Consider the following 144,179-nt stretch of genomic DNA (forward strand, 5'->3'; position numbering starts at 1 on the left):
AAGAGTGTTCTCTGCACAGAAAAGAAACAAGAATCTATAGGAAAGGCAAATTCTAAATAGGAAAGGAAAATATATAAAAGGATTGAATATCATGTAAATAAGCCAGTACATAGATTACAAAATAATCAATTGTAAAAATGATTATAATTACAATAAACTGTAAAAGGATAAGCATGAACATGTAAAATAGGGCATTAAAATCACGAAATATGAGGGAGGAGAGGATAAAAATTTAGAACTTTTAGAATGTCTTTGAACTTGAATGACTATCAGGTTGAAACAGGTAGATATAGTTATGGTCAACGTACATAAATCCATATTAACCAAAAGTCAAAAACATACTATAGATTTACAAAAAACAAAAATAAAAGGACTCAAGCAAACTATAAAAGAAAATCATCAAATCACAAAGGGAAAAAGAAAAAGAAATAAAGAACAACAAAATTAAAAAACAACTGAAAAACAAAGATTAAAATTGCAACAAGTACATAACTACTAATAATTTCTTTATGCATCAGTGAATTAAATGCTCTCGTCAAAAAACATAGAGTGGCAGAGTGGATAAAAAAACAAGAACCTACAATATGTTGCCTACAAATGACTCATTTCAGGGCAAAAAAATACACAGAGACTGAAAGTGAGGGAATGGAAAAGGATATTTCATGAAAATGGAAATGACAAGGAAGTGAGGGAATCAATACTCATATCAGACAAAATAGACTTTAAAACAAAGCCCACAGAGAAAGACAAAGAAGGGCATTATATAATGATAAAGTGATGAATACAAGAAGAGGTTATTACACTTGTTATCATATATTTGCTCAATATAGAAGCATCTGAATATATATAAAATAATACTGAGACATAAAGGGAGAAATTTACAATAATAGTAGGAGACTTTAACTCCCCACTGACATCAGTGTACCAATCATAAAGACAGCAAATCAATAAGGCAACATAGGTCTGAAATGACATAATGGACTAGTTGGTCTTAATTAATATCTATAGGACACTACATCTAAAAAACAAAACAAAACAGAATACATATTCTTTTCAAGCAGGTGTGGAATATTCTCTAGGAGAGACCACATACTAGGTTACAAAAGAAGCCTCAACAAATTCAAGAAGACTGAAATTATTTCGAGCTTCTTTTCTGACCACAATGGTATGAAACTAGAAATCAACCACACAGAAAAAAATGGGAAAAGAATGAATGCATGGAGACTAATCAACATGCTACTAAAATAGCAATGAGTCAACAATAAAATCAAAGAAGAAATCAGAACATACCTCAAGGAAAATGAAAGTGAAAACACAACCATACAAAAACTATGGAAAGCAGAATAAAACAGGTCTAAGAGGGAATTTCATGGTGTTAGAGATCTTCCTTAAGAAACACCTCAAGTAAATAACATAACCTTTCACTTAAAATAATTAGAAAAAGAAGAAAAAAACAAAATTCAGCAAAAGGAAAATAATAACAATCAGAATAGCAATAAATAAAATAGAGATTAATAAAAAACAATAGAAAAGATCAATAAAACCAAGAGCTGTTTTTTGAGATGATAAACAAAATCAACAATCCTCTAGCCAGGGTCCCCAGAAAGAAAAGAGAGAGGATCCGAATAAACAAAATAAGAAATGAAAGAAAAGAAATAACTGATACCACAGAAATACAAAAAAATCATAAAAGAATACTATGAACAGTTATATGCCAAAAAATTCGACAACCTAGAAGAAATGGACAAATTTCTAGAAACAGATTCTGCCAAAAATGAGCCAAAAAGAAACAGATAATTTGAATAGACTGATCATGAGACATGAAATGGAATCTGAAATTTAAAAACAAAACAAAACAAAACAAAAACATACAAACTAAATTCCAGGACAAGATAGCTTCATTAGGGAATTCTCCATACCTACAAAGAAGAAATTATAACTATCCTTCTTAAAATGTTTCAAAAAAAACATATTTGAGAGGAAAGAACAAGCCCAAATTCATTCTATGAGGCCACAATCACCTCGATACCAAAACTAGACAAAGACACTACAATAAAAGAAAATTATAGGCCAATATCTTTAATGAATATATATGAAAAATTCTCAATCCAACTATACATGAAAAGGATGGTACACCAGATCAAGTTGGATTCATCCCAGGGTCACAAGGATGGTTCAACAAACACAAATCAATCAATGTGATACACCACATCAACAAAAGAAAAGACAAAAGATACATATCATTTCAATAGACATAGAAAAAGCTTTTGACAAAATTCATTATACATTCATGATAAAAACTCTCACTAAAGTGCATATAGATGGAACATATCTCAACATAATAAAAACCATTTACTACAAACCCACAGCTACCATAATACTTAAAGGTGAGAAGCTGCAAGACTTCCCTCTAAATTCAGGAACAAAACAGGAATGCACACTCTCAGCACTTCTATTCAACATAGTATTGGAAGTCCTAGCCACAGCAATCAGACAAGAAACACAAATAAAATGCATCCAAATTAGAAAGGGAGAGGTAAAACTGTCACTATCTGCTGATAACATGATATTTTATATTGAGAACCCTAAAGTCTGCACACAAAAACTATTAGAACTAATAAACAAATTCAACAGAATAGCACATACAAGATTAATATACAGAAATCATTTGCATTTCTTTACACTAATAATGAAATATCAGAAAGAGAAAGTAATAAACAATACTGTTTAAAATCTTGTAAAATATATACCTAGGAATAAACTTAACCAAGAAGGTGAAAGACCTATATGCTTAAAAGTATAAAACATTGATAAAGGAAATTGAAGATGAGTCAAAGAAATGGAGAGATAGCCAGTGCTTTTGGATTATAAGAACTAATATTTTTTAAATGACCATATTACCCAAAACAATCTGCATATTTAATGCAATCCCTGTCAAAATATCCATGACATTTTTCACAGAATTAGAAAAAATAATCCAAAAATTTATATGAAACCCGTAAAGGCCCAGAATTGCCAAAGCAATTGTGAGGAAAAAGAGCAAAGCTGGAGGCATAACCCTTACAGATTTAGACTACACTACAAAGCTACAGTAATCAGGGCTTTCCTGGTGGTGCAGTGGTTGAGAGTCTGCCTGCCGATGCAGGGGACACAGGTTCGTGCCCCAGTCCAGGAGGATCACACATGCCATAGAGTGGCTGGGCCCATGAGCCATGGCCACTGAGCTTGCACGTCCAGAGCCTGTGCTCCACAATGGGAGAGGTCACAACAGTGAGAGGCCCGCATACGGCAAAAAAAAAAAAAAGCTACAGTAATCAGAACAACAAAGTATTGGCACAAAAACAGATATATAGAACACTGGAACAGAATAGAGAGCTCAGAAATAAGCCCATATATGTAACTATATTCAATTAATCTATGATAAAGGGGGCAAAATATACAATGGCAAAAAGACAGTCTTTTCAAGTGTTATTGAGAAAGCTGGACAGCTACATGTAAATTAATGAAATTAGAATACTCTCATATCATGTATAAAAATAAACTCAAATTGTTTAAAGCCCTAAATATAAGGTCTTTACAACACCATAAAACTCCTAGATGAGAACATAGGCAAAATATTCTCTGACATTAATTGTAGCAATAATTTCCTAGATCAGTCTCCTAAAACAAAAGAAATAAAAGTAAAAATAAACAAATGAGGCCTAATCAAACTTATAAGCTTTTGCAAGCAAAGGAAAACACTGACAAGATGAAAAGACAACTTCTGTAAAGGGAGAAAATACTTGCAAACAATGCAACTGACAAGGGATTAATATCCAAAATATACAAACTGTTCATAAAACTCAATACTGATAAAACAACTCAATCAAAAATTGGGCAACAGACCAAAATAGACATTTTTCCAAAGAAGATATACAGGTGGCCAACAGGCACATAAAAAGATGTTGATAATCACTAATTATTAGAGAAATGCAAATCAAAACCACAACAAGGTATCACCTCATACCTGTCAAAATGGCTATCATCTAGAAGTCGACAAATAATAAATGTTGGAAAGGTTGTGGCTAAAATGGAAAGCTTGTACACTGCTGGTGGGAATGTAAATTGGTGCAGCCACTGTGGAAACAATATGGAGCTTCCTTAAAAAACTAAAAATAGAGCTTCCATATGATCCAGCAATACTGCTCCTGGGCATATATCCAGGAAAATCAAATACTTTAATTTGAAAAGATACATGCAGTCTAATGTTCATAACAGCACCATTTATAATAGTCAAGACATGGGAACAATCCAAGTGCCCATCAAGAAGTGATTGGTTTAAGAAGATGTGGTATATATATATGCAATGGAATATTACTCAACCATTAAAAAGAAGGAAATATTGTCACTTGCAGCAACATGAATAGACCTAGAGAATATTATACCTGGTGAAGTAACTCAGACAAAGAAATAAATACAATATGACATCACTTATATGTAGAATATAAAAAATAATACAAATGAACCTATATACAAAACAGAAACTGACTCACAGATATAGAAAACAAACTGTTGGTTACCAAAGGGGAGAGGGAGGGAGAAAGGGACAAATTAGGAGTATAGGATTAACAAATACAGTCTACTATACACAAAATAGATAAGTAACAGGGATTTACTGTATAGCATAGGGAATTATATTCAATATCTTGTAATAACCTATAATGGAATATAATCTGAAAAACATAACTGAATCACTATGCTGTACACCTGAAAGAAACACAATATGGTAAATCAACAATACTTCAATTAAAAACAAAAAAAACTAGCCAAAATAGGATTTATTTGGTGACTGTTAGAGTTGTTCACAGCATTGATGGAATAGCTTCACAAGCAAACCACAGGAAGGGCATGAATAAGGGTAGCTCTGAGATTCTGACTAGCTGAAGTTTATGAATCTTTTTCTCAAGTCACTGCAAATAGGATGACTGCCCCAGGCATCTTCACTCTTTTGTTTATTCCAAACCAAACTTATTACTCAAACTTCAATTTTCAGAGAAAGATAATCTAAATGGGCACTGGTGGGTCAGTAGTCTACTATCAAATGATTCAGCTATGACCAAAGGTACAGGATCATGTAGCATACATGTGTCCTTGGTAGGATGGGGATGGGTGAACCCAAGAAAATTATTCTTCCCTACACTCAAAGGGGATGATTCTTGTACATGATTCTTGTACAATCCATCTATCATCATGTACAATCATAAATGAACTCACATCCTTTCCAATAGAAGACCAGCCATTTTTACTTAGTTTCTGCATTCAATTTTATGATGTATGGTCTGTGTTGCAGTGTAAATTGTTATAACCTTCTCAGTACCAGTCTCCCTTTCAGCCTTTTAAACATGACCCCAATTTTAAGCCATGTGTTTTGTCTCTTTTCATAGACAAATACATATGTTTCAGGGATAACCATACACTCTTCCACTGATCTATGTGTAATAGTATCTCCTTTGTCAGAGATCATTTAGGATTAGGCCAATAACTTAATTCTGGCTAGTGGGCTATGAAAAGAAAAGTTCCAGAGATACCTTGGGGAAAAATCCTGGCTTTTAGATAGAGGGAGTGAGGAATGGTATCTTTTACTATAAATTATTTTTGTGCCTAGATGTGACGTTCAGTCTGTTGAAGATCACTGACATTCACCTCTATATATCTCCTCTGATATACAGAGGAGAGAAGAGCAAGATCACCCAAGGGAAATGAAACAAAGCCTGCTACACTTTGTATTTTTGACTTAATTAAAATTATTTGATGTTACTTGTACTCTATTCTCTGACTCCAAAATATTTTTGTAATGCTTATTCTTCCTCTACATCTGTCTTGATCATAACTCAGTTTTCTGTATCTATGAAGGGAATAGTAATATTTTCCCCTTTACAAATATGTCTTATATATGATAATGGAGTAAAAGAAGCATACATTTAAAAAAATATAATCTGGTTGTTACAGCAACTGTGAATTCTATGGAGAGACCAACATCCTTGAATTTGCAACTGAAGTATGGTCATGACTTACTATCTCCACTAACTTATATTCCACATGAATTCTCTTGACAACTTCCAAAAGTATTTACTTGCATGAAGGAGCACAGAAAGTTCTCAATACAAAGAAAATGAAGTCTTGACTCTTTTTTTTAAGTCTTGACTATTGAGGTGGTAGAACAGGAGGCAGCCACCAGGAATCACTCATTTCTTGATATTGTTGTATAATACCCATCACATTGGTTCTACATGGTCAGATTCAATAACCTCAACAAATATTTATTTTTTACAATTTCCTCATTTACATTAGGAGTTAAATAAAGTCAGGTCATACTTTAAGCTTCCAGTTCAGAGAAACCATGATGAGGACCCATTCCTTTGTATAATAAAACCTCTAGCCTGGCACAATTCAAGAATGTTAAAATGTTCAAGGTGGGCTATTAGCTATGATCCTGATATTTTTATCCTCTCTACTTTTTCATTTGTGGCACTCATGGAATAGAAATAAATTATCTCTCTGAGACAAACAGGATCTTATTATTGAAATAGATTGTCCCCAGCTTCCAATAGGTGTTTATATCATTTAGAGAACCAGTTGCTTAAAGATGATGGATAGAAAATAAGACCAGTGAATCTCACAAGAGACAGCCTCTTGTTTACTTCTTTTATTTTGAATTGGTTTCTTGGCTGGATGCAGAATATAAAGCATTGAGTAATTTCATAGGTGAATGATATTGACAGCAGCAGGGAAAGTAACTTCAAATATAGATTAGGTGTCTATTTGGTGAGGACAAATCTTTGTCCCTTCAGGAAAGAAAGTGTCACATGTAATCAACCTACTACCAGAGAGCTGTCTGGGTCCTTAATACATGGTGTTATAACATGGATTCAAAGTTCTTCTTAGCAAGAAGGATAACTGAGCCAAGCCTGGTGAGAGGAAATTCCATATGTTAATCCTATGAATCTATACCATATCTGCTCCTTCACCCACTTTGTTTCTTGGTCTTATTGTATGAACATTGGAAAAGAAGGCTTATGGACATGCACAGAGGCTCATCTTGGGCTTCTGAATTTGGAGAGGCTGTTTTACAATGGCAGCCTTTTGTTGAAAGATACAAATAATTTCAATCTCTAGGCCAATATTTTTCAAGACATCTATAGCGAAAGACCTATTTCTTGTTTTGTTTTGTTTTGAAGTCTAATCTGTTGCAAACCAACAATTTCATAGCACTGCTCCAAATCCATTTTTAGATCTTCAGACACAAGTTCTTTCACCAAAACTCCTTGTCCTCTAATATTGATCTTCAAAGTCTCTTTTTAGATATCCTATTAGACTCTAAGTTACTGTATAAGAATCATTGATAGTAACTTGACCTGAGTCCATCTCTCCCTTCCAGGCAAATTGAAAAATCAGGCTCAAATTTCTCATTTTCATCAACTGGTCATTATATAATGAAGTCATAATTTAATGCATTAGAGGGACACTGGAGTTATGTATGTATAACTGTTTGCATCTTCAGGTTCTGTTTGGAGCTACTTTCTGATGGGATGTTGTTGTATGTATTTACCTAGGAATTTCAGAAAACATCTAGTCCCTGATGCCATTAAAGTCCAATGGCCATATGCTCTTTATGACCAGGAGCTCTTTCTCAAAAAACAACAGGTCCTTGTTAAATGAATCCTAAATTCAGGGTCCTCTGTTACACTACATTGCTGTATGTTTGGACCAGGTGTCACATTGTAGACTAGTCTGCTGCAGATATATTAAATATTAAAAGGGTAATAAGGTACTTGGGGCAGAAAAAACAGATCACTAGACCATCTTAGATGGTATATTAATACACTGTTTCTACATTTTAAAAATTATTCTAAACATTAGTGGGTTAAAACAACAAACACTTATCTCACAGATTTTATGGATCAGGAATATGGAAACAGGCTAGCTGTGCACTCTAGTAGACTATCTTTCACACGGCTGAAGCAAGGTGTTGTTCAGAGCTACAGTTTCATGTGAAGGATTGAATTGGGGGGATAATCTGCTACCAAGCTCACTCAGTGGCTGTTGGTAAGACTTAGCTTCTTGAAAGCTGTTGGACTAAGGGCCTTTGGTATTTTCTGGACATTGACCAGAAGCCTCCCTTGGTGTTTTGACATGTAGATCTCTTCAAACAGCAGCTTATAATATGGTAGCTGGCTTCATCAGAGTGAACAGGTGAGAGAGAAAGATGGAAGCCAGAAACATTTTTTGTAACTTAATCATGGAAGTGATATCACATCCATTTTGCCATGTTCTATTTGTTGCAAGCAAGTTACTAGATCCAATCCACACTCAAGTGGATGGGATTATAAAGAACTTAAACATAAAGAGGCAGGGATTATTGAGAATCATCTTAGAAGCCATCTATCATAGATGACAATCATTAAAATCATAAAACACTTCTGTTCATATGCGAACTAGAAGAAGGGCATCCATATATGGTATTGTCCTACTAAGCTGTATTTTACATCCTTTTTAGTCAAAGAAGACATAGGCTTTGTCTTAACTTTGGGATGCATATATCAGTTCATCCCAGACCAATATGTTCTTAGGAACTTAACTGAGGTAGCTCTGTCCTCAGTGAAGTTGTTGTGAGATTTATTTCCTGTCCATCATCATCCATATATTTTTGAAATGTTTGTAAGGAACTTATTACTTGTGCTTACTCAGTCCTCTCAGAATTTTATTATTAATTTAAACCAGTCTGATGTCTTGGAAGGAAGGCTCCAGGGGACTAAAGTTTCTACAACTTAGATTGTGGCAGGAATAAAGTGGCAGAAAATTATTCATATACTCCTCCCACAGCAGGTGGCTTTGGGTGGTCCTTATGCAATGGAAAGGAGAAATATGTGTCTGTTAAGATTATAACTGCACATCAAGTAACAAGCACTATATGTACAGCCATAGTCACAATTAAAGTTATCCCCTGCTTAAGTTAACAATAATAAAACACACCAACCTTCCCTCCTGACCAACTTGGAAAATTCATTATACCTGATGAAAATAGGAGGAAAGATAAAGAAATTTTGGAAGATTCCAGAATATTTCCTTGCAAGAGAAAAAATATCAACAGGATTTTAATAGTGTACAAGAATGAGGTGATGGGATTGGAAGCAAGATGGCAGAGTAGAAGGACGTGCTCTCACTCCCTCTTGTGAGAACACCAAATTCACAACTAGCTCTGCACAATCATCAACAGGAAGACACTGGAACTCACCAAAAAAGATACCCCACATCCAAACACAAAGGAGAAGCCAAAATGAGATAGTAGGAGGGGTGCAATCACAATCAAATCAAATCCCATAACTGCTGGGTGGGTAACTCACAGACTGGAGAATACTTATACCACAGAAGTCCACCCTCTGGAGTAAAGGTTCTCAGCCCCACGTCAGGCTTCTGAACCTGGGGGTCTGGCAACAGGAGGAGGAATTCCTAGAGAATCAGACTTTGAAGACTACTGGAATTTGATTGTAGGAATTTGACAGAACTGGGGGAAACAGAGACTCCACTCTTGGAGGGCACACACAAAGTAGTGTGCACATCAGGATGCAGGGGAAGGAGAAGTGACCCCAGGGGAGACTGAATCAGACTTATCTGCTAGTGTTGGAGGGTTTCCTGTAGAGGTGGGGGGGGTGGCTGTGGTTCACTGTGGGGACAAGGACACTGGCAGCAGAAGTTCGGGAAAGTACCCCTTGGTGTGAACCCTCCCAGAGTCCACCATTAGCCCCACCAAACAGCCCAGGTAGATTCCAGTGTTGGGTTGCCTCAGGCTAAACAACCAACAGGGAGGGAAACCAGCCACACCCACAAGCAGTCAATCAAATTAAAGTTTTACTGAGCTCTGCCCTCCAGAGCCACAGTCAGCTCTACCCACCAATAGTCGCTACAATCAGGAAACTTCCATAAGCCTCTTAGATAGCCTCATCCATTAGAGGACAGACAGCAGAAGCAAGAAGAACTACAATCTGCAGCCTGTGGAACAAAAAACACATTCACAGAAAGATAGACAAGATGAAAAGGCAGAGGGCTCTGTACCAGATAAAGGAACAAGATAAAACCCCAGAAAAACAACTAAGTGAAGTGGAGATAGGTTACCTTCCAGAAAAATATTTCAGAATAATGATAGTGAAGATGATACAGGACCTCAGAAAAAGAATGGAGACAAAGATTGAGAAGACGCAAGAAAGGGTTAACAAAGATCTAGAAGAATTAAAGAACAAACAAACAGAGATGAACAATACAATAACTGAAATGAAAACTACACTACAAGGAATCAATAGCAGAATAACTGAGGCACAAGAACGGATAAGTAACCTGGAAGACAGAATGGTGGAACTCACAGCTGCAGAACAGAATAAAGAAACAAGAATGAAAAGAAATGAAGACAGCCTAAGAGACCTCTGGGACAATATTAAACACAACAACATTCATATTATAGGGGTCCCAGAAGGAGAAGAAAGAGAGAAAAGACCAAAGAAAATATTTTAAGAGATTATAGTAAAAAACTTCCCTAACATGGGAAAGGAAATAGCCACCCAAGTCCATGAGGCGCAGCAAGTCCCATACAGGATAAAACCAAGGAAAAACATATCAAAACAGAGAGTGATCAAATTTCCAAAAATTAAAGACAAAGAAAAATTATTAAAAGCAGCAAGGGAAAGGTGACAAATAACATACAAGAGAACTCCCATAAGGTTAACAGCTGATTTCTCAGCAGAAACTCTACAAGCCAGAAGGGAGTGGCATGCTATACTTAAAGTGATGAAAGGGAAGAACCTACAATCAAGATTACTCTACCAGCAAGGATCTCATTCAGATTCGATGGAGAAATCAAAAGGTTTATGGACAAGTAAAAGCTAAGAGAATTCAGCACCACCAAACCAGCTCTACAACAAATGCTAAAGGAACTTCTCTAAGTAGGAAACACAAGAGAAGAAAAGTATCTACAGAAACAAACCCCCCAAAATAAAGAAAATAGTCATTGGAAAATACATATCAATAATTACCTTAAATGTGAATAGATTAAATGCTCCAACCAAAACACACAGGTTTGCTGAATGGATACAAAAACAAGACCCATTTATATGCTGTGTACAAGAGACCAATGTCAGACCTAGGGGCACATACAGACTAAAAGTGAGGGGATGGAAAAAGATATTCCATGCAAATGAAAATCAAAAAAAAGGTGGAGTAGCTATATTCATATCAAATAAAATAGACTTTAACATAAAAAAATATTACAAGAGACACGGAAGGACAGTACATAATGATCAAGGGATCAATCCAAGAAGAATATATAATAATTATAAATATATATGCACCCAACATAGGAGGACCACAATACATAAGGCAACTGCTAACATCTATAAAAGACAAAATCAACAGTAACACAGTCATAGTGGGGGACTTTAACACCTCACTTATACCAATGCACAGATCATCCAAAATGAAAATAAATAAGGAAACAGAAGCTTTAAATGACACAATAGACCAGATAGATTTAATTGATATTTATAGGAAATTTCATCCGAAAACAGCAGATTACACTTCTCAAGTGAGCATGGAACATTCTCCAGATAGATCACACCTTGTGTCATAAATCAAGCCTCAGTAAATTTAAGAAAATTGAAATCACATGAAGCCACTTTTCTGACCACAACGCTATGAGATTAGAAATCAATTAAAGGGAAAAAAACATAAAACACACAAGCACATAGAGGCTAAACAATACGTTACTAAATAACCAAGCAATCACTGAAGAAATCGAAGAGGAAATCAAAAAATACCTAGAGACAAATGACAAGAAAACATGACGATCCAAATCCTATGGGATGCAGCAAAAACAGTTCAAAGAGGGAAGTTTATAGCAATACAATCCTACCTCAAGAAACAAGAAAAATCTCAACTAAACAATCTAACCTTACCCCTAAAGGAACTAGAGAAAGAACAAACAAAATCCAAAGTTAGCAGAAGGAAAGAAATCATAAAGATCAGAGCATAAATAAATGAAATAGAAACAAAGAAAACAATAGCAAAGATCAATAAAACTAAAAGCTGGTTCTTTGAGAAGATAAATAAAATTGATAAACCATTAGCCAGACTCAACAGGAAAAAGAAAGAGAGGACTCAAATCAATGAAATTAGAAAAGAAAAAGGAGACGTTACAACTGACACTGCAGAAATAAAAAGCACCCTAAGAGACTACTACAAGCAACTCTATGCCAATAAAATGGACAACCTGGAAGAAATGGACAAATTTTTAGAAAGGTATACCTTCCAAGACTAAACCAGAAAGAAACAGAAAATAGGAACAGACCAATCACAACTAATGAAATTGAAACTGTGATTAAATATCTTCCAACAAACAAAAGTCCAGGACCAGATGGCTTCACAGGTGAATTCTATCAAACATTTAGAGAAGAGCTAACACCCATCCTTCTCAAACTCTTCCAAAAAATTGAAGAGGAAGGAACACTCCCAAACTCATTCTATGAGGCTGCCTCACCTTGATGTGAAAATCAGACAGATACTACAAAAAAATAAAATTACTGACCAATATCACTGATGAATATAGATGCAAAAATCCTCAACAAAATACTCGAAAACAGAATCCAACAACACTTTAAAAGGATCATACACCACGATCAAGTGGTATTTATCCCAGGGATGCAAGGATTCCTCAATATATGCAGATCCATCAATGTGATGTACCATATTAACAAATTGAAGAATAAAAACCATATGATCCTCTCAATAGATGCAGAAAAAGCTTTTGACAAAATTCAAAACCAATTTATGATAAAAACCCTCCAGAGAGTGGGCATAGAGGGAACCTACCTCAACATAATAAAGGCCATATACGACAAACCCACAGCAAACATCATTCTCAATGGTGAAAAACTGAGAGCATTTCCTCTAAGATCAGGAACAAGGCAAGGATGTCCACTCTCACCACTATTATTCAACATAGTTTCGAAGTCCTAGCCATGGCAATCAGAGAAGAAAAAGAAATAAAGGGAATCCAAATTGGAAAAGAAGAATTAAAACTGTCACTGTTTGCAGATGACATGATACTATACATAGAGAATCCTAAAAATGCCACCAGAAAACTAATACAGCTAATCAATGAATTTGGTAAAGTTGCAGGATACAAAATTAATGCACAGAAATCTCTTGAATTCCTACACACTAATGATGAAAAATCTGAAACTGAAATTAAGAAAACACTCCCATTTACCATTGCAACAAAAAGAATAAAATACCTAGGAATAAACCTACCTAGGGAAACAAAAGACCTATATGCAGAAAACTATAAGACACTGATGAAAGAAATTAAAGATGATACCAACAGATGGAGAGATGTACCATGTTCTTGGATTGGAAGAATCAATATTGTGAAAATGACTATACTACCCAAAGCAATCTACTGATTCAATGCAATCCCTATCAAATTACCAAGGGCATTTTTTATGGAACTAGAACAAATCATCTCAAAATTTGTATGGAGACACAAAAGACCACCAATAGCCAAAGTAGTCTTGAGGGAAAAAAATGGAGTTGGAGGAATCAGACTCCCTGATTTCAGACTATACTACAAAGCTACACTAATCAAGACAATATGGTACCTCCACAAAAACAGAAACAGAGATCAATGGAACAAGATAAAAAGCCCAGAGATAAACTCATATGCCTATGGTCAACTAATCTATGACAAAGAAGGCAAAAGTATACAATGGAGAAAAGACAGTCTCTTCAATAAGTGGTGCTGAGAAAACTGGACAGCTACATGTAAAAGAATGAAATTAGAACAGTCCCTAACACCATATACAACAATAAACTCAAAATGGATTAGAGACCTACATGTAAGACTGGACACTATAAAACTCTTAGAGGAAAACATAGGAAGAATACACTTTGCCATAAATCACAGCAAAATCTTTATTGATCTACCTCCTAGAGTAATAGAAATAAAAACAAAAGTAGACAAATAGAACCTAATGAAACTTCAAAGGTTTTGCACAGCAAAGGAAACCATAAACAAGATGAAAAGACAACCCTCAGAATGGGAGAATATATTCGCAAATGAATCAACAGACAAAGGATATAAACAGCTCATGCAGCTCAATATTAAAGTAACAAACAACCCAATCCAAATATGGGCAGAAGACCTAAATAGACATTTCTCCAAGAAGACATACAGATGGCCAATGAGCACATGAAAAGCTGCTCAACATCACTAATTACTAGAGAAATGCAAATCAAAACTACAATGAGGTATCACCTCTCACCACTTAGAATGGGCATCATCAGAAAATCTACAAACAACAAATGCTGGAGAGGGTATCGAGAAAAGGGAAAACCCTCTTGCACTGTTGGTGGGAATGTAAATTGATACAGCCACTATGGAGAACAGTATGGAAGTTCCTTAAAAAACTAAAAATAGAATTAGCATATGATCCAGTAATCCCACTCCTGGGCATATACCCAGAGACAACCATAATTCAAAAAGACACATGCACCCCAATGTTCATTGCATCACTATTTACAATAGCCAGGTCATGGAAGCAACCTAAGTTACCATCAACAGACAAATGGATATAGAAGTTGTGGTACATATATACAATGGAATATTATTCAACCATATAAAAGAATGAAATTGAGTCATTTGTTGAGATATGGATGGATCTAGAGACTATCATACAGAGTGAAGTAAGTCAGAAACAGATAAACAAATATCGTATATTAATGCATGTATGTGGAACCTAGAAAAATGGTACAAATGAACTGGTTTTCAGGGCAGAAAGTGAGACACAGATGTAGAGAACAAACGTATGGACACCCGGGGATGAAACTGTGGTGGGTTGGTGATGGTGGTGTGCTGAATTGGGCGATTGGGATTGACATGTATACACTGATGTGTATAAAATTGATGACTAATAAGAACCTGCAGTATAAAACAAACAAACAAACAAAAACAACTAATATTAAAATTTCTTTGGGTTATTTGTATGGAAATATGTTAATATAAATGTTTCAGACATTACATGAGCTTTCTAAAAATCTTATATGTTCTGGTATAATGTTATAAGTCATAATTCTAGTTATTACATTAAAATGTATATCTCAGAAATAACTAAATTTCCTTATCTATTGCAATTTTGTGAACTTTCATCAAATCTTTTACCGTGGTCATTTTTAAGTCTTTTGTCATTTACACACATTTCTGAGTGTACTGTGATGCTTTTGCAGAAATGTTCCTATAAAAGGGTTTCATCTTCAAGGAATTCATGGAAAAGACTCTTACAAGTACAGGTTTCTGGTAACTGACTATACTGCTGAACTAAATGAATGAACATTTTCAGAACTCTAATGGAAAACTGATGAATTCATAAAAGTGCTAACAAAAGATCAAGATGAACAAAAGAATTAATTACATGGAAATGATTGAACTGATGAGGATGATTATAATTTTTGTGACTTTCTGTTTGAATAAAAAAAAATCCCACAAGGACTGAGAGGCAAAAAATATACAAATCAATTTTCACTGCAAAGTAAAGAAGCTGTTTAAGTGGAGGATTACTAGACTGAATGTCAATATTATGACATAGTATCAGTGTGTTTCATGTTTGGTAATTGCAATCATTGTTGCTTTTGTTATGGTCATCCATTTACAATGCTTGGTGTCAGTTTATTTATCTCTTGTAAAAATAAAATACAGTGTGTGTGTGGAAAAAAAAGAAAATGAAAAGGTAAGCCACAGACTAGGAAAAAATATTTGCAACATGTTGACAAGGATATTACATGCAAATTTAATTTTTTAAACTCTTGCAATAATTAGAAGAGAGAATCTTAAAAACAGTGAACAATTTTGAACAGACACTTCAGAAAAGGAAATATATGAATGGCCAATAAACACATAAAAATATTCAACATTGACTATCATCAAGGAAATGTAAATTAAAATACTTTGAGATGTCTCTACACAGTCATTAGAATAATTAAATACTGGTAATACCAAGGGTTGGTGAAGATGTATAACAAATGGAATTCTCATACACTGCTGGTAGGATTGTTAATTTGTCCAAAAATTGTGGAAAGCAGCTTGAAAGTTCTTTATAAAGTTAAAATATATCTATCATAAAACCCAGCAATTCCATTCGTTTATCTGGGAGAAAGGAAGTTATATTTTCATGCAAAGACTTTCACTATAATGTTCTTAGCAGTTTTATTCATAACCTCAAACCAGAAACAACCCAAATAGTTATCAAGAGTTGAACTGATGAATAAATCTTGGTATGCATAAAGTGGAATACTACATCAATTAAAGTGAACAGACTATTGATATATGCAGCGACATGGATCCAAAAGATTTCACAAACTGTATAATTCCATTTATATGACATTTAAGAAGAAGTATTGAATACAGTTAAGCAAACTGGTGGCTGCTTGGGGTTAAAGGTGAGGAGTATTGTTTGCAAAGGGGCACAAGGGAACCTTGTAGGGTTATAGAAATGTCTTAAATAGTTACTATATTTGGAATTACATGATTGTATATTTTGTCAAAATTCATCAAACCCTACATTACAGGGATTCATTTTATTTTATATAAACTATACCTCAATAAATTTGATTTAAAAATATGTATATGACTTGAGTCCTTAAGATCCTTTCCTGAGCAGCCAGCCCTAATCTTCAGTCACCCTTTTCTGATTCTGATTTATTCATGTCCTATTAATCTCCCATATCCTTCAATACATTTCCATCTTTGAAAATTTGGCTTGCTTGTATCTCCAGTCACTGACCAGTCTTCAATCTTTCAGTTCAGTTCAGTTCTGTCTTGTCTTTAAAAGCCTCACTTTGGAAACTCAAATATGGTGGCCAAATGGATTTGGTTTAAATTGTAGTATGTTAGATTTTCATTAAAATAGAGGCTAAAACACCAAGTATATGGATTGAAAAAATTAGTTTAAAAAATTGTATGGAAGTTGCACTATGTGATTTATGGGAAATAGTTTGATTTTTTAATTGTTTCAAACTTTTAGTGCATACCAGAATCATTTGGAAAACATCTTACATGAAGGTGGTCTTCAGAAGGTGGTTCTGAAATATTGGTTTTTAAAAAGTCTCCCAGATTATTTGGATGATTTAAAATAAGGTTTTCTGACCATATTTCTAAAACACAGGTTTACTGGAAAGAAGTTAACTTGGCCTGCTTGAGGGTAGAACGTGTGTGTGTGTGTGTGTGTGTGTGTATGGTGGTCCTGAGGGTTAGGGAGTATTGTACCCTCTAAATTCATATTCCAGCCCTGCCATTTTCAAGTTGAGATACATTGGTAAATCACTTAAACTCTTTGAACATGTTTCCTTCTTTATGAGGGAAAATGATTATACCTATTCTTGAGGTTTGTTGTACTGATTAAAGGTGTGAGTCTGTTAGGCACCCAGAACTCTGCCAAGCATATAATGCATATTAGATATTACTTTCCGTCCTTCTTTAGTTTGTTGTAAAGACATGTGCATTCTGAAACTTTGTTTAGGTAATTAATATGGAGATGGTACCTACATTAAAAATATTTTATTTCTATATAGTTAGCCATAAATTTCAAATTGAGGAAAAGTAATAATTTGTCCTTTGTTATCAACAGTACCTCTTACCTGTTTTACAGTGAAGAGTGTCTATTTTTTGTGATATAAATGGCTAAGGTATGGAATGGCTGAAAAAGACCATTTATTTCCTCTCTTTTTCTTTCCTCGCCTCAGGTCTCCCCTTCTTTCCTTTCCCTCTTTCCCTCTCCCAACCATTCTTCCCTTTCTTTCCTCCTTCTTTCCTTCCTTCCTTTCTTCCTTTCTTCCATTAATTAGTCTGAATAAAATTTGAACTATGATCTAAGCCTCCTTGTTTCCAACTCTTTTTAGCACAACTACACTGAAGATTGAATGATAATGCCACTTTTCTATTTTTGCTGGCATAACACTACCCAGCTGGTACCCTCCTGATACTGGTCAAGCCCTAAAAATAATTCATATAGATTATTTTATCTATGCTGCATAGTAGGTTTATTGAAACCAACTAAAGTGATATTTCACAGCCATAAAATGAATATATAGTAGAGTTATGAATTCAGCTTAAATTCCTCAATTCAGAATTTCACTTGGTTTCCAAACACTTTTATTAAATCTAGGGCAGAATATCATTGCCATTATTAAATTTGGATTTCATTTCATTCACCTTCAGGTGCTTATTTATTTCCTATTTATTATTATTATTTGCTTTTGATTCAGGCTTATTTTTCACTATCCAGTAATCGGCACAGTCAAGTTTATCTCTCATCAGTCACTCTACATACATCTTTTCTTCCCGCTTCCTTGTTTTGAGTCATGCAGTTTCTCCAATCTGGGATAATCTTTTTTGCCAGTTTAAATTATTCCCATTACTCAATATGCTATTAAATCTCCACATTTCCTCTGGGAAACTTTCTTCAATTATGTGAACCTTCTGAACTCCTGCCGTGGTTATAGACAGATCTGAGTGCAGCATTCTAATTACACACAGAATGTCAGAGCTGGAAGGGACCTTAGGAATCATCAAGCCTAATGCCTCTGTTCACAGAGAAGAAAATAGAGTGCAGGATACAATCTGGCAAAGTGAAGGACACGATCTTAGAGAGTGGGTAGGGACAAGATTTGGATGTGACACTGTTGTTATATGTTATGATTACAGTCTGGATGCAAGAGGGAAGGAAGAGTAATCAAGGTTAGATGCATACAGGAGGGAGAAATGGGACTGGTAGTTAACTAGAGATGCACTGGTGTTTGGAGAGGAACACTAAGGTTTGGATGGTGATCTGTATGCCCTGCCAGCCACAGTAACTCTCTAGAATGCTGGCGCCTTACTGACAGTGTCAGAATTATGCAGAGGCAGAGGGCAATAACAAACAGGTTCACTGGACATATTTACCCTTTTTAAAGAATCATATTTCAGAGCTAGGTGTTTTTCAAGTCAATCATTCTAATTTTCCAATCAATATTTGTTGATGGAATATAACCAAATTTACAAAGCTGTAGAAGTAGAATTTCAAGTAGAGAAAAAAATATGGAAAATCCATGGAAGAAAACATCATTTGGTCCAAGGGAAGACAGTCAGGCTAGCTCAGACTTGAAGAGGATCCAACCAGCATGGTGTAAAAGAGGAAGCCAAGGACTTAGACTGTATTTTTAGGTCAAAAGCAATCCACTAAGTGTAATTTAACAGAATAGTGATAGAGACAGAAATGCAGTTTACTCTGTGTGGGCTACCAATAAAAGGGGGACAAAACAGGGACATTATCATACAAGTGAAGAGATGTTCAACTCCCTGGACCTAAACCACTTTCCTTTTGGTTTCTATGACATCACTTTGCTGGGTTTCCTTCCACCTTCCTTGTGCCACCCTCTCAGTCTCTTTCCTGAGTCCTCAGCCTGTGTTTATTCTATGTTTAGAATTCTTTTTTTATTCTCTACCTCTATTCTTTCTCTAAGTGAAACTCTGTAATTTTAAATTTTAGAAATGAAACTTGAAAATTATCTGTATGCTAAATATTCACTGTTGTATATCTTTACACCTGGATTCATCTCAATACAAGGCAGTTATAGATACAACTGCTCTGTTAACATATTCAGTTGAAAATCTCTTTAGATGTAATAAGCTTTGATGTCTCTTCTGAAAAATCTTGCTGTGCCCTTATCATTTTAGTAAGAACACTGCATCCATTATAACCAGAAACCAAAAATTTATCTCTGATTTCTCCCAGTTCTTAATTCCTCATATCCAATAAATTAGCAATCTTGTCTATCTCTAAAATGTATCTTCAATTGGTCCATGTATCTCCCTCTTCCCTGACACCCACATAATCCAAGTCCCTCACATACTTTTCCTGTAGGGCTCCACTAGCTCCATACTTGGTCTCACTGCTTCCACTATGACCCCTCTGCAATACACTCTCCACAGTACTGTCAGAGTACTCTTACATAATACTTATTATCATTTCACTATCCTATTTAAAACCCTTCAACAGCTTCCCATTGCACTGAAGATAAAGTCCAGGCTCAATACTCTAGTTTAAAAGGCCAACATGATCTGGCCTACTGTGTCTGTCCTTGATTTTCATGAAGTTCCATTCAGGCCTTCTCTCTCATTCTTCAACAACTCAGTTATTGACTGTCTCAGGACTCTTGAACATGATATTTCCTCTACTTAGTGTGTTCAACTTTTGGTGCTTCTCATGGCTAACTTCTTCTTACATTTCAGGTCTCAGTTAAAACATCATCTTTTGGAGAGGGCATTCCTGAGGGCCCTTTCTTAAGTTTGGCATCCTTACCATACACATATACACACACAGTTTTTCCCTATTATCATTCTGCTTTTTCCTTGCAGGGCACTTATACAAGTCTTCAATTATCTTATTAACTTATATATTATATGTTCCTCCTGAGTGTAACATAAGCTCCATAAGGGACTAGTTTCATCTGTTTTGTTCATAGAGACATAAAACAAAGCCTGACACAAAGTATCTGCTCAGTAAGCACTTATTGAATGAATTGGGAAGCCACAAACTTCCATTTTAGAAGAAATTTTTTTTTTTTTTTTTTTTGCGGTATGTGGGCCTCTCACTGTTGTGGCCTCTCCCGTTGTGAAGCACAGGCTCCGGACGCGCAGGCTCAGCGGCCATGGCTCATGGACCTAGCCGCTCCGCAGCATGTGGGATCTTCCCAGACTGGGGCACGAACCCGTGTTCCCTGCATCAGCAGGCGGACTCTCAACCACTGCACCACCAGGGAAGCCCTAGAAGAAATTTTGACAAGAAAACTTTGGCAGATACAATAAAAGCTAGAAACAGGAAGCTAAACATGAAAACAACGGAAGTGGATTTGAGCTTATTTAACTTACTTTAATATAAATTACCTTATTTTTAAAACACCAGGCAAAACTTTTATTAACTAATGCTGAAGGATGCAGCTAAATGGAAAAGTATTGAAAAAGGAGGGGCTACTGCATGTATTTTAAGGTTTAAAAGAAGAGGTTTAAGATATGTCTTGTATAAGCCACTTGCCAAATGTCAAACTGCAAAGTTCTTTGAAGGGGGTCCCATAGTTAACTTAAAGGGACCCAAGAATCCACAATTCTTTATTTACCCTGAGGACTCAAATCAAGCACCTGTAGCTCTTGTGTTTCTATTCTATTAAGTATTACCCATCCCCAGACATTTTTGGACTTCTTATAGCTATGTACCTATGGCTTAAATGGATGCAAAGTGGAAATGCCCTGTGAAGGTTAAGCCACACTATGAAGGACCAGCAACCTCTCTGGGAATAGGCTGTCCAGAGACCCATCTGGACCAGCAGGCCAGGCCTCTCTGACACTCTTAGGGCAAGGAAATCTCTCCTTTCCCTGCGGGTTAGTCTTGGTATGAGCAGGACCTAGGAGTAGACTGGCCTTAATACAGCCTTGATTTAAAGATGGTGGCAATAAAAATGCTCCTTATTTGAAATACTGGATGCATAAATCATTGATTGTCTCTGGATTAAACACAACCCTGAGGTCAAGATGATTTGTGGCTCCTTGCCCGAATAGCAGTTACCCTTTGGTGGCTGCCTAAGACTACACATTAAATATTTGTTGAACTGCATTAAGATTGTTTTTGTTTGTTTGTTTGATTTTGTTTTTTTGGTAAACATTGTAACTCTGATATGGTGTGAGAAAAAGTTTCTTGCAGAAGAAAAGTTAAAATTTTTTGTTTATTTTTTAAAAACCTTTTTATTATAGATAATACCAGTTACATACAAAAGTGGAACAAATATAATTAACTTTTATGTATTTATCTGTCAGAGTAAATTATTTATCTATTTATGTTTACTCTTATTTCATCTGTACCCTGATCAGCTTCTCCCCTCTTCACCAATAATTTTGAAGCAAATTCTAAATAACACTTTATTTTATCAGTAAATATGTCAGCAGTATATCTTAAAGACAAAACTTATTTTAAAAACTCACAATACTATTAACCCACCTAAATAAATTAATTATTTAATATCAGGAAACATTAATTAACATGGTTTTAAACTTAAGGAGATTCTATCTGAAGTAGAGCTCACAAACATTTAGGAACAAAGATTCTCTTCTTCTATGACCTCCTAAGTTTGATGTCTTTTGTTGAAACAGAGGCATAATAAATACTCACATTTATAATAATAAAAACTCAATCTTTTATTATAGAGTTGTTGTTTCTCATTTCATAGAGGTAAGATTTATTTATTTTCCAACAGTGTGGAAACATTTTAAACCTAGTTAGTTCTTGGAAAATTGTGGTTGCCAATAATTAATTAATGAGTTCAATTGGATGAAGTCATAGAGAGTCACAAACAGGACATGGAAGTAAGTCACATACAAATTCATATGTTGTCAGTATGTCAGTAGACTGGCTAAATATCTTGGGGAAAAAAAGGCAACAAAACAAAACAAACAAACAAAACTAAGAGCTTTGAATTGCCAGGGGCTAACGTGATAAAGATAAGGTTCCAAGTTATCAAAAGGAAAAAGCACACTCATCATTTTTTAAAATAAATATCACCAGTAATCTAGAAAAGTGCTTGCCACATAGTGATTATTTAATAATGTTATTAATAGATTGATAAATTTAAAGTGCTTTTAAAGATGCAGAAAGTATATGAGAAGTTACAAGACATTGACGTTAAATGTATGAGTCAGTAATGTCTTGGGAACTGTCCTAAAAGGAGTAACAAAAATTTAATGAGCTTTTTTTTTTTTTACTATGTTTTTGGTGTATGTTTGTATGAACTTAACATGTGAATGGGTTAGAATAACCAACGCCACAATCAGGCTACCAAAAACATCACCCAGAAAAACTCTGTCAAGGTAAACCTCAACACTCACACCCTTCCCTGAGCCTAGCCCCTAGTTATATGAAACTATAACCATAGTTTCATACTTTTGAGAATGTTACACAAAAAGAGTCATACAGTGTACAACTTTTGAGACTGCTTTCTGACACTTGAATCAGTGCATTTGAGATCCATGTTGTGTGCATCAATAGCTTGTTCCTTTTCACTTCAGAGTAGTATTTCATTGTATGGATATATCACTGTTTACCCATGCACCCACTGAAGGACATTTATGTTTTTTCCTGTTTTGAGGAATTGTAAATAGAGTTGTTATAGACATTAATGTACAGATGTTTGTGTGAACATTTTCTTTTAATCTAAGGTAAATACCCAGAAGTGGGTTTGCTCAGTCATATGGTAAGCAATATTTACTATTTTTTTTTTTTGGCCACGTCACATGACATGTGGGATCTTAGTTCCCTGACCAGGGATCGAACCCGGGCCCCCTGCATTGGAAGCACAGAGCTTTAACCACTGGATGACCAGGGAAGTTCCAGCAATATTTAACTTTATAAGAAACTGCCAAATTGTTTTCCAGAGCTGCTGAGCCATACAGCATACTTTTCAGCAATGTAAGACAATTCCAGATGCTGGCCAAAACTTAATACTTTTTATTTTAGATATTCCAATAGGTGTGTAATTGTAGTTTTAATTTGTATTTACCTAATGACTATTGATGTTGAATATCTTTTTGATGTGCTTATTTGCAGTCTTCACTGCAAATGAAGTGCAAAGTGAAGTGTATATTCAAATATTTTGCCCATTTTTGGAGCAAACTGGGTTGTTTCTTTTCTTACTGTTGAGTTTTTAGAATTCTTTACATGTCCTGGATACAAGTCATTTGTCAGATGTGTAGCTTGCAAATATTTTCTACCAATTGCTGCTTTAACTTTTCATTCTCTTTTGCAGAGCTAAAGCTTTTATTTTGACAATATCCAATTAACCATTTTTTCTTTTATGAATCATACTATTAATGTTATACCTAAATTTTTTTGCCTAAATCTGGGAGATTAATATTTTCTCAAGTGTTTTATTCTAAAAGGTTTATTGTTTGACATTTTACATTTAGATCTATGATTCACTTTGAATTAAATTGTATATGAGATTTGAGGTTTAGTTCAAGGTACTTTTTTGTTTGTTTTTTGTTATATGGCTGTCCAATTGTTCCACTGGCTTTTGTTGAAAAAATTATCCTTTCTTCACTGAATTGCCTTTAACTTTATCAAAAATAAATTGGTATGATATACACATAGGGAAAAAGTTAGGATGCAAATATGATAACATGCCAATTGGTGTTAACCCTGAGTGGGGAAATAGGTAGGCTGTAGTATTCATTGTATTTTTATGCAAATAAACCTTTTCCAAAACAACAACAACAAAAAAATTGGTATGTTCTTATGCATCCACTTATGGATCCTAATTTGTGTCATTGATTGATGTGTCTATCTTTTTGGGAATTTCATACTTTTTATTATTATAACTTTTTGGTAAGTCAAAGTCAAGTAGTATGATAATTCCAACTTTATTTTTCTTTTTTTCAAAATTGTTTGCTCTCTTCAAATTTCTTTGCTTTTCCATGTAAATTTTAGCATAAGCTTGTCAATACTACAGAAATCCCGGTTGAATTTTGACTGCAATTGCATTTATTGTATAGATAAATTTGAGGAGAATTGACACCTTTACTTGTTGACTCAAAATTTATGAGCAGGATATGTTTCTTAATTTATTGAAGTATTCTTTGATTTCTTTGATCAGCTTTTGTAGTCTTCAGCATATAGATACTACATGAGCTTATTAGATTTATAAATACATCTTTGAGAGGATGGTATTTTTTTGAGTTGGCCAAAAAGTTCATTCGGGTTTTCCACGTTACAGAAAAACCCTAATGAACTTTTTGGCCAACCCCATAAATAACATTATTTTTTTTTTCCAATTGTTCACTGTTAGTATATAGATTTTTGAGAGTTGACCTTATATCCTATGACATTATGAAATTCATTTATTAGTTTTAGATGATTTTTGTAGATTCTTTTTCTTTTGTTCTGTTATTCCTTCTCTATTGATCTCTGGCTATATCAAGGGTTTGGTAGACTGTAGATTCTTTTGGATCGCCTATGTCCACAATCATGCTGTCTGTGAGTAGGATGATTTTGTCTTGTCTCTCTGTTCCAATCTGCATGCTTTTTTTTTTTTTTTTTTTTGCGATACGCGGGCCTCTCACTGTTGGGGCCTCTCCCGTTGCAGAGCACAGGCTCCGGATGCGCAGGCTCAACAGCCATGGCTCACGGGCCCATCCACTCCGCGGCATGTGAGATCTTCCTGGACTGGGGCACGAACCTGTATCCCCTGCATCGGCAGGCGGACTCTCAACCACTGCGCCACCAGGGAAGCCCCCTAATCTGCATGCTTTTTACCTTTTTTTTTTTTTTGTAGTCTACTGTATTGGCTAAGACTTCCAATATGATGTTGAATAGCAGTGGTAAGGGTGGACATCCTTGCTTTATTCTCAGTCTTAGGAGAAAAGCATTCAGTCTTTCACAATGAAATTGTTAACTATAGATTTTTTAGAGACACCCTTTATCAGGTTGAGAAAAATATCTTGCATTCCTATTTTTCTCAGAGTTTTAATCATGAATGGATCTTGAATTTTGTTAAATGTTTTTCTATATCAATTTATATGATCATGTAGTGTTTCTTCTTTAAACTGGCAATATGATGGATTGCATTGATTGATTTTTGTATGCTCCACCAGCCTTGCATTACTCAGATAAACCTTTGTTTATTATGGTATATTGTTCTCTTTCTATATTACTATAATTTATTTTCAAGGATTTGCTTTTTTTGTGTGTCTGTGTTCATGAGGAATAATGGTCTGTAGTTTTATGGGGGTTTAAATAACATATATTTGGCTTTTTGCAGAATCAGGACTTTGTGAATAAATTTTGCCAAAAACATGGCATCCTGGGGAAAGAGCAAGTCTTGGGAAGTTAATTTTGAATTATATAGATACAGTGAGAGCACTAGAGAGATTTACCTAACTCTGGAGGTACGTGCTTATATTTCCTGGGACCTTGGACAAGGCTCTATGCTGTAAAATCTGGAGACACCAGGGCTTTCTTGGCCTTGGGAGGGATGTGTTAACATATTGTGTGTAACTGTAGTTCATTACTTTTTTATTGCTGAGTATTATTTTACTATGTACACACACACTTACACCACAATTTGTTTATCCTTTCCTCAGTTGATAGACATGTGAGTTATTTCCTGTCTGGGGTTATTATGAAAATAATCTTCCTTCTCAATAGTTAATTACTTAATTTGTTTTGTTGTTGTTGTTGAAATGTGAATCATCTCATTTCATTCTTAAGCATTGTGATTCTATAGCTTTTCCTGAAAGGACTCACTGCTTTCATTCTGGAATAATTTCCCCCACCTTAATGACCTTAATTAAGATGCAACCATCACCTTATCCAAATTCCAGCTTAAGTTCCATATTACATTTTCTTTTCTGGTGTTTTTTTTTTTTTTTTTTCTATTCTTGAAACCATTAAGGTCTTCTGATTTCTCTCTCATTTGATCAAAATACATGCCCTTTTGGGAGGGGTAAGTGGAATACTCTCAGATAAATTTACCTAGGTACATTATGCCATCATGCTTGGACTGTGAGGTGCCTTGCTGTATGCTTCCAGGCCTACACTAAATACTATATTCCAGAGGTCTGGGATCCCCCAAGTTCCCTTGGGTTAAATTGTTTCTTCTCCCCCAGATCTTTCCCAAGATATTTAAGCAGGAGTAGAATAGGTTGGTAGGTTTATACTTTATAAGATCTTCATTAATGTCTACACCCAACTGTCCTTCACATATTATTCTCTAGTCTATAGCAGAAGAAAAGTTACACTGGTCTAGTTATCTAGAACATTATTAAGTTACATGAAATAAACAAAGTCTTTCTGTCTTGGATTTGGACCTGAGATTTTAGAATGTGATAGCTAGCTATATTTTTGGTGACTGCCCACCGTGAGGCAAAATGAAACATGTCTCTATGTTAAAGGGGGCAGGCCCTAGAATTAAATATATGAAAACATATAATACTCTATACATCATCCTGCCACAATTATAAATAACTGGTGATAGTATTGCTAAGGTGTATTGAGTGCATATTCAAATTTTTTTTCTATGTATAAATTCTTTTAATCCATACTGCAACCTTATGAGGTAGGTAATATTTTCATGGCTATTTCACAGATCAGGGCATTGCATTATTGTTGCAACCTAGATTCAAACATTGGCATCTGGCTCCAGAGCTTAGGATTTTAGCCATTATTCATTAAAGTACTGTCTCTATAGATAGAGCTGTACCTGGATACAGGTATCTCCTTGCTGTTTTGAAACCACGTTATCAACCTTCAGACATCTCAGTAAGGATATGGTTTATGGGGGATAATTAGCTTTTCTTCTTTCTCTCCAACCTCAGAAAGGATATTTTTCTTTTGTTTGATAATGGATGAAGAAAATCAGCAATAATTTTCGGGGAAAAAGAGTGTTTGGAGTATTTGAACTGTACAGAAGATCAAGAAATATATATGTTGGGACCAATAAAGTCAACATCAGACTTGAATCAGGTCAGATTTTCTGTGTCCAGGATTCATTGTTTACAGAGAAAACATCAAGCAGGCTTTATAAATAGATTGTGTGTTTTTGCTTGAGAAAACACAGAAACATAACAACTTATAAGAAGAGAGAGAGTGACGGAAGGAGGGAGAGATTATAGTCTGAAGAAATTGTTTGAGAGAATATAAATATTTGACTAAAAACCTTCTCTTTTGGGGGGATTTTGCTTTTTCACTGTGAATACTTTTGTCCTGACCTAAAAATGCCCACTTACCTAGAACTCATAATTTATAGTGTTGAGGTGCTCATACATTGAACATTGTATGAGAACATTGATAATGTATGAATTCATTTACATTCAGGGCTGTTTCAAGGCTTGAAGGAAAAGGGGAAATGTAAAATGTGAATGGCCATTAGATGCAAAAAAGAATGTGTGCCAGTGTTTTATTTTTTTTGAATTTCTACAATATTTTCATATTTTTCTTACATTATTTTTTCAGCTTTATTGAGGTATAATTGATTAGCCAGTGTTTCAATAGAAAAGAGTGTTAGAGTTTGTAAAAGTGAATAAAAAAACAGTTTTTGAACTTTCAGAGACTGAATCTCACTGATGGCATAAAGGTATTTGTGCACACCAAGTACAATGCCAGCTCTATGTTAACCTTATTTTCAATGATGTAAAAACATCATTTATGTCTAATAATGGTGATTTAAAAAATATTAAAAGCAAAAACACAACAGATACAATCTACCTTTATATTTTTAAATTTTTTAACATCTTTATTGGAATATAATTGACTTACAATGTTGTTAGTTTCTGCTGTATAATAAAGTGAATTAGCTATATGTATACATATATTCCCATATCCCCTCCCTCTTGCGTCTACCTCCCACCCTCCCTATCTCTCCCCTCTAGGTGGTCATAAAGCACGGAGCTGATCTCCCTGTGCTATACGGCTGCTTCCCACTAGCTATCTATTTTACCTTTGATACCATCTACTTTTAATTAAAAATGTTTCTCCAGACATTCTCTAATTACTTAATTATTCTGTATTTTTATCTTTTCCCCATTCTTCTTTCATGTAATTCAGTAGAGTTACTATCTCCTGAGGTGAGGGTGGGACAGTGTTGTAAGGGTCACATGGCCCAGGTTAAAACTAGTCAGAATATTGTGTTGTCTCTGGCTTGACATTGGGTAAGTGAGCTTGTCAGAAGCAAGAATATTCAATGGGACTGGTACTGGTGATTCTTGTTAAATCTATCTGAAATAACTCTATAATCAAAAAGAAAATATATTACATTGACAATTTATGAACAATGATAGTGATCTATTATATATTAATATTTATGGACCATATGAGGGAAATAGGGAGATGTTGGTCAAAGGACACATAGTTGGGAGTTATGTAGGATTATTAGATCTTATGTATAGCATGATGACTATAACAGATAAGCTATTGAATACCGGAAATTTTCTAAGTTTGTACATTTCAGGTGCTCTCACTACACACACACACACACATACATACACACATACATGCACACAGTATGGTAACTATATGAGGAGATGGATATGTTAATTAGTTTGACTATAGTAATAATTTCACTATATATATGTATACCAAATCATCATATTGTACACCTTGAATATATACAGTTTTTATTTTAAAACAATTAAAAAAAAGAATTCTGAATTCAGAGCACTGCATAAGATAAAGTCTGGTACTGTATTGAGCTGGAAATGGTTGGGGAAGGGGCTGTTTTAGCTAAGATAGTCATGGAAGATGTCTCTGGAGAGCTGATATTGACTTAAGATTGAGTAGGGAGTTGGAAGTCATGTCAAGGTCTGTGGAAGTAATGTCCCCAGCAGGAGTGGCAGCAAGGCAGAGGCTATAGTATAAAATAATCATTCTGTGCTTAATTGCCAGCAAGAATGTCACTGTGGCTGGAATATGGAGATTGAGGGAGTGAGGCATATGGGATTACCAATGGGAGCTTCCCTGGCATTGGAAGGTGACCTGACATTCACCACTAAACTGTAGTGTCCTTTTTTTGAGCATTAATAATTTCAAAGGACACCAACAGCAAACAAGGTTTCTCTATGACCATAAATGGAGGAATAGAAAAACAAGTCTACTCCATAATATATATAATCACAGCTGAAAACAAGAACACTGTCCAACCCACAAAAATGACCCACAACCATCTTTCCTGGCTAAGATGAGTGGCTACTGCCTCTCACCAGTCACAGCTTTCACCCTGCTTTATTCCTCTTGCCTCCTTCTTAAGATTCATTGAGATACCAAATCATAATAGAATCAACCCTGCCTGTTGATAGCATCTGGCATAGAACAAAGCCATGCTTTCCTAAACACTCTTCAAAATCCTGATATAAGACAATATCCTATATCATGTCATATCTAACACCTTCTTACTGAGACATTCCATGGTTCTCCATGGTATGTTTTCTTTCTTACTTTAATGAGTGCATAAAATCCACTTTGTTCAAATATAGGTGGATTTTGGCTAGATGGTATCAACAAGATTCTGTTGAGGGAAGAGATTGGCTGCAATAAGAAAGAGATTTGTGAGAAGTGAGAGGCAGCTTTAGTTTTACTAAAATTTTGATAAAAATATTTTGTACTTATTAGCAGATAGTAAACAGAAAATTGACAGAGGATAGATATATATGGATAGATAATCTTGAAGAATGTTACCCCTCTCCTTCCCTATAAGAACAATATTCTTTACATTTATCTTGTGCCATTATCACCTGTTGAGCTTAAAAACAAAACAAAGGCAAAACAAAACTTGGGTACTTGTCCCTGCCAACCCTCAGAGATTTTTTGAGGAGAGTCCTGGACATTCTAGTGCTCAAAAGCTGCCCAGATGATTCTAGTGTGTAGCCAAGGTTGAGATCCACTGCTCTAGAAGCAGATGATGGTATATTCAAAGCTTAATTAGTCCCTTACAAATTTCAATTTCAAAGCTTTTACAGATTTTGAAGAAACTAAAAGAGTAGTTATTTAAAAAGAATGCTCTGCAATCTACAGATTCAATGCAATCCCAATCAAACTACCAGTGGCATTTTTCACAGAACTAGAACAAAAAATTTCACAGTTTGTGTGGAAACACAAAAAAACCCGACTAGCCAAAGAAATACTGAGAAAGAAAAACGGAGCTGGAGGAATCAGTCTTCCGGACTTCAGACCATACTACAAAGCTACAGTAATCAAGACAGTACAGTTCTGACACAAAAACAGAAAAATAGATCAATGGAAAAGGATAGAAAGCCAAGAGATAAACCCACACATTTATGGTCAACTTATTTTTGATAAAGGAGGCAAGAATATACAATGGAGAAAAGACAGCCTCTTCAATATGTGGTGCTGGAAAAACTGGACAGCTACATGTAAAAGAATGAAATTAGAACCCTCCCTAACAGCATACACAAAAATAAATGCAAAATGGATTAAAGATCTAAATGTAATGCCAGACACTATAAAACTCTTAGAGGAAAACATAGGCAGAATACTCTATGACATAATTCATAGCAAGATCCTTTTTGACCCACCTCCTAGAGAAATGGAAATAAAAACAAAAAATAACAATTAGGACCTAATGAAACTTAAAAGCTTTTGCGCAACAAAGGAAACCATAAACAAGATGAAAAGACAACCCTCAGAATGGGAGAAAACATTTTCAAATGAAGCAACTGACAAAGGATTAACCTCCAAAATTTATAAGCAGCTAATGCAGTTCAATATCAAGAAAAATGCAAAAAAAAAAAAAATCCAAAAATGGGAAGAAGATCTAAATAGACATTTCTCCAAAGAAGATATACAGATTGCCAACAAACACATGAAAGGATGCTCAACATTCCTAATCATTAGAGAAATGCAAATCAAAACAACAATGAGGTATCACCTCACACCAGTCAGAATGGCCATCATCAAAAAATCTACAAACATAAATGCTGGAGAGGGTATGGAGAAAATGGAACACTCTTGCACTGTTGGTGGGAATGTAAACTGGTACAGCCACTATGGGGAACAGTATGGAGGTTCCTTTAAAAACTATAAAAACTGAAAATAGAATTAGCATATGACTAGCAAACCCACTACTGGGCATATACCCTGAGAAAACCATAATTCAAAAAGAGTCATGTTCATTGCAGCTCTATTTACAATAGCCAGGACATGGAAGCAACCTAAGTGTCCATCAATAGATGAATAGATAAAGAAGATGTGGTCCATATATACAATGGAATATTACTCAGCCATAAAAAGTAATGAAATTGAGTTGTTTGTAGTGAGGTGGATGGACCTAGAGTGTGTCATACAGAGTGAAATAAGTCAGAAAGAGGAAAAAAAAGATGCCATAGGTCAACACATATATATGGAATCTAAAAAAAAACCAAAAAAGGTTCTGAAGAACCTAGGGGAAGGACAGGAATAAAGATGCAAATGTAGAGAATGGACTTGAGGACATGGGGAAAGGGAAGAGGAAGATGAGACGAAGTGAGAGAGTGGCATGGACATATATACACTACCAAATGTAATATAGATAGCTAGTGGGAAACAGCTACATAGCACAGGGAGATCAGCTTGGTGCTTTGTGACCACCTAGAGGGGTGGTATAGGGAGGATGGGAGGGAGACACAAGAGGGAGGCGATATGGGGATATGTGTATAAATATAGCTGATTCACTTTGTTATAAATCAGAAACTAACACACCATTGTAAAACAATTATACTCCAATAAAGGTGTTAAAAAATTATATATATATAAATGCTAAAAAAATAAGAGGAATGCTGTGTAATAGTGGACCAGTTTCCTTATTCTCAGAGCAGGGGAGAAGAAACTAGAGCAGTGGTTGTAATAAGTAGTATAATACTCCCTGCTCTGGTAGTGTAATGGCCTTGCAAACCACTGCATAATTAGAAAAATTATGGGCTTTGTGGTCTGGCTGTATTTTTTCTGGGACCTACTGTTTGTCCTTAGGAACTATGTGACTGATCCAATAGTTAATAGCTGGAGGCTTAGTCGTAAAAAAAGTTATATCCCTTATTCATACCTGCAGGAAGAACTTAAAAGTTTCTTTATCATGCCCTCACTTGTGAATTATATTTCATACATTTCCTTTAGTTTCCTGGTACCCTTTATGAAAGCCAGGTGCATCTCTCTAACTTTGTGTGGTGGTGCTGTGGAGGCTACATATTTGAGGCTGCCAACACACTTTGTCCAACTGCTTATCATTCCCCAAAATAGTGAATAAATGTGTTCACTTAGTCACTTATTAGTAAAGCTGATAATTCGCTGACAATTATGATAATTTACTGGTAATTATATCTTTTGTGAAATCCCTCTTTCATAATTTTCTCCTTTATTTTAAGGGGTTGTGATTTTTTTTTTAATCAAGAAATTTATGCATATTAAATCTGCTAACACTATCTTCTTTATAGGTATTCAGAATATATTTTTCTGTTTGTCATTGTTTTTGAAACTCATATTTTTGGTGAGTTTTTTAGACATTGTTTTTATATAGCCACATCAATTAATATTTTCATTTTTGTTTTTGGACTTTGGGTCAGTACTTTATTAGACTAAAATTATACAGGTATTTATATATATTTTATTTTTGTGATTCTATGTTATTTTTGAATTTGGAAAATTTTATGCTATTTAGAAATAAATTTTAGTAAACAACAAAAAAATCAAGTAGTCTGTGAAAAATATTTACAACACATGAAAAGGGGATAAATTGGAAAATATATAAAATATATTTCATTTTAAAAAGGAAAATAAAATGATAAATATTTCAATAGAGAAAAATGAGCCTAAGATGTAAATAAGCAATTAGAAAAAGAACAAATTAATATATTTAATGATTTATTCAGTAAATATATATTAACTATTCACTATTTGCTTTGCTCTATGATAGATCTTGAAATGGATAGTAGTATACAGTCAAACTCATTGATCTCATGAAGTTTACTAAAAGTCATTAACACATGAGTAAATGTTTAGCCATGCCTAAATTCAATTATATCCAAACTATATCATTAGTTATATGTATTTTTCCCAAATAAAATGTGTAAAAATGAGAAAAAAGAAATAGGCCATAATATACAAAATTGGCCACTCAGTGGGAAGCTATCTTGGTAAAATCTTTCTGGCCTGCAATTTGATAATGTTATTCAAAATAGTATAAAGTCAGTTGATTTTGAAAATGTACCCTAGGAAATAATAAACATAAACTATATACTATGTCCATTAAAATAACTTTTATAAATGTATAATAATATATTTATTCACATATAGAGAAAAAGCAGTTTTTATAAAATATATAATATATTCACTATGCTTTGCTTTATTTCTTTTGCTTTTATTTTATTTTCCCAGGAACTTGTTATCCCCTCTGCATGGTTTACCATTTCAGACATATTCATGTGACTAAACATGAAAGGGGTTGGAATATTGTCTAATAATGATCTTGTCCTAAGGGAGAGTTAGTAGGTTTGATGCTGTTTTGCATATATATTCACAAAAGAACTGAAAATCCATCAATCCACCACTAAGTACTTATAAACTTTACTATATGTTTACATAGATACATGAAATCTACATTTGCACTTTTTAGAAGACAAGGTTTGCTGATTAACCCAAAGCACATTCGCAATTATTATCTCTCTTATTCATCTCCCACTATACAATATGAAAGAGTGATATACTGATTATCTCATCTTTTCTTATCTTTTATCTCATCTTATAAGATAAGATTATCTCATCTTATCTCATCTTTTGTAGCCAGGGGTGCTAATATGACCCAATTTGGGTCAATGACATTTTCTGGGGCTTTCTGGAATTTTTTTTTTTCTTGATTACATGCACCCTTCATCTGGGCTTGGAAATAGCATGATGTCTGGGCCTGTGGCAACCATCTTGAAATCTCATGTGAAGGGGCATACATGAGCAATAAAATCCATGATTCTATAGATGTTAGAGAGGAAGGATAGAACCTAAAACCTTGAGAGCATTGCTGAGCCAGTGAACCATTGACAATACTGCCTACTCCCAGACAATTTTTATGTGAGAAAAGTAAACTCCTATATTTTAAGCCACAGTTCATCAGCTTTTTATTACTTATATTTAAACACTGTCCTAGTTGGTAACCTTCCTTAACATTCATTTGTTAAATACATATATGAACATCTACCAGGAACAAGGCATTTTGCTTGCCCTTATGTTTGTGATTGATTATTAACAGACCTGAGTCCTCATTTCAGGTGTGTTTAAGAGGTTATATATTAACATGATAATTGTCACTAAAGAAATCAGGACGCAAAGAGATCCTATCACAGAGAGAGGTAATACATAAATTGAAATCTGCAAGCTGACTAGTACCTGGCTAGGCAGAGACAGAAGGGAAAGTATTCCAGGCAGAAGGCAGCATATGCTCAAGCATGAAAGTCCAGAACAGGAAGGAGCTTAGCAAATTTTCAGAGAAAAAAAGAAAAGTAATATTGCTAAGTTAGACATAAATATATCATTGTTTAGATGGCAAGAGCACATTCATTAAGTAATAGGAAACTATTCAAATTAATGTATTCTCAATATAAATAATAGAGTTAGAAGACAATTGTGGTCTTAAGTGCTTTTCTTAAGATGGAGGTATATTTACTTTCCTCCCTTAATAAGAATTTCTTGAAATGAAAGAAAAGAAGGAAAAAATATTCATAAAAACAGTGCTAATAGGAGAGGTAATATGAGACAGCAACAGAATATTACAATATAGTTGTTACAATCCTCTATATACCTAACTCTAATGTGTATCTAAATTATATTTTATTTTTAAACAATTTCATGACTTTAATAAATTTCCTCCTGAGTCCCTATTCCAGTACATTGGAGATATGGAAAAGTGAGTTCAACCTATCCGTCAATACTACCTTATGTGCAGCATAAACACAGAAAAGTGCACTAACCTTAAACACACAATACAAAAAGTTATAGCAAAGTAAATATACTCATGTAACCACAACTCAAATTAAAAAAAAAATAAAACATAATAATCACAACACTGTAGAAATATTCTTTATGCTACCTTCCAGTAACTAACCCCACAACTTTATTTCTAGATTTCTTTGCTTCTGAACTTGAAGGAAAGGACATAATGTGTAAATTTTTTTTGCATTTGGATATGTTTTCCTTATCATGTTTTTTTTTTGTAGTAGTAGTTCACTCATTTTCCTTGCTATATAATATGTAAGAAATTGAATAGCAATTTATTTATCCATTCTACTGTTGATGGGCATTTTGTTTCAACTAATAGATTTCAAATATTTTCAGTAATCAGCTATTACAAACAATGCTACTACTAATGATACTGTACATATGCATATTGTTGGGTCATCATGCTAGGATTGGTGGGTTATGATGATTGAATGCCTTCAACTTCATATAAAACACCCAACTATTTTCTAAATTACATCTACCAATTTACTTTACTACCAGGAAGATTTGAGACTCTGGTTAATCCATATTTTTGTCAACATTACTATTGTCAATATTTACATTTTAGTCATGCTGAAACATGCTTAGTAGTATTTCAATGTGGTTTTAATTTGTATTTCTTTGATGTCTAATGAGGTTGAGTCCTTTTTCATTTGATGTTTGTCCATTTGGCTAGACTCTTGTGTGCATATTCTATTCAAATATTTTGCTCATCTTCCTATGGGATTGTCATCTTACAAATTCATAACTTTTTAATATTCTGGATAACAGTACTTTTTGGGTTATGTATTATAAATGTTTATATATATAAAACATCTTCTTTATCCATTCACCTGTTGATGAATACTCAGGTTGCTTCCATATCATGGCTATTGTAAATAATACAGCTATGGACATTGGGGTGGATGTATCTTTTTGAATTAGGAATTAGTGTTTTCTTTTGTTTTTCAGATTTATACCCAACAGTGGAGTTGCTGGATCTTGTGCTAGTTCTATTTTTAGTATTTTGAGGAAACCCAGTAATATTTTTCATACAGACTGCAACAATTTCCAATCCCACCAGCAATGTATTACAGTACAGATTTCTCCACATTTTCACCAACGTTTGTTAATTTTGGACTTTTTGATTATAGCCATTTTGACAGGTGGGAAGTGATATCTCATCATGGTATTCATTTGCCTGTTAGTGATGTTGAGCATTTTTTCATGTGCCTATGGACATCTGTATATCTTCTTTGGAAAATGTCTATTCAGCTCTTCTGTTGCTTTTTTAATTGGGTAGTTTGTTTTTCTGATTTTGGATTGTATGAGCTGTTTATATAGTTTGGATATTAACCCTTTATTGATCACACCATTTGAAAATATGTTCTCCCATTCAGTAGGTTGTCCTTTCTTTCTGTCAATGGTTTCTTTTGCTGTGCAAAAGCTTTTGAGCTTATTTAGGTCTCATTTGTTTATTTTTACTTCTACTTCTTTTGTCTTAGGGAATTAATTGAAAAAAATCCACAAAAATATTGCTATGGGAGAGACCTTCAAGAGGGCAGAGGAGTAAGACATGGAGATCAACTTCCTCTCCACAAATACATCTACATGTGGAACAACTCCTACAGGACACCTACTGAACATTGGCAGAAGACCTCAGACTTCCCAAAAGAGAGTGCAGCAATAGGGGTGCAGAGGGCAAAGCGGAGAGATTCCTGCACAGAGGATCAGTGCCAATCAGCATTTACCAACTTGTCTGTTCAGCCGCCAGGGTGGGTGGGGGCTGGGAGCTGAGTCTTTGGCTTCAGAGGCCAGATCCCAGGGAGAGGACTGGGGTTGGTGGCATGAACACAACCTGAAGAGGGCTAGTGTGTCACAGCTAGCTGGGAAGGAGTCTGGGGAAAAGTCCAGAACTGCCTAAGAGACAACAGACCATAGGTTCAGGGCGTGCAAGGAGAGGGGATTCAGAGCAGTGCCTAAACAAGCTCCAGAGATGGGCATGAGCCATGGCTATCAGTGCAGACACCAGAGATGGGCATGAAATGCTAAGCCTGCTGCTGAAACCACCAAGAAGCCTGTGTGCAAGCACAGGTCACTATCCACATCTCCCCTCTCAGGAGCCTATGCTGCTTGCAACTGCCGGGATCCTGTGATCCTGGGACAACTTCCCTAGGAGAACACACAGTGCACCTCAGCTTCTTGCAATATCATGCTGGCCTCTGCCGCTGCACGTGCACCCCACATTCTGTACCCCTCCCTCCCCCCAGCCTGAGTGAGCCAGAGACCCCTAATCAGCTGTTACTTTAACCCCATCTTGTATGAGTGAAGAACAGATGCCCTCAGGAGAACAACATGCAGAGGTGGGGCCAAATACAAAGCTGAACTCCAGGAGCTGTGCAAACAAAGAAGACAAAGGGAAATTTCTCCCAACAGCCTCAGGAGCAGTGGATTAAATCTCTACAACTATCTTGATGTACCCTGCATCTCTGGAATACCCGAACAGACAACGAATCATCCCAGAATTGAGGTGGTGGACTTTGGGAGCGACTGTAGACTTGGGTTCTGCTTTCTGCATCTAATTTGTTTATGATCTTATGTTTATGTCAGTTTAGTATTTAGAGTTTATTATCATTGGTAGATTTGTTTATTGATTTGGTTACTCTCTTCCATATATATATATTTCCTTTTTCTCGTTTGTGAATGTGTATGTGTATGCTTCTTTGTGAGATTTTGTCTGTATAGCTTTGCTTTTACTATTTATCCTAGGTTTCTCTCTGTCCCTTTTCTTTTAAAATAAGTTTTTAGTGCTTGTTATCATTGGTGGATTTGTTTTTTGGTTTGGTTCCTCTCTTCTTTCTTTCTCCCTTTTTTATTACTCTTTATTTTTTTTTAATTTTTAATAATATTTTTTATTTTAATAACTTTATTTTTTCTTTCTTTCTTTTTTTCTCCCTTTTCTTCTGAGCCACGTGGCTGACAGGGTCTTCGTGTTTCGGCTGGTTGTCAAGCCTGTGCCTCTGAAGTGGAAGAGCAGAGTTCAGGACACTGGTCCAACAGAGACATCCCATCTCCAAGTAATATCAAATGGGGAAAGCTCTCCCAGAGATCTCCATCTCAATGCTAAGACTCAGCTCCACTCAACAACCAGCAAGCTACTGTGCTGGGCACCCTATGCTAAACAATTAGCAAGACAGGAACACAACCCCACCCATTAGCAGAGAGGCTGCCTAAAATCATAATAGAGTCACAGACAGCCCAAAACACACCACCGGCTGTGTCTTGCCCACCAGAAAGACAATATCCAGCCTCATCCACCAGAACATAGGCACAAGTCCCCTCCACCAGGAAGCCAACACAACCCACTGAACCAACCTTAGCCACTGGGGGGAGATACCAAAAACAAAAGGAACTACAAACCTACAGCCTGCAAAAAGGAGACCCCACATGCATTAAGCAAAATGAGAAGACAGAGAAACATATAGCAGATGAAGGAGCAAGGTGAAAATCCACCAGAGCAAACAAATGAAGATGAAATAAGCAGTACAACTGAAAAAGAATTCAGAGTAATTATAGTAAAGATGACCCAAAATCTTGGAAATAGAATGGAGAAAATAAAAGAAACATTTAACGAGGACCTCAAAGAACAAAAAAGCAAACAATGATGAACAACAAAATAAATGAAATTTAAAATTCTCTGGAAAGAATCAATAGCAGAATAACTGAGGGAGAACAGATAAGTGACCTGGAAGATAAAATAGTGAAAGTAACTACCACAGAGCAGAATAAGGAAAAAAGAATGAAAAGAATTAAGGACAGTCTCAGAGACTTCTGGGACAACATTAAACACACCAACATTTGAATTATGGGGGTCCCAGAAGAAGAAGAGAAAAAGTAAGGGACTGAGAAAATATTTGAAGAGATTATAGTTGAAAATTTTCCTAATATGGGATAGGACATATCAATCAAGTGTAGTAAGTGCAGATACTCCCATACAACATAAATCCAAGGAGAAACATGCCAAGACATATACTAATCAAAATATCAAAAATTAAATACAAAGAAAACATATTAAAAACAGCAAGGGAAAAACAACAAATAACATACAAGGGAATCCCCATAAACTTAACAAATGATGATTCAGCAGAAACTCTGCAAGCCAGAAGGGAGTGGCAGGACATATTTAAAATGATGAAAGGGAAAAACCTACAACCAAGATTACTCTACCCAGCAAGTATATCATTCAATTTGACAGAGAAATTAAAACCTTTACAGACAAGCAAAAGCTAAGAGAATTTAGCACCACCAAACCAGCTTTACAACAAATGCCAAAGAAATTTCTTTAAGCAGGAAACACAAGAGCAGGAAAAGACCTACCATAACAAACCAAAAACAATTAAGAAAATGATAATAGGAACAAACATATCAATATCTACATTAAATGTAAATAGATTAAAAGCTCCAACAAACAGACATAGACTGGCTGAATGGATACAAAAACAAGACCCGTATACACACTGTCTACAAGAGACCCACTTCAGACGTAGGGACACATGCAGACTGAAAGTGAGGGAATGGAAAAAGATTACATGAAAATGGATATCAAAAGAAAGCTGGAGTAGCAATTGTTGTATCAGACAAAATAGATTTTAAAATAAAGACTATTAAAGGGACAAAGAACAACACTACAGAATGATAAAGGGATCAATCCAATAAAAAGATATAACAATTGTAAATATTTATACACCCAAAATACAAAAACCTCAATGCATAAGGCAAATGCTAACAGCCATAAAAGGGGAAATTGACAGTAACACAATCATAGTAGGGGACTTTAACACCTCACTTTCACCAATGGACAGATCCTACAAAGTGAAAATACATAAGGAAACACAAGCCTTAAATGATACGTTAAACAGGATGGACTTAATTGATATTTATAGGACATTCCATCCAAAAACAACAGAATACACTTTCTTCTCAAGTGCTGTTGAAATACTCACCAGGATAGATCATATCTTGGGTCACAAATGAGGTCTTGGGAAATTTAAAAAATTTGAAATTGTATCAAATATCTTTTCCAATCACAATGCTATGAGACTAGATATCAATTAGAGAAAAAAAATCTGTAAAAACTACAAATACATGGAGGCTAAACAATACAATACTAAACAACCAACAGATCACTGAAGAAATCAAAGAGGCAATAAAAATCTACCTAGAAAGAAATGACAATGAAAACATGACAACCCCAAACCTATGGGATGTAGAAAAAGCAGTTATAAGAGGCAAGTTTATAGCAATACAATGCTACCTCAAGAACCAAGAAAGATCTGAAATAAACAACCTAAACTTACCCCTACAGCAATTAGAGAAAGAAGGACAAAAACCCCAAAGTTAGCAGAAGGAAAGAAATCATAAAGATCAGATCAGAAATAAATGAAAAAGAAGTGAATGAAACAATAGCAAAGATCAATAAAACTAAAAGCAGTTATTTGAGAAGATAAAAAAAATTCATAAACCATTGGCCAGACTCATCAGGAAAAATAGGGAGAAGAATCAAATCAATAGAATTAGAAATGAAAAAGGAGAAATAATAACTGACAATGCAGAAATACAAAGGATCATGATAAATTACTACAAGCAAGAATATGCCAAAAAAAATGGACAACCTGGAAGAAACGGACAAGTTCTTAGAAAAGAACAACCTTCTGAGACTGAACCAGGAAGAAATAGAAAATATAAACAGACCAATCACAAGCACTGAAATTGACACTGTGATTAAAAATCTTCCAACAAACACAAGGTCAGGACCAAATGGCTTCACAAGTGAACTCTATCAAACATTTAGAGAAGAGCTAACACCTATCCTTCACAAAAACTTCCAAAATACAGCAGATAGAAGAATACTCCCAAACACATTCTACAAAGCCACCATCACCCTGATACCAAAACAAGACAAAGATGTCACAAAGAAAGAAAACTACAGGCCAATTCACTGATTAACATAGATTCAATAATCCTCAACAGAATACTAGCAAATAGAATCCTACACACATTAAAAGGAGCATACACTATGATCAAGTGAGTTTTAGCCCATGAATGCAAGGATTCTTCAATATACACAAATCAATCAATGTGATGCACCATATTAACAAATTGAAACATAAAACCAAATGATCATCTCAAAAGATGCAGAAAAATGTTTTGACAAAATTCAACAACGATTTATGATAAAAACCCTCCAGAAAGTAGGCATAGAGGGAAATTATCTCAACATAATAAAAGCCATATATGACAAACCCACAGCCAACATTGTTCTCAATGGTAAAAAACTGAAATCATGTCCTCTAATATCAGGAACAAGACAAGGTTGTCAACTGTCACCACTATTATTCAACATAGTTTTGGATGTTTTTGCCACAACAATCAGAGAAGATAAATAAATAAAAGGAATCCAAATCGGAAAAGAAGTAAAGCTGTCACTCTTTGCAGATGACATGATACTATTCATAGAGAATCCTAAAGATGTTACCAGAAAACTACTAGAACTAATCAATCAATTTGGTAAAGTAGCAGGATACAAAATTAATGCACAGAAATGTCTTGCATTCTTATACACTAATGATGAAAAATCTGAAAGAGAAATTAAGGAAACACTGCCATTTACCATAGCAACAAAAAGAATAAAATATCTAGGAATAAACCTACCTAAGGAGACAAAAGACCTGTATGTAGAAAACTATGACACTGATTAAAGAAGTTAAAGATGATACAAACAGATGAAGAGATATACCATGTTCTTGGATTGGAAGAATCAACATTGTGAAAATGAATCTACTACCCAAGGCAATCCACAGATTCAATGTAATCCCTATCAAACTACCAATGGCATTTTTCAGAGAACCAGGACAAAAAAATTCGCAACTTGTTTGGAAACACAAAAGACCCCAAATAGCCAAAGCAATCTTGAGAAAGAAAAACAGAGCTGAGGAATCAGGCTCCCAGACTTCAGACTATACTACAAAGCTACAGTAATCAAGAGAGTATGGTACTGGCACAAAAACAAAAATATAGGTCAATGGAAGAGGATAGAATGCCCAGCGATAAACCCACACACTTATGGTCATCTTATTTTTGATAAAAGAGGTAAGAATATACAATGGAGAAAAGACAGCCTCTTCAGTAAGTGGTTCTGAGAAAAGTAGACTGCTACATATAAAAAAATGAAATTAGAACACTCCCTAACATCTTTTACAAAAATAAACTCAAAATGGATTAAGGACTAAATGTAAGCCAGACACTGTAAAACTCTAAGAGGAAAACAAAAGCAGAACATTCTATGACATAAATCACAGCAAGATCCTTCTTGACCCAACTCCTAGAGAAATGGAAATTATAAATAAAAGTTAAAAAAAATGGGTCCAAATGAAACTTAAAAGCTTTTGCACAACAAAGGAAACCATAGACAAGACGAAAAGACAACCCTCAGAATGGGAGAAAATATTTGCAAATGAAGCAACTGACAAAGGGTTCATCTCCAAAATTTACAAGCCGTTCATTCAGCTCAATAACAAGAAAACAAACAACCCAATCCAAAAATGGCCAGAAGACCTAAATAGACATTTCTCCAAAGAAGATACACAGATTACCAACAAACACATGAAAGGATGCTCAAAGTCAGTATTCATTAGAGAAATGCAAATCAAAACTACAATGAGGTATCACCTCACACCAGTCAGAATGACTATCATCAAAAAGTCTACAAACAATAAATGTTGGAGAGGGTATGGAGAAAAGGAAACCCTCATGCCCTGTTGATAGGAATGTAAATTGATATAGACACTTTGGAGAATAGTATGGATGTTCCTTAAAAAACTAAAAATAGAATTACCATATGACCCAGTAATCCCACTCCTGGGCATAAGCCCAGAGAAAACCTTAATTCAAAAAACACATGCAACACAATATTCATTGCAGCTCTATTTACAATAGCCAGGACATGGAAGCAACCTAAGTGTCCATCGACAGATGAATGGTTAAAAAAGATGTGGCCCATATATACAATGGAATATTACTCAGCCATAAGTGTAATGAAATTGAGTAATTTGTAGTGAAGTGGATGGAGCTAGAGTCTGTTATACAAAGTGAAGTAAGTCAGAAAGAGAAAAACAAATAACTTTTGCTAACACATATTTATGGAATGTAAAAAAAAAAGAAAAGAAAAAAAGGTTCTGAAGAACCTAGGGCAGTACAGGAAGAAAGACACAGATATAGTGAATGGACTTGAGGACACCAGGAATGGGAAGTGTAAGCTGGGAGAAAGTGAGAGAGTGGCATGGACATATATACACTACCAAACATAAAATAGATAACTAGTGGGAAGCAGCCACATATCATAGGGAGTTCAGCTTCGTGCTTTGTGACCACCTAGAGGGATGGTATTGGGAGGATGGGAGGGAGACACAAGAGGGAGGAGATATGGGGATATATGTATATGTATACCTGATTCACTTTGTTATAAAGCAGAAACTAACACAACATTGTAAAGCAATTATACCCCAATAAAGATGTTAAAAAAACAAACAAAGAGGCAGTATCATTGTTATTAGAGTAAATTTGAAGAGGTATAATGGTTATATAATGCAAGTGTAAAAAAATAAAAATAAATAAATAAATAAATAAAAGTACTACTCTTGTTCATCCACTATACACTCCCCTACTAGTTTGTAGAATTTATTATATATTTAAGATTCAAAACTCCTGATAAAACTAAAAAACAATCCTACAATATTTATTGAGTTTTAAGAAGTTAAGAAAATATCAAAGAAAAAAAATTACTTTTGTTTAATGCTTATAAGTATAAACACAATGATGCATATTAAGCATTTCATTAAAGAAGTCATTTGACTCAGCCACAAAAAAAAAAAAAATAGAATTAATGCTATGATTTATGTCAGAGTGTTTTGCCTTTGTTCTCTTGTAAGAGTTTTTTGGTTTTATGTCTTACATTTGGGATTTTAATCAATTTTGAGAGTTTTTTTTTCTGTATATGGTGTGAGGAAATGTTCTAATCTTATATTTTACATGTAGCTGTTTTCTTTTCCCAGCCCACTTATTGAAGACACTGTCTTTTCTCCATTGCATATTCTTGCCTCCTTTGTCATAGATTAATTGAACATCTGTGTGTGGGTTTATTTCTGAGCTCTCTATTCTGTTCCACTGATCTATTTGTCTGTTTTTGTACCAATTCCATGCTGTTTTGATTACTGTAGCAGTGTAGTATAGTCCAAAGAAAGGGAGTTTTATGCCTCCAGCTTTGTTTTGTTTTCCTCAAAATTGCTTTGTCAACTCAGAATATTTTGTGGTTCCATATAAATTTTAGAATTATTTGATATTGTTCTGTGAAAAACGTTTGGGGTATTTTGCTAAGGATTGTATTAAATTTATAGATTGCTTTGGGTAATATGCTCATTTTAACAATATTAATTCTTCCCATCCAGGGACATGGGCTATCTTTCCATTTCTTTTTATCATTTTCAAATTCTTTCATCCGTGTTTTATAGTTTTCAGAGTTTATGTGCTTTCTCTCTCTGGTAGTTCATTATTAGAGTATAGAAAACCAACACATTTCTGCATATTAAACTTGTATCCTGAAACTTTACAGAATTCATTTACCACTCCTAAGAGTTTTTTTGGTGGAGACTTTAGGGTTTTCTATTATAGTGTCTTGTCATCAGCAAATAGTGACAGTTTTAATTCTTACCTTCCAATTTGAATGCTTTTTATTTCTTTTTGTTGTCTGAGTGCTGTGGCTTGGACTTCCAATACTGTGTTAAATAGAAGTGGCAAGAGTACACATTTTTTTCTTATTCCTGATCTTAGAGAAAAAAGTTCACATTTTCACATTGACTATGTTGTTGGCTGTGGCTTTATCGTATGTGTCAGCATGTTGAGGTATTTTGCATCTATACTCATTTTTCTATGTTTTATTATAAATTAATATTGAATTTATTAAAAGCTATTTTCTGCATATTTGAGATGATCTTATATTTTTTATTCTTTCATTTCTTAATATGGTATATCACATTGATTGATCTGTGGATATCAAGTTATCCATACGTCCATGGGGTAAATCTTACTTGATTGTATGTATAATTCTTTTAATGTATTGCTGAAGTTGGTTTGCAAATAATTTGTTGAGGATTTTTGCATCCATGTTCCTCAGTAATTTTTCTGTGTGTGAGTGGTGTCTTTGGTTTTGGTATCAGGGTGATGTTGGCCTTGTGGAATTCTTATGGAAGTGGTCCTTATCTTCAATTTTTGGAATAGTTCAAGAAGGATAAGTGTTAGTTTTTTGATTTGTAGAATTCACCTGTGAAGCCATCTGGTCCTGCATTTATGTTTGTTGAGATTTTTTTTTTTTTTTGATTACTGATCCAATTTCATTGCTCTTAACTGTTCATATTTTCATTTTTCTGTTCATATTTTCTATTTCTTCCTGATTTAGTCTTGGGAGATTATATGTTTTTAGTAATTTATCCATTTCTTCTTGGTTGTCCATTTTATTGACATAATTTTTTGTAGTAATCTCCTGTAATCCTTTGTACTTCTGTAGTGTCCATTGTAATTTCTCCTCTTTCATTTATGATTTTATTTATTTGGATCATCTCTCTTTTTTCCTTGATTGATCTATCTAAAAGTTTATCAGTTTCTTTATCTTTACAAAGAACCAAATTTTGCTTATATATAAAACCCTTCATATTCTGAATGAGAAACTTGCCAGGTAAAGTATTCTTAGTTGTTAGTTTTTGTGTTTTTGTTTGTTTATTTTTTTGTTTTTTTCTTTCAACACTGAATATATTGTGCCACCCCTTCTTCCCTGCAAATTTTCTCTGAAAAGTCAGCTGATTGTCTATATGCTTTATAGGCGCCCCCTATGTGGGCTGTGTGGGCCCTTCTGTTGTGGTGGGGCTGACTCCTGAAAGCATGCTGGTAGGTGGGTCTGGCTTCCAACTTGTTTGGCTGTGAGGCCGTGCTTCATGTCATGTCTATGGGCCTACTGGAGAGAAGGTTGGTTTCCCTGCAGGGTTGGTTGGGTATCTTGGGATGGGGGATTCAGTGCTGGGGCTGACCTGCTGGTGAGTGAAGCTATGTCCCAGGATCTAATGGACTAGATGCAGGGTTCCAAAATATTGCTTGCCAGTACTGGTGTTATTGCCATAATATGAGCTCCCCAAAATGGCTACTGACAGCCTCTCTATCCCCAGTGGGAGTGTCAGTTGCCTCCTGAGTCTCTAGGCAGCCCTCCAAGATCAGTAAGTGGGTCTAACTCAGGTTCCTTTCAATCCACTGCCTCTGTACTGAAAGTCAGAGTGTGTAAGATTTTGTGTTTGATCTTTAAGAGTGGAGTCTCTGTTTCCCAAGACATTTGGCTCTCCTGAACATAAGCCTTGCTGGCCTTCAAAGATAAACCTTTGGGGGATTCATCTTCATGGTGCAGGATCCCCAGGCTGGCTGCTCAATGTGGGACTCATAACTTTCAATTTTGGGGGAGAACCTCTAAAATTGTGATAGCCCTCCTATTTGTGTGTTGTCAGCCCAGGGTTGTGGGTCCTAACTATACCATGTCTTCACCTTTCTTACTCATCTCATGGTTTCTTATCCATGGGAGAAAGTGTGTTCATCTTTGCCACCTCCCTCATGTTATCTTTCTTAGGAGAAGACTTAATTTTGCTCTTTTCAGGAAATTGGGTTTTGGGAAAATATCTTAATTGAATAATATGAAGATGGATTCAGACTTTGTAAGATCGGATCTCTTTCTGGTTCAGTCTTAATACTAGTTTTGTCTCATTGGTGAGTTAGGATTCTGCAGCACTTGACAGAGCTCTCTTCCTTGCAAGGAACTCTCTTTTTTGCCCCCAAAGTCACAAAATTAATCAGAGCAAGAAAAATAAACGTAAAATATTAAAATGAATTAGGATATTTGGAAGATAATAAGAAGTCACAACATATCACTTCAGTATGAAATTACAAAGGAGAGAAAATTATTTTAACTGATAACAATGGATAATATCCTAGATTTGTTGACTTAGATCCTTCTGATTAATAAAATACCAAAAGAGTACATTTGGATTATTTTATAACCATTAAATAATAGTAATAATCTACCCATACATCTATGATCAACTTATTTTTGATATGGGTGCCAAGTCCATTTAATAAGAAAATAATAATCTCTTAAAAACTAGTTCTCAGAAAGTGGGATTTCTACATGCAAAGAATGAGGCTGGACCTCTACAATATTATATAAAAAATTAAGTCAAAATTGTTCAATAACCTAATTATGAGGTAAAATTAAAAAAACTCTTAGAAGAGAACATGGATTGGTCTTCATGACCTTAGAGGTGGCAATGTATTCAGAGTTATAACACCAAAAGAATGAGCAACAACAACAAAAATAGATAAATTGAGCTTCATGTAAATTTGTTTTGTGCATCAAGTAAAGCTAATAATATAGTGAAAGGACAACTCATTGAATAAAAAAATTTACAAGTAATGTACCCAATAAGAGTCTAATATTCAGAATATATAAGGAAACAATGCAACTCACCAGCAAAAAGACAAACAACACAATTGAAAGATGGGCAAAGAATTTAAATAAATTACCAATAAGCATATGAAAAGATGCTCAATAATTTTAGTCATTAGGAAAATGCAAATCAAAACTACAGTGAAATATTACTTCACACATACTAGGTGGCTGAAATTTTTTTAGAAAAAAGAAAACCCAGAAAATAACAAGTGTTAGCAAGGATTTGGATGAATGTGAACTCTCATACATTGCTAATGGGATTGTAAAATGGTGCAGCTACCATGGATGCAGTTTTTGATTTCTTAAAAAGCTAAACATAGAATTAGCTTATAACCCAGGAATTCCACTCCTAGATATATACTCAAAATAATTGAAAACAAGGACTCAACAGATACTTTATGTCAATGTTCATTGTGCACAAGAACCAAACAGTAGAAACATCCAAATGTCCATCAACAGATGAATGAATAAACAAAATGTCACACAAACATACAATGGAATATTATTTAGTCATCAAAAGAAATGAAACTATGATACATGCTACAAAATAATGGATCTTGACAATTTAATGCTAAATGAAATATGCTGAACACAGAAAAATATTGTATGATTTTATCTGTAGTAAATACTTGGAATAGGAAAAGCCATAGAGAAGGAAAGTATATTAGAGGTTATCAGGACCTGAAGTAGAGGGCAATGGGGAGTTATTCTTAATGGCTACAAATTTTCTGTTTGGGGTGATGAAATAGTTTTGGCATAGTACAGTAAATATAATTAATGACACTAACTTGTACACTTAAAATTATTAAAATGACATACTTTGTTGTATATATTTTCCATCATTAAAAAAAGGAGGAAAAAAAGAATGGTGATAATCTTTGCCTTACTATATGTTCCTACCTCCCCCACCTGCTCCCAAATGTAAAAACTATAAACAAATAATTTTACTTGTTAGTTTAAGAAAAATACAAGTAATAAATAATCTTATTTAGTAAATAATCTTAATTTTAATACAAACTCTAACAAATGGGGAAAATGAGTGATGTATAGAAATATATATATTATATATGTACATATATATATATAGTACAATGTATGAAGACAGCAAAACTAGGTGGTGACCTTAAAACAAAGGAAAATCACAAGTTCATTTAACACTTGAACATAAGTGTACAAATTATAAATAAAATATTAGCAACGTTATCCCAGCTCTAGCTGTAACATTTATTTTATCCTAGGAATGTAAAATTAGTTTCACAGTGGTTAGACAATTAATATCATTCACCATATATACAGGTTAAAGAAGAAAAAAACATTGCAAAAATAAATAATTTGATCAAATTTGAAGATTTTTGAACTTTGCTCATTTCAATATTTGATGTGTAGTCTGCCTATGTGCTCCAACTAATGTATCCTAATATTAAAGTTGCCAATTGATGTAGCTGTCATCATCCATCTATATAGACACACAAACTTACTTAGACACAAATCAGGTGTATAAAGACATTCCATCATTTTGTGAGTGAGTCATTTGTTGAGAGAGTCTTCTATCTTGATCTAATCTTATGAAACAAACATGAAGCTAATCTGGTGACTAACCATTTTACCCATCCCTTGACCCACTTCACATACACCCCTTAACCATGAGAATTCATGATGACCCACTTATTTAGAAGAGACCAATTAAATCAGAGGAAATTCATGGTAGCCATTTAATAATTATCACAGTACCTTATACATTAATAGGAAAATATGATCAAGCTGCTCCATATTCCAGATTTTGAGTAAAACTAGCAACAACAACAGCAACAAAAGAAAACAACAACTGTAACAACAGCAAAGAAAGATGAAAAAAAGTAAACCAATATGTTACTTTGGAGGAACCTAATAATGCAGAACATAGAAATAAATTGAAAAACTCAAAAAATTAACATGCTTAGAGAAATTTGAGAATTTTGTACATAAAAGGATAGATTTCTATAGTAATGAAATATTTAAAAATCTTGGAGAGTAAAGATATAATTGCTGAAATAAAAATTTTCAGTAAAAGTCTAAAATAATTGAAGAATATTTTTAGAATGCTGAGTTAAAAACTGTGGTAAAGATACAATAATTTTGATGTTTAGAGACAAGATGGAGGAGTAGGAGGACATGAGCTTACCTCTTCTTATGAAGAAAATCACAACTAACTGCTGAACAACCATTGATAAAAATTGCTAGAACCAACCAAAAATGTTACACTACATCCAAAGAAGAAGCCACAATGAGAGGGTGGAAGGGTCACAATCACAATACAATCAAACCCCATACTTGCTGTATCTGTAACCCATAAACTGGAAAAATAATTATACCACAGAAGTTCTCCCACAGGAGTGAAAGTCCTGAGCCCTATGTGAGGCCCCCAAGCCTGGGGGTCTGGTAATGGGAGGAGGAGCCACCAGAGAATCTGGTTTTGAAGGCCAGTAGGATTTGAGAGCAGGAATTCTATAGAACTCGGGGAATCATAAACTCCACACAAGACATTGTGTGCACCAGGACACAGGAAAAAAACGCAGTGACCTCATAAGAGACTGGGCCAAACTATCCTGCTAGTATTGGAGGGTCTCCTGCAGAGGTGGGGGACAGGTGTGGCTCACTGCAGGGACAAAAACACTAGTGGCAATAGTTCTGAGGAGTACTTATTGGTGTGAGTCTTCTGGGAGCCTGCCATTTTCCCATGAAGACCTGGCCCCACCCAACAGCCTTAGGCCCCAGTTCTGGGAACCTCAGGTCAAATAACCAATGGGGCAGGAACATAGCCACACCCATCAGCAGACAGGCTGCTTAAAGTTGTCCTGAGCACACAGCTGCCTGCTAAATACACCACTTTACATGGCCCAGCTTACTAGAGGGACAAGAGAGAGCTCCACACACAAGTGGGCAGGAACCAGTTTCTCCTACCCAAAATCCTGCTCAAGCCTTTTAGACAGCCTCACCCACAAGGGGCCAGACAGCAGAAGCAAGAAGAACTACAACTCTGCAAACTGTGCAAGGAAAACCACAATCACAGAAAGTATGACAAAATGAGACAGCAGAGGAATATTTCCCAGAAGAAGGAACAAGATAAAACCCCAGAAGAACTAAATGAAGTGGACATAGGCAATCTACCTGAAAAGGATTTCAGAGTAATGATAGTAAAGATGATCCAAGGTCTCGGAAGAAGAATGAAGGCACAGATCAAGAAGATAAAAGAAATGTTTAACAAAGACCTAGAAGAACTAAAGAAGAAAAAACAGAGATGCACAATAAAATAACCGAAATGAAAAATACAATAGAAGGAATCAATAGCAGAATAACTGAGACAGAAGAACGTATAAATGAGCTGGAAGACAGAATGATGGAAATCACTGCCACAGGACAGAATAAATAAAAAATAATGAAAAGAAATGAGGACAGTAAAAGAGGCCTCAGGGACAACATTAAACACATCAACATTTGCATTTTAAGGGTCCCAGAAAGAGAAGAGAGAGAGAAAAGACCTGAGAAAATATTTGAAAAGTTAATAGCTGAAAACTTCACTCACATAGGAAAAGGAACAGTCGCCTAAGTCTAGGAGGTGCAGAGAGTCCCTGACAGGATAAACACAGTGAGACACTAACTAATCAAATAGACAAAAATTAAAGACAAATAAAAAAATGTTAAAAGCAACAACAGAAAAACAACAGATAATATAAAAGGGTATTCGCATAAGTTTATCAGCTGGTTTCTCAGCGGAAACCCTGCAGGCCAGAAGGGAGTAGCAAGGTATATTTAAAGTGATGAAAGAGAACTACCTACAACCAAGAATATTCTAGCCAACAAGACTCTCATTCAGATTCAATGGGGCAATCAAAACCTTGGCAGATGAGGAAAGCTAAGAGGATTCAGCACTCCCAAACGTGCTTTGCAACAAATGCTAGAAGAACTTCTCTAGGTGGGAAAGAAAAGGTCATAATTAGAAATAAAAAAAAATTACAAATGGAAAAGGCCACTGATAATGGTAAACATACAGTAAAAGTAGGAAATTATCTGCACACAAATATGATATGAAAACCAACAATTTTAAGAAGAGGAGAGCACAAATACAGGATATTGGAAATGCGTTTGAAATTAAAACACCAGCAACTTAAAACAATCTTGTTAATATATAAACTGCTATATCAAAACATTATGGTAATGGCAAACTGAAAATCTACAATAGATACATACACAAAAAGAAAAAGGAATCCAAACACAAAACTAAAGTTAATCATCAGGTCAACAGAAGAGAACAAAAGAGGAAGGGAAGAAAAAAGAACTAAAAAAATAAAAGCAACCCAAACAGTTAACAAAATGACAATAAGAACATACATATCAATAACTACCTTAAACCTGTAAGGATTACATGCTCCAATCAAAACACATAGACTGGCTGAATGGATACAAAAACAAGACCAATATATGTGCTGTCCACAAAAGACTCACTTCAGATCCAGGGACACATACAGAATGAAAGAGAAGGGATGGAAAAAGGTATTCCATGCAAATGGAAATCAAAGGAAAGCTGGAGTAGCAATACTCATATCAGACAAAATGACTTTAAAATAAAGACTGTTACAAGGTACAAAGAAGGACATGACATAATGACCAAGGGATCAATCCAAGAAGAAGATTTAACAATTATAAATATATATGCACCCAACAAAGGAGCTCCTCAATATATAAGGCAAGTACTAACAGCCAGAAAAGGAGAAATCAACAGTAACAATATAATAGTGGGGGACTTTAACACCCCACTTTCATCAATGGGCAGATCATCCAGACCTAAAATCAAAAAGGAATCACAGGCTTTAAATGACACATTAGAACAGATTGACTTAATTGATATTTATAGAGCATTCCATCTGAAAGCAGCAGAATACACATTCTTTTCAAGTGTGTATGGAATATTCTCCAGGATTGATCACATGCTAGGCCAGAAATCAAGCTTTGGTAAATTAAGAAAATTGAACTTATTTCAAACATCTTTTTCGACTACAATGCTATGAGATTAGGAATCAACTACAAGAAAAAAACTGTAAAAAGCACACAAACACATAGAAGATAAACAATATGCTATTAAACAACAAATGGATCACAGAAGAAATCAAAGAAGATATCAAAAAGTACCTAGGAACAAATCACAATGAAAGTACGAGCAACCAAAACCTATGGGACACAGCAAAAACAGGTCTAACAGGGAAGTTTATACCAATACAACCTTACCTCAGAAAACAAGAAAAATCTCAACTAAACAAGCTCTCCATATACCTAAACCAACTAGAGAAAGAAGAACAAACAAAACCGAAGGCTAGTAGAAGGAAAGAAATCATAAAGATCAGAGCAGATATAAATGAAATGGAGACACGTAAACAATAGAAAAGATCAATGAAACTAAAAGTTGGTCCTTTGAAAAGATAAACAAAACTGATAAACATTTGGCCAGATTCATCAAGAAAAAGAGGGAGAGGACTCAAATCAATAAAATTAGAAATGAAAAAGGAGAAGTTACAATGGACACCACAGATATACAAAGGATCATAAGAGACTACTACAAGTAATTATGTGCCAATAAAATGGACAACCTAGAAGAAATGGACAAATTCCTAGAAAGGTGCAATCTCCTAGGACTGAACCAGGAAGAAATAGAAAATATGAACAGGCTAATCACAAGTACTGAAATTGAAACTGTGGTTAAAAAACTCCCAACAAACAAAAGTCCAGAAACAGATGGTTTCACAGATGAATTCTATTAAACATTTAGAGAGAGTTAACACTTATCATTGTGAAACTCTTCCAAAAAATTGCAGAGGAAGGAACACTCCCAAACTCATTCCACAAGGCCATCATCACCTTGATACCAAAAGCAGACGAAGATACCACATACAAGAAAATTACAGGCTAATATCACCAATGAAAATAGATGCAAAAATCCTCAACAAAATACTAGCAAACAGAATCCAACAATACATTAAAAGGATCATACACCATGATCAAATGGGATTTATCTCAAGGATGCAAGGATTTATCAATAGCCACAAATGAATCAGTGTGATATATCACATCAACAAATTGAAGAATAAAATCCCTATGATCATCTCAATAGATGCAGAAAAATCTTTTGACAAATTCAACACATATTCATGATAAAAAGTCACTAGAAAGTGGGCATAGAGTGAAAACACCTCTGTCATATATGACAGACCTACAACTGACATCATAATCAATGGTGAAAAGCTGAAAGCATTCCCTTGAAGATCAAGAACAAGACAAGGATGTCCACTCCCACAACTTTTTTTCACCATAATTTTGGGAGTCCTAGCCACAGATATAAGAGAAGAAAAAGAAATAAAAGGAATCCAAATTGGAAAAGAAGTACAAATTTCTCTATTTGCAGATGACATGATACTCTACATAGAAAATCCTAAAGATGCTATCAGAAAACTACTAGAGCTCATCAATGAATTCTGTAAGGTTGTAGGATACAAAATTAGTACACAGAAATCTGTTGCATTTCTATGTATGAACAACAAAAGATCAGAAAGAGAAATTAAAGAAACAATCGCATTTACCATCACATTAACAAGTATAAAATACCTAGCAATAAACCTACTGAAGGAGACCAAAGACCTGTATTCTGAAAACTATAAGGCACTGATGAAAGAAACTGAAGATGACACACAAAGAGATGGAAAGACCTATCATGTTCTTGGATTGCAAAAATCAATATTTTCAAAATGACTATAGTGCCCAAGGCAATCTACAAATTCAATGCAATCTCTATCAAATTATCAATGGCATTTTTCACAGAACTAGAACACAAAATCTGAATATTTGTATGAAGAAACAAAAGATCCCAAATAGCAAAAGCAATCTTGAGAAAGAAAAATGGAACTGGAGGAATCAGGCTCCCTGACTTCAGACCATACTACAAAGCTCCAGTCATCAAAACATTATGGTTCTGCCACAAAAACAGAGGTATAGATCAATGGAACAGGATAGAAAGTCCAGAGATAAACACATGTACCTATGGTCACCTAATCTATGACAAGAAAGAAAGAATATACAATGGAGAAAAAAACAATCTCTTCAATAAGTAGTTCTGGGAAAACTGGACAGCTATGTGTAAAAGAATGAAAGTAGAACACTCCCTAACCCCATACACAAAAATAAACTGAAAATAAATTAAAGATCTAAATGTACGGCTGGATACCATAAAACTCTTAGAGGAAAACATAAGCAGAACACTTTCACATAAATCACAGCAGTATTTCTTTTTGGATATGTCTCCTAGAGTAATGGAAATAATAACAAAACCAAACAAATTGGATCTAATTAAACTCAAAAGGTTTTGCACAGCAAAAGAAACCATAAACAAAAATGAAAAGACAGCCCACAGAATGGGAGAAAATATTTGCAAATGATGTGATTGACAAGGAATTAATCTCCAAAATTACAAAGAGCTCACGTGGTTCAATATCAAAAAAACAAAGAACTCAATCAAAAAATGAACAGAAAATCTAATTACACATTTCTCCATAGAAGACACACAGATAGTCAAGAGGCATATGGGGCTTCCCCGGTGACACAGTTGTTGAGAGTCTGCTTGCCGATGCAGGGGACATGGGTTCATGCCCCAGTCTGGGAGGATCCCATATGCTGCGGAGAGGCTGGACCCGTGAGCCATGGCCACTGAGCCTGTGTGTCCAGATCCTGTGCTCCGCAATGGGAGAGGCCACAACAGTGAGAGGCCCACGTACCACAAAAAAAAAAAAAAAGAGGCACATGAAAAGATGCTCAACATTGCTAATTATTAGAGAAAAGCAAATCAAAGTTACAGAGCTATCACCTCACACTGGTCAGAATGGCCATCATCAAAATGTCTACAAGCAATAGATGTTGGAGAGGGTGTGGAGAAAAGAAATCCCTTTTATAGTGTTGGTGGGAAGGTAAATTGGTACAGCCACTATGGAGAACAGTAGGGAAGTTCCTTAAGAAACTAAAAATAGAGCTACCTTATGATCCAGCAATCCACTCCTGAGCATATATCCAAAGAAAGACATGGTTCAAAAGTATATATGCACTTCAGTGTTCATACTATTTACAATAACAAAGACATGGAAGTAACCTAAATGTCCATCAACAGAGGATTGGATAAAGAAGTTGTGGTACATATATACAATGGAATATTACTCAGCTATTAAAAAGAATGCCATCTGCAGCAATATGGATGGACCAGGATATTATCACAGAAGAGTTGTTGATTTTTCAATCTCTTCAGCTTTTTACTTGTTGTTAGGACACAGTGACAACTTCCAAGCTCCTTACACATGGAATTGGAAAAAACAATCTACACTGATTTTTAATATTAAAAAAAATTAACTCACCAAGAATTCTTTGGGTATGAGTTGGGTAGAAAAAACTGTTTTAATAAAATTAGCTATTTTAAATGTCAACCTACTTTTTCTGTTATATAACATGTATTATTATAGAATTATGCATCAACATTTAAGGAAGTAGAACACTAATCTACTCATAATTTTTTTTTATAGAAATCAAAGAAAAATATCATGTGCTGCCAGAACACTGTTAAGTGGAATAACATTGCCTTCAGTTTTCCATTGCTCATGCTGATTTTTATTTTATTTTGCCTGGATCCCTTTAACCTAAATTTGTTGTATCTTTCCCCAAAAATGCTTAAAATTTTGAATCACACAATTTTGTTTTTGAATTTTAAAATACTATGTTTTTGGTAGCACATTCTGCATTTGCAATAAAGAAAACAAAGCTTTTAAAAACTATTTTTTGTAACTGCCACTTAAGTCATTAATATATTCATCTGATAAGATAGACACCTTATGGAAGTAAAAGCCAGAATATTTACTATAGTGTATAAGAACGTTTTTAATCTGCCTTTCCCCTTCCTCCATCTCTCTGAACCCATATCCTAGTCTCTCCCTCTCAAACCTACTTACTGTAGTTACTGTGGCCTCTTTGTTCTGTCTTGAACAAGCCAAGGAAAATACTTTGCATAGCCATTTCCTATACTTTGGAATTCTACACCAGGTACCAGATTGGCTCACTCCTCACTTCCTTCCTTATGTCTCTTATCCAGGGAGATTTTTCTGATCACTCTCTTGACATTGCTCCTATCCCACAGCACATATTAACTGGGCCCTGCTATTCCCATTCTCCCTTAACCTGCTTTAATTTTCTTCCAGCATTTATCACCTGATATTGTATATTTGTTTTACTTACTGTCACTTTCCTCCTATTAGCATGATAATTCCATGTGGGCAGATGCTTGGTTCACTGCTTTGTGAAATGATGAAAACCAGCATGATAGAGAATGCTCAGTTTCCCCCTTACCCCTCCTCCCCCATCCCCTCCATCTTCTCTCTTTCTTTCCTAAGTGATTGAATTATACCAATAATATCAAGTAAGGGGCTTGAAAACAGGAACCAGGGCAAGTTTGGATTAAAGACAAAAATAGCTTACAGAGCCCAAACCACAAGGACATGTATTTTACTTTTCCTTAGTCCATAAAACCACTGCTCTTGTATTAATCTTGAAACCTCCTGGTCTTTGGGTGTCACCATCGATATCAGTTGAATGTGTTGCAAATATATTTTTAGTGTGTTGCCTGACTTTTAATATTGTTGGCAGCTTTTTTCCCTCTAATTGATTCTTAAGTTTTTATTGTATCAAATCTGTCCACTTACTTTGTGATTTCCCCCCTTAGACATTTTGCCATACGTTCAGGCTAGCTTCTTTCATCTATTGCACATTGCATTAGTCTGCTTGCACTGCCATGACAAAACACCACAGACTGGGTGGCTTAAACAACAATTTATTGTCTCACAGTTCTGGACACTGGAAGTCCAAGATCAAGGTACAAGCAGTGTCAGTTTCTGAGGAGAGCCCTCTTCCTGGCTTTCAGACTGCTGCCTCCTCACTGTGCCATCACATGATCTTTCCTCAGTGTGTTCATGGAGGGAAAGATCTCTAGTGTCTCTTCTTTATATAGGGCAAAGAAGACAGAGCTGTCCTATCAAATTAGTTTCACCTGTATGACCTTATTTAATCATAATGACCTCCTTAAAAGTCCTGTCTCCAAACACAATCCCACTAGCGATGAGAGTTTCACCATATGAGTTTTGATGGGGGAGGGGCAGAATTCAAGACATAGCACACATATATTCATCTACATTTTCTTTTTTTTTTTTAACATCTTTATTGGGGTATAATTGCTTTACAATGGTGTGTTAGTTTCTGCTTTATAACAAAGTGAATCATCATACATAAACATATGTTCCCATATGTCTTCCCTCTTGCGTCTCCCTCCCTCCCACCCTCCCTATCCCACCCCTCCAGGCTGTCACAAAGCACCTAGCCAATATCCCTGTGCCATGCGGCTGCTTCCCACTAGCTATCTACCTTACTACGTTTGTTAGTGTGTATATGTTCATGACTCTCTCTCGCCCTGTCACAGCTCACCCTTCCCCATCCCCATAACCTCAAGTCCATTCTCTAGGAGGTCTGCGTCTTTATTCCTGCTTTACCCCTAAGTTCTTCATGACATTTTTTTTCTTAAATTCCATATATATGTGTTAGCATACGGTATTTGTCTTTCTCTTTCTGACTTACTTCACTCTGTATGACAGACTCTAGGTCTATCCACCTCATTACAAATAGCTCAATTTTGTTTCTTTTTATGGCTGAGTAATATTCCATTGTATATATGTGCCACATCTTCTTTATCCATTCATCCGATGATGGGCACTTAGGTTGTTTCCATCTCCGGGCTATTGTAAATAGAGCTGCAATGAACATTTTGGTACATGACTCTTTTTGAATTTTGGTTTTCTCAGGGTATATGCCCAGTAGTGGGATTGCTGGGTCATATGGTAGTTCTATTTGTAGTTTTTTAAGGAACCTCCATACTGTTCTCCATAGTGGCTGAACCAATTCACATTCCCACCAGCAGTGCAAGAGTGTTCCCTTTTCTCCACACCCTCTCCAGCATTTAGTGTTTCTAGATTTTTTGATGATGGCCATTCTGACTGGTGTGAGATGATATCTCATTGTAGTTTTGATTTGCATTTCTCTAATGATTAATGATGTTGAGCATTCTTTCATGTGTTTGTTGGCAGTCTGTATATCTTCTTTGGAGAAATGTCTATTTAGGTCTTCTGCCCATTTTTGGATTGGGTTGTTTGTTTTCTTGTTATTGAGCTGCATGAGCTGCTTGTAAATTTTGGAGATTAATCCTTTGTCGGTTGCTTCATTTGCAAATATTTTCTCCCATTCTGAGGGTTGTCTTTTGGTCTTGTTTATGGTTTCCTTTGCTGTGCAAAAGCTTTGAAGTTTCATTAGGTCCCATTTGTTTATTTTTGTTTTTATTTCCATTACTCTAGGAGGTGGGTCAAAAAGGATCTTGCTGTGATTTATGTCATAGAGTGTTCTGCCTATGTTTTCCTCTAAGAGTTTGATAGTTTCTGGCCTTACATTTAGGTCTTTAATCCATTTTGAGCTTATTTTTGTGTATGGTGTTAGGGAGTGATCTAATCTCATACTTTTACATGTACCTGTCCAGTTTTCCCAGCACCACTTATTGAAGAGGCTGTCCTTTCTCCACTGTACATTCCTGCCACCTTTATCAAAGATAAGGTGTCCATATGTGCATGGGTTTATCTCTGGGCTTTCTATCCTGTTCCATTGATCTATCTTTCTGTTTTTGTGCCAGTATCAAGCTACAGTCTTGATAACTGTAGCTTTGTAGTATAGTCTGAAGTCAGGGAGCCTGATTCCTCCAGTTCCTTCTTTCGTTCTCAAGATTGCTTTGGCTATTCAGGGTCTTCTGTGTTTCCATACAAATTGCAAAATTTTTTGTTCTAGTTCTGTGAAAAATGCCAGTGGTAGTTTGATAGGGATTGCATTGAATCTATAGATTGCTTTGGGTAGAAGAGTCATTTTCACAATGTTGATTCTTCCAATCCAAGAACACGGTATATCTCTCCATCTATTTGTATCATCTTTAATTTCTTTCATCAGTGTCTTAAAATTTTCTGCATACAGGTCTTTTGTCTCCTTAGGTAGGTTTATTCTTAGATATTTTATTCTTTTGTTGCAATGGTAAATGGGAGTGTTTTCTTGATTTCACTTTCAGATTTTTCATCATTAGTATATAGGAATGTCAGAGATTTCTGTGCATTAATTTTGTATCCTGCTACTTTACCAAATTCATTGATTAGCTCTAGTAGTTTTCTGGTAGCATCTTTAGGGTTCTCTATGTATAGGATCATGTCATCTGCAAACAGTGACAGCTTTACTTCTTCTTTTCCGATTTGGATTCCGTTTATTTCCTTTTCTTCTATGATTGCTGTGGCTAAAACTTCCAAAACTATGTTGAATAAGAGTGGTGAGAGTGGGCAACCTTGTCTTGTTCCTGATCTTAGTGGAAATGCTTTCAGTTTTTCACCATTGAGGATGATGTTTGCTGTGGGCTTGTCATATATGGCCTTTATTATGTTGAGGAAAGTTCCCTCTATGCCTACTTTCTGCAGGGTTTTTATCATAAATCGCTGTAGAATTTTGTCAAAAGCTTTCTCTGCATCTATTGAGATGATCATATGGTTTTTCTCCTTCAATTTGTTAATATGGTTTATCACATTGATAGATTTGCGTATATTGAAGAATCCTTGCATTCCTGGAATAAACTCCACTTGATCATGGTGTATGATCCTTTTAATGTGCTGTTGGATTCTGTTTGCTAGTATTTTGTTGAGGATTTTTGCATCTATGTTCATCAGTGATATTGGCCTGTAGTTTTCTTTCTTTGTGACATCCTTGTCTGGTTTTGGTATCAAGGTGATGGTGGCCTCGTAGAAGGAGTTTGGGAGTGTTCCTCCCTCTGCTATATTTTGGAAGAGTTTGAGAAGGATAGGTGTTAGCTCTTCTCTAAATGTTTGATATAATTCGCCTGTGAAGCCATCTGGTCCTGGGCTTTTCTTTGTTGGAAGATTTTTAATCACAGTTTCAATTTCAGTGCTTGTGATTGGTCTGTTCATATTTTCTATTTCTTCCTGATTCAGTCTTGGCAGATTGTGCATTTCTAAGAATTTGTCCATTTCTTCCAGATTGTCCATTTTATTGGCATAGAGTTGCTTGTAGTAATCTCTCATGATCTCTTTTATTTCTGCAGTGTCAGTTGTTACCTCTCCTTTTTCATTTCGAATTCTATTGATTTGAGTCTTCTCCCTTTTTTTCTTGATGAGTCTGGCTAGTGGTTTGTCTATTTTGTTTATCTTCTCAAAAAAACAGCTTTTAGTTTTATTGATCTTTGCTATTGTTTCCTTCATTTCTTTTTCATTTATTTCTTATCTGATTTTTATGATTCTTTCCTTCTGCTAGCTTTGGGGTTTTTTTGTTCTTCTTTCTCTAATTGCTTGAGGTGCAAGGTTAGGTTGTTTATTCGAAATGTTTTCTGCTTCTTAAGGTGGGCTTGTATTGCTATAAACTTCCCCCTTAGAACTGCTTTTGCTGCATCCCACAGGTTTTGGGTCGTTGTGTCTGCATTGTCATTTGTTTCTAGGTATTTTTTTGATTTCCTCTTTGATTTCTTCAGTGATCACTTCATTATAAGTAGTGTATTGTTTAGCCTCCATGTGTTTGTATTTTTTACAGATCTTTTCCTGTAATTGATATCTAGTCTCATGGCGTTGTGGTCAGAAAAGATACTTGATACAATTTCAATTTTCTTAAATTTACCAAGGCTTGATTTGTGACCTAAGATATGATCTATCCTGGAGAATGTTCCATGAGCACTTGAGAAAAATGTGTATTCTGTTGTTTTTGGATGGAGTGTCCTATAAAAATCAATTAAGTCCATCTTGTTTAATGTATCATTTAAAGCTTGTGTTTCCTTATTTATTTTCATTTTGGATGATCTGTCCATGGGTGAAAGTGGGGTGTTTAAGTCCCCTGCTATGAATGTGTTACTGTTGATTTCCCCTTTTATGGCTGTTAGTATTTGGCTTATGTATTGAGGTGCTCCTATGTTGGGTGCATAAATATTTACAATTGTTATATCTTCTTCTTGGATCGATCCCTTGATCATTATGTAGTGTCCTTCTTTGTCTCTTTTAATAGTCCTTATTTTAAAGTCTATTTTGTCTGATATGAGAGTTGCTACTCCAGCTTTCTTTTGGTTTCCATTTGCATGGAATATCTTTTTCCATCCCCTTACTTTCAGTCTGTATGTGTCTCTAGGTCTGAAGTGGGTCTCTTGTAGACAGCATATATAAGGGTCTTGTTTTTGTATCCATCAGCTAATCTGTGTCTTTTGGTGGGAGCATTTAGTCCATTTACATTTAAGGTAATTATTGATATGTATGTTCCTATTCCCATTTTCTAAATTGTTTTGGGTTCGTTATTACAGGTCTTTTCCTTCTCTTGTGTTTCTTGCCTAGAGAAGATCCTTTAGCATTTGTTGTAAAGCTGGTTTGGTGGTGCTGAACTCTCTCAGCTTTTGCTTGTCTGTAAAGGTTTTAATTTCTCCATCAAATCTGAATGAGATCCTTGCTGGGTAGAGTAGTCTTGGCTGCAGCTTTTTCTCCTTCATCACTTTCAGTATGTCCTGCCACTCCCTTCTGGCTTGTAGGGTTTCTGCTGAGAGATCAGCTGTTAACCTTATGGGGATTCCCTTATGTGTTATTTGTTGTTTTTCCCTTGCTGCTTTTAATATGCTTTCTTTGTATTTAATTTTTGACAGTTTGATTAATATGTGTCTTGGCGTATTTCTCCTTGTATTTATCCTGTATGGGACTCTCTGTGCTTCCTGGACTTGATTAACTCTTTCCTTTCCCATATTAGGGAAGTTTTCAACTATAATCTCTTCAAATATTTTCTCAGTCCCTTTCTTTTTCTCTTCTTCTTCTGGAACCCCTATAATTCGAATGTTGGTGCGTTTAATGTTGTCCCAGAGGTCTCTGAGACTGTCCTCAGTTCTTTTCATTCTTTTTTCTTTATTCTGCTCTGCAGTAGTTATTTCCACTATTTTATCTTCCAGGTCACTTATTCGTTCTTCTGCCTCAGTTATTCTGCTATTGATCCCATCTAGAGTACTTTTAATTTCATTTATTGTGTTGTTCATCGTTGCTTGTTTCATCTTTAGTTCTTCTAGGTCCTTGTTAACTGATTCTTGCATTTTGTCCATTCTATTGTCCATTCTATCTCCAAGATTTCGGATCAACCTTACTATCATTATTCTGAATTCTTTTTCAGGTAGACTGCCTATTTCCTCTTCATTTGTTAGGTCTGGTGCATTTTTATCTTGCTCCTTTATCTGCTGTGTGTTTTTCTGTCTTCTCATTTTGCTTATCTTACTGTGTTTGGGGTCTCCTTTTTGCAGGCTGCAGGTTCGTAGTTCCTCCTGTTTTTGATGTCTGTCTCCAGTGGCTAAGGTTGGTTCAGTGGGTTGTGTAGGCTTCCTGGTGGAGGGGACTAGTGCCTGTGTTGTGGTGGATGAGGCTGGATCTTGTCTCTCTAGTGGGCAGGTTCACGTCTGGTGGTGTGTTTGGGGGTGTCTGTGGCCTTATTATGATTTTAGGCAGCCTCTCTACTAATGGGTGGGGTTGTGTTTCTGTTTTGCTAGTTGTTTGGCATAGGTTTTCCAGCACTGTGGCTTGCTGGTCGTTGAGTGAAGCTGGGTGCTGGTGTTAAGATGGAGGTCTCTGGGAGATTTTCGCCGTTTGATATTATGTGGAGCTGGGAAGTCTCTTGTTGACCAGTGTCCTGAAGTTGGCTCTCCTACCTCAGAGGCAGAGCCCTGCCTCCTGGCTGGAGCACCTAGAGCTTTTCATCCACACGGCTCAGGATAAAAGGGAGAAAAAGTAGAGGGAATTAGTAGAAGTATGAGGAAAGAAAGAAGGAAAGGAGGGTAGGAAGGAAGGAAGAAAGAAAGAAAGAAGCAAAGAAGGAAAGAAGGCAAGAAGGAAAGAAAGGAGGGAGGGAGGGAGGAAGGAAGGAAGGAGGGAAAGAAGGAAAAAAGACAGAAAGAAAGAAGATACAGTAAAAATAAAATAAAGTATAATAAAGTTATTGAATTAAAAAATTCTTATTTAGAAAAAAAAAAGGGATGGATAGAACCTTAGGACAAATGTTGGAAGCAAAGCTAAACAGACAAAATCTTACACAGAAGCATACACATACACCCTCACTAAAAGAGGTAAATGGGGAAAAATCATAAATCTTGCTGTCAGAGACCACCTCCTCAATTTGGGATGATTCGTTGTCTAAAGGAGGGAAGGAAGGAAGGAAAGAAAGAAAGAAAGAAAGAAAGAAAGAAAGAAAGAAAGAAAGAAAGAAAGAAAGAAAGAAAGAAAGAAAGAAAGAAGGTAAAGTATAATAACGTTATTAAAATTAATTATTAAGAAAAAAAAATTAAAAAAAAAAACAAAAAAAAAAACATGGACGGATAGAACCCTAGGACAAATGGTGGAAGCAAGACTATACAGACAAGATCTCACACAGAAGCATACACATACACATTCACAAAAAGAGGAAAAGGGAAAAAATCATAGATCTTGCTCCTAAAGTCCACTTCCTTAATTTGGGATGATTGGTTGTCTATTCAGGTATTCCACAGATGCAGGGTATATCAAGTTGATTGTGGAGCTTTAATCCGCTGTTTCTGAGGCTGCTGGGAGAGATTTCCCTTTCTCTTCTTTGTTCTCACAGCTCCCAGGGCTCAGCTTTGGATTTGGCCCTGCCACTGCGTGTAGGTCGCTGGAGGGCGTCTGTTTTTTGCTCAGACAGGATGGGGTTAAAAGAGCCGCTGATTCGGGGGCTCTGGCGCACTCAGGCCGGCGGGGAGGGAGGGGCACGGAGTGCGGGGCGGGCCTGCGGTGGCAAAGGCAGGCGTGACTTTGCACCAGCCTGAGGCGCGCTGTGCGTTCTCCCGGGGAAGTTGTCCCTGGATCCCGGGAACCTGGCAGTGGCGGGCTGCACAGGCTCCGCGGAAGAGGGGTGTGGAGAGTGACCTGTGCTCGCACACAGGCCCCTTGGTGACGGCAGCAGCAGCCTTAACGTCTCCCGCCCGCCTCTGGGGTCCGCGCTTTTAGCCGCGGTTTGCGCCCGTCTCTGGGGTCCGCGCTTTCAGCCGCGGCTCGCGCCCGTCTCTGGGGTCTGCGCTTTTAGCCGCGGCTCGCGCCCGTCTCTGGAGTTCCTTTAAGCAGCGTTCTTAAACCCCTCTCCTCACGCACCAGGAAACAAAGAGGGAAGGAAAAGTCTCCTGCCTCTTCGGCAGGTGCATACTTTTCCCTGGACTCCCTCCCGGCTAGCTGTGGTGCACTAACCCCTTCAGGCTATGTTCAAGCCGCCAACCCCAGTCCACTCCCTGCGCTCCGTCCGAAACCGAAACCAGAGCCTCAGAGCCTCAGCTCGCAGCCCCGCCCGCCCCGGTGGGTGAGCAGACAAGCCTCTCGGGCTGGTGAGTACCGGTCAGCACCGATCCTCTGTGTGGGGAATCTCGCCGCTTTGCCCTCCGCACCCCTGTTGCTGTGCACTCCTCCGCGGCTCCAAAGCTCCCCCCTCTGCCTCCCGCAGTCTCCACCCACGAAGGGGCTTCCTAGTGTGTGGAAACTTTTCCTCCTTCACAGCTCCCTCCCACTGGTGCAGGTGCCGTCCCTATTCTTTTGTCTGTTTTTTCTTTTGCCCTACCCAGGTACGTGGGAAGTTTCTTGCCTTTTGGGAGGTCTGAGGTCTTCTGCCAGCGTTCAGTAGGTGTTCTGTAGGAGTTGTTCCACGTGTAGATGTATTTCTGGTGTATCTGTGGGGAGGAAGGTGATCTCCGCGTCTTACTCTTCCGCCATCTTCCGCCTTCCTCTCATCTACATTTTCTAATTGCATTTTTGTCATCAGTGACTTAAATTTCTATTTTTCATCCATCTGAGAATATTTTAATGCATTTTAGTTTGCCAGCTTTTTGTTGTTGTTGTTCCAATATGTATAACTGAATAACCCAGAATTTTTCCAGCTATAAAAGCCATCTACATCTAATAAATTTTCTCACTCTCTTATTCACACATGTGTTTCTTACCTTTCTTTAACTGATCTATTGATTTCTCCAGAACCACTACCTTGTTTCAATTATTATTGTAGTATAGTATAGCTCTTAAAAGTCTTTCTCATTATTAAAAAATAATAAAAATTAAGCTTCCCTCATTTCAATCCTTTGTTGTTCCAGATGAAAACTTAAATTTAATTAGATATCTTAATCCCACTACAATTAAAAATAACGTTTGTAAAAAAAATAAAAAAATAACTTTTGTTTTAGAAAAGCAATACATTCTTATTATACAAATAAAAGAAATAAAGTTAAGTAAAGGAGAAGAAATAATCTTTATCTAATCTATCTATATTTATATATTCTTGTATCTATGTATCTAACTTTCCAAAATGAATTTTTGTTAAAAACTTCTCCCTCCAAGAAATAACACTCCAGACCTAGATGGCTTTACTGTTGAATTGTTCAAATATTTAAGGAGGAAATAGTCTCAATTCAAACATTTTTTTCAGGGAGTAGAAAAAGCAAAACAACTCCTCAACTTATTTTACGAGGCCAAGCTTACTATGATACTAAAACCAGACAAAGACATTACAGGAAACTTAAATTTCAAAATGAGAGCTCTCTTAAACATAAGTGCAAAAGTCTTCAACAAAATATCAGTGAATACAATCCAGCAATATAAAAAAGGATAATGTATCACTGCAAAGTGAGAGTTATGCCAGGAATGCAAAACTAGTATAACACTTGAAAGTCAATCAATGTAATTAGCCATATCAATAGACCAAAGAAGGAAAAACTGTATGATAATCTGAATAGATCAGAAAAATTCTTCAACAAAATTCAATATAGCAGCTTGATAAAAATTTCCAGTAAACTAGAAATAGAAGGAAACTTTCTCAACCTGATAAAGGGTATTTATGAAAAACCTACAGCTATTACCATACTCAAGGCTAAAAGACCAAAAGTGTTTACCATAAGAATGGAAAAGGGAAATGATTTCTTCTCTTATCGTCCTATTTAACACCTTAATGGAGCTCTTAGTCAGTGCAAGGAGGTAAGAAAAAGAAACAAATGGATACTGATTTTAAAGAAATGTATAAAATTTCCTTCATTCATAGATGATATGATTTTCTATGTAGAAAATCTAAAGGAATATACAAAAAAGTTCCTAGAACCAAAAATTGAGTTTAGCTATGTCATAATAGATATAGTCAACAACCAAAAATCAAGTTTATTTCTCTGTATAAAGGATGATTAATTGGAAATTGAAATGCAAAAGCAGTATTAATGAAATAACAGTGATAATACATGTAAGGTCGGATCTTAACAAACGGCACCACGAAACAGAGGAAAGCTTCAAGTGAGCTTTATTAGGGAGCGTTCCCGGGCGAGGTTCACTGGTCCGAGAGAAAGGGGGCCAGAGAAGTCGCACCCGGGCGAGGGTTGGGCAAGATTTTATAGGGGAAGAAGGGAAAGAGGTGTGGTGAATCTGGGAAGGCGCAGGGTATTCGTTATTTGGTGGTCTTTTCGGGTATCCTGGGGGACTGTTAGTCCCGCCCCTCGAAAGGCGGGAAGGCTGGACTGGGTTCAAAGTCCCCAGGTCAGTTCCTGGAACTGGGTGGTCCGGAATGTCTCCAGGGCAGTTTCTGGAACTGGGTGGTCCGGAGAATTTCAGTCTGATGCAACCTGTGAATCTGATTGTGTTCCCCTGCCTCAGGCCAGTTGGCCTTACAATACAAAATCTTTCAAAATATTTACCATGTCTGTGTGTTGAAAATTACAGAACACTGATTAAGAAATGAAATATTTTTTTTTTATAAATGGAGAGATAACCTGTGTTTATAAATTGGAACACAATATTGTTAAGATGTTAATTCTCCCCATATTAATCTATAAATTCAACAAAATTCCATTCAAATCAAAAAAATATTTTATAGCTGATTCTTAAATGTATATGAAAAGACAAAATAACTTATTTATAGCCCAAATAATTTTGAGCAAGAAGAACAAGATCAATTATTTACTGAAAACCCTTAGCTGGATGTTTCTGGCAAAAAGATTACTTATAGTACAAATAGATAATTTATGAAGCATGATTCTCTTAAAAATATCACATCAGATACATAATTTCTGAGGTATAAAATAGAGGTATTTAATAACTTAAATGTTCCTTGGATGCGAGGCACCCTGTAAAACCTCATGTATTATTCTTTGGCAGAGAGTATGTGTCTGATGGTGGAAGGAAGAATTTAAGAGCTCTCTTTCTTTGATTTTTCTGTGCCTCTTATTATCTACATCTTAAACTATTAATAAATATTAATATTGGGTAAGTTCTCTGATTCCTATGACTCTGATGTGACAATATGATTCTTTATATCAGCTCACCCTGTGATTCTATTAAAAATAATACAGAAGGAATAAAACATAGATAAATAGACAAAAACAAAGTGAGCAGAGGTGGGCTGTCTTCAAATGAGAAACATTAACACATTCCTGAAAGACAAAAAACTTATGGTGGAGTGGAGCGACAACCAGAGATTCTGTTACTCATTGTACTTGTGAAGTGGATAATAGTGAAAGAAGTTAGTTTTCTTTCCAAAATATCAGGAAGATGTGGACTATGAAAACATTGATATTATGGAGAAAAGTTAATTGAGAATATTTTATAAGAAACAGTTGATCCCTTCACTTTATTGTCTCACATGTATCCACAGAATTCTGAGAAGCCAGTATCAATAATAGCAACATCAGTAATAACAGCAACCTCTCATCTAGTGCTTACCATGTGACAAGCAACATTATAATGCTTTATGTATGTTAAATTTAATCTTCACACTTTCTAAGGTAGGTATTATTATTATCTACAGCTCAGAAAATTGAAGCACAAAGAAATCACATAATGAAACCAATAAGTAGATGAACTATAATTTGAACCCAGGTAATCTCACTCTAAAGTCAAATCCATGTGCTTCACCATGATACTATTTGTGACTCTATTCTCTCTGTACTCTAGCAGCAAAAACGGTGGGAATTTTATTTGACCACCTGTGATGGTTAGTCTTTTATGTCTAATTGACTAGACAACAGTCCCTAGTTATTCAATCAACCACTAATCTGGGTGTTGGTGTGATGGTGTTTTGTAAATGTGATTAACATCTATAATCAATTGATTTGAAGGAAAGATGATTACCCTTGATAAACTGGGTGGGTCTAGTTCAATCAGTTTGAAGACTTTAAGAGCTTCCCTGAGGAAGAAGTTCAACATATGGACTACTATAGCTTCAGCTCCTGTCTCAGAGTTTCCTGTCTGCCCCTTCTGATGTCCTGATGGTCTCTCCTATTTCAGACTTGCCTAGCCAACGCCAATTGTGTAAGCCAATTATTTCAATAGTCTCTGTCTCTCTCTCAATTTGCTAAATTTAATATAAAAATTTTGAAATATTTTTAAAAGATGCTAAAATAAAATATTATTGGATATCCAAGAATCACAAAACATTCCAAGAAAACTAACAAACTAAACATAAGATTAAATAGGAGAAAGACTTGAACATCAAAGAATGCAGAAACTGAATTCAGGAAATTGAAAGAAATAACATAAACTTTAATACCCCTTAATTAGTATCCTCACAGAGTCAAAAGTATATTGAACAATGGATATTGTGATTTATAATAAGAAATATATATTTAGTTTCTTCCTGTTTCTGACACAGAGCTCCCAGAACTCTTGAAATTTCCTGTAATGAGCCTGACAAAGGTGCACATTGTTCTGTTAATGAGATGAGCTTTGGAAAGCACCTAATCATGTGGTTGGTTGCCAGTGGAACCAACAATGTGATTGGAGTATTGTAATTTTTGGCCTCACCTCCTGAACTCTGGAGAGAGGAGAGGAGCTGAAGATTGAGTTCATTCACTAATGGCCAATGATTTAATCAAAAACACCTATGTAAAGTCTCCATAAAAATCCAAAAGAACAGGGTCAGAGAGCTTCCAGGTTGGTGAACACATGGAGGTGCTGGGAGAGTGACATGCCTGAAGAGGGCATAAATGCTCTGTGACTTTTCCCACAAGCCTTGCCCTATTTATCTTTTCCATCTGGCTGTACTGAGTAATATCCTTTTACAATAAAATGATAATCTAGTAAGTAAAATGTTTCTCTGAGTTCTATGTGCTGCTCTAGCAAATTAATCAAACTTAAAAAGAGGGTCTTTGGAACCTGTGATCTACAGCTGGTCAATCAGAAACCTAGGTGACAACCTGAACTTGTGATTGGCATCTGGAATTCGGTTTGGGGTGCAGTCTTATAAGACTGAGACATTAATCTGTGCATCTAATGCTAACTACAGGAATATAGTGTCAAAATTGAGTTGAATGATAGGACACCGAGTTGGTGTCTGAGAATTGTTTGGATGTGTGAGGAACCCCCCTCCACAACACACACACACATCAAAAGAGGTGACAGAATTTTTAAATAATAAGAGAACAAAGGGGAGCTCTTGGACATTAAAATATGGTTGTAAAATAAATATGCAATAGAATGTTCAAAATATAAAGTTGAAGAAATTTATTTTTATACAATATAGCAAAACAAAAGGGCAGGAAATATGAGAGAAAAGTAGATAAACTTGATATTAACCCATGAGGCCTAAATTTACACTAATGTTTTACAGAAAGAATTGAATAGAGAAGACAATGAGGAGAAAATTATTAAAGCTAAAATACAAGAAACTTCCTAGAGCTTAAGGACATGGTCTTAAGATTCAAAAGAGACCACTGAGTGTTTACACTAATGAATGAAAAAGACAAGGATCTGGACACATTACTGTGAGCATTAGAGATAGAGAAAAAAATCTGAAAGAGAGGAAAATGTTGAAAGCAGTGAGGGGAAAATAAAGCAGTTTGCCACAAGACACTAGAATCAGGCAGAGATTTTTATTTTCTTACAAGCAGCACAATGTGCAGTAGAAAAATGAGAGTCAAGCCTTCAAGTCTTAAGATAAAGTTACTTCTACATTCAATTCCATACTTGCCAAAAAACTATAAATATATTCAGGCAGGCAATTATTGAGGAAAAATATCTTCTAAGTACTTTATAGGAAGTTTCTTAAGCCTGTGATCTAGTGACACAGAGGAGAAATGTAAGAAAGAAGATAAACTGTGATTCAAGAAACATGGCACCCACCCTGGAGAACAAAGAAGGATGAAAGCAATGCAGTCAACCTGGAGAACACTCAGCCCAGATTAGAGAAGGTTTTTCTGTTCAGATTCTGTCTGGTAAGATTCAAGCAGGAAGGAGATGCATCTGGTACTGCCGAACCACATTCCGTAACAACCAACAAGAAGGAAGGACAAATTCTTTGGTTGCTTTTATTGCTCCAACTCTGTATACAGTTGAGATCCCTTCCTCATGCCCAACCACCTCACTGCTTTATGCTCTGCCCTTTCTCACAAGCCTGATGATGGTTTTGCTGGGGACTTTGACCAGTAATCTCCCAGAAAGTCTTTTGCTTTCTTTATTTTCATAACATTTATTTCCCTCAATCTGGTCTCATAAAGTTTCTTACAAAAAATTCTTAATTTGGTAATACCAGGTTTTCCTGATTTCTGATGTTACAGATATTTCCCTTCCTCATTTCCTTAGTAAATTTAGTGAAAAATTGACAGGAAGTGTATTTAAATAAATGAACTCAAATCTTCAACTTAAATGAGGAAATTAGTGATGCAGAGACAGTCAAGATGACAAAGTTGCTGTATAAATGTGTACGTTGACTGTTAATTTCCTTGAACCCTTTTACTAATAAGGTAGTTGTTTTCATATAAATGTATATATATATTACAGAAAAAAAATTCATTTGTCTTTATGGTAACCTCAGTGCTTTGGAAAATCTATGTTAACTGATGGCTTTGCACAGTGGTGCTGAAAAACATCCTCAGTCCATTCTCATTTAGTGAAGCCATATTGTGTATGTCATTTTTGTTTTAAATCTTTTTTCTTTTTGTTAGGGCAAATTTCTTCATTCTCTTATTTCTACTGGGTTTATTATTTTTATTTTTGCTACAAGTCAAACATGTAAAATAAAGCTTTAATTTTTAAAGGGAAAACACATAAAACCAGATGGCAAAACCCAAAATCTAAGGGAAAAAAAAATACATTTGAAGCTAAACACACATTCCAAAATAATGAACCATATAATTAGTCTAAGAACAAAATGATAAAGCCCCTAATCATACACATATTCAGCTGGCTCTTTGTCAATTTGGTTACTAACTCAACTGTTTCATTTAACACTCTGAGTTAATGAGGGATCTCTTATTCTAACAAGATGAACATTACAGGATTTTTGCCTTAACCCGAAGGTTCTCATAAGCCTGGAGAGCAAGTATAAGTAGTGATTAGAGAAGTGCGTGTGTGTGTGTGTGTGTGTGTGTGTGTGTGTGTGTGTGTGTCTGTGCACATAATGCATATGACGGTCATGTGTATATTCGTATTTATATGAAAGTCTGCTACATAATGGTTAGAAAAATATTATGCAAGGGGAAAATTTGACACATTAATTCTGTCCTTAGGGTGACAAAACACAACTTATATAATTGAGTAGAATAAAAAACAGCTAAGTGCTGAAGGGAAATGAAACTATCAGAGAAAATTTGAAAGATTGCTTAAGGAAGAGAGTCCTATAAATAGTGTTACCATAGGTAGAGGCTATGTTTAGGTTATTTTTTATAGACGGCATGGTAAGAGCAAAATTATAATGATATCATCAAAGAATAGTAAATATAACAGCTTGGTTAGTTTTATGGAATAGTGAGATAGAACGCTAGAAATTTAAACCTAAACAAGGCTCATAGTTTTATTCATCTTAAATAAGAAATAATCAGCAGTCATCTGAAAGTCTCTGGAATATTTTTAGCAGAGGAAGGTCACCACTAAAACAGTGCTTGAGGTTTCACGTTCCAGAGAGAGGGGGTGAGAGACCGGTGATAGGGAGGTCATTGAAAGTATTACAATACTCTAGATATCCACAAATGAGAGTTTAAATTTGAAATATGTTGGCAACTAGGAATAGGGAGAAAGAATATTTATGGGAGATTGAAAAAAAAAGACTGACAAAAATTGATGATATGTTTGTCATGGGGAATGAAGAAGAGGCTCAGCTGTATCATTAGGCTTCAAAATTTGGTGAAGGGAAGAGTGTCAGGTTATTAAGTGAATATAGAAACCAGAAATATATGTTGGATTTGTTCAGAAAGGAAAAGAGAAAAGGAAGAGAGGAAAGATGAATTGGAAAAGTAAATTATTATATGTCATAATTTCAGAAAGATTTTATTCAAAATTATCATTTCCTTTACTACACTGAGTTTTTGAATTCAGAAGTTGTACAAAATTACTCTACAGTTTTTTCCAATCACCTAAATATTGATGAGACTGCTTATAAGTGAGAAATGAACCAGAGGGTAATAATATTGATGGTTGTCTCTGTAGCCTTTACTATTTGACTATATAACTTCATTAGTCCAATTGAATATATATTTTAAAATGAAGTGATTTAATGATTCAGCTGAATACATAGACATTTGCATAAATTATACAACATTCATTTATGTAACAGTGTATTGGAAATAGTAGAATAGTGTCATTGTTAATTTATCTGTATTAATGGCAACAATATGTGTTCCTGTGTCATGAGTCAGGAAGGAATGTCTGGCTTGAAATAGTGTGGTTTATTCTTATTTTCCTTTTGGGATACACTTTGTTCCTAAGTATCCTATCACACATCCAGAAGAGAGCAAGGGGAATTCTCAGCTGGTTTCAAAGTGAGAGTCGTTCTGCAACATCACATGAGTAGATTGCTTTTCCACTTTTCAAAAGATAGAGCAATGGTACATAGATGAGTGTATCACTGTCCCTCCCTGACACCTCAAATACATTCATGGGAAGTAACAGGAAAGCAATAAGCACAAGAGAAAACTGGTGGAAAATGTTTTTTTCTTTCAGAAATATTATTGGAGTAATATACTATAATTTGTGCTAATAGATTTATAAATTATTACATATGTAGTATATATATGAGAGTATTTATGGGATAGATATATTACTCTGACTTTGACTAGTATGTATTTATAACAAATGGAACATTATTTTTTATTGTTTATTTGTCTCATACATCTTATTTTCCAAAACATCAAGCAAAATCAATGAGTTCCACAATTCTTTAACCAGTTACAAAATAACTGATTTTCATACCATTTGGAATTTCAGCATGTTTAAATTCTTATTACAGGAAGATCATAAGGCTTATTATGTCTGCATAAATATCTGTTTATGCCAGTATATTTTATTATACAGAAAAAATGATTAATATTTTTTGTTTTCTTAAAACAAAAGCCATACACAAAGAGAAATATTATTTACAAACTATTCAGGAAAAATAATAGTTTAAAACATCAACTCTTTGCCCTAGAGTCACATTTATATTACCACTTTAGTGGGAAAAGTTCCTATATAGCTCTTTAAACTATTCTCTATATGTCTATTAATATAGCTCAAAGGATATTTTCAATTTCTGCAACTGAATTACTTTGAATCTATAATTTTAGGGGTTTCCAACAAAATATAGAAGGAAAAGAGGAATTCAACTTACTTGAATATGTATAATAAAATGTGTGTATTTTTTTAAATTATTGAAGTATCATTAGTTTATAAAGTTATGTTAGCTTTAGGTGTACAGCAAGTTATACACACACACACACACACACACACACACACACACACACGTATATATATATATTCTTTTTCAGAATCTTTTTCCTATAGATTATTACAAGATATTGAATATAGTTCTCTGTTCTACACAGTAGTTCCTTCTTGGTTACCTATCTTATATTTAGTAGTGTGTATATGTCAATGCCAAACTTTTAATTTATCATTCTTCCCCTTTCCCCATTGGTAAATATAAGCTTTCTCTGTCTGTAATTCTTTTCTGTTTTGTAAACAAGTTGATTTGTGTCACATTTTTAGATTCCATATATAAGCAACATCATATGATATTTGTCTTTCTCTGTCTGGTTTAGTTCACTTTGTGCTTAATATTTTAAATGTGTAAATTCATCCAATCCTTCCAAAATTTGTGAGGTACTTTTTCTATTGTCATCTAATAGATGAGAAAAATGTGAATAACTATTATAGCAGAGCTGAGCTTAAACTGCAGGTAAATGCCATTCTAATCAGAGTAGCATTTGCTTAACACACTCAGCCCCTGTATTTGAACTCATTCTTATCTTATTCCTCTCTTTTTATGATCATAATAATCTATGATTATTAGTGATAATCTCAAGTACATGTATAAAATGGCACTAAAATCCCTTACTTTGTGCTCACATGAAAGTGTATATCTTAGTTAGATAATTCTTTTTCAAATACTACTTTCTCAGAAGAATATTTGTTAGGACATTGGATTCATTTTTTACCTTCTACATGTTCATATTGTTTCTACGTTGTAGTAACTCTGTCCTGTGTCCAAAAAATTCACCCAGCAAATAATACATAGAACTCTAACTTATTTAACCAAATTTGTTGGGATCTCACAGATTAATGGCATGCATAAACATTTTCTGTTTCTTATATTTTACAATGACAATTTCTCATTGCCCTCAGATATTAAACAAAAGAGATATTACTAAAGAAAAAATCCTGTTGACTTTACCATACATAACATAACATGCATGCTATTTATTTAAAAAAAATGTTTTGACATCTTTATTGGAGTATAATTGCTTTACAATGGTGTGTTAGTTTCTTCTTTATAACAAAGTATATCAGATATACATATACATGTATCCCCATATCTCTTTCGTCTTGTGTCTCCCTCCCACTTTCCCTATCCAACCCCTCTAGGTGGTCACAAAGCACCGACCTGATCTCCCTGTGCTATGCAGCTTCTTCCCACTAGCTATCTATTTTACATTTGGTAGTGTGTATATATATATATATATATATATATATATATATATATATATATATATATCCATTCCACTCTCTCTCCTCGTCCCAGCTTACCCTTCTCACTCCCCATGTCCTCAAGTCCATTCTCTACATCTACGTCTTTATTCCTGTCCTGCCCCTAGGTTCTTCATAACATTTTTTTTTTTTAGATTCCATATATATGTGTTAGCATATGGTATTTGTTTTTCTTTTTCTGAGTTACTTCACTCCATATGAGAGACTCTAGGTCCATCCATCTCACTATAAATAACTGAATTTTGTTTCTTTTTATGGCTGAGTAATATTCCATTGTATATATGTGCCACATCTTCTTTATCTATTCATCTGTTGAGGGACATTGATGTTGCTTCCATGTCTTGGCTATTGTAAATAGAGCTGCAATGAACATTTTGGTACACGACTCTTTTTGAATTATGGTTTTCTCAGGGTATATGCCCAGTAGTGTGATTGCTGGGTCATATATACATGCTATTTAAAAGACATCTCTTAGAAATAAAAGTGTATATATTTAGAAAGATAAATATGCACAGAAGACCAAACCCATGTGTTTAGGCAGGTTAAGAGGGAACACTTAAGAGGAATTTGGTCTTTTTTATTGTATCCCAAATATCTTCTGGCTGGATGGAGAATAGAGTGGTTTTCTAGTTGACTAATTTCATCATTAACATGTATCAGGAACCGATAATAAGAAGAAAGTTGAGGAGATAAAAATAATAAATGCAATATCATTAATATTTATTCTGTGCTTTAGTTAGCATATCATCATGGAAATGTCTAACAATCATGGAATTCAGAAGAGAGGCTCTGACTAGACATAAATATTTGTAAGCTTCTTCATATGGTTGATCATGAAAGAAACAAGGAATATAATGTGAGAAGAGGAAACCTAGAGTAGAATTCTTAATCTGATTATTTGAACTTCCAGTAGCATAAAAAATAAAGGCTGATGTTCAAACCTCTTTACATGGTACATAGGGCCTCTCCTATATCGTTGTCTTCATCCTAAATTCTTGTTGCTCTCCTCCTCCTTATGCAGTTTACATTCTAGTCAGAGAATTGCTGCTTAGTTCCCTAAAGAGGTATATCTTTTCAGATGATAGTCCCTTTACCTTTAGTTGCAATTATTTATTTATACCTAGAATCAATTACTTTTCTTTAAATATGCAGATCACCTACTATCTTCCCTGAGCATTCTTCCTTGACCCATCAGTTAGAAGTCATCTCTTTTGACTTTTGTCTTAGTGTTTTATTTGTTATACTTTTATAGATACAGACAAGATATTACATATACCTACATACACACAATACATCACACAACTAAAATATAAACCTCAGAGGAGAGGTCAATATGGCAGAATAGGAAGACCTGGAATAGGAGCTCTACAACCAGGAATGCTACTGGAAGAAGCCTGGACTGCCATAGAAGTGAAGCACCATTGTTGAGAGATGTACGAAGGGCAGCGCCACCATCACAGTCTCTCTCCCCACACACCAGACCCTGCTTCCACAGGCACTGGGGAGGGAGGCTCCCACTAGAATTAGTGCATGCTCCAGTCATTGCTGTTTTATCCTCCTCTTGCCTGAGTGGTACCCACACCTCAGTCAGTTCCCACTTCCATCCAGCTCCTGCCTTTGCAGGCACTAGGGGAATTTCCACCAGAGTGAGCAAGTGTGCCCCAGTCCTGGCTGCCTCATCCCCCTCCCACCTAAGAAAGTGCTTGTGCCTCAGTCAGCTGCTGCCCCACCCCCTCCTGAAGAAATGGGCAAGCATTCCCCCAGTTTCTGCCTTCACCCGCTCTCGCCTGGGTGGGAAACAATGCCTGAGTGTGGCCCACACACAGAGGTGTGACCAAAAGCAAAGCTGAGCACCAGGGGCTGTGCGATTAAGGAAGAAAAACTGGAATCTCTCCTTGCAGCTGCACAAGATGTAGATTAAACCCCCATGATTGGCTTGGTAAGTCCAGTGCCTACGGAACATCTCAGACAGGTCTAGCTTTAACATCTGTAGACTTTGTGGGCATGTACACATAGCAATTGGGCCAGTTCAGAGTCTGAGCTACCCTCACAGTGCCCACAACATGTCCAGAGACCCACCTAGAGGCCTTGAAGGGTTTTCTGGGGAGGCAGGAGTTGGCTGTAGTGGACCATGGGGGGAAAGACACTGGTAGTGGGGGCCTTAGGAAATTTGTTGTTCTTGTTTGATTTTTTTATTTTTAATTTAATTTATTAAAATTATAGTATATTTTTATAGTTGTTATTTTTTTGGTTTTTTGTTTGGTTTTCAGTTTTTTTGTTTTTGTTAGTTTTGTTCTTATTTTCTGTTTTGGTTTTTGTGGTTTTTTAATTTGGTTGTTTTATTGTTTTTTTTGTTGATCTTGGTTTTTGTTTGTCTGTTTGTTTGCTTGTTTATTTCCCATGTCGTGAGGTTTGTGGGATCTTGGTTTCACTGCTGGGGGTTGAACCAGAGACCCTGCAGTGGGAATGCCAAGTCCTGGCTGCTGGACCACTAGGGAAATTCTGGCCCCAGGGAATATTAATCTGCATGAGCTCTCCAGGAAGTCCCCATCTCTGCACCAAGACTCAGCCCCATCCAACAACCTGCAAGCTCCAGTGCTGGAATGCCTCAGGCCAAACAACCAGCAAGACAAAAATATAGCCCCATCCATTAAGCAGACATATTGCCTAAAGTTGTAAAAAGCTCACAGACACCTCAAAACACACCACTTGACACATCCCTGACCACCAGAAGGACAAGACAAGACCCAACTCCATAACCAGAGGGCAGGCACAATTCCTTCACACCAGGGAGCCTACACAAGCCCCTGGACCAATCTCACCCACCAAGGGCAGACACAAGAAGCAAGAGGAATTACAACCTTGCAGCCTACAGAAAAGAGATCACAAACACAGTAAGTTAGATGAAGTAATATGTTGCAGAAGAAGGAGCAAAGTAAAAAACTACAACACCAAAAAAATGAACAGGAGATAGGCAATCTGCATGAAAAAGAATTCAGAATAATGATAGTAAAGGTGATCCAAAATCTTGGAAAAAGAAGGGATGCACGGATTGAGAAAATACAATAAATGTTTAACAATGACCTAGAAAAACTAAAGAATAAATAAACAGTGATGAACAATACAATAACTGAAATGAAAAATACACTAGAAAAAACCAACAGCAGAAAAACTGAGGCAGAAGAACAGATAAGTGAGCTGGAAGATAGAATGGTGGAAATCACTGCCACAGAAAAGAACAGAGAAAAAAGAAAGAAAAGAAATGAGGATAGTCTCAGAGACCTCTGAAACAACATTAAATTCACCAAAATTTGAATTATAGAGGTCACAGAAGAAGATAAAATGAAAGGGACTGAGAAAATATTTGAAGAGATTTTAGTCAAAAAGTTCCCTAAGAAGGGAAAGGAAATAGTCACCTAAGTCCATGAAGTGCAGAGAGTCCCATAAAGGAAAAACCCAAGGAGAAACACACTGAGACACACATTAATAAAACTAACAAAAATTAATACAAAGAAACAACAAGGGGAAAACAATAAATAATATACAAGAGAATTCCCATAAAGTTATCAGCTGAATTTTCAGAGAAACTCTGCAGGCCAGAAGGGAGTGGTAGGATATAAGTAAAGGAATGAAAGGGAAAACCTACAACCAAGAATACTCTGCCCAGGAAGGTTGTACTTCAGATTAGATGGAGAAATCAAAAGCTTTACAGACAAGCAAAAGCTGAGAGAATCCAGCACCACTAAACCAGCTTTACAACAAACGCTAAAGGAATTTCTCTAGGCAGGAAACACAAGAGAAGAGAACAAAAGAAGAAGGGGAAAAACAAAGACCTATGAAAACAAACTGAAAACAATTAAGAAAATGGCAAAAGGAACATATATATCGATAATTATTTTAATGTAAATAGACTAAATGCTCCAACCAAAAGACACAGACTAGCTAAATGGATATGAAAACAAGACCTGAATATAGACTGTCAACAGGAAACACTCTTCAGACCTAGGGACACATACACACTGAAACTGAGGAGATGGAAAAAGATATTCCATGCAAATGGCAATCAAAAGAAGTCTGGAGTAGCAATACTCTTATCAGAGGAAATATACTTTAAAATAAAATTCTTACAAGAGACAAGGAAGTACACTATATAATGATCATGGGATCAATCCAAGAAGAGGATATAACAATTGTAAATATTTATGCACCCAACATAGGAGTACCTCAATATATAGGCAAATGCGAAGAGCTATAAAAGGGGAAATTGACAGTAATCGACAATAATAATGAGAGACTTTAACAACTCACTTATGCCAATGGATAGATCATGCAGACAGAAAATTAATAAGGAAACACAAGCCTTAAATGAAACATTAGACCAGATAGACTTATTTGATAATTATAGGACATTCCATTCAAAAGCAGCAGAATACATTTTCTTCTCAAGTGCACACAGAATATTCTCCAGGATAGATCACATCTTGGGGAATAAATCAAGCCTCAGTAAGTTTAAGAAAACTGAAATCACATCAAGCATTTTTTTCTGACCACAACTCTATGAGATTAGAAATCAATTGCAGGAAAAAAACTGTAAAATACACAAACACATGGAAGCTAAACAATATGTTACTAGATAATCAATGGATCCCTGAAGAAATCAAAGAAGAAATTTAAAAATACCTGGAGAAAAATGACAATGAAAACATGACAATCCAAAAACCGATGGTATGCAGCAAAAGCATCTCTAAGAGGGACATTTACAGCAATAAATCTTACCTCAAGTAACAAGAAAAATCTCAAATAAACAACTTAACCTTACACCTTAAGCAACTAGAGAAAGAAGAAAAAGCAAAACTGAAGGTGAGTAGAAGGAAAGGAATCATAAAGATCACAGCAGAAATAAATGAAACAGAGATGAAGAAAACAATAACAAAGATCAATAAAACTAAAAGCTGATTCTTTGGGAAGAAAAAAAAATTGATAAACCTTTTGTGAGACTCAAAAAAACAAAAAAAAAAAAAGAGGACTCAAATCAATGAAATTAGAAATAAAAAAGGAGAAGTTACAACAGGCACCACAGAAATACAAAGGATCATAAGAGACTATCAGAAGAAATAATACACCAATAAAATGGACAAGCTAGAAGAAATGGACAAATTCTTAGGAAGAATAAGAATAAACCCTACTGGGGTTTACCCAACCCCACTTGGACATGCTATATAATCCTTTTAATGTGCTGCTGGATTCTGTTTGCTAATACAACATTTGGACAAATTCTTAAAAATGTACAACCTTCCAACACTGAACCAGGAAGGAATAGAAAATATGAACAGACCAATCACAAGTACTGAAATGGAAAATGTGATTAAAAATCTTCAAACAAACAAAAGTCCAGGACCAGATGGCTTCACAGGCAAATTCCATCAAATGTTTAGAGAAGAGTTAATACCTATCCTTGTGAAAGTCTTCTGAAAAATTGCAGAGGCAAGAACACACCCAAGCTCATTTTATGGGGCTACCATCACCCTGATAAGAAAACCAGACAGGGGCTTCCCTGGTGGTGCAGTGGTTGAGAGTCCACCTGCTGATGCAGGGGACAGAGGTTCCTGTCCCGGTCCGGGAAGATCCCACATGCCACGGAGTGGCTGGGCCTGTGAGCCATGGCTGCTGAAAATGCATGTCTGGAGCCCTGGCACCTGTGCTCCACAACAGGAGAGGCCACAACAGTGAGAGGCCCGTATACAGAAAATAAAAAAAAAGAAAGAAAAAAGAAAACCAAAGATATCATAAAAAACAAAATTACAGGTGAATATCATTGATGAATATAGATGCAAAAATTCTCAACAAAATATTAGCAAACTGAATCCAACAAAAGATTAAAAGGATCATACACCCTGCTCAAGTGGGATTTATCCCAGATATGCAATGATTTTTCAATATCTGCAAACCAATCAGTTTGATACACCACATTAACAAATTGAAAAAGAAAAAAACATATGATCATGCAGTAGATGCAGAAAAACCTTTTGACAAAATTAAACACCAATTTATGATAAAAACTATCCAGAAAGTGGACACAGAGGGAACCTACCTCAATATAACAAAGGCCATATATGACTAACACACAGCAAACCGCATTCTCAATGATGAAAAACTGAAAGTATTTCCCTAAGATCAGGAACAAGACAAGAATGTCCACTCTCACCAGTATTATTCAACATAGTTTTGGTGGTCCTAGCCATGGCAATCAGGAAGAAAAGGAAATAAAATGGATCTAAATTGAAAAAGGAAGAAAACTGTCACTGTTTGCAGATGACATGATACTACACATAGAAAACTCCAAAGATGCTACCATAAAACTACTAGAGCTCATCGATGAATTTGGTAAAGTTGCAGGATACAAAATTAATACCCAGATATCTCTTGCATTTCCATACACTAACAACAAAAGATCAGAAACAGAAATCAAGGTAACAATCCCATTCACCATTGCATCAAAAAGAATAAAATACCTAGGAATAAACCTACCTAAGGAGGTAAAAGACCTGTACTAAGAAAACTGTAAGATACTGATGAAAGAAATAAAAGATTGCAGAACCAAATGGATAGATATACAGTGTTCTTGGATTGGAAGAATCATTTTTTGAAAATGACTATACTACCTGAAGCAATCTACAGATTCAATGCAATCCCTATGAAATAACCAATGGCATTTTTCACAGAACTAGAACAAAAAAATTTAAAATTTGTATGGAAACACAAAAGACCATGAATAGTTAAATGAATCTTGAGAAAAAAAAAAAATAGAGCTGGAGGAATCAGGCTCCCTGACTTCAGACTATACTACAAAGCTACAGTAAACAAAACAGTATGATACTCCCGCAAAAACAGAAATATTGATCAATGGAACAGGATAGAAAGTCCAGAGATAAACACACACACCTATGGTTAACTCATCTATGACAAAGGAGGCAAGGAAATACAATGGAGAAAAGACAGTCTCTTCCATAAGTGTTGCTGGGAAACCTGGTCATGTAAAAGAATGAAATTAGAACACTCCCTAACATCATACACAGATATAAATTCAAAATGGATTAAAGACCTAACTGTAAAGCTGGACACTATAAATCTGTTAGAGGAAAACATAAGCAGAACACTCTCTGACATAAATCACAGCAAGATCTTTTTTGAACCACCTCCCAGAGAAATGAAAATAAAAACAAAAATAAACAAATGGGACCTAAGTAAACTTAAAATCTTTGGCATAACAAAGGAAACCACAAACAAAGAAAAAACAACCCTCAGAATGGGAGAAAATATTTGCAAAAGAAGCAGCCAACAAGGGATTAATCTCTAACATATACAAACAGCTCATGCAGCTCAATAACAACAATAAACCAAACAAACAGTCAAAAGTGGCAGAAGATCTAAATAGACATTTCTCCAAAGAAGACATACAGATGGTTAAAATGCACATGAAAAGATGCTCAACATCACTAATTAGAGAAATGCAAGTCAATACCACAATGAGGTATCACCTCACACCAGTCAGAATGGCCATCATCAAAAAATCTACAAATAATAAATGCTGGATAGGGTGTGAAGAAAAGGGAAACTTCCTACACTGTTGCTGTTAATATAAACTGATACAGACACTATGGAGAACAGTGTGTAATTTCCATAAAAATCTAAAAATAAAGCTACCATATGATCCAGCAATCCCACTCCTGGGCATATATCCAGAGAAACCCATAACTCATAAAGATACATGCACCACAGTGTTCATTGCAGCACTATTTACAGTAGCAAGGAAATGGAAGCAACCTAAATATCCATAGACAGATGAATGGATAAAGAAGATGTGGCACATATATACAATGGAATATTACTCAGCCCTAAAAAAGAATGAAATAATGTCATTTGCATCAACATGGATGGACATAGAGATTGTCATACTGAGTGAAGTAAGTCAGACAGAGAAAGACAAACATCATATTATACCTCTTATATGTGGAATCTTGAAAAAGGGTACAAACAAACTTATCTACAAAACAGAAATAGAGTTACAGATGTAGAAAATAAACTATGGTTACTAGGGAGTAAGAGGGGGAGGGATAAATTAGAAGATTGGGATTGACATTTACACACTACTATATATAAAATAGATAACTAATAAGGAGCTATTTTATAGCATAAGGAACCCTACTCAATACTCTGTAATGGCCTATATGAGAAAATAATCTATAAAAGAGTGGATATAGTTATACGTATAGCAGATTCACTTTCCTGTACACCTAAAACTAGCATAACATTGTAAATCAACTATACTTCAATAAAAAATAATAATAAAATAAAATTTATTGAGTGTTAAAAATATATATGAACCACCTCAGTGTAAATATTGTTCAAGGGCTTTATACATAACTAAAATGCCAGACAGTAATTGATGGAACATGAATCAATCTAATAGAAGAAAACAATTTTAGTTTATGCCACCTTTGAAATATGACCTAGCTTTCCAGATTTGAACAAGTCACTTCACCTCTTTGAATTGCAATTAATCCAATTTTGAAATAAAGTGGTTGGTAAATATGTTACCTAACTTTTTTTAAAATTAAAAATTCTCTAATTCCACTGATGTATTTCCTCTTGGCTAATTAATCTATTGACAGGCAGCACTTTATAACCAGAAGCAATAGAAAAGACAAACAATTATTATAATTATTTCTTTTTATGACAGTATTTTGAGAAATTTAACCCATGTTGTTGAAAGTATAGTTTGTAATGAAAGCATCAGAATGAGACAAATATGTCTAACACATTTTAAAAGTACAGCTAGGCAGAAATCTTCATCATGTTAAATAACATAGAGTCAGCATCTGTAAAACAGGAATTAGGTGAAATAACAGTTTCATAAATAAAATATGCATTTGCTAACATGTATTGAATCTTTAAGTCTAGAGAAATATCATAAAGATTACTTTTTATCTCCTCTCTCTCCTCAATGGAGGGCAAATATTAATTTATACTATTCTAGATTTAAATATAAGCTTTGAAAAAGACAAGGAAAAATCAGAGTAGAGAGAACAATTCTGACTGGATTAGAATAAGAAATAATCTATGAAGAATATTGAAAAGGTAAAGTTTTCAGTCTGATTCTCTCACTAAAGCTTATAGATAAGAAAAAAATTAAAAAAAAATCTTTGAAAGCTTAATACAAATAGGAAGCAAACCAACTGAGTTTTCATTAATTATGGTATTAAAGGAGATTGTAATTGCTCTGAATATTTTTAAAGTACTATGTTGAGGAAAAACTTGTTTACCTTCACCTTAAAAAAAAACTATAGTAACTTGGTATGGAAACAGCTTTCTGGAAGATCATAATATTATTCCAACACATTTCTTTATAGGCCCTATAATTATATTTATTATTTGAAGTTTCACACAAACAAACCCCATATATAGAGACATGATTTTGAAAGTAATGAATTTTGAGATTCTCTAAATTTATGTTCTTTTATTTTCATAAAAATTACTAATTAATAAATGGTAACTTATTAACTTTAAACTGTCTCCTGATTGTTTTAAAAGTTAAAATATATCACTATTTTAGTCATATTTCTATCAAAACAATACTCTTCTATTATGACTAAAAAGGCATAGTTTGAATCAGGAGATTCTGATATCTAGAGAATCTAAAGATTTTGATCTCTGAACTGCTGCATTATATATGGTGTTAAAGTCTTCAGTCCAAGTTAATGACCACTACAGGTGAGCATATGTCCTTTCTAGATGTGACATGTATGCTTAGAGTTTTGATAAAATCAGCTAATTAAGTAGTACAAAGGGAAGTCCAATTTAACATAATTCCCCTGCCAGGCAAACAAACAACCTTTGATGGCCAGTAGACTTTGTCCCTCCAGCTTTTAAATCTTTAACAAATTTATTTTGAAAATTGGTGTATATATTGGCAAGGAACAACCCTCAGAGGAAACACATGGGTTGTGATTTTATTAGGAACAAACTTAAGAATAGCAGAAATGAGTCAATGCATATAAATGTTCAGTTTTTGAAATATAAATGAACAGGAGAAAATAGTGATATATCATAAATGACTGAATTGCAATATAGGACATGTAAGGAAACCTTACCTCCTTCCATCAACAAATCAATTTTGCTTTCAAAAATGTGTTTATTTTCTACTTCTAGTTCCTAGAATTTCTATGAAACAGACTCTGTACTTAGCCTCTGAGAAGGTGTGTGATTCAGGCACAGTGTCACATGCCTTGGCAGTAATGATCATTTTAAGAATGGGCACGTGACCAGTCAGAGGTAATGAAACTGAGTTTATGAATAATTGTTGAAGCTGTGGGGAGCAGGTTTTCTCATTTATCTACTTGAATGTAGAGCATAGCCACTTTATAATTATAAGTGGTTAATTTATCTGAGAATGAAACCAACATATAAGTAAGAGAGTAGAAGCTGATCAAGAGACAGACAAAACCAGGTCCTATTTACATTGTTTCATCTCTTGCTAAATTAGGCATAGTCTAAAACCAGCCCTAACTCTGAATTTTTCCAAATTTATATGACCCAAAATTTTTCTAATGTTTAATTAGAAAACATTAAAAAATAAAGTTTGTGTTGAAATTTTACTGAGTAGCAACCAAAAAGTCCTAATTGATTTGGGAAGGGAATTCATTCGAGTATTCAGGTACCAAAACCAAAAGTTAAGGTCAGAGAGTTCAAGAAATTGATGTATTTTTCCCTATTCCTTTTCCTAGGAGTTAGAATAACAGAAAACACTCTACTGATGGTGTCTGATGATGATATCAAGGCTGCCAGAGCAGTGTGAAGGAGTGGAAAGAACACTGGAACTTCAGGAGAAATGAAGAATAAGTGATGGTGCAGTGATGCTGGGGTCAGAGATAGTTCAAATCATAGTCTCAAGCAAGTTGTTTTTGACTGTTAAGCCCTAGTTTCCTTTGAGGACTGAATAAACACCAAAGCAAAATGTACAACAGGAATGCTGTGAATTTCAGTTTTATTTGGGATTGCTGAGCACTGTAGTCTGGAGACAGCCTCAGATAACTCTGAGGAACTGTTCCAAAGCTGTAGGGGAGTGGAGAGATCAGTATATATATATATGATTTTGGTGAAGGTGGTACATGCAGTCAAGCACACATGTTGGTAGAAAGTTGCTGCTAGTCACGAGGAACAGATATCACAGTTATAATTTTCATGCTTTTCTAAGTTTGGGAAGATGCAAGAGTTTGGGTTCATAAAAAATTTTCTGCTGAAAATATCTATCTGGAGGCATGTTCTGCCAGTTTTCCCAGAGCACAGAGTACCTCATTCCTGATATCTGACCTAAACTTATTTCAGTGTGTGTTAAAGGTCACCAACTGCAGTATCTATTAAATTAATTCTTGTAGAACCAGATAGTTTTCATCTTGTTTATAAAAGAAGAAGGAATAAGTTTGGGTCAAGATGGCAGAGTAGGAAGAGCTCAGCTCCTCCTACAGGCACACCAAAATTGCCACTACTTACAGAGAATCTATCTATGAGAATGATGTGAAGACTAACAGAAAAGATTTTCCACAAGTAAGATATAAATAAGGAGTCACAACAAGATAAGAGAGACAGTGATTCAGTCTCGTCAGGACCCACACCCTGGGCATGAAAACCAACAGGCATGAGAGATGTTATAACCACAGAGATTCTTTCTAAAGACTGAGGGGTCTGAGCCCCACATCAGGCCCCCCAACCCAAGGGTTCTGCACCATGAAGATGATCCCCTAAAGCATCTGCTTTTTAAAAACAGTGGGGATTATATTTGGGAGAGCCAAAGAGTTGTAGAAAACTGAGACTTCATTTTTAAAGGGTGCATAAAAATTCTCAAATACTCTTAGTCCCAGCAGAGGGGCAACAGATTAAAAGGTGCCTCCCAGAAAAGCAAGTGGCAGTTGGATTCCCCCAGAGATGAAGACACAAATGGCAGGCATTTTGTGATCTTGTTTTACCATGCTGACACTCTGCTAGCAGGTGTCATTTGGGAATCCTTCCTCTAGCCTGTTAGCTCCAGGGTTCTTCCTTGCCTACCAGCATGGCTGCAGCAGTTACACTGCTGGGCCTTGCACCCAAACATGCAGAGATCCTGCCCTGCTGACAAGCATACCTGCAGCAGTCACAAGCCACTGGGCTTCCTAACCAGCTATACCTGGGGATAGTGGACACCCTGGAGCATCTAGAACTGAGAGCCAGAAAGTAGCTTATTGCTATTCCCCATAGGATATCTTCTACATAAGGCCACTTTTCCAAGATTGGAAGATGTAATTAATCTACCTAATGCATAGAAATAAATAGAGAGTTAGACAAAAGCAGGACACAGAAATATGTTCCAAATGAAAGAACAAGACAAAAATCTCAGGAAAAGAACAAAACGAAATGGAGATAAGCAAATTGCCCAATAAAAAGTTCAAGGTAATGATCATAAATTTGCTCACCAAACTTGGGTGTGAACTTCAACCAAGAATCTCTCTTCTCAGTGAGAACTTCAACAAAGAATTAGTAAATATAAAGAAGAACTAACCAGAACTTAAAATATAATAACTAAAATAAAAAATCCACTAGAGAGAATAAGCAGTAGCTTACATGATACAGAAAAATGGATCAGTAATCTGAAAAACAGAGTAGTGGAAATTACCTAAGCTGAACAGAAAAAAAGAAAAATAAATTTAAAAATCAAAAAGAGTTTAAGGGACCTCTGAAACAACATCAATTGTACTAACATGCTCATTATAGGGTTTCAATAAGTATAAGAGAGAGAGAAAGAGGCAGATAAATTATCTGAAGAATTAGCAGCTGAAAACTTCCCTAACCTGGGAAAGAAAACAAACATTCATGTCCAAACAAGAAGTCTATACTAAGACGTATTCATTAAAATGTCAAAAATTAAAGATTAAAAAAAAAACCCTTAAAAACAACAGAAGAAAATGAACTAGTTACATACAAGGGAATTCCCATAAAACAATCAGTTGACTTTACTAGAGAAAGTTTGCAGGCCAGAAGAAGTGGCACAATATATTCAAAGTGCTGAAAGAAAAAAATCTCCAACCAGAATATTCTACACAGGAAGGTTATCATTCAGAATTGAAGGAGAGATAAGAAAAGTTTTAATGATAAGCAAAGGCTAAGAGTTTATCACCACTAAACAGGCCTTACAAGAAATGTTAAAGGTACTTTTCTAAGTAGAAAAAAAGACCACAACTAGAAATAAGAAAATTGTGAAATGCCAAACATCACTGGTAAAGGCAAATACATAGTAAACTAGTGGATTAACCAATTAAAAAGCTAGTAGGACAAAAGTAGTAAAATAATCTATATCTACAATAAACAAGGAATTCACAAAATAAAAAGATGTAAAATATGACATCAAAAACACAAAACATGGAAGAGGGAATAAAAAATGTAGGGATTTTTAAATGCATTTGAACTAAAGAGATTATCAAATTAAAATAGACATGTATATGCACAGGTTGTTATATATGAATCTTGTGGTAACCACAAACTAAAAGCTATAATACATAAACAAAAAATAAGAGAAAGGAATCCAAGCACAACAGTAAGGATAAAGCAGAAAAGAAGAGAGCAAAAAAGAATAAAGGAATAGACAGGAAACATAAGCAACCAAAAAACAATTAACGAAATGAAAATAAGTGTATACATGTCAATAATTGTTTTAAATGTAATTGGACTAAATGCTTCAATCAAAAAATATAGGGTGGCTGAGTGAATACAAATACATCACCCTCTATGTGCTGCCTACAAAAGACTCGTTTTAGATCTAAAGATACACACACACAGAAAATGAGAGAATGGGAAAATATATTCCATGAAAATGGTAAACAAAAAAAGCTGAGGCATCCATACTTATATCAGATGAAATAGGCTTTGAAACACACTGTAACGAGACAAAGAAAGATACATTGTAATGATAAAGAGATCAATCCAACAAGAAGATATAACACTTATAAATACATATGCACCCAGCATAGGAACACCTAAAGACATAAAACAAATAGTAACAGACACTAAAGGGAAAATACAATAAGAGTACGATAATTTAACAGCCTACTTACATCAATGAGTACATTACCCAGACAGAAAATCAATAAGGAAACATTGGCCTTAAGGGACACATTATATCAGATGAATTTAATAGATATATCCAGAATATTTCCTCCATAAAACAGCAGAATACACATTCTTTTCAAGTGAACATGGAACAGTCTTCAGGATAGATCATATGTTAGACCACAAAACAAGACTTAATAATTTTTTTTTTAAAATGGAAATAATATCAAGCATCTTTTCCAAACACAATGGTTATAAGACTAAAATCAACTACAAAGGAAAAAACATGAAAAATATCCAAATGCATGGAGTCTAAACAACATGCTAGTAAACAGCCAATGGGTCATTGAAGAAATCAAGAGGAAATCAGGGCTTCCCTGGTGGCGCAGTGGTTGAGAGTCCGCCTGCTGATGCAGGAGACATGAGTTCGTGCACCAGTCCGAGAAGATCCCACATGCCGTGGAGTGGCTGATCCTGTGAGCCATGGCCACTGAGCCTGTGCATCCAGAGCCTGTGCTCCACAACAGGAGAGGCCACAACAGTGAGAGGCCTGCGTACCACAAAAAAAAAGAAAAAAAAAAGAGGAAATCAAAAAGTACCTTGCGACAAATAAAAATGGAAACAGAAACTTTCAAAATCTATCAGACTCAGTGAAGCAGTTTTAAGAGGAAAGTTTACAGCAATACAGGCTTACATCAGGAAACCAAAAAAATCACAAATGAATAATGTAATCTTACACTTAAAGGGACTATTAAAAGAAGAGCATATGTAACCCAAAACTAGTAGAAGGAAGGAAATAAAATAAAATATGAGAATGACCAAAAACTAATAGAAAAGATTGATGAAACTTAGATCTATTTTTTGAAAATATAACCCAAATTGATAAACTTTTAGCCAGACTTATGAAGAAAAAAAGAGCAAGTGCTCAAATAAATAAAATAAGAAATGAAAGAGAAGTTGTAACTGACATCACAGAAATACAAAAGATCACAAGAGATTACTATGAACAATTATATGTCAACAAATTGGACAATCTAGAGAAATAGATGAATTCCTAGAAACATACCCTCTTCCAAAACTGAATCAGGAAGGAATGGAAAATATGAACAGACTGATTATTAGTAAAGATAATTTCTGATCTAATTGATCAGTAATAATAATAAAAAAATGACTACTAACAAACAAAAGTACAGGACCAGACAGCTTCACAGGTAAATTCTACAAAACATTAAAGAAGAATGAACACCCATCCTTCTCAAAATATTCCAAAAAAATTGAAGAGGAAGGAACACTTCCATACTCATTCTACAAGGCCAGAATTACCCTGATACCAAATCCAGACAAATTCACCACAAAAAGTAAAGGTAAAATTACCCTTGAATATCACTGATTAACATAGATGCAAAAATCCTCAACAAAATTTTAACAAACCGAATTTAACAATACATTAAAGCGATCATATACCATGATCAAGTGGATTTTATCTTATGGATTCAGGATAGTTTAATATTTGCAAATCAATCAATGTGATATACTACATTAATAAAATGAAGGAAAAATGTACATAATCATCTCAGTAGATGCAGAAAAAGCTTTTGACAAAATTCAACATGCATTTATAATAAAAACTCTCAACAGTGTGAAGACAGAGTCAACATATTGCAACATAATAAAGGCCACATATGACAAACCCATACCTAACATCATATTATTTTGTGAAAAGCTGAACGCATTTCTTCTAAGATCAGGAACAAGACAAGGCTGCCTACTCTTGCCACTTTTATTCACTACAGTATTGGAAGTCCTAGCCAGAGCATTCAGACAAGAAATATAAATGAAAGACATTCAAATTGGTAAGGAAGACTTAAAAGTGTCACTATTTTCAGAGGACATGACACTATACATAGAAAATCCTGAAGATGTCACTGAAAAACTATTAGAACTAATAAATGAATTCAGTATAGTTGTAGGACAAAAAATTAATATACAGAAATGTTTCACTTCTATACATTAATATTGATATATCAGAAAGAGAAATTAAGAAAACAATCCCATTTATAATTGAATCAAACAGAAGAAAATACCTAGGAATAAATTTAGCCAAGTAGTTGAAAAACCTGTACTCTGAAAACTATAAGACGTAAGTAAAAGAAATTGAAGATGACAACACTAAATGGAAAGCTATTCCATGCTTATGAATTGGAAGAATTAATATTATTAAAATGTCCACACTAGCCAAGGCAATCTATGGATTCAGTGCAATCTCTATCAAAATATCAATGGCATTTTTCACAGAACTGAAACAAATAATTCGAAATTTTGTGTGGAACCATAAATGGCCTCAAGTAGCCAAAGCAATCTTGAGAAAGAAGAACAAAACTGATGGTATACTCCCTGATTTCAAATATACTACAAAGCTATAGTAATCAAAACAATATGGTACTGTCACGAAACAGACACATAGATCAATGGAGAAGAATAAAAGCCTAGGAATGAATCCATGCTTATATGGTCAATTAATCTATGAAAAAGGAGTGAAAAATATACAGTGGGGGAATAGAAACCCCCTTTGATAAATGGTGTTGGGGAAACATGCCAGCTCTATGCAAAAGAGTGAAACTGGACCATTTTCTTACACTATACTCAAAAATAAACTCAAAATGGATTAAAGACCTAAATGTAAGACCTGAAATCATAAAAATCCTTGAAGAAAATATAGGCAGTATACTCTTTGACATAGGTCTCGGCAATATTTATTTTGGTTTGATTCCTCAGGCAAGGGAAACAAAAGCAAAAAGAAACAAATGGGACTATATCAAACAAAAGCTATTGCACTACAAAAGAAACCATCAACAAAATGAAAGGGCAACATACTGAATGTAAGAATATATTTACATATGATATATCTGATTAAGTGTTAATATCCAAAATATGTAAAGAACAGTTCAATATCAGAAAAAAACAATTTGATTAAAGCGTGGGTAAAAGACCTTAATAGATACTTTTCCAAAGAAGACATAAGAGGGCAAACACACACATAAAAAGATGCTAAGCATCACTAATCATTAGGGAAATGCAAATCAAAACCACAATGATATTACCTAATATCTGTCAGAATGGCTATCATCAAAAAGACAACAAATAACAGATGTGGACAAGGATGTGGAAAAAAGGGAATTCTTGTGCACTGTTGGTGGGAATGTAAATTTCAGCCATTATGAAAAATAGTGTGGAAGTTCCTCAAAAAATTAAAACTGAACTATCATGTGATGCAGAAATTCCACTTCTGGATATTTACCTGAAGAAAACAAAAGCACTAATTCAAAAAATTATATTCACCCTATGTTCATTGTAGCATTATTTATATTAGCCAAGATATGGAAGCAACCTAAGTTTCCATCAATAGATGTGTGTATATATATATATATATATATATATATATATATATATATATATATATATATATATATATATATGTCAGCCATAAAAAAAAGGATAAAATTTTGCTATTTGCAACAACATGGATGGACTTAGAGGCTATTATGCTTAGTGAAACTAGTCAAACAGAGAAAAACAAATACTGTAACATCTCACATGTGTAACCTAAGAAAACAAAACAAACAAAGAAAACAAAATGAAAACAGACACTTTGATTCAGAGGACCAACCAGTTGTTGCCAGAGGAGAGGGGGTTGGGAGATTGAGTGAAATAGGTGAAGAGGATTAAGAGCTACAAACTTCCAGTTATAAAATAAGTAAGTCATAGGATGTAATATACAGTGTAAGAAATACGGTAGATAATACTGTAATAACTTTTTAGGGTTACAGATGGTTACTAGAGTTATCATGATGATCACTTAATATTGTATTTAAATGTGAAATCACTATGTTGTACTTGTGGAACTAACATAATATTGTATGTCAACTATACTTCAATTAAAAGAAAAAAAGGAAGTCAGAACTGGGAGGAGACCCAGAGAGCACCAATGCATGGAATTGAATAATTTTTAGTCATAGGAGCCTTTATACAAAGATTTAAGCAGAAAAATATCCCCTGGCAGAAATGCCCTGGATGAGGAAGAGGTGAGGCTGAGGCCTGCCTGCTCAGGAAGCATCTGAGCATGAATATCACTATCTGAGATTCATCAGCCCAGTTTACATACATGAGGAAACTGGAGGCCAGACAGCTAACAAGGCTTGCTTATGTTCATCCAGACTGTTATCCAAGAGCCTTTCCTTCAATTCAGTATTCCTTCTGTTCTGTCATGTTTAATTCTATTTCTTCTCTGTAGATGATACATTTTCTAATAATAATAATAAGCTTCACCGACTGAAAACTTACTATACCAGTTGCTGTAACAGAGTAGATATTTTCAAAGTGTTGTCATAGCGCCCTTGGTGTCCCTGAGACTTTTTCAGGGATGTCATGGGGTCCTCTCTTTTCCAGTCACATATCTGTGTAAGGAAAATATTGAAATGCATTAAATGAAATCTAGTCTTCTATGGAATCCAGCCATCTTCTGCTAAGCTGGATATCCAAGATACTTCCCAAAACATAAATCACTGCCACTCTTCCCATTATTATTTTTGAAAATAACTTTTTCATAAAAAATGTCATTTTGTGAATATGAAGTAAATCATTATTTTTAAGTGACAATAAAATATTTTTAAAAGGAAAGAGGGTATAAGATAATAATAGTGACATAAGCTGATGAATTAATGCAAAATTTAATGTAAATATTTTAGCATAATACCTGGCAATAGAATAAACTTGATAAGTTATAATAATTATTATTGTCATTACACAACCCAAATGTGAGTCTAATCTTTATAATTTACTCAGTGTTAACAGTAAGCCTATTTACTTTTTCTAAACTCAAGTGTTTTGACCTGGCAAGTAGGGAGTGACTATTTTTGTCATATCTACTTCATAAAGTTGTTGTCATCAAATATTATACAAAAATGTAGGACAGGCACTTAAAAGCCGTTATGCAACTGAGGCAGAATTAAGATGATGAGAGCAGCTCTAAGATTTTAGACATTCTAAAATAGTCTGGGAGACCAAAATATCTTCCTGCAACTCCTAAGGATAATCTATCCAATTCTATTGAATCAGAGTCTTCAAAGATTAAAGGCTAGGCATATAAAATTTGAAAAGTTTTCACAGGTATTTCTGAAGTGCATGAAAGTTGAAGGACTGATGCTTTTTTGCAGGGATTCTGAATAGTGGCCACTCAGTGGAATCACCTGGGGAACTTTACAAACTATGGATATCTAGAATCTAGCCCAGATAAATTTAATCAGAATCTTTGGCAGTAGAGCTGAGAGAATCAGTAGTTTAAAATGTTCACTAGGTAATTCTAATATTCATCTATGATTGAGAACTGCTGTGTCTGGGAAAAGGGACCATAAATACATTTATTGAGATCACTGTATGCACCAAGCATGGCACTAGTTTTGTATATATTATCTTATTTAAGCTTCATTTTAAATTAACCATATAAAATAAGTGTTATTTCTATATTCTGTAATTAGGAACTAAGTTCAAACAGATCAGGTGGCATGCTCAAGGAGCTACAGTTAATATGTGCTAAAACAGTATTTTCTCTCTTAGCTTAGAAGCCCATTCTTCTTTGCATTGTTCCTCCACTGGCTCTAAAATGCCTGTTACCTGAAGTCTGTAAAGGACATATACTTTTAAACATAAAATTGTTTGTTGCTCTTGAAATGCTTGTTTAATTTGTTTTCTCTTTCATATTATCAGGTGTTTTTAAAAGGTAAATGGAGATGCTTTGGAGGTTTAAAACTAATCTCTAATAATAAAAGCTCAACTACATTCCATTGGCATTTGGAATGTATTTCAAACAGAACCACACATTTTGAAAAAGTTAACAAAAGAGACCTTCAAAACATGAATCCCTATAAAGCAAAAACTAACACACCGTTTTAAAGAAATTATACTCCAATAAAGATGTTAAAAAAAAACAACTTGAATCCTTTAGGAATATTAAGAACTAGTCTAACAGCTTTAAAATAAATAGATTCTTATCAGATATTTGACAATACACAGAAAATTTTTACTTCTTGGGAACCAAATTAAGGAATTTAGAAAGTGAATGATAAATCACTGTATTACCTTAGGGAAGAGAAAGTAAACTTTTTAAATGGTCCCCCAAAGGAACCCTGCATCTGATGATATTTCAAAAGGCACCACTACTTGAATACCTTGGAAAAGTAAGAGAAATTTTTATAAAGGTTTAACAATAGATTCCTGAAATTTTTAAAACATGAATAAAAAAACCCAGTAGGAATGGGAGTTAGGTAGAGGAGGAAGTCAGTTTTGAAAACCTGTAAAAATTCACACTGTGAGGAGTTACAGAAATTTTCACATATATTTTGCCATCTCTTTTTTCAAACCAGTGCATTCAAACTTCACATTAACACAGTTGCAATACTAACAGCGTATCTATTAATACTGTCTATTGACCTCAAAGACTGCAGTTGCCAGCTTGAACTAATGCAGGATAATTGAAACCATAGAATTCACATGTTAAGTTTCTGGGAAGGCAGTTTCTTAAGCAAAGTGTTGGAGGTCAGATTCATCTCAATTCTCTCCATATGTTGATGACTTCTTGGTGTGTAGACCATGAAATAGTTTCTGACTCATGGTCAAAATAAATTAATGAAAAATGTATCTCTTTCAAAAAAAGTAGATTGAAGGAAGAGTGACATGATAAAATCCTAAACTATTGGCCTATATTTGAAACACAATTAGAAAAAAATAGTAGAATAGAGCTTATTTATATAAAGCCATGAAGTGTTGGTTGATCTATGATTCCAGTATTGATAATTAACATGTCAGTGCTTAGAAAAATGTTAAGTTATCCTAAGTATTGCTAAAATATCAATTTAGTCCATGAAGAAGTTGGGGATGAATATTTTAGATGTATATAATTATTTTGTCATGTGTGCCTACCATGATGATTTACTGTTGTATTCTATTTTAGGTCTTGTAAAAAGATTTATTGAAAATTTAACACTAGCAATAATAGGTTGTAAATCAGTAATCTCAAACTTAAGTGGGCATCAGAATCATTTGGAAGGCTTATTAAATCATGGATTGCTGGGCTCCATCTCTATGATTTCTGATTTGGAAGGTCCAGGTTGGGACCAGATAATTTGCATTTCTAACAAGCATCCAACTGTTGCTGGTATTACTGATCTAGGGATTACAATTTGAGTAGCACTGTTATAGATAAAAGGGCATTTGAAGGAAAGCTATCAACAATAATAAAAACCATAGCTCCCACTTGTTAGGCACTTACTCTGCACCTGGCCTGGATCTCATTTAAACCTCACAGGTAAGGAAGCTGAAACCTGAAAGGATTAAGATATTTTCTCAAAGTGAGAACAATTATAAGGAGTCCAGACAGGATTTGAATCCAGTTTGTCCAATTCCTAACCCTTGGAATTTAACAAAAGACCCATAACAATTATCGTTCTATGTTCTGCATTAGCTTATTAATACAGATTTCTTTTTCCTCTCTAAAATTGGATTTGCTAAACATTGAAAGTGCATAACACCATATGTGTACAACACATAAAACACTATAACATTATGTATTTAATGTTAATCAATTCACAACAACTGAATCAAGAAAGCACTGGCTCAGAAATCACATACAGTAAACAGACCAAAAGAGGTTATGGAGGGAATAGAAAGTAAAGAAAACTGACATTAAGACAAAGGCTAATACACTGTCTAATTGTTTATTCAATAATGGTATCTGGATGGAATAACATGAATAATAAGGTAGAGCTGGATATGAAGTAATAAATGAAATAATCTGGGTTCCAGATCAAATCATAGTCCAGACTGACTTCAGGAAATAGGGAACTGAGAAGAAGAATGTAAAAATTTCCTTCACAATTCTCTCCCATTCTTTCCCATCAATCATGGACACAGAGGAAAACTAATTTGAAAACTGACAGTGACAATTATCTAGCCTCTTGGGTACCATTCTGTGAAGGAAACAGTTTTCCTTTTTCCTTAAAACTCCCAGGAGAATCTTGAGGGAAAAAAAACACATCTAGGTGTTTTAATTTTCCTAAAGTCCATGTGTTCAAAGTATCAGGAGATCAGAAAGTTAAGATGAAAGATGCCTAAATGATGTCTTTTGGAACCTGAAAGTGGATAGCTGTTGTGAACATTCACTTGTATATCTGAGAAAAATATCCAGTCACCACATGAGGTAGATAGTGATCCACACCAAGATCCCCCCACTTCCCATACCTGTTAAAAAGTTTGAGCATGCCCAGATGTTTCCTTATTCTTGGATGAAGAAAGACACACACACCTACACACATACCCACACATACCCAAGGTAAAACTGAAATGGAGTAGAAGAGAATAACTGCCAACTCTTCATATATTTATGTCTAATATAGTACATAAAATCTATATTATATCATAATAGTTTGGGAAACATTTGACTAAATATTTGGCAAAAAATTAAGGTAGATCCTTGCTCACATTTCTACCAAGTTAGGTTGTAGATTAATTAGATATTGGAATATTGCTAAAGAAAAATACTATAGAAAAATAAAGGTGACTACTTATGTAATTGGGGGATAGACAAACTCTAAAGCATAATTCTAATGGAGATAAAATTGGGGAAAATATTAAGAAAATGAAAAAGGTAAAAGCTGATATTGTAAACACAGAGACCTATGTTTCAAGTCAATTAGAAGTATGAGAACAAGCCAATAGAAATATGGGCAATGAATGTGGATAGACAATTCAAGTTCAACAACAAAAGTGTCAAATGATTAATAAATATATAAAACTGTCTTCAATCTGTACAGTCATCAAATAAATATAAATTAAACAATGATAAACTCTATTTAATTAACATTTATTGGCCCAGCTTGAAAATAATAAAACCCAGAGAATGTTATTCTTTTCCATTTGTGATGACATATAAATTGTCACAAACTTTTATGAGACAGTTGGCAATGCATCAAGTTTTTAATCTGCCTATCTATTCATTCAGTAATTTAACTTGTAGGCATTTATCCTAAAAGTTTAATTATTGCCAGGGACAAGGATTTAACTACAAGGAAATGTACTGATTATTATTTAAAATGGGAAAATTATTTAAAATGGGAAAATTATTATTTAAAATGGGAAAATAATTTATCCCAAATAAGTCTATTAATTTGTGAGCATTCATAAAATGTTGTTTCATATAACTATTAAAATATTGTTATAGGAGAGTATTTAATGAATAGAAACATATTTTTATATCTATTTAATTGAAAAGGAAAATTTCAAAACAGTAAGTAAAATATTACTCTATTTGTATAAATATGAAGTTGATTCAAGTAAAAGACTTAGCCCATGGATTAATCACCTCACCCTCCTAAAGATGCTTAAAATTATAACAAAGAAATAAAAAAAACTAAGTCAACAATCAACAATATTGAGTACATTAGTGAAAGTAGGAAAGCAGATAAAAGAAGTCACTGGAGAATGACTGCATACAAATATGAAGTATATCATATATCTGCACTGGGTGGTTGTAGAGGAGAGATTGAAAGGTTTAGAATAAGAAGCTCAGAACCGGGAGGAGAGGGTAGGAAAGAGATTTTAAATGGAAAAAGAACTACATACAGTATAAACAATCCCCTACTTCTCTTCCACCTCCACACAGTCAATGGCCCATAGTCAGGCATTTTCTCTCAAGGAAAAGTTAAGTTTCTACTCTAAAAATTGAGTAAATGGTCTAGAGTTTGTTTTGGCACCCAAGAGTAAAACCACCACTCTTACTGGTCTTTAGGAATGCCAAGCTTAATGTTCTGGTCTCCTAATTAACACTAAAATGGAGATTTTCAGGCATCAAGTCTTTCTAAAGTACTGCTTGGTCACTTTTCTATTCTCTCATTCTTTGAGATAAATGGTAAAACAACAACAATAACAGTGGGATTAATTAGACATTTGAGGAAAGCTTGGAGATTAAAAAAAAATCCAACAAGGTGAGAGAATAAAAATGAAAAATTCTTGACTATGTAAGATAATTCAGAAGACAGAATTAAACTTTAAAAACTTCCAGCCAGTATTTTTAGAAAAATTCAAGAACATATTTAACCCATCTAAAAATATCAAGATAAACTTAAAAGGAGTAATATATATATATATATATATATATATATATATATATATACATACATACACTTACATATACATATAGTTGACCTTAACAAATAGACTGCCAGCTATTTCTCCAGCAAAATAAAATGGACTTATTCAGGATCAGCAAAGAATTGCAATTCAAGATCTGCAACAATAGAAAGTCAAATGCAAGTACCTGCACAGCAAAGGAAGGATAACATTTTTTCAGAGGGGAAAAGAAAGTTGGGAGGACTATAGTGGACAAAATCCATGGCTTTTCATTGACTGAGTTGTTGCCAGAAAAGAAGAGGAGGTCTTTCTTTTTCTTCTTGGACTCTGTTTTTTTCGCAGAGCATGACAATGCCCCATTCTGGTCTCCTACTCCATTTTCATTGAGTTTTCTCTCTTCTCTCTCTCTAACATACACACACATATATATGTATATGTGTATACTAGAGATCTTTCTTTTATTAAATTATATAATTGTATTATATAATTTATATTTATGTTATATTTTATATAATATACAATAATTATATATAATTGTATATGTATATATTCTATATAATTGTAATTTTACATGTATAAAGTATATATGTAATATATAAGTATACACGTAATAAGAGGAAAACAAGAGAAAATAAAGTTTGGACTTGATTTTCACAAACTCAGTCCCAAGGTTAATAAGGAATAATTTTACAGTTGTAATAGAAGTATTTGGTTCTTTCTATGACTTTTGAGCTCAGAATTTGGGGTCCTGAGCTTGCCATTTTTAATTCCAAGTCTCCAGTATACTCAAAAGTTGTCAGCCCAATGCAGAGTCCATGTACTTTGGATTTTTATTCTGCAAAAGCTATTAAGTCTTAAATATTTGCCTTTTATTAAGACTTGGCATCCTAAAGACTTACCTTTAATAAACACTTGATTTGATATAAAGAAAGGGGGGATTTGTTCTCTATAAGAGAAAAATATAGTCATTACAACAACTTATTCTTCAGTGAATAATAATTATATAGTGTGGCAGCATTGTTGATATATTGCTAAAACCTACTCTCCCTTCTTCCATAGTAATGTATTTGTAGATGAACATTGGACTGTTCCAGACCAGCTAGAAAATATATTTCACAGCCTTCCTTGCCAAAAGGAATAACCATGTGCCTCAGTTCCCACTAAAGGACTGAGTGGAATTTTTACTTACCACGTGAGCCTTAAGTCACTGGATGAACAAGTGTTTGGATACCCTTATAGAGTTTATTGTTGATGGTTGAATTTTTTCTCCTGGTCTTGGTTTATATTTTAGAGAATAATTTAATATTTTCTGGAGCAAAGATGGAACCTATCCCCAACTTTCAGTGATAATACAGGTGTATCTCCATAATGACCATCCTTTGATAATTTCAATAGAAAAATATAGGAGAAAAGAATTGAAAAGCATGACCCAAATCAGTATATATTAACCACAGGTTTGCTTTTAGGAATGTATCTAAAGTGCCAAACAGAGATGTAGCCCATACAAATTGAAAATACTCTGAGATGTTATAAGAATTATTTATACATGTCTATCATGATTTATTAAATTAACTTAAAATTATGTCTTAAAAATAATACAAGGTACTGCATATATGATATATAATATATGTGTGTGATTATATATCTAAGTGTATATATATATAAAGTATATAGAATTCATAGTATAAAATAAATAACTGTAGGAAATTTTAATTTTCTTTTGTATGCTTACCTCTATTTTCCACTGGATGTTTTCAATTAGCTTGAATTTATATAAACTAAAAACAACATTTTTAAGAAATGTAGATTTTATTAGCCTGCCTGTAGTAATTAACACAATTTTCTTCTGAAGCATTAATATCCAGCAATTTGCTTCTTATTCAAAAATATAGTTTTTAAAGACTTTAAAAGCTGTTACGAGAGACAAACAAGGACATTACATAAAAACCAAGGGATCAATCCAAGAAGAAGATATAACAGCTGTAAACATATATACACCCAACATAAGATCACCTAAATACATAAAGCAAATGTGAACAGACATAAAGGGGGAAATCAACAGTAACACAATAATAGTAGGGGACTTTAACACCTCACTTACATCAATAGACATATCATCCAGACACAAAATCAATAAGGAAACACAGGCCCTAAATGACACATTAGACAAAATAGGCTTAATAAATATATATAGAGCATTCCATCCAAAAACAGCAGAATACACATTTTTTAAGTGTTCATGGAATATTCTCCAAGATAGAACACATGCTTAGCCACAAATCAAGCCTCAGTAAATGTAAGTAAATTAAAATCATATCAAGCATGCTTTCCAACTACAATGCTATGAGACTAGAAATCAACCAGAAGAGAGAAGACATGGAGGCTAAACAATACACTATTAAACAAAAAATGAGTCCCTGAAGAAGTCAAAGAAGAATTCAAAAATTACCTGGAGACAAACAAAAGCAAAAACACAGCAAAACAAAATCTATAGGACACAGAAAAAGCAGTTCTAAAAGGGGTTTATAACAATAGAAGCTTACCTCAGGAAACAAGAAAAAACTCAAATAAACACCCTATCCTTACATCTAAAGGAACTGGAAAAACTAGAACAAACAAAACCAAAAATTAGTGGAAGGAAAGATATCATAAAAAGCAGAGCAGAAATAAATAAAATAGAGACCAAAAAACAATACAAAAGATTGGTTCTTTGAAAAGATACACAAAATTAATAAACTTTTATCTATACACATCAAGAAAAAAAAGAGAGAGGGCTTAAATCAACACAAGCAGAAATGATAAAGGAGAAGTTACAGACAACAGCATGGAAATACAAAGGATAATAAGGGACTACTATGAATGACTATATGCCAATAAAATGGAAAATGTAAAAGAAATGGACAAAATCCTGGAAATATTCAATCTCCCAAGACTGAATCAGGAAGAAATAGAAAATATGAACAGACCAATTTTCAGTAATGAAATTGAATCAGTAATTTAAAACCTCCAAACAAACAAAAGTTCAGGACCAGATGGTTTCACAGGTGAATTCTACCAAATATTTAGAAAAGCATTAACACCTATCCTTCTCAAACTATTCCAAAAATTACAGAGGAAGGAATGCTTCTGAACTCCTTCTACAAGCCAAGCATCTCCCTGAAACTAAAACCAGACCAAGATATTACAATAAAAGAAAATTGGAGGCTGATATCACTGATGAACATTGATGCAAACATCCTCAACAAAATATTAGCACACCAAATCCAACAATACATTAAAAATATCATACATGATCAAGTAGGGTTCATCTCAGGGATGCAAGGACTATTCAATATCTGCAAATAAATGTGATACACCACTTTAACAAAATGAAGAAAAAATCCATATGATCAATTCAATAGGGAAAAAACTTTTGACAAAATTCAACATCCATCTGTGATAAAAGCATTCCAGAAAGTGGGCATAGGTGGCATATACCTCAACATAATAAAGGCTATATATGACAAGCCCACAACTAACATCATACTAAATGGTGAAAAAATGAAAACATTTCCCCTAAGATCAGGAACAAGACAAAGATCCCCTCTCTCACCACTTTTATTTGGCATAGTACTGGAAGCCCTAGCAACAGCAATCAGACAAGAAAAAGAAATAAAAAGCATCCAAATGGGAGAGGAAGAAGTAAAACTGTCACTGTTTGCAGATGCATGATACTATACATACAAAATCCTAAAGACTCCACCAGAGAACTACTAGAGCTCGTCAATGAATTTGGTAAAGCTGCAGGATACAAAATTAATATAAAGAAATCTGTTGTATTTCTACACACTAACAATGAATTATCAGAAAGAGAAATTAAGTAAACAAGCACATTGTAAAGAATCAAATACCTAGGTTTAAACCTACCTAAGGAGGTAAAAAGACCTGTACTTGGAAAACTATAAGACACTGATGAAAGAAATGAAATATTGTTGAAATGACCATACTACCCAAGGCAATCTACAGATTCAATGCAATCCCTATCAAAATACCAAGGGCATTTTCCACAGAAACTAAAAAAAATATTTTAAAAATTTGTATAGAAACACAAAATACCCCAAATAACCAAAACATTCTTGAGGAAAAAAAAAACAGAGCTGGAGGAATCAGGCTTCCTGACTTCAGACTATACTATAAAGCTACGGTCATCAAAACAGTTTGGTACTGGAACAAAAACAGAAATATAGATCAATGGAACAGGATAGAAAGCTCAGAAATAAACCCACATACCCATGGTCAATTAATCTATGACAAAGGAGGCAAGAATACACAATAGAGAAAAGACAGTCTCTTCAATAAGTGGTCCTGGGAAAACTGGACAACTATATATTAAAAAATGAAATTAGAATATTCTCTAACATCATATACAAAAATAAATTAAAAATGGATTAAAGACCTAAATGTAAGACAGGAAACCATAAAACTCCTAGAAGAAAACATAGGTGAAACATAAATCATAACTTTTTGGGGATCTGTCTCCTGAAGCAAAGGAAATAAACACAAAAATAAACACACAGGACCTAATTAAACTTAAAAGTTTTTGCACAGCAAACAAAACTATCAACAAAACAAAAAGACTACCTAGGGAATGAGAGAAAATATTTGCAAATGATATGACCAGTTAAGGGGTTAATATTCAAAATATACAAACAGCTCATGCAGCTCAATATCAAAATAAATAAATAAATACATACAACCCTGTCAAAAAATGGGCAGATTATCTAAATAGATATTTCTCAAAAGAAGACATGGAGATGGCCAACAGGCACATGAAAAGATGCTCAACATCACATTAATTATCAAACAAATGCAGATTAAAACCACAATGAGATATCACTTCACACCTGTCAGAATGGCTATCATCAAATGACCACAGATAACAAATGTTGGCAAGGATGTGGAGAAAAGGGAACCCTTGCATACTGTTGGTGGAAATGTAAATTGGTGCAGCCACTATGGATAACAGTATGGAAATTTCTCACAAAACTAAATATAGAAATATCATGCAACCCAGAAATTCCACCCTTGGGTATTTATCCAGAAAAAAACAAAAACAAAAACATTAATTTGAAAAGAACATGTACCCCTATATTCATAGCAACATTATTTACAATTGCCAATATATGGAAGCAGCCTAAGTGTCCATCAACAGATGAATGGTTAAAGATGTGGTAAATAAATAGATAAATAAATAAATATGGAAATATTACTCAGCCATAAATAAAGAATGAAGTTTTGCCATTTGCAATAAATGGATGACATTAGAGGGTATTATACCAACTGAAACAAGTCAGAGAAAGACACATACTATATGATATCACTTATATGTAGAAGCTAAATAATAAAAACAAACTAGTGAATACAAGAAAGAACAAACCAACTCAGACATAGAGAACAAAGTAGTGGTTACCAGTGAGCAGAGGGAAGGATGAGAGTGGCAAGATGGGGTAGGGAACTTAGAGGTACAAACTACTATGTATAAAATAAATAAGCTACAAGGATACAGAGCACAACACAGGGATATAGCCAATATTTTATAATTATAAATGGAATATGACCTTTAAAAACTGTGAATCACTATTTTCTACATCTGTAACTATATAATATTGTACATCAACTATACTTTAATAAAATAGCCAAAAACATGAATTTACTGGTATTAAAATCCTGGACAGAGAGGTCATTTCTCCATTAATAAAAATCAAGAAGAGTAGAAACAAAATAAATCACTGCTGTTGAAAGAATATATAGAAAAAGAAAACTAGAACTTTTTAAAATTGACTTGAACTTGATCTGAAATACAGGTTTGATAGGCTACAATTTATCTATTAAAGTAAATGCAAACTATTAAGAAATCTGGATAGTACCCTTTAGGTTAAAGTTGCTGTAGGGCATCATTTCTAATTTAACAGGGAGCAACTCTCCCAAGAGTAGATCCAATCCACTTCAATGTGTTTCCATGTCATCCTATGCTTATTTCTACATTAATAACTTTTATGTTGTAATGTTATAGTCTTCTGAATAGGCACTAGACTGTTACCTTTTTGAGGTAGGTGATGGGTCTTGTTCTGTTTTATCCCAGAAAGTGGTATAGTGTATGCCATAGTGTAAGGCTTAATAAATGTTAGAGTAAGTAATTTTTGTTTGGGAAAATTATCACGGCAACTCATGGAACCTGGGTTAAAAAGGGGAGAAATTGGAAGAAAAAGAATATTTGGGATTATTACTCTTGAGAAGGGAAGAGATACAGCTAGCCTGATTGAAGGCAATTGAAGTAAGGTTAGGAAGAAGTTTTACTAAGTAGAATCAAAATTATTTGGTAATTAGTTTAAAAATGAAGGAAGAAATTTAGATTTTATGCCTGTGTTTCTTTCTAGGTGACTATGTGGTTGGGGATGTAGTGAATCAGTATCAAGGATGTAAAGGAAGATGCAAGTTTAGAAAATAAGGATAAAGATTTTTTTTCACTTTTAAAATTATTTAATAATTACATTAGTTTCCAAGAGATTATTAAGAATTTTGTGCTAGGATAAAGGTAAAAAAATGTGACATTACATGTCTATAAATAGGCATGTTCTTTGCAGGCACAAATCATATCCAATTCATTTTCATATCACCAGGACTGGAATAAAACAGTCCTTCAGTAAATACTTGGTCAATAAATCTTAATATGCAGACTTTGACATGCTAACATAGTTAAATTTCTCTTGGGAACACAGACCACCTTGGGAAAAGATCTCTCAGTTTTCCAAAACAGCAGACCAAGAATATCTTGAACTGGTGTGTTGTTTTATTTTTAATTTTAATTTTATATTGGAGTATAATTGATTTACAATGTTGTGGTAATTTCTGGTGCAGAGTAAAGTGATTCAGTAATATATATATAACATATATAATATATATAACATATATAATATATATTCTAATATTACACTATATTAATACTGTAATATATATTATATCACATATATTATATATAATGTAGTATAATTTTATATAATTATAATATACACTATACTAATATATTAATACAGTATATCATATATAATATATATTTTTATGTATTGTATATAATGTATTATGTTATACATATATATGATATATATTACATATTTATATGTATAATACATATTAAAAATTATATATCATATATATTATATATAATATATTATATACATTTAATATATAACATGTATATATAATGATATATCATATATAATGATATATAATATAATAATATATGAATATAATATATAATATAATAATATAAAATATATCAGTTAAATATTCTACATGTTATATTAATATTATAATATAGTATATATTATATTAATGTATTATATATTATTAATGTAATATATAATTATAATTTAGTATTAATATATATTATATAATATGCTATATATTACTATATATACTATATATTATATATATGATATATAATATACTATATACTACTATACATACCATATATAATACATACAATATATTTTTAATATAACGTATAATATAGTATAATTATATATTAATATAAAATGTAAAATATTAATATGATAGGTTTTATATTTTATATATAATTTTTTTATATATAATTATTAGCATTTGTTGTAAAGCTGGTTTGGTGGTGCTGAATTCTTCTGGCTTTTGCTTGCCTGTAAAGCTTTTGATTTCTCCATCAAATCTGAATGAGAGCTTTTCTGGATAGAGTATTCTTGTTTGTAGGTTTTTCCCTTTCATCACTTTAGGTATATCATGCCACTCCCTTCTAGCTTACAGAGTTTCTGCTGAAAAAATAGCTGATAACATTATGGAGGTTTCCTTGTTTGTTATTTGTTGCTGTTTCCTCATTGCTTTTACTATTTTCTCTTTATCTTTAATTTTTGTCAATTTGGTTATTATGTGTCTCAGCATGTTCTTCCTTAGGTTGATCCTGCATGGTACTCTCTGACTTTCCTGTACTTGGGTGACTGCTTTCTTTCCCATGTTAGGGAAATTTTAAGCTATTATCTCTTTAAATATCTCCTCAGGCCCTTTCTCATTCTCTTCTCTTTCTGGGACGCCTATAATGTGAATATTCGTGTGCTTGATGCTATCCTAGAGGTCTCTTAAATGGTACTCATTTCTTTTCATTCTTTTTTCTTTATTCTGTTCTGCAGTGTGATTTTCACCACTCTGTCTTCCAGCTCACTATCCATTCTTCTGCCTCATATATTTTGCTACTGATTCCTTCTAATGTGTTTTTCAATTCAGTTATTGTATTCTTCAACTCTGTTTGGTTGTTCTATTTTTTTTCTAATTTTTTGTTAAAAAACTTCTTGTAATTTCTCGCTCTGTGCATCCATTCCTTACCCAAGTTCTTGGATCATCTTTACAATCATTACTCTAAACTCTTTCTCAGGTATATTATCTATCTCTTCATCACTTAGTTCTTCTTCTGGGGTTTAATCTTGTTCCTTTTTCTGGAACATATTCCCCTGCCATCTCATTTTGTCTAACTTCTATTTGTACTTTTATGTATGTGGAAGTTTAGTTATGTTTCTCAACCTTGGAAAAGTGGTCCTTTGTAGGAGATGTCCTATGCATCCCAGCAGTACACTCCTCTCTTTTTACTTAATGGCCAGGGACCAGCTGGTCCCAGGGTAGGTTCTGACCTGTGTTTGCAGACTCAGTTCCACAGGCTGTGGGACTGTATATTTCTTGTTTCTGGTGTCTGTCCCCTGGTGGGTGAGGCTGGACTACAGGCTTGTGCAGGCTTCCTGGTGGGAGGGGCTGGTGCCTGCCTTCTGGTGGGTGGAGTTGTGTTTTGCCCCTCTGGTGGACAGGGCCATGTCAAGGGCCATGTCTAGAGGTGGCTGTGGGCTAAGGAAGTCTTTAGGCAGCCTCTCTGCTGATGGGTGTTCCTGTCCTGTTGGCTGTTTGGCCTGAGGTGTCCCAGCACTGGAGCCTACAGCCTATTGTGTTGAGTCAGGTCTTGGTGCTAATGTCCCAAGCAAGATGCCAGCCTTCAGATCAGTACTCCAAGATATGTTCACAACTAGCTTTTTTGTCTCAAGGGAGAGCTACACAACTCTTCACCTCCCTAGGAGATCCTCCAAGATGAGCAGGTAGGTCTGGTCCATGGTCCTATGAAATCATTGCTTTTCCGTGGGTCTTGGTGTACATGAGACCTTGTGTACATCCTCCAAAGTTTGAGTCTGTTTCCTCCAGTCTTGTGGAGCTCCTGTGGTCAAGAACTGCTGTTTTTCAAAGCCAAATGTTCTGGGGTCTCGTCCTCCTGATGCCAAACCCCAAACTGGGGAGCCTGATGTGGAGCTCAGAACTTCTGTGATATAATTATTCTCCAGTTTGTGGGTAGCCTGCCCAGGGGGTATGGGATTTGATTATATCACTAGTGCACCCCTCCTACCATCTCATTGTGATTTCTTCCTTGTCTTTGTATGTAGAATACCTTTTGTTAGTAGGTTCCAATCTTTTTATTGTTGGTTGTTCAGCAATTAGTTGTGATTTTGGTGCTCTACTGGGAGGAGGTGAGCTCAAGATCTTTTTCTCCTCCATCTTGTCTTCTCTCCTTGTTCCTTCAAAGTAAATTTGTTAATTATGTAGCAGCATGAGACAAATATCTTCATCAATATTTATGTAGTGATTAACTATATATTAGTATTGTCATTGGCAAGATTAATGTATTTTGCCTAATTAAGACAATATGTTGCTTCTTTGCAGATTTTACTTATAGAGAATTTACTGATTCTACAACAGAAATCCATGACATCCAGTCCATGAAGAAACTTGGAAGGTTCATGAATAAAAACAGATCTGTGAGCTCTGACTTTGTGTTCAAGCAATAGTGCTTTGCCCCAGGAAAGCAGAACATCCTCCAAGTTATGTTTCTCTGCAATAAAATAATTTCTTCTGACTATATTTAGGCTTATGTTTCAATAAGAGTTCTTCTAAAAATCATTCAAAATGTGTTATTTTTTCATCATATTAAGTATCTTTTACTGAAGACACCAACCTCCATAAGATATTATTTAGCATTTGAGATTGTACAATTTTTATCACTCTAAGTTTTCTTTGGAATTAGTCATATCTCCACAGATATTTTGTGTACAGCCTAAGAGAAGGGTCTGCCAGTTTGTAATGGATATTTATTCTCAATAAAATTTTGACATGAATTTATATATCACTTCCCCACCATAAAGCATCCACTGCCTGTGCATGTGTAAGTATCATAAAGTATCTGTATGTTCACAACACTGTACAAGTTGCTCTGTGAAGACTATCTTCTTACTTTCTGTATGATTTTGGTTTTCTAAGGCAAATCCTACAAGTTGATACAATATATCAATTTGCCTGTTTTAAAAGAGATCAAATACTAGTAGATAAAACAAGACAAAATATTTATTTAGGGTTTACATATTTGTAATTTAAAGGCCATACTCCTGATATTTCAGGCTGGATTTTTCTCAATTAGTACATCTAGGTACCAAGATTCCTTTTCTTTTATTGCTCTGTCATTTCTGAGGGCATTCTCCTTGCCCACATGGATGAATCTGGCTTCCTAACATCTTAGTCCATGAGGAGAAAGAGTAAGAATGAAGAGAAAATGCCTTTTTTTGATGAATATGGTCTGGAATTTGTACACATTATTTCAGCCCTTGGGCCCAAATGTAGTGAAAACACGTAACCTAATTGCAAGGAAGGCTGATAAATACTGCCTATATATTTGAAGCCATGTACCTAGTTAAAATCAGGACTTCTGTTACCAAAAGGAAGTAGAAGGAATGGTTGTTCAAGGACAGTTAGTGGTCTCTGCCCCAGTAGGATTTCTCAGAACTTAGAATCAGCACTTTGATTATTAATGTTAGTTTGATTTTAGGTACCTCTGTTTAATTCACTTGAAAATGTTATAAAGGTCAGAAAATGATGAATTAAAGTAGGGGCTTCCCTGGTGGCGCAGTGGTTGAGAGTCTGCCTGCTGATGCAGGGAACACGGGTTCATGCCCCGGTCCGGGAGGATCCCACATGCCGTGGAGCGGCTGGGCCCATGAGCCATGGCTGCTGAGCCTGCACGTCCAGAGCATCTGCTCCGCAACGGGAGAGGCCACAACAGTGAGAGGCCCGTGTACCGCAAAAAAAAAAAAAAAAAAAAAAGTAAAGTAATACCATATAATTATCTATATAATGTTTGTGAAACCAATTAACCCTAGGAAAAATTTGCAAGTTTACTGATAATACATGGGTCTAATTATAGTGTAGACCAGATGTTAGTTATCAATTTCTCCACAGACTTATCATTTAGACAGGAAAGGATAAGAAAAATTGATTTGTCCTTGCTTCTTGGTCATTGTCTAGGTTTTGTTAGTTCAATGTATCCCTGAGTTTCAGTGATGCAACCACTTCCTAATCCCATGATGGTTTATGCATTACTAACTCAAATCAGACTTCCTTACATTATTGAAAGTCCACGTTTTGGAATATAGAGTATTTATTAACTGCATTTTCATATTTACCATTATTTTTCCCAAATATCTAACAAAGATATGAATACAAATTCAAAGACCTCCAGAAGTCTAGCTGTATTCTATTGCATACTATAATGGTTACTAGAGGAAAGTTCTCTTCTCTCTATGCTTTTTCAGACAAATAGCTTTATGATAAATTTGGGTGAAGAAAACAGGTTCAGGCCTGGGAAATATTTGGAAATCCCTGTTACTCTGAGGTCCTTTCAGTTGGTATTTCTTGTATCTCAGCAGCAGTTTGAAAAATATTTAATTTGTATTTTATATGTTTATGATGACTAACACATGTTATACTTTGAAAGAATTAATTGCAGAACTGTAATGATTTTAGAGGAAAATATATCACTCTAACATAAAAAGAAATAGTCACACATACACACACATTATATATACCACAGTGGTGCTATAAATTTAATAAAAGAAGAAGAAATAATGGACATAAAATATTTAGAAAATTTGAGATAAAATAAAATGTATTACCTGTTTTCTGAATTTCTGGAAGGGATTCAAAAATAATTGGAAGTATTTTGAGAGTCATTATAAAGAACTACTTAATAAGGTTTATACACAAAGACTACAACCTGGGAAATTTTCAGTAATTGTCTTCCATCCTTTCAGACATTATATTGGACACCTCTGAGAACTTTAAATTGCTCCAGAAAAAATACATAGTCTCCCACATAAAGAAAATAGTGATTCAAAGAAACAGCCTATGAAAGAAACCAGGTAGCACAGTTGGTAACATCTTCAAAAGTCAAAAAGAGCTTTAACTATTTAATGTAGTAGAAATAATGGGAAGAAAATGGTAGAACTTGTAGCAGACCTATAGAGTGTCTGTATAGACCTATACAGTCTGGAAATACTGTATAGTATAGCAAATTTTAGGTCAAATTCTTCATGAGGTCCCTGTGCTTGAGTGATTAGCAAGTGTGAGATGCAGAAACATGCTCATTTGAAACATTATTTGTATTACATCCCATTATGTTATTGTGTATTATACCTTCTCAAAAGTCAACATGATCTGCCATGACAGACTATGGTATCTCAGAGAACAGCCCTCTCACATTTAATCTATTTTCTATTTACTCCAACCACTGATTATCTTCTTTATATTTAGAAAAATAGCTACAATACTTTTCTTGACAAACAAGATTAAAATTCCCAGAGGTCTTTGTTATTTCCACTGACTTCTGTGCTCTTAAACTGGCTTGTCATATCAACTGAAACTGCCTGCTATTTGTTGAAACTATTTAATTGTTCCAATTATTTTTAAATGAAAATGTTCTCACTGTCTACAGATTACATACTTCCATGCATCATATTCATTGCAGCACATTTCTTTATAATGTTGATAAACAAGTTTGAACTCCAAATTATGCTTTGTGTGTCACAAAGCTGCAGCTGTAAGCACAGCATTAAAATGTGAGCTGAGAGTATTCATCAGAACAAACAAGGTCATCATGAAATAACTGTTAAGATTAGGTTCATTTCTATCATTTGCTAATTGCTATATCTTTTGGGTTGAAGGGAAAACCCATATGCCATTTTTAGAGAGCTTCACAGTTAATGCAGTATTATATTTAGCTGGTGGATCCCTGCTACTTTCTATAGGAAATGAAGGTAGATTTATCCATTTGTCTTACGTGTATAGAGCACCTATTTTGAACAATGCCAGGCATTGTTCTATACATTAGGGTTATATGCAAGGGTAGATCATAATCTCTGCTTGCAAAGACCTTATAGTTCACTTATGGAAATAGACAAGACACATAGAAGTTTTTGAATAAATGAAAACTCATCTACAAACATCAAAACTTAAAAAAGGAAGGAAGCATCTAATTATTTTTGGTTGTTATTTGTTATCTATAATATTCAAAATCTGACAAAGACATTATTAAAGAAGGTTACATTTTATGTTATCTGTAATGATAGCTAGGGAGTTAGGAATTAAAAAGAATAAAATGTTTGATGCAGCAAAAAATAACAAAAAATGTGCATACTGAACACTTGACTTCCACACTTAAGATAAATTTCCTTCCCTGTTTCCATTATAAATCATTTTATAGAATGTTTCTGAGTTGTAACATTCACTGACGTGCTAGAAAAAGAGTGAGCAAAATGTTTTTCATGGGCTCTGTAATGTGTGTGTCTATATAAAGCATGTGGGAGCCTCACTTATACCCTCCATGAAAGAGTTTCCTTTCCCCTTCCATTACAGCCCCTTTTACAAAACCTTTTATTTACATAATAAAGCAGTGGAGATCAGATTGCATTAAAACTGACACATATAATGTGATACATATAATGAACATAGTGACACTTGATCAAACAACATTTGATTCAACAAATTTTCATTTCAGTAGTTTTCTGGTATTTGTTTAATGGGATTTATGAACTATAAATGAGAAATATCATTTAAATATTCTTTCACTTTTAATTTCCCTTTAGGAAATTCTTAACATGGACAATATACTACTTTGTTCCTTGTGGATATGTCTGAGTAAATACTTTGTAAAGTAACAAAACACTTTTTTGTTGGACTGTGGGAAAGTAACATGATTCCTTTCATTAGATGTCTAATGAGAAACTCCTATAGGTCTCAATTGACCAGGACTCTTCACCAGACAACTTGATGTTGGCCAACATAGCTGGAGAAGTTGAGCTCTATTATTGAGCCCAAAGTTATCTTCCATATGGAAAGTGCCATAAAGGAAAATAGGCAATTCCAGTGAAGACAGTTCTCTACTAACAGTAGCAATTTACTACTGATGCTCTATTGATCACTCAACCAAATATGCATAAAATGATATTTAGGATTCTGGGAATATTTTTACTTAAATGAGATAAATTGCCTACTCTAAATCACCATTAACCAGTAGATTGATTTCTAAAAGATATACATGAATACTTATCTTAGAATATAAAACAAATATGTTAATATTCCAAATATGTAGTATAATATACTACATATGTATTATGTAGTACATACATATGTATGCCATACATACATATATATTATGTAGTATGATATACTATAATATTCTGATCATAAGCAAATATTTAGATTTTTAAAGTTGTGACATATTGAACTTCACCCATTATTTAACTCATTCACTTATTCAGAGCTATCTGTGTGTTTTGCTTATTCCTCCATAATCTTAATGCAGTATAGTAAGATAATTTGATCCCTGCTTCAAGTACTAAAGGGATAATTTTTCCTATTATCTCTAGAGGTGGTGGAGTTTTCAAGGAAAAAGAAGAAACCAGATGTTGGAGTTTATGATTTCACATAGTCTTTGCTCTATCATATAATTATTATCATAATTATCAGGAAGACTACTCTAGATTTGGCCTTGGGGAGGGGTAATTTTAGAAAAAGGAGAGAGGAGACCTTCAGCTCCATGGACCTAAATACAATCAATTACTAGTCCTGTGGATTTGCTTCCCCTTGTATTTCTTGATTCCATCCCTCTTCCATTCTTATCTTTCAGGTGGAAATGATTAGATTATTATCATAATAGCTAGACATAACTCACCTTTTTCTTATCTCCATTTAATTCCTCCCTAATATTTCTCTTCCAACTTAATTTTTTTTTGCTGAATTCCTATTACTTATCAATTCTAGCAAAATCTTTTCCCAGTGGATTTTAGGCCCTTCACACAATGCCTGATAAAGCCTTCTCACTCACTAGACCTTACAGACTCCAAAACCAGAAATACATATTGATTCTCAGATACAAGATTACTTGCCCATTATTGTGATTAGTTGATTCTCTTTCCACTCCCTCAAATACCTACATAAAATGCCAATTAAACCTCTTAAAGCTCTCAACTGGCAGTTATCTCATTTTGTATTTTCTGACTGTCCTTGACCAACTTGATGTTAACTTTCACTTCTCTTAACCTTTCCAGCATTTCTATAACGATTATGAGTTTTAGCTTTTCTCTATCTATGTTATATTCTTCTCGAGAATGGATTAAGTATCTCACTTTAGTTTTACCCTGGAAATATCTAGTATTTGCTCAATGTATTATTACACTATTTACTGTTTTATTGAGGAGATAATCTCATTATTAGAGTATGAAATGACAGGCCATTTTTGTTATTTCCATTTTTTGAAAGTGTAAAATCACTGTTCATAGGCTAAGGAAAAATAAAAGTGTGTAATGAGCCTGCTATATGTAAGCATGATGATAGAGTAGTAGAAGAGGAGTAGGATATAAAAACACATGATGAATACTTTATTCTCTAGAAGAGAACAATTTTCTTGTTCAAAACAGCACCTCTTTATTATGTTATAAGCTTTAAGAAGACAGCAAATCATGCTCACAGCTGTTTCCCTACCACCCAGCACAGTGCCAGGCACATTAGCTTTGCTTTGAACATTGCCTTTGAATTAATGAATTACCCGTTCTTTACATATATTTATTGTGACACTCTCTTTACTTATTAAAAAATTAAGTACGAGTTGTGTATTTAACAGGTATAATTAGTTCAGTTTGAAAAGTTCTTGTGAGACATTCTAGGAATCAAATATTTATTAAATCATTGCTTTGGTTTTTTGCTGACATCAAAATTTCTGAAGTTATTACTATGGTAACCAGACAAGGAATTCCCTAGCAACTGTGAAATGTGTCTTTGACAAGAAGCAATTATTCAGTGAGTTTTAATAATCACATTTCTAGAATGGTGGGTGTCTGCTTTCAGTTCATTGAATTGCTAGAACTGAGGTGGAAACCACATTTATATAACAAAATGTTTTATAGAGATTGGCCATGAGGTACTAAACCAATGTCATCTATCAGACAGACAAAGTCAGGAAGCCATGGGTGTTGGGAGAGGACACGGAGAAGACGTGACCACCAGTTGACCCAAGAGCTGGACCTGGGCAATTGGAGGCTCCTCAGCCTGTCGCATGTTCTTGGAATATATGTTTCTCCACAGTTCCCACACTAGGAGCCATTAAAAGATACACAATGTGTTGTTGAGACCAACTAGACTGAATATGTCACCGAATCCCACTAAAGCCTCTATATAAACTTTTAAGATTCTGGTGGGCAGGTTTGTCACTTTCTGTCACTTAAGGCAAGCCTTCTTTGTAAGTTTCCCTGCTTATTAAACCTGCCACCTGCTAATCTGGAGTGATCTGCCTCTTCTTTAGATCTCTCCTTGCCCTCCATGTACAGGAGCCAATTTGATTTCCCCAGGGCAACTCCCAAACTTTCTAACTGACAGTTAGCAAGCCATCCAGAAGACCAAAGAAATGGGTTTTGGAAAAGAGGCAACACAAGAGAAATCTCGTTGGCCATAGACTTCTATGTGGGGAGGGGTGGTCTGTATGTCAGATGCTGGTGAACTGCTGTGTGAGTACAGGGATGCCTCGAAAATGCCAGATGGTCTAAGGTGTTTGTTTGAGGACTGGCAGCAGAGAGGGAAATGCAGGGTTGTGCAGTGGTTTGGCCTCTACTGTGGGCAGGTTTGTGCTCCAACCAGAGGCAGAAGCTTGGGTTACAGAGTTGGAAGAAGAGATGAGGTTAGAGAAGGACATGTGGTTTCCACTGCTCTGTTCCCTTTGGTGTTCGCAGACAAGACAGGAGCACAGTATAATAAGTTGGAGACCTTAGCCTGAGGTTTTGAAAAGCCAGGAGGGTGCAGGCTTTTGCAAATAAAGGTCTGAGCACTTGTGGCAAATCCTGATTAAGATGTTAAGAGTTGGAATACCTGGGAAAGTGAGGAGAACAAAGAGGAGGATGTGTAGTGATTGAAGGTGGAACAAATGAAGTGCTCTTTGCCACCCAACCCCTAATACAAAGTAAAGCAGAATCACAGCCAGTGAGGCAGCTCTCAATTCAGGAAACATTCATGATGAGAAAATATACTCCCGGTGAGCTTATTGATATATCTGCCAAGTTCCAACAAAAGGCCAGGGAAAGTATCTAGGCATGGTTAGTGTGGCCATGGGATACAGGAGGTGATGGTATTTCTTTGATTAGGCAGGAGGCAGAGAACATGAGCAACATCACCACACGCCCTGCACTTTGGCAGGACCTGCAGGGCACTGGGGGATTCAAGGTACTCCCTCCTTTATAGATTGGATTATTCTAGCCTACAGGGAGGAGGCTCTTCTTGGGTACATGGGACCTTGGAAATCTATAAAGGAGGCACAACAAATTCTCAGGAAATTGGGAGACAGGCTACCTACACCCTTGTCTTTGAAGATCCTGATTGGGCCACATTGACTGTAAGAATGAAAGTCAGGATACTCCAGTCTGTCCTCAGCACCTGATGTGGGATGCTGATATCCATGCTGAGCCCAGTCATGGGACAAGACATTTATGATTTTGGGCAATCCATTGCTGATCACGGGAAACTGAGAAGCCCAGGAGTGGCACGGGGCTGGGAAGTACCTGAAACAGAGAGGGAGTGCAAATTCTATGCCAATCTGCTGTAAAGCATCAGGTAAAGGTAACCCAGAAGCAAATGTGGTTTGACCTCATTGTTCCCAAGACTCCACCTGAAAAGATAGACCAGCAACCCAGCACTGTGTTGGTAGGCCTGTGGAAAGCCTTAAACTGGAACAGAACTTCAGGCCTGCCCCACACATCCCTACCATCCCTGATGCCCCACTTTCTTCAGAAAAGGCCTCAGGGTTACAGTCTTATTCTACTTGAGTTTCTCCTATGCCCTGGGTATAAGATTCAGGTCAAGATCACCTCCAGTTCAAGGCCGTTGGAGGTGATCTGAAGCCTCATGTTGAGTTTGCTATTCACTGGTCCCAAAGAAAAAAATAAAAGGTGACGACTCTGGTGGATGCTGGAGCCAAATGTACTCTAACGAGTGGTCACCCTCAGGAATTCTTTGTCTTTCTCAGTGCCATCAGTGGTTATGGGGGCAAATGGTTAGGGTCAGGAAGGTCTCTCTGACCCTGCAAATTGGGTGCTCTCCCCCACAAGAATATGTTTCTGTCTCACCAATACCAGAGAACATATTGAATTTACCTCTATTGGTGAAGTCTCCCTCCAGGTTAGAGTAATCAAACCAGTGATGAAGGCAATCACCAACTGGGAACCAGTCTAACACCTTCCAAAAGAGTAGTAACTGTCAAACAATATAAATTGCCTGTGGAGCATAAGGAGATAGGAAAAACTATCCAAAAACTGCACCAAGTAGGTATTGTACGCTGTGCTCTTAGTGCTTCAAACAGCTGGTATGGCAGTTAAAAAAACAAGAAGGCTCATGGAGGATGACAATGGACTACTGAGAAATGAACAAGGTAGTGCCACCACATTCATGCCCTGCGTCCAACTTTGTTGCCATCTTAACTGACTTAACAAGTTCTGAGTCACAAGATCAGTTTGCCTTCACATGGGAGGGCAACAATGGACTTTTCAAGTACTTCTCCAAGGTTACCTGTACTGTCTCACCATATGTCATATGATGGTAGCCCAAGATCTGTCTATGTTCTCCTTCCCCACAAGTAAAATTATCTCATTACATTGATGATATAATGTTAACATGTGAAGATTTGCCTCTGATACAGGATGCTCTGCAGAATTTTCTGGAACATTTGCAAAGAAAAGGGGCAGTGAATACACATAAAATGTAAGGCTCAGGCACCACTTTAAAAATTCCAAGAGTCCTATTTTTTTTTTTAAAAGTTTATTTTCTACAAGAATCAGTATGGAATTTTTTCTTTTTCAAGTGGTGGTTCTTTTATTTATTTATTTATTTATTTGAAGATGTTGGGGGTAGGAGTTTATTAATTAATTTGTTTTTGCTGTGTTGTGTCTTCATTTCTGTGTGTGGGCCTTCTCTAGTTGTGGCAAGTGGGGGCCACTCTTCATTGCGGTGTGCGGGCCTCTCACTATCGCAGCTTCTCTTGTTGCAGAGCACAGGCTCCAGACGCACAGGCTCAGTAGTTGTGGCGCACGGGCTTAGTTGCTCCGCGGCATGTGGGATCCTCCCAGACCAGGGCTCGAACCTGTGTCACCTGCATTAGCAGGCAGATTCTCAACCACTGCACCACCAGGGAAGCCCCGAGTCCTATGTTTGGGTAAGACACATGTCATCCCAGAATCTGTGACTGATAAGGTACAAGCCTGTCCACCCTCTAAGAATGTGAAAGAGGTACAAGTCTTTGTAGCAATTTGGGGGTTGTAGAAGACTTTTATTTCCCACCTAGCACAGTGCCTCCATTCTTTATATACCACCTGGTAAAGAAAAGGCACATGTGTGACTGGGAATCAGAGCATCAAGCTGCCTTTGAGCAGGCAAAAATACTAGAGAAACAGATTAAAGCTCTGGGCATCTCCCAAGCAAGGCTATCATTTGAGATAGATGTATTTGTGACTCCAAGAGGTATGGAGTGTGCACTGCGGCAGAGACAACAGAAAGAGAGAGTATCCCTAGGGTTTTGGTCTGTTATGGAAGGGAAAAAATATCTGATAAATACTTCCAAAGAGCAACAACTACTAGCAGTGTACACAGTAGTGTACACAGGTAGAGCATCTCACAAAGAAAAAGCATATCATGGTAAGAACATCCAGTCCTGTGAAGGAGTGGGTTAAGACTATGATCCATTGGCCCACCTCAGCCATGGCTCAAATTGTCACTTTGACTAAGTGGCACATCTATTTGTATCAGAGGAGCACCCTGTCTGCCAGACCCACTGTCTCTAGAAATGCAGGTGTTACTAGGCCATGTAGAGTATATTGATCTTCCAAATGCCCCCACCTTTATTCCTGTGGCAGCCCCTGCAGCCTGTAGAGAGAGAGTGGAGGAAATTTCTAATGATGGCTGGCCTGCTGACAAGTCTAGTAAGGGTAACCCACCCACATGGACTGCAGTTGTTATACAGTTCAACACTAAGACCATCTGGATGAAAATAGGAGCAAACTGTAGTAGCCAGTGGGCTAAACTCAGAGAGATTTGGCTGGTAATCACTCAGGACCCCTGCTGTTACCCTTTCCACTGACATTTGGACTGTTCTAATGGGATTAACTCATGGCTTGGACAATGGGAAGCTGAGAGGTGGATAATCATAAATAAGCTCTTGTGGGGTCAGGATAAAGATGCTGAGTTTGCCTTTAAGAGCCTGAGGCAGTCCTCATGGTCTTCCATGTCTTGGCTCATAAGGCACTTAAACCAATTGGTGTTTAGGAAGCTGATGCTAGCAACTCTCCCTTCAATACATACAACAGGTTGGGTATATAGGAAGGGTGGCCATGGTAGTGCCCAAGTGGAATGGCACATTGCTAAGGAGCCAGATTGCCCTTGGAATACAGTGATTTGGTTAATGCAGTAATAGCATGTCCTTTGTGTTCTAAACAAGGCCCAAGGCAGCTGCCAAAGGAGTCTGGGGCAATACACTGTAATTTCCAACCAGTGAGGGATTGGCAAATTGATTATATTGCCCGCTGCCGAGTGAATATTTTAAATATTCATTGGTCTGTGCAGATACCACATCTGGTCTAACCCAAGGTTTCCACTGTTGCTGTGCAAATCAGGCTGCCATCATTAGGGGATTAGAGAAGCTGAATACCTTCTCAAATAGATAGTGATCAAGGGTCACATTTTGAAGGTCGTAATATGCAAGACTGGGCAAAAGAATATGACATTGAATGGAGTTTCCATCTCCCCTATAACCTGCAAATTATAAGGGTTGGTAGAAAGGAAGAATGGAATATTAAAGCAACAGGTTAATAACTAACAGGTAAAACTACCTAGGCTGGGTGGACTAAAATACTGTCCTCATCTTTAATACATTTGGTGTCTCCTTGCCCTCTGTGTAAGGGACCAGTTTCAGATTTCACCTGGGAAGCTCCTGAGATTTGAACCAACAATGGGTAAGTCCTCAAAGAGCAATGCTGACAGAGTTAAGCCAAAGCAGGTTCCTTAGGTTCAGGTCAACTGGCTGGTACAAGGTCCAGTGTCCTGTGATGGCAGTTCAGGAACAAGGTGGTAGGCAAGTATTGCACAGCAGACCTCATTGGAATTCAGGCTGGGCACTGAGGTAGATCATAAAGACCAATGGTCACAGGCATAGAAGAAAAGTGTACAGATGGATGAGTAAAAACTATATATCCTTCAGTATGCCATGCTCAGAATGCATGGGCTAAGGAATATTGATCAGTATATTTATACTTTTCTGTGGAAGTAAGTATATATAGCATAGTCATATAAGACCACACATTATTGACAATGTGAACATTTCACCGTATCAACATTATTTGTAACTATAGTTAATTTGTGTGGACAATGATCTATTTTATGCAGGTAATATTCACTTATCAAAAATTCTGGTAATGAAATCAGCATTTGATAAGTAAGGGAGATGAAAATCATATAATCAGCCACCAATAGGTACAGGCTATATGCATTGTACTGGTGATTTCTTTGAATGACTTTCAACCTGCTTTCCTAAAACCACCTTGAAGGAAATAAAAGCTTATATTAGTCTGGAACTCAATTATTAAATACACTAGATGTTTAGTTTTATAATTTGGGTAGGAAATAAATATGTCATGCAGAGGTTTTGAAAAGGGTCAAGAGAACAAGAGGGGCATGGTGGTAATGAACTAACTCCCATGTCCTTTGAATTCTATGTGAGCTCTGACCACAGTAAAAGATGCTTCAGGACTGAGTGGCAAAGGTAGAATTGAACAAGGGTAGAGGGTATTCTTCCACTGCAGAGAACACAGTTCTGCATAGGCAGCCCATCATTTAGAACCATGCAGGAATCTGTAGGCATCATCTTTGGAGTGAATGTCACTCTTCGAATAATGAGCATTTGAGTGGTAAGGATTCTTCATGCTATTTCATACTGGCAGCCAGAACAGAAAACAGAGAAAAAAGAAGAAAGCTGTTTTGTGTTTTGTTTTGTGTGTGTGTGTGTGTGTGTGTGTGTGTATGTTTGTGAAAAAGACAGATATATAATAATTGAAACTGACTGAATGCTTACTTTTGCACTGGCCCTGCCCTAATCAATTTACATGTAATATTTTATCTATAGTGTCAGTATTATTCTTATCCTTACTATATAGATAAGAAAAAGTAGGCAGAAAAAGGTTAAACAAGTAGTTCCATCCTCATATTTTGAGAAATAAATAACTGTGTTACAATGAAAAGAAGTGGCTAAGGGCTATTGAGATAAACAGACAATTGAGTTAGAGAAATATAAATGAGTGATGCAAGGGACAATAGTTCAGAGAATGGTTCAATGATGTCCAAGAGACAGAGTGGTCACTGAAGATTGATAAAAGAGGTAGAATGTAATAAAGGCCCTGTAAAATGATGGATGGGATGACCTGAGTAAAGGCATAAAAGTGTGAAAGTTCATGGCTTGTGTGGAGAGAACACTGACCAGATTAATGTGATTGCAAAGAAGAGTTTACCCATTTATTAAACGTTTTTTATCATTGTTGTTATTAAACAGCTATTATGTGCAAACAACTAAGGAATAATGAAAATAATACTAAATGTGCAGGTTGGAGTCATATAGGAAAACTTCTAAATGCAAAACATGACCTGTCATATTATGTTTGTTAATTTTATATACTTTCTTTCTATGTTATAAATTTGAGTTTTTCAAGTCTACTTTTAGCCCTTGCTTCTAATATTTGTAATTCTAGTACTTTGCCTTAAAAACTAAAGTCCATCCAACTACTTAATGAAGAAAAAGAATAAGCCCAGGAAAACATTTTTTCTCCTCAAAACAGCAGATCATATTTTGTGTCATAACGTCTTCAATGCAACTGTACATCTAAAAGAGGTCACTTTTAAGGTATTCAGACTTCACAGAATGTTGCTATGTCCTTTGATCCTAAATTTTAACTTCTAAATATTTGAATTTATTAAATATTTGTGTTGCATCCATAGTACACTTCAAGTCGAAGTCCATTTTCTAAGACCTGCCTCCTTTGGTGCAACTAGGGAGAGGCTAGGTCCTCTGGGAGAAAGTTTTTGAAGACACTTGTTGCTGACCCTCCTGAAACAGAGGCAAGGCAACCCTACTGTTCAAGCTGCCCTCCTTGAGCACGTCAGGTGAGTCTGTTGTGGCATTGCCTGCTGGAGGCTGGTTGCTGTTTAAACCATTCCCACAGTAGATCTTTTCCACACTCTCCCCAAGTACCCCTATTTCATCTTACCCATGTTCTCTGCTTTGTAGACCATGTGGCAGGTCACATGAGGACAGGACCCTCTGGTGGAGAGCCCCTATGTTGTTTCATGACTTTTACTCTCAAACATCTAGAAACTCAAGGCTTTATCTACTCAAAAACACACTGGGTTTTCTTTCTTGAAACCAATTGGGAATACATACTAGTTACTCCTTCTTCCATATTCATGAAGGAAAAAAATTACATTAAAGCCTATCATTTTTAGATTTTTTATAATTTAAATAAGGAATTTCATATTTAAATTAAAAACATCAGATACCTGCAAGAGGAGTTTAAAGTACCTAAAAAAGAAATGCTGAGGGTTTTTGGTTCTGTTTTAACACATGCTGAAAGTTTTCTGTCACCGAGTTTATTAAAAGTTGAATTGGAAAGGGGAGACCTGGTAACTGCATGGACAACTTTGGAAGTAGGCTGACGGTGTTGGTGGCAATTTAAAAGAAAATAAGTAGACTCAAGAGACAATAGGACAGGAAAATCATTTGAACTTGGAAACTGATTGCTGAAGGGGTGGGAGGCAGAAGAAGAAAGATGAAGATGAGAAGTTTTTCTTTAAAATTTTCAGGCACAAAACAGTGTAAAAATGAGTGCTGTAGGATTTTGATGGGCAATCAGAAGACTTGACATAACAACTTCTTGCCTACAAATTTGCAGCATGTGATTTCTCTATACAAGATTCTAATTATGTTACTGAATTTGGTTCTTTTACAGAGATACTGGTAGAGAATATATGTTAAAATGCTGTTTCTCATCTACTGTTGGATTTAGATAAAGGGTATCTTAAGGGACAAAAGACTCATAACATATTGCTTTGAGATTAAAATAATTATAATTAAACATCAGTACTTTGTGCCAACTTAATTTTCTCTGCTCTGCAAAACCCCATTAGAGATATAGAAAACTGCAGAGCTGTGAACATATTTGCAAATATCTCAGTATTTAAATCATCTATAAATGCACTTAATTGTATAATAACTAAATATATTTCAATGTACTTAAAGTTTAAATAATCCAACATGTTTCCCATAGAATGGCAGCCATTTTTCTTTTTGTTATTTTTGTAAAACAATCACATTCTTAGATCTATTGGACAGTAACACATGTTTAATTAAATAGTTGTAGCTATAAAATGGTAATTCTGCTCATATGCATGGATTACTCCAAAAAGACATACATGGTTTTGCAGTTGTAAGACGCTGAGTTTAAAATTGGGTGATAGTTGAAAGTATCACTATAAGTACTGGGTTAGACATTCACATATCAATCATAGAAAGAGCAACTCCTAAAATATATAGTTATATTTTTGTGTGTCCTAGAAAGAAAGCTCCATGATGATGGGGCGTGTGTGTGTGTGTGTGTGTGTGTGTGTGTGTGTGTGTGTGTTTTAATTCTGTATCCTCAGTGTCTAGAGAAGAGCCTGACACAAAAAATCATCAGTGAGTTCAGTGGGTTATGTAATTTAAATACATATACATATATATATATATATATATTGCCTATATATGGGTGTATATCTACTAGCATAAATCCATAAACATTTTTGTATGCATATATATACACACACACACCTACACACACACAGAAAAACATGTTAGAAATATTAATTTTTGGATGTGGGATTGTGGATGATTTAAATTTTTTCTATATAATTTTATCAAATTTCCAATATTTTCTAAAATAAATGATTATTATTTTTTTTAAATTGGACTAAAATAGCAACTCTATTAATAATATACACCATTAAGAAAATCATATGTATAATCAAAAAAGAAAAATGTCATGTTTTCTTCAATGCATGTAAAATACTTAAATTTTTTAGATAGTATCAACAATTAAAATACATTGGAATTTCTTTCTATGTAATATGGAAACTGCATGGACCATTATCTACTTTAATAACTATTTTATAATTTCTCCAAGATCTTCCAGGGAGGATTAATATATGAATAATTGCTAAAAGTCTATTTCATTGCCAATTTTCTATGTCTGGTGTCATTTGAGATCTAGTGAGCTTTAGATTGGCAATAAGGTCCTAATTTTTGATTGCTGCAATCAGTGGTCTTGTGACCTCTAAAGTCATTATAACCTGAAGAAAGAATGATCTAGAGAAGTCACATTATAGATAGAAATTTCATTACCATTTTTAGTGGAAAATTCAAAAGGAATGAAGAGTCAATACATGTTTTTTTGCTTTCAATTTATCTAATAATAGCAAAAATTTATATAGTACAGTTGCTTTGCTAGGCACATTATATGTAAAATTTTTATTTAATTTTCACAGTTGCCAAAGAAATGTAAATTAATCTATAAATGAGGAAAGTGGAGGTACAGACAGGTGAGGTAAGTTACTCAGTGTTACCTAGTTACTGAGTGTACAAATCAGGATTTCAAACCAGGCAGTCTGGCTGCAGAGACCATACTTCTGACTGCCAATCCTCCAAATCAGGAGCTTCACCATTGTCTAGTAGTAGAATGAGGATTTCCCAGGGAAACAAGTTGGCAGGGTTATAATTTTCCATCAAAAGTCTAAAAAAATTCTAATTTTTTCACATTGTCTCTGTAACTTTGGCAAAACTTTTCATCCTTGATTGTTAATGAGCCCACATGCAAAATGGGGGACACTTTTACTTGTCTTTCTTGGAAGCACTATAATGCCCTCTGTGATCTTTTGCAGGTCATTCTAGGACTAACAATTATGTGAATACTCTTATTATCTAATTCATTGCAAAATCTTGAGAGTGTGAAATACCAGGAGGGTGTATTTGCTAAAGTAATTCAAAAAAGATGTTTAGAAAGCCTGAGAAGCACCAGGGGCAAAGAGCAGAAGCAAGAAGAAATACAGTCCTGCAGCCTGTGGAACAAAAAACACATTCACAGAAAGATAGACAAGATGAAAAGGCAGAGGACTATATACCAGATGAAGGAACAAGATAAAACCCCAGAAAAGCAACTAAATGAAGTGGAGATAGGCAACCTTCCAGAAAAATAATTCAGAGTAATGATAGTGAAGATGATCCAGGACCTCAGAAAAATAATGGAGGCAAAGATTGAGAAGATGAAAGATATTTTTAACAAAGACCTAGAAGAATTAAAGAAAAAACAAACAGAGATGAACAATACAATAACTGAAATGAAAACTACACTAGAAGGAATCAATAGCAGAATAACTGAGGCAGAAGGACAGATAAGTGACCTGGAATACTGAATGGTGGAACTCACAACCGCAGAACAGAATAAAGAAAAAAGAATGGAAAGAAGTGAAGACAGCCTAAGAGACACCTGGGACAACATTAAACATAAAAACATTCGCATTATAGGAGTCCCAGAAGGAGAAGACAGAGAGATAGGACTCGAGAAAATATTTGAAGACATTATAGTCGAAAACTTCCCTAATATAGGAAAGAAAATAGCCACTGAAGTCCAGGAAGCACAGGGAGTCCCATACGGCATAAACCCAAGGAGAAACACGCGGAGACACATAGTAATCAAATTGGTAAAAATTAAAGACAAAGAAAAATTATTGAAAGCAGCAAGTGAAAAATGACAAATAACATACAAGGGAACTCCCATAAGGTTAACAGCTGATTTCTCAGCAGACACTCTACAAGCCAGAAGGGAGTGGCATGATATACTTAAAGTGATGAAAGGGAAGAACCTACAACCAAGATTACTCTACCTGGCTAGGATCTCATTCAGATTCGATGGAGAGACCAAAAGCTTTACAGACAAGCAAAAGCTAAGAGAATTCAGCACCACCAGACCAGCTATACAACAAATGCTAAAGGAACTTCTCTGAGTGGGAAATACAAGAGAATAAAAGGACCTACAAAAATAACCCCAGAACAATTAAGAAAATGGTCATAGGAATATACATATCAATAATTACCTTAAACGTGAATGGATTAAATGCTCCAGTTAAAAGACAGAGGCTTGCTTAATGGATACAAAAACAAGACCCATACGTATGATGTCTACAAGAGACCTACTTCAGACCTAGGGACACATACAGACTGAAAGTGAGGAGATGGAAAAGATATTCCAAGCAAATAGAAATGAAAAGAAAGCTGGAAAAGCTAAACACATATCAGATAAAATAGACTTTAAAATAAAGAATGATACAAGAGACAAAGAAGGACATTACATAATGATCAAGGGATCAATCCAAGAAGAAGATATAATAATTATATATGCACCCAACATAGGAGCACCACAATACATAAGGCAACTGCTAACACCTATAAAAGAGGAAATCGACAGTAACACAATAATAGTGGGAGACTTTAATATCTCACTTACGCCAATGTACAGATCACCCAAAATGAAAATAAATAAGGAAACAGAAGCTTTAAATGACACAATAGACTAGATAGATTTAATTGATATTAGAGGAAATTCCATCCAAAAACAGCAGATCACACTTTCTTCTCAAGTGTGCATAGAACATTCTCCAGGATAGATCACATCTTGGGTTACAAATCAAGCCTCAGTAAATTTAAGAAAATTGAAATCATATCAAGCTTCCTTTCTGACCACAATGCTATGAGATTAGAAATCAATTACAGGGTAAAAAGTGTAAAATGCACAAGCACATGGAGGCTAAAGAATATGTTACTAAATAACCAAGAGATCACTGAAGAAACCAAAGAGGAAATCAAAAACTACCTAGAGACAAATGACAATGAAAACACCACAATCCAAAACCTATGGGATGCAGCAAAAGCAGTTCTATGAGGGAATTTTATAGCTATACAACCCTACCTCAAGAAACAAGAAAATCTCAAGTACACAATCTAACCTTATCCCTAAAGGAACTAGAGAAAGAAGAACAAGCAAAACCCAAAGTTAGCAGAAGGAAAGAAATCATAAAGATCAGCACAGAAATAAATGAAATAGAAACAAAGAAAACAATAGCAAAGATCAATAAAACTAAAAGCTGGTTCTTTGAGAATATAAACAAAATTGATAAACCATTAGCCAGACTCATCAAGAAAAAGAGGAAGAGGAATCAAATCAATAAAATTAGAAATGAAAAAGGAGAAGTTAAAACTTACACTGCAGAAATATAAAGCATCCTAAGAGACTACTACAAGCAACACTATGCCAATAAAATGGACAACCTGGAAGAAATGGACAAATTCTTAGAAAGGTATAACCTTCCAAGACTAAACCAGGAAGAAACAGAAAATATGAACAGACCAATCACAAGTAATGAAATTGAAACTGTGATTAAAAATCTTCCAACAAACAGAAGTCCAGGACCCGATGGCTTCACAAGTGAATTCTATCAAATATTTAGAGAAGAGCTAACACCCATCCTTCTCAAGCTCTTCCAAAAAAATTTCAGAGGATAGAACACTCCCAAACTCATTTTCTGAGGCCACCATCACCCTGATACCAAAACCAGACAAAGATACTACAAAAAAAGAAAATTACAGGCCACTATCACTGATGAATATAGATGCAAAAATCCTCAACAAAATACTACCAAACATGGCTTCCCTGGTGGCTCAGTGGTTGAGAGTCCGCCTGCTGATGCAGGGGACACTGGTTTGTGCCCAGGTCTGGGAAGATCCCGCATGCCGCGGAGCGCCTGGGCCTGTGAGCCATGGATGCTGAGCCTGCATGTCCGGAGCCTGTGCTCCACAACAGGAGAGGCCACAACAGTGAGAGGCCCGCGTACCGCAAAAAACAAAAACAAAAACAAAATACTACCAAACAGAATCCAACAACACATTAAAAGGATCATATACCATGATCAAGTGGTATTTATCCCAGGGATGCAAGGATTCTTCAATATATGCAAATCAATCAATGTGATACACCATATTAACAAACTGAAGAATAAAAACCATATGATCATCTCAATAGATGCAGAAAATCTTTTGGCAAAATTGAACACTCATTTATGATACAAACTCTCCAGAAGTGGGCATAGAGTGAACCTACCTCAACATAACAAAGGCCATATATGACAAACCCACAGCAAACATCATTCTCAATAGTGAAAAACTGAAAGCATTTCCTCTAAGATCAGGAATGAGACAAAGGTGTCCACTCTCACCACTATTATTCAACATAGTTTTGGAAGACCTAGTCATGGAAATCAGAGTAGAAAAAAAAAAGAAAAGCAATACAAATTGGAAAAGAAGAAGTAAAGCTGTCACTGTTTGCAGATGACATGATATTATACACAGAGAATCCTATAAATGCCACCAGAAAACTACTAGAGCTAATCAATGAATTTGGTAAAGTTGTACCATAGAAAATCAATGCACAGAAATCTTTTCATTCCTATACACTAATGATGAAAAACCTGAAAGAGAAATTATGGAAACACTTCTATTTACCATTACAACAAAAAGAATAAAATACCTAGGAATAAACCTACCTAGGGAAACAAAATACCTGTATGTAGAAAACTATGAAAGAAATTAGAGATGATACCAATAGATATAGAGAAATTAGAGATGATACCAATAGATATAGAGATATACCATTTTACCATTTTCTTTGATTGGAAGAATCAACCTTGTGAAAATGACTATACTACCCAAAGAAATCTGCAGATTCAATGCAATCCCTATCAAATTACCAACGGCATTTTTTGTGGAACTGGAACAAATCATGTTAAAATTTGTACTGAGATACAAAGGACCCCGAATAGCCAAAGCAATCTTTTTTTTTTGCAGTACATGGGCCTCTCACTGTTGTGGCCTCTCCCATTGCGGAGCACAGTCTCCAGACACACAGGCTCAGTGGCCATGGCTCATGGGCCCAGCCACTCCGTGGCATGTGGGATCTTCCCGGACCGGGGCATGAACCCGTGTCCCCTGTATCACCAGGCTGACTCTCAACAACTGAGCTACCAGGGAAGCCCATCCAAAGCAGTCTTGAGCAAAAAAATTGGAGCTGGAGGAATCAGATTCCCTGACGTCAGACTATACTACAAAACTACAGTAATGAAGACAATATGGTGCTGGCACAAAAACAGAAACATAGATCAATGGAAGAAGATAGAAAGGCCAGAGATAAACCCACACACCTATGGTCAACTAATCTATGACAAAGGAGGCAAAGATAAACAATGGAGAAAAGACAGGCTCTTCAATAAGTGGTGCTGTGAAAACTGGACAGCTACATGTAAAAGAGTGAAATTAGAACACTCCTTAACACCATACACAAAAATAAAATTGATTCGAGACCTAAATGTAAGACCGGACACTATAAAACTCTTATAGGGGATTTCCCTGGTGGTGCAGTGGTTTAGAATCTGCCTGCCAATGCAGGTGACAGGGGATCTGGGAAGATCCCACATGCCGTGGAACAACTGGGCCCGTGAGCCACAACTACTGAGCCTGCACGTCTGGAGCCTGTGCTCCGAAACAAGAGAGGCCACAATAGTCAGAGGCCCGTGCACCGCAATGAAGAGTTGCCCCTGCTTGCTGCAACTAAAGAAAGCCCTCGCACAGAATGGAAACCCAACACAGCCAAAAATAAATAAATTTATTAAAAGAAAAAAATCTCTGAGAGGAAATCATAGGAAGAACACTCTTTGTCATAAATCACAGCAAGATCTTTTTAGATCCGCCTCGTAGATTAATAGATATAAAAACAAAAATAAACAAATGAGACCTAATGAAACTTCAAAACTTTTGCACAGCAAAGGAAACCATAAACAAGACGAAAAGACAACCCTCAGAATGGGAGAAAATATTTGCAAATGAATCAACAGACAAAGGATTAATCTCCAAAATACATAAACAGCTCATGCAGCTCAATATTATAGAAACAAACAACCTAATCCAAAAATGGGCAGAAGACCTAAATAGATATTTCTTCAGAGAAGACATACTGATGGCCAAGAAGCACATGAAAAACTGCTCAACATCACTGATTATTAGAGAAATGCAAATCAAAACTACAATGAGTTATCACCTCACACCAGTTAGAATGGGCATATCGGAAAATCTACAAACAACAAATGCTGGAGAGGGTGTGAAGAAAAGGGAACCCTCTTGCACTGTTGGTGGGAATGTAAATTGATACAGCCACTATGGAGAACAGTATGGAGGTTCCTTAAAAACCTAAAAATAAAATTACCATATGATCCAGCAATCCCACTACTTGGCATATACCCAGAGAAAACCATCATTTAAAAAGACACATGCACCCCAATGTTCGTTGCAGCACTATTTACAATAGCCAGGTCATGGAAGCAGCCTAAATGCCTATCGACAGACTAATGGATAAAGAAGTTGTGGTGGGTTTCCCTAGTGGTGCAATGGTTAAGAACCCGGCTGCCAATGCAGGGGATACGGGTTCGAACCCTGGTCTCTGAAGAGCCCACATGTCCTGGAGCAACTAAGCCCGAGTGTCACAACTACTGAGCCTGCACTCTAGAGCTTGCGAGCCACAACTACTGAGCCCAGGTGTCACAGCTACTGAAGCCTGTGTGCCTAGAGCCTGTGCTCTGCAACAAGAGAAGCCACTGCAATGAGAAGTCTGCGCACTGCAACCAAGTAGCCCCTTCTCGCCACAACTAGAGATAGCCTGCCTGCAGCAACGAAGACCAAATGCAGCCAAAAGTAAAAAAAAAATAAATAAATAAACAAATAAAATAAATAAATTTATAAAAAAAACAGAAGTTGTGGTACATATATACAATGGACTATTACTCAGCCATAAAAAGGAACGAAATTGGGTCATTTGTTGACAGATGGATGGATCTAGAGACTGTCATTCAGAGTGAAGTAAGTCAGAAAGAGATAAACAAATATTGTATATTAACACATGTATGTGGAACCTAGAAAAATGGTACAGATGAGCCGGTTTGCAGGGTAGAAGTTGAGACAGTGAGGTAGACAACGGATGTATGGACACCAAGGGGGGAAAACCACAGTGAGGTGGGGATGGTGGTGTGCTGAATTTGGCAATTGGGATTGACATGTATACACCAATGTGTATAAAATTGATGACTAATAAGAACCTGCAGTATAAAAAAACAAAAAAAGAAAGAAAGGCTGAGGAGAACTTTATATCAAAAACAAATAAATAAATGAACAAATTGGAATGAGGTTTAAAAAGAAACTACCTCTGAGAGCTATGTTTGTTATTTTTATAATTCAGATTTAGCAAATATTCATAAAAAAATAAGTTCTATGCTATTTACCCAATTAATTTGTTAAATCTGGAATAACCCTACTATCAGGACATGAAAAAGACCACAAAAAGCAAAGTAACAATCCATCCCATTCTCATTGTGTGAAAAATAAGATAAATTAGCAGTGAAAGAAATTTAACCTCAACCTAAAAAAATTGCTTTAACATCAGAGTTATTACAGAAAGAAAAGGATCTTTAAAAATCAGAAATTTCATCAATGAAAGTAATCATTAATAAAAGTAATCAGATAAAGGTAATAAGGAAAACATAATCATCACAATGAGTACTGAAAAACTTTTCATAAAATTCTGCATTCTTTTTGATGAGAGGAATAGATTAATAATATTGTACTCTAAACATATCTATATGAAACAAAAAGCTGCTAGAATCAGAAGAAATGTAGGCATTTAACTTATGTGGGAAATATCCAATATAGTTTTTAATACTTTCTAGACAAAGAAAAGAAGTATAATAGAAAGGAAGGCACTGTGTTAACATTATTTACAGTTAATGTAACTGTCTATTGTGGCATTATAACGCATCAGCTTAGCCAGACCTAATTATAATTCCCAGATTTCCCTTGCCTATAGGTTTCCAGTTAGAGAGATCAGCAAGAGATTTTTATGACAGGTTTAGAGGGCAGAAATAAAGCAGCAGCCATTTTGTTGTCCACACATTTTACTGTTTGTCTGCTAACTCCCCTCATTGGGCCTTGTCCTAGTCTATTTGGGCTTCTATAACAAAATACCATGCACTGGGTGGCTTATAAACAACAGAACTTTTTCACAGTTCTGGAGGTTGGAAGTCTAAGATTGGGGTGCCAGCATCATGGAGTGAAAGGTATCTTCTAGTCCCCGACTTCTCGTTGTATCCTCATGTGGTAGAAGGAACAAGGGTGTTCTCTGGGGTCTCTTTTATAAGGGCACTGATCTCATTCATGGGGACTCTGCCATCATGACCTAATCGCCTTCCAAAAGCCACAACTCATAATATTATATTGTGCATTAGCATTTCAATATATGAATTTTGAGGAGAATATATACATTCAAACTATAGCAGTCCTGTAACTGCTCTACTTTTCCCTGAAAACCCTATTAGCTTGTCTGACACCTGTGCCAGAAGTGATGATGAAGAAACCTGGCTTCTGCAAGATATCCATGCCATCAAAGCCAGAGACAAGAATCGACAAGGATTTTTGTCTGTATTGAAAGGCCCCAACTGGTTTGTGGGGTTCAGCTTGTTTTTGCTCTTCTCCATTTTACATCTATTTCCCCTTCCCAACTGTCTTCCTGTGAACTTCAAACTCTAGCATCAAACCCAAGGACAACAGACTTACAGAGACTGCTTAATCAGCTCCCACAACTGTGTAAGGTCAAATCCTTATATGTATATACTTCCTAATGTTTCAGCTTCTCTGATTGAACTCTGATGATATACTAACTGGGAAATTTACAAGAATCAATGGAAAATTCAGATGATTGTTGCTCCAATGCACATCTGACAGCAAAAAAACAAAAGTTTCCAAATGAGGACTACCCAATCAAGCCCTCCTCAAATTCCTGATGTGACTCCAACACCATAATTAAAATGCAATGGTTGGGCTTCCCTGATGGCACAGTGGTTAAGAATCCACCTGCCAATGCAGGGGACGCAGGTTCGATCCCTGGCCCAGGAAGATCCCACATGCCATGGAGCAACTGAGTCCATGTATCACAACCACAGAAGCCTGTGCACCTAGAGCCCATGTTCTGCAACAAGAGAAGCAAAGCCTGTGCACTATGATGAAGAGTAGCCCCCGCTCACTGCAACTAGAGAAAGCTCACACACAGCAACAAAGACCCAACACAGCCAAAAATAAAAACAAATTAAAAATAATTTTAAATAAATAAAAATAAAATAGAATGGTTAATTCCACTAGCTAAATTTTGGTGTAATTTGTTATGCAGCAATAATAATTGAAATAATTGTTTTTGATAAAGAATATAAGGGTAGCAAAATAACCTTTCAGTATTTTCTAAACCTCTTGGTGCCCTAAAATTTTTACTTCATTTCTTTGTTCTAAAATAAGAACAGATTAACCTTAGTTTAAGAGACTTTAATTTTTTATTTTGGTAAGCATCTAAAATGACTGATTTTAAAATGTAACATTTTGTTGCACATAATAACATATCTCATGATTTTCTAATCTCCATATCTGTGTTTTAATTATATTTTATTATTTCTGCTATGTATTTATCATTTTCAGCCTTTGTAGTTGATTAGACAGTATAGTGATTCACCTCATTCAATTTTTCAAAGATGAAGTACTTTACTTTGGTTTCTTGTGAATTAATTATTTTTATTTCTGGTGCACTAATTTTTGCTTTCAACTACATTACCATAATTCACATATATCAATATATTTATCCTGCTTTGTTTGCTTTGTTGTCATATATGTACCTTTTTAAGCTGAATGTGTAAATAATCATTTATCTTTTTAATAAAAGCTGTCTATGAATCTCCCTATTATTGAATAAAATTAAATTCTATTGGAAAAAATATTGGTGTTATAGATTTGCTTTCTTCTTGACTCCAAAGATATTTATTGTTATTCTGATATGTCTTCATTTTTTTAAATTAATTTTTGTTTTTTATAGTAGTTTTAGGTTCACAGGAAAATGGAGCAGATAGTACAAAGAGTTGCTTTTTCTTCATCATTATTAACATCTTGTATTAGTATTATATATAGTTACAAGTGATTAATCAATATTAATATGTTATTATTAACTAAAATTCATAGTTTACATTAGGGCTCACTATATTGTGCAGTTTTATGAGTTTTTACAAATGTGTAATGTCATGTGTTAACTTACAATATCACAAAAAATAGTTTAACTGCCCAACAAATTCCTTGTGCTCCTCCTAGTCCTCTTTCCTCTTCCTTCCCTAGCAAACAATGATGTTTTTATTGTCTCTATCATTTTGCCTTTTTCATAATGTTATGTAGTTGAAATCATATAGTATGCGGCATTTTATATTGGTTTCTTTCACTTAGTAATATACATTTAAATTTCCTCAATATCTTTTTATTTTGGTTTGAGAGTTCATTTCTCTCTATTTTTAACCATGGAATAATATTTCATCGTATTGACTGTGCCACAGTATGTTTATCCATTTATCTATTAAAGGCCATATGACCACTCATATGCAAGTTTTTGTGTTGACAGAAGTTTCCCACTCTGAATAAATACCTAATAACATGATTCCTAGATCCCATAGTAAGACTGTTTAGCTTTGTAAGAAACTGTTAAACTGTCTTCCAAAGGGACTACATTTGGTATTCTTACCAGCAATGATTGAGAGCTCCTGTTGCTTCACACCTTTGTCAGGATTTGGTATTGTCAGTGTTTTGCATTTTGGACCTTCTAATATGTGTATAATAGTATTTCACTGATTGTTGTTTTAATTTGCAATTCCCTAATGACAGATAATGTTGAACATAGTTTTGAATGCTAATTTGCCTTCTGTATGTTTTCTTTGTGAGCTGTCTATTCAAAAGGTCTGCCCATTTCTTAAATGGATTTTTTGTTTTCTTGCTGTTGAGATTTCAGAGTTTTTGATACAAGTCCTTTAGCAGATACATGCTTTGTAAATATTTTTACACAGTCTTTGGCTTTTTTTCTCATTCTCTCGATATTGTCATTCACAGAGCAGAAGTTTTTAAATTTTAATGAAGTCTAACATCAATTTTTTTCTTTCATGTATCATGCTTTTGTTACTCATTGTCAAACCCAATATTATCTTTGTTTTCTCCTATTTTATCTCTAGAAGTTTTATAAATTTGTATTTAACATTAGGTCTAAGATCTGTTTTGAGCTACTTTTTGTGACTACGTAGGGTCAGTATCTAGATTCATTTTCTGTATGTGAATGTTCAGTTGATCGAGCACCATTTGTTGAAAAGACAGTATTTCATCATTAAATTAACTTTTGTTCTTTTCCAGATATCTGTTTACTATATTTTTAGGTCCATTTCTAGTTTCTATATTCAGTTCCATTTGATACATTTGTCTATTATTTCACTAATACTAAATTTCAATTGTATAAGACAGTATTATCAAATATAGTCAATATTTTATGTATTAAGTCCTCACACTTTCTTCATCTTATAACTGAAAGTTTGTTCCATTTTACAAACATTTCCCCATTTCTCACATTCTTCAGCCCTAGTAACCATCATTCTACTATCTTTATTTATGAGTTCATTCTACTCTTGGTTTCCATGAGTTCAACTTTTTTAAAAATTAGATTCCACATGTAAATGATATTATGCAGTATGTTTTTCTATATGGCTATTTCACTTAGCATAATGCCCTCCAGGTTCATCCATTTTATCACAATGGCAGATTTCCTTCCTTTTTCAAGGGTGAATAATATTCCATTGTATATAAAGTTTGTTTCCATATATTGGCTATTATGAATAATTCCATAATGAACATTGGAATATAGATATCTCTTCAAGATAATTATCTTGTTTCCTTTACACAAGAGTTCTCTTTTCTCCACATCATTTGTTATCTCCTGTGGATCAATAGTGGACATCCTAACAGGTGTGAAATGCTATCTCATTTTGGTTTTGATTTGTATTTCCCCAGTGAGCATCTTTTCATTTACCTGTTGGCCATTTGTATGTCTTCTTTGGAAAAATGACTGTTCAGTTTCTCTGCCCATTTTTTAATTGGGTTATGTGTTTTTTTTTATTTGGTTTTGATTTGTTTTTCTGCTATTGAATTGTATGAATGTCTTGTATAATGAATTGCATGGATTCCTTAAAATATTTGCAAACCGTATACCCAATAGAGGTTTAACATTCCCCTATTGGGTATGTGGTTTGTAAATGATTTCTCCCATTCTATAGGTTGCCTTTTCATTTTGTTGATGGTTTCCTTTCATGTGCAGAAGGTTTTTAGTTTTATGTAGTCCCAATTGTTTCTATTCTCTTTTATCACCTTTGTTTATGGGGTGTAATCCAAAAAATCATTACCAAGGAGTAGTTCCATAAAAACTTTAGGAATGCTTTTTCTATGTCTGTGAAAATTGCCACAGGAGTTTTAATAAGGATTACATTGAATCTGTAGATCACTTTGTATAGTATGAACATTTTAACAATATTAATTCTTCTAATTTGTGATTATGGAACATTTTTCCATTTTATTTGTGTATTCCTCAGTTACTTTCATCAATATCTTGTACTTTTCAGAGTACAGATTTTTCATCTCTTTGGTGATGCAATTGTAAATGGAAGTTTTTTGATAGTTCATTATTAGTGTATAGAAATGTATGATTTTTGCATATTTATTTTGTATCCTGCAACTTTACTGAATTTCTTTATTACTTCTAACAGATTTTTGGTGGGGTCTTTAGGGTTTTTTATATAAGATCATGTCTTCTGCAAACAGAGATAATTTTACTTCTTCTTTTCCAATTTGGATACAGTTTGCTTTGTTTTCTTTTCTAATTGCTTTAACTGGGACTTCCAGTACTATGTTTAATAAAAGTGGTAACATGAGTGGACCTATCTTGTTCTTGATCTTAAAGGAAAAGCTTTCAGAATTTCAGTGTTGGGTGTGATGTTAGCTGTGGGCTTACCCTATATGGCCTTTATTATGTTGAGGTATGTTCCCTCTATGCCTAATTTGTTGAGAATCTTTTTCATGAAGGGATGTTGAATTTTGTCAAGTACTTTTTTTGCAGTTATTAGGATGATCATATGATTTTTATTCTTCATTTTTTTTAATGTAGTGTATCACATCAACTGATTTGCATATGTTGAACCATTTTTGCATCCAAGGGATATATCTCACTTTATCATGTTGTAAAATCCTCTTAACCTACTACTGAATTCGGTTTGCTAGTATATTTTTGAGGATATTTGCATCTATGCTCCTTAGGGATATTGACCTGTAATTTTCTTTTCTTGTAGTGTTCTTGTCTGTTTTTGGTATCAGGATAATGCTGGCCTCATAAAATGAGTTTGGGAGCATTTATTTCCAGGGAGAATGTAGAAGATGGACACTTTTGCCCACTCCTTCTGCGCTGAGTCCAGAGGTCATAGATGCAGGAAGCACTGTGTGCCTATTTCAAGACTACTGGTTATTTAATATGATTCTATGGACTTTTGAATTCCAAGCCCTGTTGACTTTTAGAGCTAGGTGATTTTAGGGTCCATCCATCGGGTGGCAGCCACAAAAGTTGAAGTTCTAAATGTGTGGACAAGCTCCTTTCAAGTAGAAGCCAGAGACTTGGTTTTATCTTCAAGCCAGGCAGAGGGAAAATTCGAGGGAAGTGCCCACTGGCTCTTTGGAGCTTCCAGGAAGATCCCAGTCAGCACGTAGATGAAGACTTATTAGAAACCAAACCCTCAGGCAGCAGCTAGGAAAGCATTTCTTCAAACTCCTTCCAGGGAGAAACTGGGATTGAGTGTTTTTTTGTTTTTCCTGCTCCTTATGTACTGAGCCCAGGGTATAGTCATAGGGAGTGCTCAAGTGACAGTTTAAAACCTGTGTTTGTTTGCTATAGATTGTGGGACTCATGAAGGCAAACCCTGTTGACTATCAGAACTAAGTGATTTCGGGGATATCCCTTGGGTAGCAACCACCAAAGTTGGGGTGCTAGGTGTATGAATAAGCTCCTTCCATGGAGTTGCTGCTGACTTGGTTTTATTATTGGAGAGAGCTGGAGGAAGAAGGCTGGGGAGGTACCCACTGGCTCTTTCAGGCTCTGGTGAGGATCCCAGTCCATACCTAGACACAGGCTGTATGTGGATATCTGATGTGGATATTTTCTCAGTCACCTAAATGTGTAGGAATCACTCAACTAGTTTCTGGATTTCTCTCAGATGGAATTGATCTGTGTATTAATATATATTCAGAGTATCTGTGGAAAGTGGGAAAGTCAGAACCTCTTATGTAACTGTCTTAGTGACATCCTTAGGTCGTGTGGCTGCTTGTATGAAAGTGGAGACATTGCTGCCAGCAGCTGTGGAACTTGATTGGACTTGCCATGACACTTACTTTAAATGGCTAGTAAATTTCTACATTATTATGTTATTTTGATTAAAAAAATTAAAATGTATTTTATTTATATGTTAGGTTTATTTGCAAAATATTTTATAACTGATATATATTTCTTGTCAATAATAACACGCTATATTCACTCTTCGCACTTTTCTTTTTTAATGTTATTTATTCAATCTTGCCATTGTGTCTAAGACATTTTCTGTTGTAGTAATTTTATTTTGTGGCTGGTATTGCTTTTAAAGTGGCATTCTCTGTAGTGCTGATTTTTCTATTATTTCTTTAACTCTGCCAACTTGCTTTTTTCTCTCTCTCTCTTTTTAACTAAATTGTCTCCTTTGACTTGTTCTCCTTTTGAATTGTTTTTAAAATTTTGTTTGTTTTAAAAATTCATGTTCTATGATATCTCTTAGAGAATGAAGAACAAGTTCTTTTAAGTCTTCAATTTCCAAGGGTAAATACTGTATATGCTTTTCTTTTAGGTGGCTACAATTATTTTCTTTTTTAAATTTTTTCTTAAAAAATTATTTTATATTGGAGTATAGTCAATTAACAATGTTGTGTTAGATTGAGGTGTACAGCGAGGTGATTCAGTTATACATACACATGTATCTATTCTTTTTCAAATATTTTTCCCATTTAGGTTATAGGTTATTACACAATATTGAGCAGAGTTCCCTATGCTATACTGTACGTCCTTGTTGGTTATCTATTTTAAATATAACAGTGTGTACATGTCAATACCAAACTCCCATTCTATCCCTTCCCCCCACCGGTTCCCCCGGTAACCATAGGTTCATTCTCTAAGTCTGTGAGTCTGTTTCTGTTTTGTAAACAAGTTCATTTGTATCTTTTTTTTTCTTTTTAGATTCCACATATAAGTGATATCATATGATATTCATCTCTCTCTGTCTTACTTCACTTAGGATGATAATTTCCAGGTCCATCCATGTTGCTGCAAATAGCATTATTTCATTATTTTTAATGGTTGAGTAATATTCCATTGTATATATGTACCACATCTTCTTTATCCATTCATCTGTCAATGGACATTTAGGTTGCTTCCACATCTTGGTTATTGTAAACAGTGCTGCAATGAACATTGAGGTGCATGTAAACACTGTATATGCTTTTAATTTGTCTTTAGTTATATTTTGTCCCCTTATGCTTTATTTTTTTTAATTTTAGAAATTTTATTAATATTATAAATGCCAAGCAATATTATTATATAAGGAAAAGAAACTACCTGTATCACCAACACAAATTCCTCACACTAGAAGCCATCTCTTTCAATACTTGTAAGGTACTCTTTCTGTTATTTTCTTCCAGATTTTTGTATGACAACTTTCATCTATCTAAGTGATGCTTTTAAACTATTTATTGTTTATTTTTCAATGTTTTAGATTATATAAGACACATTGCATATGTTGTATACACATATATATTACTTTAACTTTGTACACTCCTCTGTAGCAGATTAAAATCAGTAGTACATATGCTGAAGTTGTTGAACTCCCTCCATACTGTGGTTTAAACATCTTTTCTTCCTGAAAAAAAATAGATATAGGTAGCTTTTTACATATATGTTATTTGTATATAAATTATATATTTATATAAATATATGTTTATATATAATATTTAATATTATATGTAAATATAATATATATACACACATATATGTATATCTCCTTCCATACTCATCACCAAACATTTTTCTGCTATCACCTCAGAATATTTATTTATAACAAAATTTTGTTAAATCATTATATGGTATTTAATATTATTATGACTATATAAGTTTTTGCATAACTGAGCTTCAAAGTGTGTTAGGAGTATGTTGCCTTTCTTGTACAGTCCTTTTCCTGCCCCTTGGAGTTAAAAATCCTTGACCTTTAAATTTTTTTTAAAAATTTTGCCTTAGTTCCTATGAGTTTATCATTAATATCATTAATACAACTTATAATTTTCCAAAATAACAAAATAAAACAAAAACACCAAGCATACCAGGTTAGACCTTCATATACATATCTTACCCCACAGTTCTAGAGAAGTTTTTCCTAGATCCTTCCTTCCACTTTAAAGTAATTTATATATGTAGCAGGAATTTGGCCTCATTTAAAGTGAGGTTTATTTTTGTACTGGCTCCTGCGAGTAGGGCCTAATCAATAAATCCTAAGATTTTAATAAATAATAGAAATAGCTTTGCTATTTATGGTGGACCCCTTAGACCACATCTTAGTCTATGCTAAGAAGGTAACTAGGGGTGGGACTGGACAAACTGATAGTCCTAGGGTGGGGAAGTGTGCTCATTCCAGAAAGACCATACATGTGATTAGAGGTTTGAGACATGAGTCATGTGATATCGTCTGACCTCCAGTAAGGGTAAGGGACTGGAAATCAAGTTTATCCATGTAGGCAATAGTTCAACCAATTCACCCTAGTTAAGGAGTAAAAGCTCTGGACAAAAACCTCTGTTGAGCTTCGCTATTTGATGGTACTCTTTAAGTACTGCCACACATTGATGCTGAGAGGGTAGCACACCTCTAAGGATGTTGGAAGCATCACTTTTGAGCCCTCCCAGAATCTGTTCTATATATATCTCCCTTTGATTGATTCCAATTTGTATCATTAATGCTACCAAAAAATGTAATTGTAAATATAACACTTTCCTGAGTTTGTGAATCATTCTTGCAAATTATTAAACCTGAGGGAGTTCATGAGGAGCCACACATTTGTAGCCAGTTGGTCAGAAGTGAGAATGGCCCTGGAGACCCCTAATTTGTATCTGGTGTTTGAAGTGAGAGCAGTCTTTGGAATACTGTTCCTTCAGACTTTGTAGTTTGACCAGACTTATTGTAGTTGGAGTCAGAAGTCTTGGACAGACTTGGCAGTCTAGAGGACTGTGTTTTCAACTGGGTCATTTCCAAGTCTACTGCCCTGCTGTGGTATGAAGACAGTGGCATCCTAAGAATATTTTTTCCTTCTTTTCTATGTGAATCTCTTCTTCTATGGACACCATATTTTTTTATTTTCTAACTTATTCTCTTACTTAAGTAGGTTCCAGAGAAAGGGTGAATGGGATGTAAATATTTTGAAATCTTTCTTGTCCTAAAATGATTTGATTCTTGGTTCACATGTAACTGTCATTTTAATTTGTACAGCCATCTAGATTGAAAACAATTTCCCATCAAACTTCTGAAGGAATTGCTCTGTTGGCTTCTTGTTATTACAGTCATCCCATGTTTTTGTTGTTTCCCCCTCTTTACAAACTCTTAGTTAACTCTATTCTTCATGTGCTGAAATTTTCACTATTACGTTCTTTGAGTAGGGTCTTTTTTCATTAAATGTGTATGTAGGTCATAGGTGAGTTCTTCAATCTAGAAACTGATGTTCTTAAATTCTGGCAAAACTTCTGGCAATTTTTTTTAGAATTTCTTCCCTCAGTCTCCTCTGTTCTCTCCTTTTGGAACAACTATTTATCATTTATTGATCATCTAGGACTGTCATCTAACTTTCTTATATTTCTTTGTCTTTTTGCACTTCTTTAAGAATTATTGGTTTGTGAAAATTTTTTTCAGTAAATCATTTTTTTGTCCCCTGTT

The sequence above is a fragment of the Leucopleurus acutus genome (genome assembly GCF_964270905.1).
Source record: "Leucopleurus acutus genome assembly, chromosome: 12".
Classification (NCBI taxonomy): Eukaryota; Metazoa; Chordata; class Mammalia; order Artiodactyla; family Delphinidae; genus Leucopleurus; species Leucopleurus acutus.